This window comes from Pseudophryne corroboree, chromosome 7, assembly GCF_028390025.1.
Source record: "Pseudophryne corroboree isolate aPseCor3 chromosome 7, aPseCor3.hap2, whole genome shotgun sequence".
Classification (NCBI taxonomy): domain Eukaryota; kingdom Metazoa; phylum Chordata; class Amphibia; order Anura; family Myobatrachidae; genus Pseudophryne; species Pseudophryne corroboree.
In genome coordinates, this window is record NC_086450.1 from 144799067 (window position 1) to 144943245 (window position 144179).

The 144179-nt window shown below is 46.9% G+C and overlaps 1 protein-coding gene and 1 non-coding gene across 5 annotated transcripts; both read right to left on the minus strand.

The window, feature by feature from the left end:
• Positions 1 to 696: 696 nt before the first annotated feature.
• FASTKD1 (FAST kinase domains 1) lies at positions 697 to 116909 on the minus strand. Of its 4 annotated transcripts, none has more exons than XM_063933711.1 (15): positions 116728 to 116909; positions 85757 to 86225; positions 85604 to 85672; positions 85306 to 85431; positions 83719 to 84117; positions 82129 to 82239; positions 81133 to 81264; positions 63480 to 63963; positions 62891 to 63005; positions 62227 to 62355; positions 61931 to 62062; positions 48933 to 49037; positions 29300 to 29438; positions 21469 to 21583; positions 697 to 830 (listed from the first exon to the last, which is right to left on the minus strand). In XM_063933711.1, exons 2-15 carry the CDS (start codon positions 86089 to 86091, stop codon positions 738 to 740), a joined length of 2484 nt encoding a protein of 827 aa, XP_063789781.1. In that variant the 5' UTR covers positions 86092 to 86225; positions 116728 to 116909; the 3' UTR covers positions 697 to 737. The 4 variants fall into 4 exon arrangements, with proteins under 4 accessions (XP_063789781.1, XP_063789783.1, XP_063789782.1 ...); XM_063933713.1 differs by lacking the exon at positions 116728 to 116909 and adding an exon at positions 86875 to 86960; XM_063933712.1 differs by lacking the exon at positions 116728 to 116909 and adding an exon at positions 86594 to 86809.
• On the minus strand, positions 11915 to 12029 carry LOC134946832 (U5 spliceosomal RNA). Its single transcript, XR_010182416.1, has one exon. It is a non-coding gene; the product is annotated as a U5 spliceosomal RNA (small nuclear RNA).
• Positions 116910 to 144179: the final 27270 nt, after the last annotated feature.

Genomic DNA, 144179 nt, shown 5'->3' on the forward strand with positions numbered 1-144179 from the left:
TGGTGCAGATGAGACTGTATTTATACCACGTATACCCCTTATCCCCAACAATTTTTCTTTCCAATTCAAGCACCTGCAGTTTCCTGTAAGCGTCTGCTTCGCTATGACGATTAACAGAGGCAAATGCTCAGGTCTGCAAGTGTAGATCTCAGGATCAGCTGCTTCTCCCATGGGCAGCTTTATGTGGCTTGCTCACAAGTTAGTAGCAACAAGCATCATTTTGTGTTAATCCCTGAAAGAAAATCTGTAAATATTGTTCACAAAGACATTTTGTGATCAATGCCTACAATATAAAATATACATAATATTATATGCCACTACTGTCTTTGTATTATTGGTTCTGCTGAGCAAAAAGACATCCAAGTGAGTGAAGCCGCTAGTTTAAATATTGCAATGTTAAAGGGCTACTGATGCATACATACTGGGGCAGCCATTATGTGGCTGATCCAGTATTCTTGAGAATATAGCCATACATTTGCTAAACCCTAGTGACAATAGTGAGGCATAAGCCACTCTGTGTGCCCCATGTCTCTGTGCTGGCATTTGTTCCTAGTGATTTCCAAGGCAATATTGGTTCAGCAAACAGAATGGCTAGCTTAAATGTGTGTAGCTGATGTCATGGCATGTCAAGTGCATATTGTTATAAAGTTCAGTGCAAAATTAAAACACAGGAAAAAGTCACATTATAAAAGGTCATTCAGTAAAAATCAGTTTTTATTAATAATGAAAAATACATTTTATAAGTTATCAGGAAATATCTTCTTCCTAAGGTAGGTTTTCTGGGTCACTTCCGATTCTAATGTCAGCTGTTTCCATTCATAAAGAGGGATCTGCAAACACAGAAAGGTCTGCTATATGACTTTATAAATCAGAGTTTAAACATAGCATAAATAAGTTGGAGGCCTACCATGGACAGCAACAATCCATATGGTCTGTAACAAGATGGCAAGCAACACACTGGTTTTCTGTAAGCAAGCCATTAAATAAGGTAAGCTCACTGGCTCATGTCAAGGTTGCAGCAGATAATATCATTTATATATGTGGCATAACTTTCCTGCAGACCCCATGAGACTAATAGAAATCATTTTTTTAAAAATGATATACAATACTGTACCCTCTACACTAAATACATATTGGAAAATCTGCGACAGAACCTAGAAATGATTGTTTCCTGTAATTACTAGACACCTGAATATTCAATGAGGAATGCTCTTTGTATCTTCCACGTATGAGGTAATAATAATAGTAGTAACTCCTATGCCCAACAAGGATCCTTCCTCCGGCAAATCATATAGACGTACTGTTGTACTCGGATGTACAGACGCTGGCCAAGGTCCTAAACACACACTTTTTTTTTTTTTTCCGATATGGCATTAATAGTAAAAATCGAGCAAATCAGCTTAATGTTTGGGATGTCGGCATCTACTACTTTTAACCTACTTCTAGAAAGTCATGGAAGATAGGTAATCCAAAGTTTTGGATACTGTAGATTTAAAGAGTCTGTGGGCAATAAAGCGTAAATTTGGGTTTGGCCCTAACGTTACAAAGAATGTCCAATAGCTTTGCTTTTAATTCAAAACATAGGACGAAATAGGAATAGGAAGGTGCCTTTTTCCTAAGTAGTAGCGTATATATCAGGGGTGAAGAACCGTTGGCCCCTCAAATGTTGTTGAACTACAAATACCAGCATGCCCTGCTACAGTTTTGCTATTTGGCGATGCTAAAACTGTTGCAGGGCATGCTGGGATGTATAGTTATACAACAGCTGGAGGGCCACAGGTTCCCCACCCCTGGTATAAATAATGGGTGCAGGGTGTGCTGCACACGGGGAGAAGTAAAAGATTCCTATAATGGTGCTAGTAACCTGTTTATCAAGTCAAAATGGTAATGAATTTGGGCTGCCGTATCTACAACAGCTCCACTGCAGCGGTCCTAAAAAAACCTGTCTGCACAGGTTACAGATTAATAGACAAATCTAACACCAAAGGAGGTCGCGCATGTGAAATATGGATATAGATTGGAGTATGCCAGTGGTTCAACTTAGAAAGAGTTATTTCATTAAAAAGTATTATTAAAATATAATGAAGACACACATACAGACAATAATCACAATAGATTCAATTAATAAACCATCTAAAAACTGTATGGATCGTGGATATCAGCTGTGATAATTGAAAACAGTTACTGTTTTTACAGTTTCCAGCATTAGCCAAAGTTATATACTTGTATCTTATTAGAAACTATTGCAACAAACAGGCTGATGGCTGGGGTCCAATATTAAAAGAGAAAATCAGAGCTGCTCAGTACTTTTCCTGCTGAGCGTGTTTCTTGGTGATACTCACTCCACCTTGTCTAGGGTGCCGTTGTACCCATGTCCGCATAGATTAGAGCTGTAATCAATACATATGGTCTCTCTCCTAATGGCGTCTAGTAGTGAGAGATATAAATCCTTTGTCTGAGCGTCCTTGGAATTCCCGGCTAATGCCGCACTTAATAGCTGCGGGTGATCAATCCTTCAATCGGGGCCGGCTAGAAATTCCCTTGGTGCAGGAGCAGAAATCCTCAGTACTATACAGCCTCAAAACAGAGTCCTAAACGCGTTCAGTCAAGTCCTGTGACTTTTTCAATTTCAATGACTCTCTGGCATGATTTTCTAGAGACATGCACATGCCAAGATCGACTACTCACAACCAGTGGCATAAGATGCCTCTGATCCCAATTCAGTTAACAGTGAAATACTAGACAGAGGAGCTTACTGTTCCGAATAACATTGAATCACTTGTTGAGTATGATAAATGGTGCTCCAGTGAATCAGCTCCCATCTGTCATTTTCCAAACACATGACAGGAGCTGAACGGCTGGAGCACCATTTATCATAAACAAGTTTTATCACTCATTGATAAATGAGCCCCTCAGTCTCCTGTGTCTTTGAACACGAGAGCCTGATCATTATCTTGCAGAATAGAAATGCTCTAAGACAATAAACTGTTGTTCTTAAGGCCAGTACTCACGGCCCGATGTGGGAGAGATGTGTGCTGAGCGAACCGCTCAGCACACATCTCTCCCGGCGCTCACACAGCGCGATCTGTGCTGAGCGTGCGGGGAGAGACGGGGGGGCCGCTCATTTCACCCAGCGGGTGAAGTTAGCGACCCGCTAGATTGGCCTGCATGCAGGCCAATCTAGCGATAGCGATGCGCGGGGCTGCGCATCGCTATCGCTGTTAGGGCTACACACGGAGCGATCTTGCTGAAAATCTAAGCAATCTAGTCAGATTGCTTAGATTATCGCTCCATGTGTACCCCCCTTTAGAGTTTTGTTATTAGTGAGTTGATCATTACTAGGGATCAATAACATGGAAGTGTTTGGTATGTATAAAGGTGACTGGGAATCTAAATAACGCTTTCAAGATAATTTCCTTTGGTAATTCGTACATAATACTATTTTATGTGGCATGTGCAGGCAGTCCGATCTAACAATGGCGATTTTATATATACTGTATATTGTTTCTGATACTTCTTGTAAGGCGCTGCACGCACCTTGTGGCACCTAACAAATAATAACAATAATTACACTGATAGTGAATACACAGTCCCTATGATTGCCTAAAGCCAGCACATAAAGTAACAAAAAAACAAAACCAAAAAAAAAAAAGACTGCACAGTGCTGATTCCCCACAGTAAAACATCATAAGACAAATATGACTATTTCCTCTATATGCATTAAATGTACCTTCATAGACATCATATGACAATGTATAAATTACAGCCAATCTGACAGGGTAGAGGTGCTCTGTATTGCACCAGATATCTGTAACACCAAAGTATTCATGTGGGGCTGAGTTACTGAGCTAGCGGGAGATAAACACTATCACAGCTGTACAAAACTTGTATAATATGAGATAAATGGCTGCACACTAACGCGCTGTTCAGGGATGGACACCAAGAGTACAGTACTTGAAAAGTGGATCTGTACTAGAGATGTGCGGCGGGCACTTTTCGTGTTTTGTGTTTTGGTTCTGATTCCATGCTCGTGTTTTGGATCTGGATTGGTTTTGCCAAAACCAACCTTTTATGTTTTGGCTTTGGATCTGCATGATTTTTGAAAAAACATAAAAACAGCTAAAATCACAGAATTTGGGGGTAATTTTGATCCTACGGTATTATTAACCTCAATAACATTCATTTCCACTCATTTCCAGTCTATTCTGAACACCTCACACCTCACAATATTGTTTTTAGGCCAAAAGGTTGCACCGAGGTGGCTGTATGACTAAGCTAAGCGACACAAGTGTGCGGCACAAACACCTGGCCCATCTAGGAGTGGCACTGCAGTTGCAGACAGGATGGCACTTAAAAAAAACTAGGCCCCAAACAGCACATCATGCAAAGAAGATAAAGAGGTGCAATGAGGTAGCTGTATGACTAAGCTAAGTGACACAAGTGTGCGGCACAAACAACATGGAATGTGCTGGAATTTGCCCAGATGTAACACACGCACAATATTGGTGGCACAGGAGAGCGTACCCCTAAACCACACACACGGCAAAGCCTGTAAAATGAATTTGGATAATAATAACCCTTTTATTTGGAGCTATTATAATAATATGCAGCACAGGCAAGCGTACCACATAGGGCAAACCCTGTAAAAATTATTTGGATAATAATATAAGTAATGTATATAACCCTTTTATTTGGAGTAAATAATATACAGCACAGGACACCACCACTGGACTTATGGCAGCACAAGACACCACCACTGGACTGATGCAGCACAAGACAGCACCACTGGACTGGACTTATACGGCAGTACCCCTGGACTTATACGGCAGTACCCCTGGAGTTGTACGGCAGTGTCAGACAGGATGGCACTTTAAAAAACTAGTCCCCAAACAGCACATGATGCAAAGAAGAAAAAGAGGTGTAAGATGGAATTGTCCTTGGGCCCTCTCACCCACCCTTATGTTGTATAAACAGGACATGCACACTTTAACAAACCAATCATTTCAGCGACAGGGTCTGCCACACGACTGTGGCTAAAATGACTGGTTTGTTTGGGCCCCCACCAAAAAAGAAGCAATCTCTCCTTGCACAAACTGGCTCTACAGAGGCAAGATGTCGACCTCATCCTCATATTCCTCACCCCTTTCAGTGTGTACATCATTCTCCTCACAGAGTATTAATTCGTCCCCACTGGAATCCACCATCACAGGTCCCTGTGTACTTTCTTTAGGCAATTGCTGGTAAAGGTCTTCCCGAAGGAATTTATATTTCAATTTTGATGAACATAATCTTCTCCACATTTTGTGGAAGTAACCTCCTATGCCGATCGCTGACAAGGTTACCGGCTGCACTAAACACTCTTTCGGAGTACACACTGGAGGGGGGGCAACTTAGGTAAAATAATTCATCCAAATTGCCTCTTTTTCCTGCCAGTACACATACGGACTGCCTAACATGCCTACTTGGATGCTATCACTCATATAATCCTCCACCATTCTTTCAATGGTGACAGAATCATATGCAGTGACAGTAGACATGTCAGTAATCGTTGGCAGGTCCGGACCAGATGTCAGCACTCGCTCCTGACTGCCCTGCATCACTGGTGGGCTAGAAAATATTATCCTTTTCCTTGCAGCCCCAGATGCGGGAGAAAGTGAAGGAGGAGCTGTTGATGGGTTGAGTTGACAATTTTCTCACCAGCAGGTCTTTGAACCTCTGCAGACTTGTGTCTGCTGGAAAGAGAGTTAAAACGTAAACTTTAAACCTAGGATCGAGCACGGTGGCCAAAATGTAGTGCTCTGATTTCAACAAACTGACTACCCTTGAATCCTGGCAAAGCGAATGAAGGGCTCCATCCACAAGTCCCACATACTTTGTGGAATCGCTCCGTCTTAGCTCCTCCTTCAATTTCTCCAGCTGCTTCTGCAAAAGCATGATGAGGGGAATGACCTGACTCAAGGTGGCAGTGTCTGAACTGACTTCACGTGTGGCAAGTTCAAAGGGTTGGAGAACCTTGCACAAGACCAAAATCATTCTCCACTGCACTTGAGTTAGGTGCATTCCACCTCCTTTGCCTATATCAAAGTGTTGAATTCCACCTCATTACCACCTCTTTCTTCAGGTGATGGCAGGGCAGGTTCAGGAGTGTTTGCTGGCGCTCCAGTCTTCGGCACGCGGTGGCTGAATGTCGAAAGAGGCCCGCAATTTTTTGGGCCACCAACAGCATCTCCTGCACGCCCCTGTCATTTTTCAAAAAATTCTGCACCACCAAATAAATTGTATGTGCAAAACATGGGACGTGCTAGAATTTGCCCAGATATAATGCACGCACAATATTGGTGGCATTGTCCGATATCACAAATCCCCAGGAGAGTCTAATTGGGGTAAGCCACTGTGCAATGATGTCCCTCAGTTTCCGTAAGAGGTTGTCAGCGGTGTGCCTCTTACGGAAAGCAGTGATATATAGCGTAGCCTGCCTAGGAATGAGTTGGTGTTTGCGAGATGCTGCTACTGGTGCTGCTGCTGCTGTTGTTGCTGCGGGAGGCAATACATCTACCCAGTGGGCTGTCACAGTCATATAGTCCTTAGTCTGCCCTGTTCCACTTGTCCGTGGTTAAGTGGACAGTGGGTACAACTGCATTTTTAGGACACTGAGGACACACTGTCTGACGTGTCTGTACGTTCCCAGTATCGCCTGCCTAGTGAAGTGGAACCTAGATAGGATTTGGTACCGGGGACACACTACCTCAAACAATACTCTAAGTCCCACGGAACTAATGGTGGATATTGGACGCGCGTCTAACACCAACATAGCTGTCAAGGCCTCAGTTATCCACTTTGCAACAGGATGACTGCTGTCCTATTTCATCTTCCTCACAAAGGACTGCTGGACAGTCAATTGCTTAGTTGAAGTAGTACAAGTGGTCTTCCGACTTCCCCTCTGGGATGATGATCGACTCCCAGCAGTAACAACAGCAGCGGCAGCAACAGCAGCAGTAGGCGTAGCCCTCAAGGATCCTCTGGAGGAATCCCGGTTAGGAGAGGACTCCTCAGTCTTGCCAGTGACATGGCCTGCAGGACTACGGACGTTCCTGACTGAGGAGGAAGTTGAAGTTGAGGGAGTCGGTGGTGTGGCTTGCAGGAGCTTGGGTACAAGAGGAAGAAGGGATTTAGGTGTCAGTGGACTGCTTACGCTCTTACCCAAAGTTTCACAACTTGACACTGACTTCTGTTGAATGCGCAGCAGGTGACGTATAAGGGAGGATGTTCCTAGGTGGTTAATGTCCTTACCCCTACTTATTACAGATTGACAGAGGCAACACATGGCTTGACACCTGTTGTCTGGATTTGTGGAGAAATAATTGCACACCAAAGAGGTGGCTTTTTTGGTATTTTGCACAGGCATCACAGTAGGCTTATTCATCCCACGGACAACAGGTGTCTTCCCCGATGCCTGATTTAAACAAACCACATCACCATCAGAATCCTCATCGTCAACTTCCTTCTCAGCACCTGGTGTACTTCAACAGTGACATCTTCAATTTGAATATCAGAAACTGGACTGTGGGTGCTCCTTCCAGCACTTGCAGAGGAAGTGCAAATGGTGGAAGGAGCCACCTCTTCCCGTCCGGTGTTGGGAAGGTCAGGCATCGCAACCGCCGACACACATGGACTCTCCTTGGGGATTTGTGATACCATCTCAGAACACACAGTTCTTTGCTGTGCGTTTGCCAGCTTAACTCTTAATTTTTCTAGTGGGAGTATGACGGCTTCCATCTTCATGTGAAGTTGAACCACTAGTCATGAACATAGGCCAGGGTCTTAGCAGTTCCTTGCCACTCCGTGTCGTAAATAGCATACTGTATTGGCAAGTTTACGTTTCTCCTCAGACCATTTAAAAAATAGGATTTTGGTACTTACCAGGTAAATCCTTTTCTTTGAATCCATAGGGGGCACTGGAGTACTCTTGGGATATGGACGGCGTAGCAGAAACAAAGGCACTGAATATTTAAATTTAGAACTCTCCACCCCTCCATATCCCAGAGTACCTCAGTGTACGACCTCAGTGTTTTTACTGAGCGAACTACTATAGAGAGGTTGACAATGGAGAATTCCTATAACATAACGGACAACAACAAAGTTGACCCATAACGTTACTGTCAACTAAACAGTTGACACCATAACCGATAGACCTTTATAATTTGAACCAATCGGTGAAAATGTGTTACCATAAGCTCCTTTGAGCTTAATACAAACCAGGTAAAATGTGTTACCCTAAGCTCCTGTGAGCTTAACACAACCCAGGTAAAACTGCTCTGGGTGGGCGTCCAGTGCCCCCTATGGATTCAAAGAAAAGGATTTACCTGGTAAGTACCAAAATCCTATTTTCTTTTTCATCCACTAGGGGTCACTGGAGTACTCTTGGGACGTACCAAAGCTTCCCTTGTGGGCGGGAGAGCTGTTTGACACTTGTAACAGTAGGCAGCCAAAGCTAGATGCTGATGCCGCAACCGTTTAATAACGTGTAAACGCGCACAAACGTGTGCACTGAAGGCTATGTAGCCGCGTCGTAGACGCTCCACGACCAGCTGGTCCTGACATTCCCACAGAACCTGTGGAATGAGCTATTACTGACGAAGGCGACTGTAACTTAGCCTTCAAGTAAGCCTGACTTGTAGTCATTTTGATCCAACTGGATAATGTCTGCTGAGAAAACTGGCTAACCCCAGTTGGCCGCATTATAGAGAACAAACAACGTATCCGTATTACGTACTGTAGACGTTCGGGACATATAGACGCGTAATGCGTGTACCACATTCAGAATTCTAGAATGTGCTGTCAACACAGGAACCACTATTGGTTTATTGATGTGAAGAATAAGAAATCGGAATTCGTCCGAAGTTCTGCTTTGACATGAGAAAACTCAAATACGGTGGCTTGGAATACAAGGCACCCAAATATGAAAACAAAACCCTTGCCGAAGCTAAGGCTAGAAGAAAACGTTTTCCAAGTGAGAAACTTAATCCCCATTTGTTGTAAGGGTTCAAAATATGAAAACTGTAAGAAATCTGAACCCAGCCTCAAGTCGCATGGCGCTGTAGGTGGGATAAATGGAGGCTGCATTTGATGACACCTTGTAGAAAAGGTGTGTACCGACGCAATAGAGTCAAACGTCTGTGAAAATAACTTGACCACACAGATACCTGCACCCTCAGTGCAGATAAACTCAGTTCTCCATCTCACCCCGTCTGTAAAATAACAGAATACGGGTAACTTGAAAGATGATGTCGGAAACTTCCGAGCTTCACACCCACCTATATAGGCACACCAAATTTTGTAATAATGAGCTGCCGTAAGCGGCTTCCTAGCTCGTAACATGGTTGGTATAATACTGTAATGCCCTATTTATTTTCTTAAGAGGGCGGTCTGAACCCCCACCCCGTCAAACGCAGCCGCGGTACATAGGTAAATAAGGGTAACAGAACGGTCCCTGTTGTAACAGGTTGGACGTATTATGAGTGGGCCAAGATCGTGTGCAAGTATTCCTTGGAGATTCGAGAAGCAAGCTCTCCGAAACCCATGAGATATCACTAGTATGACTGTGACGAACTGTCTTATGATCCGTTTTAGCAACGGAGAGAGCAGCGGAAAATGGTGGAGCCAGATACACGAGCACGAATGTGAGAAACTCCACCGCCACTGCCCTTGTGATCTGTCGTTCTGTACACATACTGAGCGTTTGAAATTGTGGCGAGATGCCCTCATGTATACCTGAGGGTAACCCCACCTGTGGATTCACATATGAAACACCTATGGCTTTAATGCCCAGTTTTCAGGATATAAATCCCGACGGGTGAGATCATCTGTCTAACAGATGTCCACTCGCGGAATGAACCCCGTTGACAACATCACATAATGGTGTTCTGGGCAATTGAGGATTCGAGCTACCTGCCGCATTGCCATGCGGCTTCTTGGTTCTCCCTGGTTGTTGTGTATGCAACTGCCGTTGCGTTGTCTGACTGCACTTGGTCAGAGTGAAAGCGAAGCATGTAGTGCATTGTAAATTGCACGGAGTTCCAGGACATTTATCGACAGCAATCTGTCGTGATCCGTTTTAGAACCCCTGTCGCTGATCTTTTTTAACTACAACTCCTGAACCTCTGAGACTCTCGTCCAGAGTATATACACCCTCGCCCCTCTGTGGGAAACGCGAGTGAAGCCCGGCGAACTAAAGCGCTTTGAAAACACATCATTATTCCTAACAGGCGAATACACCAATGTACCGCTAGTGTGCGTGGCTTTTGCACTAATTACTAGATGTACATTTGTTCTTGCTGGTGTAATAGGTAAATGTCTTTGATTTACCGTATTTATAATCTTACCTAGGAATTGACGTCGTTTAGACGGAATTAGATGCGATTGTTTTTGAACTTGACCTGCCACCGCAGTATACATTAGTAGCGCAAGTTAGAGGAACTCTGTTGAGACAGAGTTCTTATGAGCAGATCGTCTAAGTATGGAACGATTGTCACTGGCAGGGCTCTGAGATGAGCTATCCTCACCAACATCACTTTGGTAAATACCCGAGGCGTTGACAAGAAGCCAAATGGTAGAACCTGAAATGGTTAATGGTTGTGGCGTTTTGCAAACGCTAGAACCTGTGATGACCAAACCGAAATGGGTAAATACGCATTGTGAAGATCAAGTGCAATTATGCAATTTTGTGGCTCCAAATATGCAAATACTAACCGCAGAAAATCCATTTTCAAACTGCAGTAAGTGACTTGCTGATTGAGACTGCGACGGAGCTGTCTGGTTTTGTTACCTCAAACAGAGGGGAATAAGTAACCCTGACTCTGTTGGTGTACTATGCCTGGAAATAAAAACAGCTGAAACCAGCAGAGACTAAATGGCAACCTGCCAAACCGTTCGACAGAGGCAGTCTTGTCCTTTAATCTGTAAATAGCGGAGACATCCATGAGTTGATGTCTGGAAACCCCGCAAATGTAACGTGTAAAGACGCGCTTCCACAATTGGAAAATGGAGATGGCCTAAGAGGTCGTCAAGCCACTGGCTTGTTGACTGTAGCGTCCTGTCGTTACAAGGCGTGACTGTTTTTGTACCACCGCCTTGAAAAAACTGAAGTCTAAAGGGATTAAACGCCGGCACAAGTATTTCCGTTTTGATACTGGATGCGGTAATGGCTGAATATCAAATTTAGGACCAAACAAGCTCTGGCCTTGTCGTGCTGAAACTAGCGACGATGAAAAGTGAGAATCGAAGTAACCGGCGTTAGCAGAAGCTTTACAGATATACTCTGCAGCTTCTCATTAACAGTGATCGTCATTGTTTCCATACATAGAGTCTAGTGACCCAAATGTATATTGGGTCTTTATAATGTTTGACACAGACGAAATCACCAATGGCGGATCGCGTCATTTAGATGTGGAAACGATTAAATAGTGGTTAGAGTCTACTCAGTCTCTGTAAAAATGGAGACATTGACTCACTGGGTTTTAGCAATGTATGGTTGTCAAAAACCCCGCACTATCTGAGTGCTGGTCTAATGTACCCTTCTCACTCGTAGTTATCGCTGTGAGATTTGACATAGAATCGTGCATTAAATTATAAGACCAGTTAAATAAACACCCTGGTACCCAAAGGGAAATTGGCCCTTTGGAAAGACTGTCCTTCGTTAGAGCTGGCGGAGTAACTTCCGAGACTCCGATGTTACCGCTCCTTTAATTTGAATTGCCAATGCTTAACATAGGATCTTTAAAATTATTTTTAGTCTGCGCTAGAGCCTTACTCGCTATGCAGACAGACACCACAATAGGCAACGGACAGACACTTGCACGACTTATTGAAGTTATTATGTGTCATATATATATTTTTATTGCTGAAAAGCATATTAAGCCCAGCCGTAGGCAGGCATCAAAAAATTATATGAAACTCATGGTTGTTCCTCTCCACGGAAATCTTTAGTAAAAGGCGAAAGATTTATTCGATCTGAAGACAAACCAGAGTATTCTTTATGTGAAAAGCAGTTCACATGGGCAGCCTATGTGAAACCCGAACCAAATTCCCACTAACACCCCTGCGCCTCTGGTGGCTTAGAGATGTAGGGCAGGAATGTTCCAGAATTACAAACTGGAAAACAACAGGAAGCATGGTTAAAATGGCCCCTTTGCCATGCTGACCCTGATAATCACAGAACAAGTTACAATTGTTTCCGTGTTAATATAGCCTATTATACAGTGATAATCACAGGCAGGGTACAACACATGCTCTATGAATATAATTACAGACATTAATATAGGCTCAATAGCCTATTATACAGTGATAATAACAGACATTAATATATAGGCTGAATAACCTATTATACAGTGATAATCACAAACATTAATATAGGCTCAATAGCCTATTATACAGTGATAATCACAGACAGTAATATAGGCTCAATAGCCTATTATACAGTGAAACTCACAGGACAGGTTACAATACATTATAAATACCTGTCACATATATATAGCTGCATATACACTGTGCTGCTGTTCATATAGGTATTTTACATACCCTTGCCGCTGTGATCCGCCAGATTCCACCGCCCCTCTTCCCCCCTGTAACGCTGTGTCTCTGCGGGAAGCCCGGGAAGACTTGCAGGGAGGCCTTCTTGCAGCCTCTTAGCGCTGGCACTGATCTGCGGGTGGATGGTGCTGGGCGGCCGGACGGAGCGGCGGCCCGGTTATCACCGTCTTAGTGCTGAGAACTGAGGGAGCGTCTGCGGCCGTATGGGGACGGGCGGACGTAGCGCTGTATGGAGCTGGCAGACGTAGCGGCTGGGGCTGTGGCGGGCGGATGAGCGGCGGAAGCGGCATATTAAAACCAACATAGCGGGGCGGCAGCCTGCGCTGACCGCCCCGTTCCCCAGCCTACCTTGCTTGTATCCCTGATCATGGCTGCGACGGGGCTTCTTATGTGTAAGCTCCGTCCAGCTCTCCAGTGATCTTAGTCATGGCTGCGACGGGGCTTCTTATGTGTAAGCTCCGTCCAGCTCTCCAGTCATGGCTGCGACGGGGCTTCTATGTGTAAGCTCCGTCCAGCTCTTCAGTCATCCAGTCATGGCTGCGACGGGGCTTCTATGTATAAGCTCCGTCCAGCTGTTGCAGGAGCAGTGGGCTGCCTGTGAGGGTGCTCTTTGTGAGGACCGACACGCCATGCGCTGCCCGTGCAGCGGCACTATCCCGGACCCATGTTTTTCCTGAAACTGGGAAGGGATGTGCTTTTGAAAAAAGTAAAAAATAAAAAGTAAAAATGAAAAATTCCACAAAGTGTGGGAACTCCCACAAGCCGATGTTAGTGCTTTGAGCACAGAAAAAACACTGAGGTCGTACACTGAGGTACTCTGGGATATGGAGGGGTGGAGAGTTCTAAATTTAAATATTCAGTGCCTTTGTTTCTGCTACGCCGTCCATATCCCAAGAGTACTCCAGTGACCCCTAGTGGATGAAAAAGAAAATGTTTTTGTCATTTTAATGAACTTTTGTTTTTTGGATTTGACATGCCCTCTACTATGACATTGGGCATCGGCCTTGGCAGACGACGGTGGCATTTAATCGTCTATGTCATGACTAGTGGCAGCAGCACTGGGAGGAAGTGGTTCTTGATCTTTCCCTATTTTATCCTCCAAATTTTTGTTCTCCATTATTTTTCTGGAATTATATAACAATATGCGGTACAGGAGAGCATACCTCTACATCACACAGGGCAAACCCTGTGAAAATTATTTGGATTAAATATTAATAACCCCTTCATTTGGAGTAAATAATATACAGCACAGGACAGCACCACTGAACTTATATGGCAGCAGCACTGGACTGGACTTATACGGCAGGATCACTGGAATTATACGGCAGTACCACTGGAAATTATACGGCAATATCACTGGACTGGATTATACGCCAGTACCACTAGACATATACGGCAGTACCACTGGACATATATACGGCAGTACCACTGGACATATATACGGCAGCACAGGGACACCACCACTGGACTGATGCAGGATAACACAGCACCACTGCAATGGACTGGACTTAAACAGCAGCACTGGACATATGGCAACAGAGGACACCACCACTGTGACTGAACTGATGCAGCACAATGTAGCACAATACACCACCACTGAACTGATGCAGCACAATGTACACCACCACTGAACTGATGCAGCACAATGTAGCACAATACACCACCACTGAACTGATGCAGCACAACACAGCACCACTGGACTGGACTTATACAGCAGCACTGGACATATGGCAGCAAAGGACACCACCACTGGACTGATGCAGCACAAGACACTACCACTGAACTGATGCAGGACACTGCGGATGGAGACATGTCTTCTCTCTACACTCTCCAATGCCGGAGTGAAAATGGTGGCGACGCGCGGCTCCTTATATAGAATTCAAACCCCGCGAGAATCTGACAGCGGGATGATGATGTTTTGCCTCATTCTGTTTTCCGAGTCAGGTGGGAAAACCCGAGCCTGGCTCGGGTGGTGAAGTTCGGGGGGGCTTCGGTTCTCAGGGAACCGAACCCGCTCATCTCTAATCTGTACATAGGTAATGCCCTATAAGATAGGCTGTATCTGGGAGCATGGGAGGCAGATGGAGGTAACACAACAGAGGTGCACCAAATACACAGTAGCCAGTGATCATTGTTATACTAAATATCCTATATCGACAGAAAGTTACTACAGTAAAAGCCAATAGGACAGTTGTTGACATGTGAGTTTTGCTGGCAAGATAAGGTCACAGCCGATGTCCCCGGTAGCTTAGGGCCGGTGTCCTCGGGACCTTAGGGTCAGTGGGCTGATGTCACTCTGTATTTATGACACTGAACTAGTGAAGTGTGTCAGATTTATGTTCATGATCACACAATGATTTCTAGGCCTTACACTGGAATGTGTGCACACTGTCTTGGGGTTAAAGTGAATTTCTCTGACGTCCTAGTGGATGCTGGGGACTCCGTAAGGACCATGGGGATTAGCGGCTCCGCAGGAGACTGGGCACAAAAGTAAAAGCTTTTAGGTCACCTGGTGTGCACTGGCTCCTCCCCCTATGACCCTCCTCCAAGCCTCAGTTAGATTTTTGTGCCCGAACGAGAAGGGTGCACACTAGGTGGCTCTCCTGAGCTGCTTAGTGAAAAGTTTAAGTTTAGGTTTTTTATTTTCAGTGAGTCCTGCTGGCAACAGGCTCACTGCATCGAGGGACTAAGGGGAGAAGAAGCGAACTCACCTGCGTGCAGAGTGGATTGGGCTTCTTAGGCTACTGGACATTAGCTCCAGAGGGACCGATCACAGGCCCAGCCATGGATAGGTCCCAGAGCCGCGCCGCCGGCCCCCTTACAGAGCCAGAAGACAGAAGAGGTCCGGAAAATCGGCGGCAGAAGACGTCCTGTCTTCAACAAGGTAGCGCACAGCACTGCAGCTGTGCGCCATTGCTCTCAGCACACTTCACACTCCGGTCACTGAGGGTGCAGGGCGCTGGGGGGGGGGGGGGGCGCCCTGAGACGCAATAAAACACCTTGGATGGCAAAAAAAATGCATCACATATAGCTCCTGGGCTATATGGATGAATTTAACCCCTGCCAGAATACACAGAAAAACGGGAGATAAGGCCGCCGAGAAGGGGGCGGAGCCTATCTCCTCAGCACACTGGCGCCATTTTCCCTCACAGCTCCGTTGGAGGGAAGCTCCCTGGCTCTCCCCTGCAGTCACTACACTACAGAAAGGGTTAAAAAAGAGAGGGGGGCACTAATTACGCGCAGTATTAAATAATACAGCAGCTATAAGGGGAAAAACACTTATATAAGGTTATCCCTGTATATATATAGCGCTCTGGTGTGTGCTGGCAAACTCTCCCTCTGTCTCCCCAAAGGGCTAGTGGGGTCCTGTCCTCTATCAGAGCATTCCCTGTGTGTGTGCTGTGTGTCGGTACGTTTGTGTCGACATGTATGAGGAGAAAAATGATGTGGAGACGGAGCAGATTGCCTGTAATAGTGATGTCACCCCCTAGGGGGTCGACACCTGAGTGGATGAACTGTTGGAAGGAATTACGTGACAGTGTCAGCTCTGTATAAAAGACAGTGGTTGACATGAGACAGCCGGCTACTCAGCTTGTGCCTGTCCAGACGTCTCATAGGCCGTCAGGGGCTCTAAAGCGCCCGTTACCTCAGATGGCAGATATAGACGCCGACACGGATACTGACTCCAGTGTCGACGGTGAAGAGACAAATGTGACTTCCAGTAGGGCCACACGTTACATGATTGAGGCAATGAAAAATGTTTTACACATTTCTGATAATACGAGTACCACCAAAAAGGGGTATTATGTTCGGTGAGGAAAAACTACCTGTAGTTTTCCTGAATCTGAGAAATTAAATGAAGTGTGTGATGATGCGTGGGTTTCCCCCGATAACAACTGATAATTTCTAAAATGTTATTGGCATTATATCCTTTCCCGCCAGAGGTTAGGGTGCGTTGGGAAACACCCCCTAGGGTGGATAAAGCGCTCACACGCTTGTAAGAACAAGGGCTCTACCCTCTCCTGAGATGGCCGCCCTTAAGGATCCTGCTGATAGAAAGCAGGAGGGTATCCTAAAATGTATTTACACACATACTGGTGTTATACTGCGACCAGCAATCACCTCAGCCTGGATGTGCAGTGCTGGGTTGGCGTGGTCGGATTCCCTGACTGAAAATATTGATACCCTAGATAGGGACAGTATATTATTGCCTATAGAGCATTTAAAAGATGCATTTCTATATATGCGTGATGCACAGCGGAATATTTGCCGACTGGTATCAAGTCTAAGTGCGTTGTCCATTTCTGCCAGTAGAGGGTTATGGACACGACAGTGGTCAGGTGATGCGGATTCCAAACGGCATTTGGAAGTATTACCTTATTAAGGGGAGGAGTTATTTGGGGTCGGTCTTTCAGACCTGGTGGCCACGGCAACAGCTGGGAAATCCACGTTTGTACCCCAGGTCGCCTCTCAACATAAGAAGACGCCGTATTATCAGGCGCAGTCCTTTCGTGGGCAAGCGGACAAAAGGTTCCTCATTTCTGCCCCGTGACAGAGGGAGAGGAAAAAGGCTGCAGAAATCAGCCAGTTCCCAGGAACAGAAGCCCTCTCCCGCCTCTGCCAAGCCCTCAGTATGACGCTGGGGCTTTACAAGCAGAATCAGGCACGGTGGGGGCCCGTCTCAATGAATTTCAGCGCGCAGTGGGCTCACTCGCAAGTAGACCCCTGGATCCTTCAGGTGAGATCTCAGGGGTACAAATTGGAATTTGAGACGTCTCCCCCTCACCGTTTCCTAAAGTCGGCTTTACCGATGTCTCCCTCTGACAGGGAGGCAGTTTTGGAAGCCATTCACAAGCTGTATTCCCAGCAGGTGATAATCAAGGTACCCCTCCTGCAACAGGGAACGGGGTATTATTCCACACTGTTGTGGTACCGAAGCCGGACGGCTCGGTGAGACCGATTCTAAATCAAAAATCTTGAACACTTACATACGGAGGTTCAAATTCAAGATTGAGTCACTCAGAGCAGTGATTGCGAACCTGGAAGAAGAGGACTACATGATGTCTCGGGACATCAAGGATGCTTACCTTCATGTCCCAATTTACCCTTCTCTCCAAGGGTACCTCAGGTTTGTGGTACAGAACTGTCACTATCAGTTTCAGACGCTGCCGTATGGATGGTCCACGGCACCCCGGGCCTTTACCAAGGTAATGGCCGAAATGATGATACTCCTTCGAAGGAAGGGAATTTTAGTTATCCCTTACTTGGACGATTCCCTGATAAGGGTAAGATCCAGGGAACAGTTGGAGGTTGGTGTAGCACTATCTCAGTTAGTGTTGCGGCAGCACGATTGGATTCTCAATATTCCAAAATCGCAGCTGATTCCGACGACTCGTCTTCTGTTCCTAGGGATGATCCTGGACACAGTCCAGAAAAAGGTGTTTCTCCCGGAGGAGAAAGTCAGGGAGTTATCCGAGCTAGTCGGGAACCTCCTATAACCGAGCCAAGTCTCAGTACATCAATGAAAGGGTTCTGGGAAAAATGGTGGCTTCCTACGAAGCAATCCCATTCGGCAGATTCCACGCAAGAACTTTCCAGTGGGACCTGCTGGACAAATGGTCCGGGTCGCATCTTCAGATGCATCAGCGGATAACCCTGTCACCAAGCACAAGGGTGTCTCTCCTGTGGTGGTTGCAGAGTGCTCATCTTCTAGAGGGCCGCAGATTCGACATTCAGGACTGGGTCCTGGTGACCACGGATGCCAGCCTGCGAGGCTGGGGAGCAGTCACACAGGGAAGGGATTTCCAGAGCTTATGGTCAAGCCTGGAGACATCACTTCACATAAATATCCTGAAGCTAAGGGCCATTTACAATGCTCTAAGCTCAGCAAGACCTCTGCTTCAAGGTCACCCGGAGTTGATCCATTCGGACAACATCACGGCAGTCACCCACGTAAACAGACAGGGTGACACAAGAAGCAGGAGGGCAATGGCAGAAGCTGCAAGGATTCTTCGCTGGGCGGAAAATCATGTGATAGCACTGTCAGCAGTATTCATTCCGGGAGTGGACAACTGGGAAGCAGACTTCCTCAGCAGACACGACCTCCACCCGGGAGAGTGGGGACTTCACCCAGAAGTCTTCCACATGTTTATAAAACTCGACAAGTATTGCGCCAGGTCAAGGGACCCTCAGGCAATAGCTGTAGACCATGGGTCTTCAACCTGCGACCCTCCAGCTGCTGTGGAACTACACATCCCAGCATGCCCTGCCTCAGTTTTAGCATACCTTAATAGCAAAACTGTGGCAGGGCATGCTGGGATGTGTAGTTTCACAGCAGCTGGAGGGCCACAGGATGAAGACCCATGCTGTAGACGCTCTGGTAACACAGTGGGTGTACCAGTCAGTGTATGTGTTCCCTCCTCTGCCTCCCATACCCAAGGTACTGAGAATCATAAGATGGAGAGGAGTAAGCACTACATTCGTGGCTTCCGGATTGGCCAAGAAGGACTTGGTAACCGGAACTTCAAGAGATGCTCACGGAGGATCCGTGGCCTCTACCTCTAAGAAGGGACCTGCTCCAGCAAGGACCCTGTCTGTTCCAAGACTTACCGCGGCTGCGTTTGACGGCATGGTGGTTGAACGCCGGATCCTGAAGGAGAAAGGCATTCCGGATGAAGTCATTCCTATCCTGATCAAAGCCAGGAAGGATATAACCGCAACACATTATCACCGCATTTGGCGAAAATATGTTGCGTGGTGCGAGGCCAGTAAGGCCCCAACGGAGGAATTTTCAACTAGGTCGATTCCTACATTTCCTGCAAACAGGAGTGTCTATGGGCCTGAAATTGGGGTCCATTAAGGTTCAAATTTCGGCCCTGTCAATTTTCTTCCAAAAAGAACTAGCTTCAGTCCCTGAAGTTCAGACGTTTGTAAAAGGGGTACTGTATATACAGCCTCCTTTTGTGCCTCCAGTGGCACCTTGGGATCTCAATGTAGTTTTTGGGTTCCACAAGTCACATTGGTTTGAACCACTTAAATATGTGGAGTTAAAATATCTCACATGGAAAGTGGTCATGCTGTTGGCCCTGGCCTGGGCCAGGTGCGTGTCAGAATTGGCGGCTTTATCCTGTAAAAGCCCTCATCTGATTTTCCATTCGGACAGGGCGGAATTGAGGACTCGTCCTCAGTTTCTCCCTAAGGTGGTTTTCAGCGTTTCACCTGAATCAACCTATTGTGGTGCCTGCGACTACTAGGGACTTGGAGGACTCCAAGTTGCTAGACGTTGTCAGGGCCCTGGAAATATAGGTTTCCAGGACGGCTGGAGTCAGAAAATCTGACTCGTTGTTTATTCTGTATGCACCCAACAACCTGGGTGCTCCTGCTTCTAAGCAGACTATTGCTCGTTGGATTTGTAGTACAATTCAGCTTGCACATTCTGTGGCAGGCCTGCCACAGCCAAAATCTGTAAAAGCCCATTCCACAAGGAAGGTGGGCTCATCTTGGGCGGCTGCCCGAGGGGTCTCGGCTTTACAACTTTGCCGAGCAGCTACTTGGTCAGGAGCAAATACGTTTGTAAAATTCTACATATTTGATACCCTGGCTGAGGAGGACCTGGAGTTCTCTCATTTGGTGCTGCAGAGTCATCCGCACTCTCCCGCCCGTTTGGGAGCTTTGGTATAATCCCCATGGTCCTTACGGAGTCCCCAGCATCCACTAGGACGTCAGAGAAAATAAGAATTTACTTACCGATAATTCTATTTCTCGTAGTCCGTAGTGGATGCTGGGCGCCCATCCCAAGTGCGGATTGTCTGCAATACTGGTACATAGTTATTGTTACCAAAAAAATCGGGTTATTGCTGTAGTGAGCCATCTTTTCTAGAGGCTCCTCTGTTATCATGCTGTTAACTGGGTTTAGATCACAAGTTATATGGTGTGATTGGTGTGGCTGGTATGAGTCTTACCCGGGATTCAAAATCCTTCCTTATTGTGTACGCTCGTCCGGGCACAGTATCCTAACTGAGGCTTGGAGGAGGGTCATAGGGGGAGGAGCCAGTGCACACCAGGTGACCTAAAAGCTTTTACTTTTGTGCCCAGTCTCCTGCGGAGCCGCTAATCCCCATGGTCCTTACGGAGTCCCCAGCATCCACTACGGACTACGAGAAATAGAATTATCGGTAAGTAAATTCTTATTATTTATTTTCATCCTCTTTCCTTTAATTATTGAAATGATATCATACAACAGGTACAGACTACACTTCTACTGGGCATCAACCAACCTTTTACTATCCTAAAAACATTCCAATGTGTGCGAGCACAACCCGTACAATGCCTCCTTTATACTATAGTCTGTTTACGTGGGTTTATTTTCTGGGTTGAACATGTTTTTTTTTATTGAATATAATATACACCTACATATACACCTATTAGCCAGATGGGCTTTTTATTTTTACTTCATAATCTATCGAAATTACTTAGGATGGTTTGACATGATTTAACTAAATCTGCTAGAAGCAAAACAATGTTGGGCACATTAAATGGAATTGCTTCATGCCAGTCAGTTTTGCCACGTGCAGAGTCTATCAGCGCTGTAAAGCTGCATGAATGTAGAACTGCACCTGGACCGAATACTGGCACTAACACCTGCATGAAGTCCATGCAGGACGATGCAGTATATTCTGCTTTTTCTTGTAAATGAGCATCTAAGATTGAACTTTGGAAGCTGAATTATACAGTTCTAGCTAAATCTTAAACCTTCTCTATCACCTATTATGTGTATGGTTACAGAGAGGTCACTTAAGTTTGTTGCTTGAATAGAAGTTGTTGGACTGGACTGTTCTTCAAAACAGAGAAAATATCAAAGTAATCATTTTTGAGCTGTACCTGAACTACATGGTACCCCAAGATCTCCAAATGCCTTTTCATCATCACATATGGTCCTTTTAGATGAGAAGAATATCTGACGATCACCCTTGGTCTAAGCAAGACCACTGCAAATCTAGATCAGCAAAATGAACAATATATGAGTACACAACTGTAAAAATTAAATGACTAAATAATAATGTGTTATAATATAATTTTCACCATTTGTAGGATCGAGAAATAAAATTATAAGCAGCTGAAGTCCTATGCTACTGTCCGGGGGCATTTGTGAATTACCCCCTTCTAATACAAACTGTAATATGCACAAAAGAAAACAAACGCATTAGATCATATCTCTAAGAAATTGCAAAAATAATAGATCTAATGCTTTAACTTAAAAGTATGACGCATTATGTATCCACAAATATAACCGAGCCTGTATTGTTAGAATATTGGGGGTCATTCCGAGTTGATCGCTCGCTGGCTAGTTTTAGCAGCCGTGCAAACGCTATGCCGCTGCTCACTGGGGAGTGTATTTTAGCTTAGCAGAAGTGCGTACGCTTGTGCAGCCGAGCTCTGCAAAAACTGTTTGTGCAGTTTGAGTAACTCTGAACCTACTCAGTGCTTGCGATCACTTCAGCCTATTCGTGTCAGGATTTGACGTCATACACCCGCCCAGCGAACGCACAGCCACGCCTGCGTTTTTTCAGACACGCCTGCGTTTTTTCAGACACGCCTGCGTTTTTGCAAACCCTCCCTGAAAACGGTCAGTTGACACCCAGAAACGCCCCCCTTCCTGTCAATCTTCTTGCGGCCGTCAGTGCGACTGAAAACTTTGCCAGAACTTGTGCACAACCACAACGGGCTTTGTACCTGTATGTCGCGCGTGCGCATTGCAGGGCATGCGCAGAAATGCAGTTTTTTAGCCTGATCGCTGCGCTGCGAACAACGGCAGCTAGCAATCAACTCGGAATGACCCCCTTAATCCTGTTTGATTACACTTACAATGCCTAAGGATGCCGCGATGTGGCCCACTCTTACTGAAAAAGTTTTATTCCAATGAAACTTGAAATTTTTATAAATTAATCCTTAATGCAGATTACTAATCATCACCCCACAAGCCTCTAGTTTCCCAAGTGTCAGGATAATACATGGTTACATGCCTGCATCAGGAAACCCTCCACATCCCTGCTGGCACAGCCTCTCTGCATACTTGCATGTGTGTGTTGGGTGTGGTATGCAAAGTCGACAGTAACTAGGTCGACAGGTCAAAAAGTTGACATGAGTTTTTTATGGTGTCGTTTTCTCCGTACAGTGACCGGGAACCCCAATTAGTGCACCGTGTTCCCTAGCATCCGCTACAGCTGCGCTCGGCACAGGTTACTATTCCCAATTGTAGTCCACGTGGATCGTTAAGTATAAAAAAAGGTCAAAAGAAAAAAAATTGTGAAAAACTCATGTCGACCTGTCAACCTAGAACATGTCGACCTAGAGACCCTGTCGACCAATAGTGGTCAACCTAGTTACTGTCGACCTAGAGACTGCATCCCGTGTGTGTTACCCTCCAACAACTCACTATCTCCAAGATGGAAGAATGCATGGTCTGAAAGGGTCAGGCACAGGGAGAACCGCTGGATGCGGGGAATGCCAGACTACAGTGAAGTAATATGAATTCTTATTAGTTTATTTAGTTAGTTAATTAACTTTTGGGCTAAGTTGTCCTTTAAGATGATGTTAATTTACTAGTTGCACCCGGGTCAGATCACGGGACTATAAACAAGAAGATATAGACATCACCTCTGCGCTCATCAAATCTCTGAAATAGATATATGCAATCTGACAAATGGATATGGAATATGCAAAAAAATCTCTCTCTCTAGAGTACCAGCCTATCTGTATCAGCTCCTAAGAGCTGATTGCTTCATACTTTAGCTCTTCATGTTATCACTCTCCAAGGTTTAGTATATCTGACCTTAGAGATAATGCTGCACTGTGAATGGTGCAGGTATAATAGTGACTAATACTGGGTGAAGACATGCAAATGAGCAATTCTACTTTTTTCCTCTCTTCAGTTTACACAGATTATAACAACATATCTGGCAGTAAGAAAAGAGTAGGCAGACTGCTGCTAGCACCATCCTGTACAGTTGTCCTAGGCAATACCCAGCACTGTTCATTCCACTCTCTGAGAGTATACCATCTTTCGTCTAGAGAAGAAACACCAAGGATTACAGAACTCGGATACCAAAGATACCTTTACGTGAGGATAACGTCACAGTGCTATGTGAGTACGGTATGCGTTCCATCTCTTCCCGTTACCTTCCATTAAGAAAACCATTTAGAAAAGGAGAAGGTGTACCAGAACTGTTTCAAAGACTTTGGACCATAGACTTTTCACATTTATATACTCAACATTTTTATATATTTCACCTCGTGAGGTACTTATCTTCTACCATCATCAGAGGTTGGAACCAGGAGGACTGTAAAAATTGTAATACTACATCCAAATCCCAGGGTGTCGAAACCGGCACAAAGGGAGGTTGTATGTGGAGTACCCCTTGCAAGAAGGTCTGAACTTCTGGCAACACTGCCAATTTCTTTTGAAAGAAAATGGAGAGAGCTGAAATCTGGACCGTAATGGAACCCAGACATAAGCCCTTATCCACACCAGCCTGTAGGAAATGTCCCAAGTGAAACACTGCAGGTGGATACATGCATTCCTCGCACCAAGAGACATATCTTCTCCAGATATGATGATAGTGTTTTGACGTCACAGGTTTCCTGGCCTGAACCATGGTTGCAATAACCTTCTTGGAAAGGCCCTTGTGAGCTAGGATGTTCCACTCAACCTCCATGCCGTCAAACGAAGACGCTGTAAGTCCGGGTAGACGAATGGTCCTTGTTGAAGAAGATCTCTTCTGAGTGGTAGAGGCCAAGGGTCTTCGACGGACATGTCCCAAAGATCCGCGCCTCCGAGGCCAATCCGGGGCAATTAAAATTGCCTGGACACCTTGATTCCGGATTCGCTTTAGCACTCTTGGAAGCAATGGGATCGGAGGAAACAGGTAGACCAGTCGGAATGGCCAAGGCAACGCCAGTGCGTCCACTGTCCTCGCCTGAGGGTCCCTGGTCCGCGAGCAATACCAGGGAAGTTTCGTGTTGAGACGAGAAGCCATCATGTCTATTTGTGGGCAACCCCAACAGTCAATGATCTGCTGGAACACCAGATGGTGGAGCCCCCACTCCTCCGGCTGGAGATCGTGACGACTCAGGAAGTCCGCCTTCCAGTTGACCACCACACCCGGAATGAAGATTGCTGACATGGCTCTTGCATTTCTTTCCACCCAGAGCAGTATCTTTGACACCTCTCGCATGCAGGCTGTGCTTTTTGTCCCTCCTTGTCGATTGATATATGCCACCGCCGTGGCATTGTCTGACTGTACCTAAATTACGTGATCCTTGAGCAGAGGAGAGGCTTGAAGTAGAGCATTGTAGATCGCCCGAAGTTCCAGAATGTTGTTTGGAAGGAGGCTTCGTGGGCTGACCACCTGCCCTGGAACTGTGCCCCTTGGGTGACAGTTCCCCATCCTCTCAGACTCGCATCTGTCATGAGGAGAGTCCAATCCTGAATCCCGAAACTCCTGCCCTCCAGGAGATTGGAGGACTGTAGCCACCACAGTTGGGAAATCCTGGCCTGAGGTGACAGCTGAATCATCTGGTGCATCTGGAGATGCGATCCGCACCACTTGCTCAGGAGATCCAACTGAAACGGTCTGTTATAGAACCTCCCATACTGGATTGCCTCGTATGAGGCAACCATCTTTCCCAACAATCTTATGCAGAGATGTATGGACACCCAAGTAGGTCGGAGCACCATGCAGACCACCTCCTGAAGTGTTTTCGCCTTGTCCTCTGGTAGAAACACCTTCTGGGCCACCGTATCCAGCAACATCCCCAGGAACAGGAGCCTCTGAGTTGGCTCCAGGTGGGACTTCTGTAAGTTGAGGATCCACCCATGGTCGGACAGAAGACGGATGGTGCGTTCGATATGGAGCAACAAAAGCTCCCTGAATCTTGCCTTTATAAGAAGATAGTCCAGATAAGGGACAACATTGATACCCTGGAGCCGGAGTTGAAGCATCATCTCCACCATCACCTTCATGAATACCCTCGGTGCTGTTGACAGGCTGAAGGGCAGTGCCTGGAATTGGAAGTGATCGTCCAGCAGGGCAAACTGCAGGTACGCCTGATGAGGAGGCCAAATCGGAATATAGGAGATAGGCGTCCTTGATATCCAAGGATACCATAAATTCCTGTTCTTCCAGGCCGGCAATCACTGCTCGCAGGGATTCTGTTTTGAATTTGAACACCCTCAAATAAGTAATCAAGGATTTCAGACTCAGAGTGGGTCTGACCGAACCGTCCGGCTTCGGCACCATAAACAGGTTTGAGTAAACTGGAACAATGACGTGGGACTGGACCCACTTTCGGATAGCCTGTTGCAACAATGTAACTTGCATATCCTCCAAAGCTGGTAAGCTTGATTTGAAAAATCGTTGCGGGGGGGAGAAAGAAGTACTGTCGAACTCCAGCCTGTAGCAACGAGCTCCCGGACCCAGGTATCCTGGCAGGAGGTCTCCCAGGTGCAGATGAAGTGAAGCAGTCCAGCTCCCACCTTGAGATCCCCTCGGGGTGGGTGGGCACCATCATGCTGAGGCTTTAGTGGAAGCAGAACTGGTGGACTGTTCCCGAGGACTGGTACTTGCAGGTTTTCTGGACTTACCTCTGGTGCCTCTAGCCGCATTGGAGGCACCTCTGGCCTTTGATCGAAACCTGCGAGACCGAAAGGAATGGACAGACGGTCCCGGATAGGAACGTCTCACAGGCAGGGCCCCAGAGGGGAGGAACGTGGATTTCCCGGCAGTAACCTTGGAAATACAGGCATCCAACTCAACCCCAAAAAGCCATTCCCCTTTTAGCCATTCCCCTGAAAAGGGGAGGGACGCCACATTACGTTTGGATTCTGCGTCCGCAATCCACTGACGCAACCACAAGGCCACCATGGCCGACGTCCAAGCATTTATGTTCCCCATCTACTTGAGGGAATCACAGAGGACACGGGCAGTGTCCTGAATGTGTTTCAGGAGGGTAACGTGGTAACTAATGGCATATCCCCCGAGAGGCCCCCCTGAATTTGCGTGGCCCAAGAATGAATGGCATGGGTCATCCAGTAACCCGCAATGACCGGTCTTTTTGAAAGGCCGGCTGCAGTGTATATAGATTTTAGGGTAGTTTCTATCCCCAAGGTCCTTCACAGTAAAGGGGCCCGGGGCAGGCAGCACCACCTTTTTAGACAGGCGAGAGACCGAGACATCCACCCCAGGGGGTTCTTCCCAAAATTTTCTACCTTGAGGTGCAAATGGGAAAGTGCGCAAAAACTTTTTGTACACTTGGAATTTTTTGTCTGGATTTTTCCAGGCCTGTTTGAATAAGTCATCTAACTCTGGAGATTCAGGAAAAGTGACACTGGGCTTGTTTTGTAGAAAGAAAAAAGACTGTTGTGAAGCAGCGTCCTCTAGAGGGAGCTGTAACACATCCCTTATAGCCAAAATGAGGGGTTCAATACCATGAGTAGAATCGGGAACCCCACTAATGGGATCCAGGTCATCCCCATAATCTGTATCAGAGAGCAGAGCAGGTAAACCACGCTTCTGGGGACCTGTATGACAGAGAGAGGGGGGGCTGTGCATCAGCCCTAGCAGCTAAATCTGCAACAGCTTGTTGCAGTAGCTGAGTTTTTTGCACATTAGCAGTAAGCTGGGATGACATATCTGGGGGCCATTCCGAGTTGTTCGCTAGCTGCATTCTTTCGCTGTGCAGCGATGAGGCTAAAAAAAGGCACTTCTGCGCATGCATACGCTGCGCAATGTGCACGCGCGTTGTACTATTACAACGGATGATGTCGTTTCACACAGGGTCAATGATTTCCAGTCGCACTGGTTGCCGCAGAGTGATTGACATGAAGTGGGCGTTTCTGGGTGGCAACTGACCGTTTTCAGGGAGTGTTTGAAAAAACACAGGCGTGCCAGGAAAAACGCAGGGCGTGTTTGTGACGTCAAATCCAGAACTGAATGGTCTGAAGAGATCACAAGTGCTGAGTAGGTCTGAAGCTAATCTGAAACTACACAACTTTATTTTGTAGCCGCTCTGCGTTACAATCGTTCGCACTTCTGCTAAGCTAAAATACACTCCCAGTGGGCGGCGGCATAGCGTTTGCACAGCTGCTAAAAACTGCTAGCGAGTGATCAACTCGAAATGACCACCCCTAACCAGTGGGGCTCTGTACCCTCTCCCCCATCCTCTTCACTAATCTGTGAATATTGACTACATTGCTCACAGGAAACAGGGCCATTAGATAATGGAGAGAATCTGGTGTGACAGATACTGCACAGCTTGTGCTTACCCATATTTCACAGTAAGTACAAAAACATACACAAACACACAGACCGTTATAATGCAAGCCTGTCCTACTGTATGTGAGAGGAGACACAGAGAGAGGGAGAAATACCAGCACACCCTGAGGTGCACAGCCCCAGTGAGACTGTCAGCTCTGTGATCACAGTAACACTAATAAATGCAGTGCTAAATAGGCTCAGAATAGTGTACACAAGTAGCTCTCCCCTTTAGCTACACCTTGTACCAGTTTCCAGCGTGTCTGTGAGGCAGGAAGCGCTGAGTGTGTGCTGTTGATGGTTGCTGTAAGCAGAGGAAGGTGCCAAAATGCCGCTGGCCCTGCTCTGAGGAAACTCCGCCGCCTCCAATGGCGCCGGAGCTGTACATATTAATTATACTGGTAAAGTCTCCAAATAAGCTTAAAACCTCACACAAGTGCTTAGTTAAGCAGTTTTGTGCCAGTGTACACACGGGGGATCATAGCGGGAGGGTCCCGTACACCGCACCCGTGGTCAGCCGCACTTTGTACCTGGAACTTCCATAGCGGGGTTCCGGTGTGTACTCACTACCAATGTCATCTTCAGGCAGCGTTAGGGGTGTACAGCGTGCTGCTGCTGTGACAGCCAAGGCGCAGTGCCCCGCTGAACAAACAGCCCCTCAGGACGGTGGTCCTGCAGCAGAGAAGCGGCTCTGCACCTCGCAAGGCCGGTGACAATCACCCCTAACTCCCACGGCGCAGGTATCCTGTTGCCCAGACAGCATACCGAAAAAATATAAAACTTTTAAATGAAATTGAAGAAAACTCTCTGGAGCTACAGAGATGTGCATCCTCTCCTGAGGGCACGTTTTTCTAAACTGCCTGTGGGAGGGGGCATAGAGGGGAGGAGCCATCAAACCCAGTGTAAGAAATTTAAAGTGCACTAGCTCCTTTGGACCCCATCTATACCCCATCGTACTAGTTTTCCCGAATATCTCTTATGGATGCTAGAGAAAAGATGTTTAAAATAAAAAAAAAGTCAGAAGCTGATAACTGGATGCTGCGGCCTGTTTCCACTTTATCTCTCTCTAAGGTTTCATACATCTCCATCCAGATCAGTAAGCGCACTGTAAATGGATTTACAGAACTTCGACTCATGTTGAGACTGGTCTTGAAAAAAACAACAGTTTTTGAAAATTCAGTGCCCTTTCCCCCAGATATGAGCACAATGTTTGGCTGCGCACATTAATGTCTGTTACTGTAACTAACCTTCACATCCCTAAGAGGTGAGGGGGAAAGCAAAGCAACTGGTTGTGAAGTGTCTCCAACCAACTATTACACTTAATTTAAAGTTGTTAAAAGACTTTGTAAAAAAATTTTAAACAAAATCAGGTGGGGGCGATGCAAGTGATTATTACTGACCTTTGAGCGCCTTGGGGTAGTGGCTTGTTTTCCTGAACTTGACTGCTAAGCTCATGCTCTTTTAACCAGTTAGCAGAAATACTATTATCCTCCATGTACTCAATTGGCTTTTTGTTGCTGTCCAGAATGTATTCAAAATCTGCACAATACATGACATTATGGGTAGGACTGAGGACTTTCAGAAACAATTATGCCAGGAACCATCAAAGCTGGAAATTCTACAAATAAATATATTTAAACCTGATGGCAGTTGCTGCAAAGAGGGATCTAAAGGGGATGTATCAAACCGTCTACAGGGGGGAGAAGTGGACAAGTGAAGTAGTAGTAGCAGCAACTAATCAGATTCTAGTTTGTATTTATCAAGTACTATTCATTCTGTAAAATATTTGATTGATTGCTATAGGCAACTTCTCCAGTTGTCCACTCTGGAGGAAATATACGTTATGGTAAGAACTTACCGTTGATAACGGTATTTCTCCTAAGTCCACAGGATCCAAAGGATAACAATGGGATATGATGAAGCGACAGTGGATTTGCACCAATCGGTCAAAGCTTTTCCAGACTCCCAGCATGCAACGGGCCCATCCATATATCCCCACCTCCTTGCACAGGCAAATCAGTGATATTCCAAAGCTCAAGGCAGGAGCATCATAGATAGCCCTAATCAGGCGATAAGAACACACATGCACACCCTTTTGTACAAGAAGGAAAAGGTTAGTGAGTAAAAGGATTCTCAAATCTGGTGCGTCAGGGTGGAATCCCTGTGGATCCTGTGGACTTAGGAGAAATACAGTTATCAACGGTAAGTTCTTACCATAACATATATTTCTCCGGCAGGTCCACAGGTTATCCACAGTATAACAATGGGATTTCCCAAAGCAATTTAGTGGAGGGGACGCTCCTGATTGGACAGGAGAATCCTTCGCCCGAATTCAGCGTCATGAGAGGCAAAGGTATCCAAGGCATAATGTCTAATGAATGTGTTAATGGAAGACCATGTGGCTGCCTTACATATCTGTTCTGCTGAAGCACCACGTTGTGCTGCCCAAAATGGACCTACCTTTCGAGTAGAGTGAGCAGAGACATTAGCCGAAAACCAGGAGATCAGCCTGAAAATATGCTTGTGGAATCGTCATCCGAAGCCATCTTGCCAGCGTCTGCTTATCAGCAGGCCATCCTCTCTTGTGAAATCCGTAGAGAATGAAGAGAGAATCTGTCTTTCTGATGGCACTGGTACGATCCACGTAGATCCTTAATGCACGGACCACGTCCAGCGATGCATCTCCCGCAGAAAGGCCCGGTACCTGGAAAGCCGGGACTACAATTTCATCATTAAGGTGGAATTTAGACACCACCTTGGGAAGATACCCAGATCTAGTTCTGAGAACTGCTTTATCTGGATAAAAAGGAAAAAAAAAATCAGAAATGGGGAATGACATGATAATGCCCCTAAATCTCATACTCTTCTAGCCGACGCCATAGCCAGTAGAAAGAGGACTTTAGCTGTCAACCATTTAAGATCCACTTTACTAAGTAGTTCAAACGGGGCAACTTGAAGGGCTTTCAGGACTAAACTTAAGTTCCAAGGCACTGTAGGAGGAACAAAATGAGGTTGAATGCACAACATTCCCTGGAAATAAGTATGCACACCCTGTAAATTGGCAATTTTCTTTTGGAACCATACAGTCAATGCTGATACTTGCACTCTCAAGGAAGCCACGTTCAAACCCTGGGGGTCCATTTTCCGTTCACTGCACCAATGAATATAGGTTTGCCATATTCAGTGATAAATGCAAGCTGAGGAAGGTTTCCTTGCTCTGAGTATAGTTTGAATTACCTGTTGTGAGAATCCTCTTGACTTCAGGATAGAGGTTTCAAGAGCCACGCCGTCAAAGACACTCGATCCAGATGTCTGTGATAACAAGGACCCTGCATCAGTAGATCTGGACGTTGAGGGAGCAGAAGTGGAACATCCAGCGACATCCTCTGCTGATCTGTGCACCAATGTGTTCTGGGCCAAGCCGGAGCTATTAGTATCACGGTACCTTTTCCTTGCTTTATTTTTCTCACCAGCCTGGGTAATACGGTGATTGGAGAAAACACATAAGCTAGACGAAAATCCCATCTCACCAACAGGGCATCCACAAAGATCGCTCTGGAATCCTTTGTTCTTGACCCGTATGTGAGCACTTTGTTGTTCAGACGGGACGCCATGAGATCTATCTCTGGCATTCCCCACTTGTCTACTAGAGTCTGGAAGACCCCCGGGTGTAGAGCCCATTCGCTTGCCTGAGTCCGCTTCCCAGTTTAGGACTCCCGGAACGAACACTGCAGACAAGGCTGGATGATGAAGATCTGCCCACTTTAGTATGTGACTTGCCTCCTTCATCGCTTTTCGGCTGCGAGTTCCTCCTTGATGGTTGAGGTACGCTACTGCCGTTGCATTTTCCGAGCGGATCTGGACTGGTTTTCCCCGAAGAATGTCCTTTGCCTGAATCAGTGCCATGTATATGGCCCGAAGTTCCAATATGTTTATTGGCAGGCAACTTTCTTCCTTGGTCCATTGCCCCTGAAAACACAACCTTCCTGACACTGCTCCCCAGCCCTGGAGACTGGCGTCTGTTGTCAAAATTTCCCAATCTGATATCCAAAAGGGTCTTCCCTTGTCCAGATGGGATGTCTGTAGCCACCAGGCTAATGACCTTCTTACTTCTATCGTAAGAAACATAGTCTGTGTTTTTATCGTCTGATGCAACCCATTCCATTCGGCAAGAATCAGACGCTGCAGAGGCCTTGAGTGGAATTGTGCATACTCCACCATGTCAAATGTTGACACTATCAAACCCATCACGCGCATTGCTGCGTGAATGGATACCTTTTGACTGTGTAATAAGTCCTGAATCCTTGACAGGACCTTGGATATCTTGTTCAGAGGTAAAATTACTCTCTGAAGACTTGAATCCAGTACAGCCCCCAAGTGAGTCATCCGTTGTGACGGAACCAGAGACGATTTTGCCAAATTTATGAGCCACCCCTGGTTCTGCAGACATGTTATTGTCTGTTGCAGATGACATAAGAGCAATTCCTGCATCTGTGCCAGTATTAAAAGATCGTCGAGGTATGGAAATATTCTTATCCCCTGCTGGTGGAGATAAGCTAATAAAAACAGAAAGTGACCACACCTGGCGCCACCATACACCAATTAAAAATTAAACGGCTTACTTTAATAACAACCAATTAGAGTAGGTAACCTCTTTTTCAGAGGATGTTGACAGAGAGATGTAATAGTCCACTCTTTTCAGAGAGGTAACATGTCTGTAAAATTAAAATAAACAGACATAGTGCAACCAATTTTTTAGGTTAAAATGAAAGAGAGGTTTTATTGGTTCAACTCACATAAATATGAGTCAATCATGCATATCATCCACCAGATGGCGTGGATCCTCAATTCCCACAGATATCCCGATATGCTGAAAACTTAGAAGGATAAAAATATAGTGCAATACTGCTTCACCATACAAACGGTTTATTCTGACAAAAACACACTTACATCAAACATGTAATTTAAAAGCATATCACCCATATGGGATACTGGAACACCACTTCACTACAGAGCCAGCTGCGTTCGGTCACCTGTGCGGGATCCAGTTGGTTAGAGCCTTGTGCTTAAGCGCGCTTTCGGTCCTCAGACCTTCCTCAGAAGCATATGGAGATAAGCTGCCATTACCAACATAATCTTGGTAAATACTTTGGGAGCTCTGGCTAACCCAAAAGGTAGGACCTGGAACTGAAAATGCTGTTGGAGGATAGCGAACCTGAGATAGCACTGATGGGACAGTGTAGGAACATGTAGGTAAGCATCCTGTATATCCAGGGATACCATATAATCCCCTGGCTCCATGGCCAAAATGATGGAAAGTAACGTCTCCATGTGAAACTGAGGTACCCAAATGTATTTGTTCAGTACTTTGAGATTGAGAATGGGCCGAAATGACCCATTTGGCTTCTGAACTAGAAACAGGTTGGAGTAAAAACCCTGTCCTCTTTGTGCAGGGGGAACTGGAATGACTACTCCTGACTGAAGCAATTTCTGAACTAACAAAGCCCTGGCCTTCGTCTCTCCCTGAAACGGCTGGTACAAAAAACCTTCGAGGAGGGTGCTTCTTGAAGGCAAAAGCATAACCTAGAGATTATATTATATTATATTTTGAAATCATACAGTCAATGCTGACACCTGAACTCTCAAGGAAGCCACCTGACCTTTGTCCATTCCTGCCTGAAGGAATGCTAGGACTCTTGAAACTCTGAAAGACCTAGGGTCAAATTTCCTGGCACTGCACCATTAAATACAGGCCTCATCCTCATCTCTGTATGCAGACCCAGAATGCAAGGAATCCTCATCCTCCGAACAGTTCCCATCTGAAACATCTGTAGACTGTGAAGATGTTGTTTCATGTTTGTGTGATTTACCTTCCACAGGCCTTTCAGCCTGTTTTTGTTGAAAGGCTGCAGATTCCTGGACTGGATGTTATAAACCACACGGGGAATGTTGCATGTAAGGGTTAACAGGATAACCTATCCGTGGTATAGGAGCTGGCATTGGGGGTAATTCAGAGTTGATCATAGCAGAAAATTTGTTAGCAGCTGGGCAAAACCACGTGCACTGCAGGTGGGGCAGATATAAAATGTGCATAGAGTAAGATTTGGGTGGGGTGTGTTCAAACTGAAATCTAAATTGCAGTGTAAAAACAAAGCAGGCAGTATTTAAATTGACTAAAGGACTAGAGGGACTGGATTACGAAGAAAGGCTTACTAGGTTGAATATGTATACACTGGAAAAGAGGCGTCTAAGAGGAGACAACATTAATATCTTCAAATATGTAAAGGGACGTTACAAATTGATGACATGTTAATCTACATGTAAAAGGGTAAGCAATTTGTATAAATACGTTTACTAATCAGTAAGGGTATAGTATAAGGTTAGAATAAAGTTATATTACCATTATTACTTTTAATGAATTAAATTAAAATTGATTTCAAACAATAACTTAAAGTAAGGAGTGCCCCCAAAAAGAGGCTATCTTCTTTGTCCCGTTACTCCTTTTTCGGGACAAAAAAAACTCTTTATGTATTTACCCTGCACAGAAACAAAATAACCAACCCAAATCTAACTCTCTCTGCAAATGTTGTATCTGTTCCTCCTGCAGTGCACATGGTTTTGCCCAACTGCTAACAAATTTGCTGCTGCGATCAACTCTGAATTACCCCCATTATCCGCTCAGCTATATTGGATAATGTCCGTGAAAAAGAAGCCCATGGGGGTTCAACTAGAACCTGTGCCTGCCTTGGATTATTCAGGAGGCTTTGGTGAAAGCTAAAACAATTTGCACATAATCCATTTTGAACCAGATCCTGAGAGCTAACCCAGCTTTGCATGACAAACATGAAATCAGTGTTGGTGCTGCTGTGGAGTGTATCCTCCTCTACCGTGCCTCTCTTAGACATGATAAACAAATCACACACCTGCACGGTGTTAACTACACAATTAGTGACTGAAATCACTTTAAAGCTTTCTAAAGTGACATACAATCCGATCCCTCCCTGCCTTGCACCAGCGAAAGAAACTGCAGCAATAGTTTACAGACTCAAATGCATCAGGCACTTATCCCACTACTTGTACTTAATGGTAGGTAGAGACTTAGTGCTGTATCACCTGGCTCAGAAAAGTAGGATACAGGGAGACTCACCCCGCTTCCAGGATCGATCAATACGTTAATGAACGTTGAGTTGATCCAAATGCAAATAGTGTACACAAACGCCCAGTGAATTTTACAGTGAACACAGACGCCCAAGTGAACACCAACGCACCAGTCACACAGCCGCCTATGCTGTGACTGGGTCCTTTAGATACACAGCGTCTCAGATGGAAGCGGGAAATCAGTCCATGGCGGGAAACTCGTAAAAAACTGGTCATGAACCGGGTGGAGGGGCGACCAGGGGAGAGTCTTACTCCTCACTGCTGACATCAGCCCCAGGGATCGCGGCCTCGAACTAATCCCTGGAGCCTATGATCCCTGGGGCCTAGCGCTGGTGCACCAGAGGTGGCAGCCGCGTCAGCGACTGTTTGGTAGTCTCCCTCCCTAAAACAGTGCGGCTGTGTCTTACGTCTAACCCTGCTAAGCGGAACCGACACCTTACCTTCTTCCTGTGCTTCGGCCACAGCCGGGTAATGTCAGCTGGACTTGCTAGTACATCCTATACAGACGCTCGCCGAAACAGAACTGTACACGTGGGTAAGCGCTGTCGCAACCTGGCTGAGAGTTGTTGGAGCGACTCTTTCTAAGGTGCGTTTTTAGAAACTCGCTCAAAAAATTTACGACTATAAAAATAAGTTAAATAACAAGCTTATGGCTGCCAAAATGAGCAGCCCAAAGATCGTGGTCCGGCTCCTGCCGCACCAACAAACAAACTGAATTGCCTGAGCCAGGAGGCGGGAATATAGGAGACTGGCCCGTTGCATTCTGGGAGGTCGAACGCTTTTGATCGTTGGTGCCATTCCACTGATGCTACCTCTTATCCCAATGTATATCCTGTGGACCCCGAAGGAGAAAGATCCACAATTAATCTATTTTTTTGTTCAGAGAACTGAAAGAATCTTGTGAACATCCAATCACCAGTGCACACACTACTCAATTATTGGAATGATGAAAGCTCCTAAAGATGGTTGAGGTGCCGTTTGTTCAGCAAGGTACATTGTTCTCTTGCATATAGAAGTACAAGTTATGTGTATTTTGTGCAACAGTAAAAAGTTTGGTGTTGTCAACAGTGCCTGCTGTCCTGGTTATCACTATTTAACTGTAGGTGGGAAGTGGTAGCAATACCGCTAGTCGGGATCTCGGCGATCACAATGCCGATGCCGGAATCCAGACTAGCGGTGAAATGCAGACGCCAGAATACTGGCGCCACAGGCTATTCTCCCTCTGAGGGAGAATAGCCTGTGGCGAGTGCAGCAAACCCGCAAGGGGTTTTCTAGCGCTCGCCCTGCTGCCGGCATACTGGTGGCCGGGATTCCGCTGTCGCTATACTAATCCCGGCCGCCTGTATTTCATACTGAACCCCTGTAGGTGCTCCACTATAATGGTCTAAAGCACTGGTTCTCAAACTGTGTGCCGTTGAACCCTGGGGTGCTTCGGGATATTTGCAGGGGTGCCCTGGGTTGGTGGTTCAGGACCATTTCAAATTTTTTCTGGTTAATGTATTAGGCAAAACCAGCGCTAGTGGCTGTCAATCATAAAATATGTGGACAAACAGAAGCAAATCTTGTCCCTCACCACACAATTGAACACAAGAATGACCTAAAAAATAAGAATTTACTTACCGATAATTCTATTTCTCATAGTCCGTAGTGGATGCTGGGAACTCCGTAAGGACCATGGGGAATAGCGGCTCCGCAGGAGACTGGGCACAAATAGAAAGCTTTAGTACTACCTGGTGTGCACTGGCTCCTCCCCCTATGACCCTCCTCCAAGCCTCAGTTAGGATACTGTGCCCGGACGAGCGTACACAATAAGGAAGGATTTTGAATCCCGGGTAAGACTCATACCAGCCACACCAATCACACCGTATAACTTGTGATCTGAACCCAGTTTACAGTATGATAAACAGAGGAGCCTCTAGAAAAGATGGCTCACTACAACAATAACCCGATTTAGTTAACAATAACTATGTACAAGTATTGCAGACAATCCGCACTTGGGATGGGCGCCCAGCATCCACTACGGACTATGAGAAATAGAATTATCGGTAAGTAAATTCTTATTTTCTCTGACGTCCTAGTGGATGCTGGGAACTCCGTAAGGACCATGGGGATTATACCAAAGCTCCCAAACGGGCGGGAGAGTGCGGATGACTCTGCAGCACCGAATGAGAGAACTCCAGGTCCTCCTCAGCCAGGGTATCAAATTTGTAGAATTTAGCAAACGTGTTTGCCCCTGACCAAGTAGCTGCTCGGCAAAGTTGTAAAGCCGAGACCCCTCGGGCGGCCGCCCAAGATGAGCCCACTTTCCGTGTGGAATGGGCTTTTACAGATTTTGGCTGTGGCAAGCCTGCCACAGAATGTGCAAGCTGAATTGTACTACAAATCCAACGAGCAATAGTCTGCTTAGAAGCAGGAGCACCCAGCTTGTTGGGTGCATACAGGATAAACAGCGAGTCAGATTTTCTGACTCCAGCCGTCCTGGAAACGTATATTTTCAGGGCCCCGACTACGTCCAGCAACTTGGAGTCCTCCAAGTCCCTAGTAGCCGCAGGTACCACAATAGGCTGATTCAGGTGAAACGCTGAAACCACCAAGGGGAGAAACTGAGGACGAGTCCTCAATTCTGCCCTATCCGTATGAAAAATTAGGTAAGGGCTTTTATAGGATAAAGCCGCCAATTCTGACACGCGCCTGGCTGAAGCCAGGGCCAATAGCATTACCACTTTCCATGTGAGATATTTTAAGTCCACAGTGGTGAGTGGTTCAAACCAATGTGATTTTAGGAACCCCAAAACCACATTGAGATCCCAAGGTGCCACTGGAGGCACAAAAGGAGGCTGTATATGCAGCACCCCTTTGACAAACGTCTGAACTTCAGGAACTGAAGCCAGTTCTTTTTGGAAGAAGATCGACAGGGCCGAAATTTGAACCTTAATGGACCCTAATTTTAGGCCCATAGACAGTCCTGTTTGCAGGAAATGCAGGAAACGACTCAGTTGAAATTCCTCTGTAGGGGCCTTCCTGGCCTCGCACCACGCAACATATTTACGCCAAATACGGTGATAATGCTGCACGGTTACATCCTTCCTGGCTTTGATCAGGGTAGGGATGACTTCATCCGGAATGCCTTTTTCCTTCAGGATCCGGCGTTCAACCGCCATGCCGTCAAACGCAGCCGCGGTAAGTCTTGGAACAGACAGGGTCCCTGCTGGAGCAGGTCCCTTCGTAGAGGTAGAGGCCACGGGTCCTCCGTGAGCATCTCTTGAAGTTCCGGGTACCAAGTCCTTCTTGGCCAATCCGGAGCCACGAGTATAGTCCTTACTCCTCTCCTTCTTATGATTCTCAGTACCTTGGGTATGAGAGGCAGAGGAGGGAACACATACACTGACTGGTGCCCCCACGGTGTTACCAGCGCGTCCACAGCTATTGCCTGAGGGTCCCGTGACCTGGCGCAATACCTGTCTAGTTTTTTGTTGAGGCGTGACGCCATCATGTCCACCTTTGGTTTTTCCCAACGGTTCACAATCATGTGGAAGACTTCTGGGTGAAGTCCCCACTCTCCCGGGTGGAGGTCGTGCCTGCTGAGGAAGTCTGCTTCCCAGTTGTCCACTCCCGGAATGAACACTGCTGACAGTGCTATCACATGATTTTCCACCCAGCGAAGAATCCTTGCAACTTCTGCCATTGCCCTCCTGCTTCTTGTGCCGCCCTGTCTGTTTACGTGGGCGACTGCCGTGATGTTGTCTGACTGAATCAGCACCGGCTGACCTTGAAGCAGAGGTCGTGCTAGGCTTAGAGCATTGTAGATGGCCCTTAGCTCCAGGATATTTATGTGAAGTGATGTCTCCAGGCTTGACCACAAGCCCTGGAAATTTCTTCCTTGTGTGACTGCTCCCCAGCCTCTCAGGCTGGCATCCGTGGTCACCAGGACCCAGTCCTGAATGCCGAATCTGCGGCCCCCTAGAAGATGAGCACTCTGCAACCACCACAGAAGAGACACCCTTGTCCTTGGGGACAGGGTTATCCGTTGATGCATCTGAAGATGCGATCCGGACCATTTGTCCAGCAGATCCCACTGGAACGTTCTTGCGTGGAATCTGCCGAATGGAATCGCTTCGTAGGAAGCTACCATCTTTTCCAAGACTCTTGTGCATTGATGCACTGAGACTTGCCCTGGTTTCAGGAGGTTTCTGACCAGTTCGGATAACTCCCTGGCTTTCTCCTCCGGAAGGAACACCTTTTTCTGGACTGTGTCCAGAATCATCCCTAGGAACAGAAGACGTGTTGTCGGAATCAGCTGCGATTTTGGGATATTTAGAATCCAGCCGTGCTGCCGTAGCACTACTTGAGATAGGGCTACTCCGACTACTAACTGTTCTCTGGATCTTGCTCTTATCAGGAGATTGTCCAAGTAAGGGATAATTAAAACGCCTTTTCTTCGAAGAAGAATCATCATTTCGGCCATTACCTTGGTAAAGACCCGAGGTGCCGTGGATAATCCAAACGGCAGCGTCTGAAACTGATAGTGACAGTTTTGTACCACAAACCTGAGGTACCCTTGATGAGAAGGGTAAATGGGGACATGGAGGTAGGCATCTTTGATGTCCAGAGACACCATATAGTCCCCCTCTTCCAGGTTCGCGATCACTGCCCTGAGTGACTCCATCTTGAATTTGAACCTCTGTATGTAAGTGTTCAAAGACTTCAGATTTAAAATTGGTCTCACCGAGCCGTCCGGCTTCGGTACCACAAACAGCGTGGAATAATACCCCTTCCCTTGTTGCAGGAGGGGTACCTTGATTATCACCTGCTGGGAATACAGCTTGTGAACTGCCTCCAATACTGCCTCCCTGTCGGAGGGAGACGTTGGTAAAGCAGACTTCAGGAACCGGCGAGGGGGAGACGTCTCGAACTCCAATTTGTACCCCTGAGATACTACTTGCAGGATCCAGGGGTCCACTTGCGAGTGAGCCCACTGCGCGCTGAAATTCTTGAGACGGGCCCCCACCGTGCCTGAGTCCGCTTGTAAGGCCCCAGCGTCATGCTGAGGACTTGGCAGAAGCGGGGGAGGGCTTTTGTTCCTGGGAAGTGGCTGTCTGTTGCAGTCTTTTTCCCCTTCCTCTGCCCCGGGGCAGAAAAGAGGAACCTTTTGCCCGCTTGCCCTTATGGGGACGAAAGGACTGAGCCGGATAAGACGGCGTCTTTTTATGTTGAGAGGCTACCTGGGGTAAAAATGTGGATTTCCCAGCAGTTGCCGTGGCCACCAGGTCCGATAGACCGACCCCAAATAACTCCTCCCCTTTATAAGGCAATATTTCCATATGCCGTTTAGAGTCCGCATCACCTGACCACTGTCGCGTCCATAATCCTCTTCTGGCAGAAATGGACAGCGCACTCACTCTTGAAGCCAGAGTGGAAATATCCCTCTGTGCATCTCGCATATATAGAAATGCATCTTTTAAATGCTCTATAGTCAGTAATATACTGTCCCTATCCAGGGTATCAATATTTTCAGTCAGGGAATCCGACCAAGCCACCCCAGCGCTGCACATCCAGGCTGAGGCGATTGCTGGTCGCAGTATAACACCAGTATGTGTGTATATACTTTTAAGGATATTCTCCAGTTTTCTGTCACCTGGTTCCTTGAGAGCGGCCGTAACAGGAGACGGTAACGCCACTTGTTTTGATAAGCGTGTGAGCGCTTTATCCACTCTAGGGGGTGTTTCCCAACGCGCCCTAACCTCTGGCGGGAAAGGGTATAATGCCAATAACTTTTTAGAAATTATCAGTTTTTTATCGGGGGAAACCCACGCTTCATCACACACCTCATTTAATTCGTCTGATTCAGGAAAAACTACAGGTAGTTTTTTCACACCCCACATAATACCCTTTTTAGTGGTACTTGCAGTATCAGAAATGTTTAACACCTCTCTCATTGCCGTGATCATGTAACGTGTGGCCCTACTGGAAGTCACGTTTGTCTCCTCACCGTCGACACTGGAGTCAGTATCCGTGTCGACGTCAGTATCCACCACCTGAGGTAACGGCCTTTTTAGAGACCCTGATGGTTTTTGAGACGCCTGGACAGGGACTAGCTGATTAGTCGGCTGTCTCATGTCATCAACCGTCTTTTGTAAGGAGCTGACACTGTCACGTAAATCCTTCCATAAAGCCATCCACTCAGGTGTCGACTCCTTAGGGGGTGACATCTCTATTATAGGCAATTGCCCCGCCTCCACATCATTTTCCTCCTCATACATGTCGACACAAACGTACCGACACACAGCACACGCACAGGGAATGCTCTGATAGAGGACAGGACCCCACTAGCCCTTTGGGGAGACAGAGGGAGAGTATGCCAGCACACACCAGAGCGCTATATATAGATATAGGGACAACCTTATATAAGTGTTTCTCCCTTATAGCTGCTGTATTGTTAATAACCCGCCAATTAGTGCCCCCCTCTCTTTTTTACCCTGTTTCTGTAGTGCAGGACTGCAGGGGAGAGTCAGGGAGACGTCCTTCCAGCGGAGCTGTGAGGGAAAATGGCGCCTGTGTGCTGAGATAGGCTCCGCCCCCTTCTTGGCGGCCTTTCTCCCGCTTTTTGTGAAAATCTGGCAGGGGTTAAAATTCATCCATATAGCCCAGGAGCTATATGTGATGTATTTTTAGCCAGCCAAGGTGTTTCTATTGCTGCTCAGGGCGCCCCCCCCTAGCGCCCTGCACCCTCAGTGACCGGAGTGTGAAGTGTGCTGAGAAGCAATGGCGCACAGCTGCAGTGCTGTGCGCTACCTTGTGGAAGACAGGATGTCTTCTGCCGCCGATTTGCCGGACTCTTCTTGCTTCTGGCTCTGTAAGGGGGCCGGCGGCGCGGCTCTGGGACCGAGCTCCAAGGCTGGGCCTGTGAGCGGTCCCTCTGGAGCTAATGGTGTCCAGTAGCCAAGAAGCCCAATCCACTCTGCACGCAGGTGAGTTCGCTTCTTCTCCCCTTAGTCCCTCGATGAAGTGAGCCTGTTGCCAGCAGGTCTCACTGAAAATAAAAAACCTAAAACTAAAACTTTCACTAAGAAGCTCAGGAGAGCCCCTAGTGTGCACCCTTCTCGTTCGGGAACAAAAATCTAACTGAGGCTTGGAGGAGGGTCATAGGGGGAGGAGCCAGTGCACACCAGGTAGTACTAAAGCTTTCGATTTGTGCCCAGTCTCCTGCGGAGCCGCTATTCCCCATGGTCCTTACGGAGTTCCCAGCATCCACTAGGACGTCAGAGAAACACAATTTACTAAATGTAATATTTCTTGCTAAATTTCTCAATAAAAAAAAAAAATAAGAATTTACTTACCGATAATTCTATTTCTCATAGTCCGTAGTGGATGCTGGGACTCCGTAAGGACCATGGGGAATAGCGGCTCCGCAGGAGACTGGGCACAAAAGTAAAAGCTTGAACTAGCTGGTGTGCACTGGCTCCTCCCCCTATGACCCTCCTCCAAGCCTCAGTTAGGATACTGTGCCCGGACGAGCGTACATAATAAGGAAGGATATTGAATCCCGGGTAAGACTCATACCAGCCACACCAATCACACCGTACAACCTGTGATCTGAACCCAGTTAACAGTATGATAAACGAAGGAGCCTCTGAAAAGATGGCTCACAACAATAATAACCCGAATTTTGTAACAATAACTATATACAAGTATTGCAGACAATCCGCACTTGGGATGGGCGCCCAGCATCCACTACGGACTATGAGAAATAGAATTATCGGTAAGTAAATTCTTATTTTCTCTAACGTCCTAAGTGGATGCTGGGACTCCGTATGGACCATGGGGATTATACCAAAGCTCCCAAACGGGCGGGAGAGTGCGGATGACTCTGCAGCACCGAATGAGAGAACTCCAGGTCCTCCTCAGCCAGGGTATCAAATTTGTAGAATTTAGCAAACGTGTTTGCCCCTGACCAAGTAGCTGCTCGGCAAAGTTGTAAAGCCGAGACCCCTCGGGCAGCCGCCCAAGATGAGCCCACCTTCCTTGTGGAATGGGCTTTTACAGATTTTGGCTGTGGCAGGCCTGCCACAGAATGTGCAAGCTGAATTGTACTACAAATCCAACGAGCAATCGTCTGCTTAGAAGCAGGAGCACCCAGCTTGTTGGGTGCATACAGGATAAACAGCGAGTCAGATTTCCTGACTCCAGCCGTCCTGGAAATATATATTTTCAGGGCCCTGACTACGTCCAGTAACTTGGAGTCCTCCAAGTCCCTAGTAGCCGCAGGCACCACAATAGGCTGGTTCACGTGAAACGCTGAAACCACCTTTGGGAGAAATTGAGGACGAGTCCTCAATTCTGCCCTATCCGTGTGAAAAATCTGTTAAGGGCTTTTATAAGATAAAGCCGCCAATTCTGAGACACGCCTGGCTGAAGCCAGGGCTAACAGCATTACCACCTTCCAAGTGAGATATTTTAATTCCACAGTGGTGAGTGGTTCAAACCAATGTGATTTTAGGAACCCCAAAACCACATTGAGATCCCAAGGTGCCCCCGGGGGCACAAAAGGAGGCTGTATATGCAGTACCCCTTTGACAAACGTCTGGACTTCAGGCACTGAAGCCAGTTCTTTTTGGAAGAAAATCGACAGGGCCGAAATTTGAACCTTAATGGACCCTAATTTTAGGCCCATAGACAGTCCTGTTTGCAGGAAATGTAGGAAGCGACCCAGTTGAAATTCCTCTGTAGGGGCCTCTTTGGCCTCACACCACGCAACATATTTTCGCCAAATGCGGTGATAATGTTTCGCGGTTACATCCTTCCTGGCCTTTATCAGGGTAGGGATGACTTCTTCTGGAATGCCTTTTTCCTTCAGGATCCGGCGTTCAACCGCCATGCCGTCAAACGCAGCCGCGGTAAGTCTTGGAACAGACAAGGTCCCTGCTGGAGCAGGTCCTTTCTTAGAGGTAGAGGCCACGGGTCCTCCGTGAGCATCTCTTGAAGTTCCGGGTACCAAGTCCTTCTTGGCCAATCCGGAACCATGAGTATAGTTCTTACTCCTCTCCTTTTTATGATTCTCAGTACTTTTGGTATGAGAGGCAGAGGAGGGAACACATACACTGACTGGTACACCCATGGTGTTACCAGAGCGTCCACCGCTATTGCCTGAGGGTCCCTTGACCTGGCGCAATATCTGTCTAGTTTTTTGTTGAGACGGGACGCCATCATGTCCACCTTTGGTTTTTCCCAACGGTTTACCATCTCTTGGAAGACTTCTGGATGAAGTCCCCACTCCCCCGGGTGAAGGTCGTGTCTGCTGAGGAAGTCCGCTTCCCAGTTGTCCACTCCCGGAATGAACACTGCTGACAGTGCTATCACATGATTCTCCGCCCAGCGAAGAATCCTTGCAGCTTCTGCCATCGCCCTCCTGCTTCTCGTGCCGCCCTGTCTGTTTACGTGGGCGACTGACGTGATGTTGTCCGATTGGATCAATACCGCCTGACCCTGAAGCAGGGGTTTTGCTTGACTTAGGGCATTGTAAATGGCCCTTAGTTCCAGAATGTTTATATGAAGAGATGTTTCCATGCTTGACCACAAGCCCTGGAAATTTTGTCCCTGTGTGACTGCTCCCCAGCCTCTCAGGCTGGCATCTGTGTTCACCAGGATCCAATCCTGAATGCCGAATCTGCGGCCCTCTAGAAGATGAGCACTCTGCAGCCACCACAGAAGAGACACCCTTGTCCTTGGCGACAGGGTTATCCGCTGATGCATCTGAAGATGCGATCCGGACCATTTGTCCAGAAGATCCCACTGAAACGTTCTTGCATGGAATCTTCCGAATGGAATCGCTTCGTAAGAAGCCACCATTTTTCCCAGGACCCTCGTGCACTGATGCACTGACACCTGGCCTGGTTTTAGGAGATTCCTGACTAGCTCGGATAACTCCCTGGCCTTCTCCTCTGGGAGAAACACCTTTTTCTGGACTGTGTCCAGAATCATTCCTAGGAACAGGAGACGTGTCGTTGGAATCAGCTGCGATTTTGGAATATTTAGAATCCACCCGTGCTGACGTAACACTAACTGAGATAGTGCTACTCCGACTTCGAACTGTTCCCTGGACCTTGCCCTTATCAGGAGATCGTCCAAGTAAGGGATAATTAAAACGCCTTTTCTTCGAAGAAGAATCATCATTTCGGCCATTACCTTGGTAAAGACCCGAGGTGCCGTGGACAATCCAAACGGCAGCGTCTGAAACGGATAATGACAGTTTTGTACTACAAACCTGAGGTACCCTTGGTGAGAAGGGTAGATTGGGACGTGGAGATAAGCATCTTTGATGTCCAGAGACACCATATAGTCCCCTTCTTCCAGGTTTGCTATCACTGCTCTGAGTGACTCCATCTTGAATTTGAACCTCTTTATGTAAGTGTTCAAGGATTTTAGATTTAAAATTGGTCTCACCGAGCCGTCCGGCTTCGGTACCACAAACAGCGTGGAATAATACCCCTTTCCCTGTTGTAGGAGAGGTACCTTGATTATCACCTGCTGGGAATACAGCTTGTGAATGGCTTCCAAAACTGCCTCCCTGTCGGAGGGAGACTTTGGTAGAGCAGACTTCAGGAACCGGCGAGGGGGAGACGTCTCGAATTCCAGTTTGTACCCCTGTGATACTACCTGCAGAATCCAGGGGTCCACTTGCGAGTGAGCCCACTGCGCGTTGAAATTTTTGAGACGGGCCCCCACCGTGTCAGAGTCCGCTTGTAAAGCCCCAGCGTCATGCTGAAGACTTGGCAGAAGCAGAGGAGGGCTTCTGCTCCTGGGAAGAGGCTGCCTGGTGCAGTCTTTTTCCTCTTCCTCTGCCCCGGGGCAGAAATGAGTGGCCTTTTGCCCGCCTGTACTTATGGGAACGAAAGGACTGAGTTTGAAAAGACGATGTCTTTTTCTGCTGAGAGGTGACCTGGGGTAAAAAGGTGGACTTTCCGGCCGTTGCCGTGGCCACCAGGTCCGATAGACCGGCCCCAAATAACTCCTCCCCTTTAAACGGCAATACTTCCATATGTCGTTTGGAATCCGCATCCCCTGACCACTGTCGCGTCCATAACGCTCTTCTGGCAGAAATGGACATAGCACTCACTCTTGATGCCAGGGTGCAAATATCCCTCTGTGCATCACGCATATATAGTAATGCATCCTTCAAATGCTCTATAGTTAGTAATATACTGTCCCTATCCAGGGTATCAATATTTTCAGTCAGGGAATCCGACCACGCAACTCCAGCACTGCACATCCAGGCTGATGCGATTGCTGGTCGCAGTATAACACCAGTATGTGTGTATATACCCTTCAGGATATTTTCCAGCCTTCTATCCGCTGGTTCTTTGAGGGCGGCCGTATCAGGAGACGGTAACGCTACTTGTTTAGATAAACGTGTGAGCGCTTTATCTACTCTAGGGGGTGTTTCCCAATGCGCCCTAACCTCTGGCGGGAAAGGGTATAGTGCCAATAATTTATTAGAAATTAGCACTTTTTTATCGGGGGAAACCCACGCTTTATCACACACCTCATTTAATTCATCTGACTCAGGAAAAGCTACTGGTAGTTTTTTCACTCCCCACATAATACCCTTCTTTGTGGTACTTGTAGTGTCAGAAATGTTCAATGCCTCCTTCATTGCCGTGATCATGTAACGTGTGGCCCTACTGGACATTACGTTTGTCTCCTCACCGTCGACACTGGACTCAGTATGTCTGGGTCTGTGTCGACCCACTGAGGTAACGGGCGTTTTATCGCCCCTGACGGTGTCTGAGACGCCTGGACAGGCACTAATTGATTTGTCGGCTGTCTCATGTCGTCAACAGTTTTTTGTAAAGTGCTGACATTGTCACATAGTTCTTTAAATACAACCATCCAGTCAGGTGTCGACTCCCTAGGGGGTGACATCACTAATACAGGCAATTGCTCTGCTTCCACATCATTTTCCTCCTCATACATGTCGACACAATCGTACCGACACCCAGCACACACACAGGGAATGCTCTGATAGAGGACAGGACCCCACTAGCCCTTTGGGGAGACAGAGGGAGAGTTTGCCAGCACACACCAGAGCGCTATATATATATATATATATATATATATATATATATATATATATATATATATATATATATATAGGGATAACCTTATATAAGTGTTACTCCCTTTTATAGCTGCTGTTTATAATTTAGCTGCCAATAGTGCCCCCCCTCTCTCGTTTTTACCCTGATTCTGTAGGGACTGCAGGGGAGAGTCAGGGAGCCGTCCTTCCAGCGAAACTGTGAGGGAAAATGGCGCTTGTGTGCTGAGGAGATAGGCTCTGCCCCTTCACGACGGCCTTATCTCCCGCTTTTTTCTGGAAAACTGGCAGGGGTTAAATACATCCATATAGCCCAGGAGCTATATGTGATGTATTTCTTTTGCCATCCTAAGGTATTTCTGTTTTTATTGCGTCTCAGGGCGCTCCCCCCCAGCGCCCTGCACCCTCAGTGACCGGAGTGTGAAGTGTGCTGAGAGCAATGGCGCACAGCTGCAGTGCTGTGCGCTACCTTAGTTGAAGACAGGAACGTCTTCTGCCGCCGATTTCACCGGACCTCTTCGTTCTTCTGGCTCTGTAAGGGGGCCGGCGGCGCGGCTCCGGGACCCATCCAGGCTGAACCTGTGATCGTCCCTCTGGAGCTAATGTCCAGTAGCCTAAGAAACCCAATCCACTCTGCACGCAGGTGAGTTCGTTTCTTCTCCCCTTAGTCCCACGATGCAGTGAGCCTGTTGCCAGCAGGACTCACTGAAAATAAAAAACCTAAAATAAACTTTTACTCTAAGCAGCTCAGGAGAGCCACCTAGCATGCACCCTTCTCGTTCGGGCACAAAAATCTAACTGAGGCTTGGAGGAGGGTCATAGGGGGAGGAGCCAGTGCACACCAGCTAGTTCAAGCTTTTACTTTTGTGCCCAGTCTCCTGCGGAGCCGCTATTCCCCATGGTCCTTACGGAGTCCCAGCATCCACTTAGGACGTTAGAGAAAAATAAATAAATAAAAACTTTTGGCCTAGGGGTGCCGTGAAAAAAATTCTGATGCTCTAGGGCAGGCATGTCCACACTTCGGCCCTCCAGCTGTTGTGAAACTACACATCCCAGCATGCCCTGACACAGCTTTAGCATTCTCTGACAGCAAAACTGTGTCAGGGCATGCTGGGATATGTAGTTTCACAACAGCTGGAGGGCCGCAGTTTGGACATGCCTGCTCTAGGGCGTCGTGATTCCAAAAAGTTTGAGAACCACTGGTCTATAGCAATTGCTTTAATTGTATTATACAAGAAAATACCAGCGCTAGGAGTTGTGTCTCCAAATGATCAGTAAATCAATTGTAATATCGATGGATCAGTTAAAAAGGTTTTAATAATTAATAAAACATGAACACTGATTGATCACACACATTAAGAAAGCTTAATAAAAAATACAATTGAAAATAAAAATAAACACTGGCTCTGAGATATTACAGATGATTTACTGATCATTTGGAGTCAACTCCTAGCGCTGGTATTTTCTTGTATATTGTTTATCTTTGTGGGGTCTGACAAAACCCTTCCAGCTGCTGTGGTAATCTAGTGGGTTTTATATATTTAATTGTATTATGCCTGTTTGAAAAAGCATGTACAAAGTTGTGATATATCTGATGTTTTTGCATTTTGTGGACCCCATTCCTACTCTTCTCCCTTGGTTAAGTAACAGTTTAAGCTGCCAGATCTCTATTCTCTACACTTGAAGGCCAAGTCTTCAGCTTCCCTTATCAACACAGCCTACGGTGTATTCCAAAAAAAATAAAAATAAAATACATTTTAAAAAATGACATCCTAAAAGCTTACCTATTGAATAACTGTATGGCGTTAAGACAGACATTTTTGTATAATTTGTTCCTCCAAGAATTTCTCCCAATAACTGATGAATCTCCGTATGTGTGGAAGTTATCTCTGTAGGAAGAAAGCACAGAACATATAATACTTGTAAAAATAGGATTTTAATACCTAACGGTAAATCCTTTTCTCCTAGTCCGTAGAGGATGCTGGGGACTCCAAAAGGACCATGGGGTATAGACGGGATCCGCAGGATCTTGGGCACACTATAAAGACTTTAACTGGGTGTGAACTGGCTCCTCCCTCTATGCCCCTCCTCCAGACCTCAGTTATAGGAACTGTGCCCAGGAGAGACGGACATTTCGAGGAAAGGATTTTTGTTTAAACTAAGGCAAGAAACATACCAGCCCACACCACAACATACCGTACAACTGGAATAGAATGAAACCAGATAACCGTATGAACTAACAACAGCAACAAGCTAAAGAAACCCAATACACAATCCGTGTGTAAACAAGTACAACCAGTAATAATACAACTGCAAGAAACAGTCCGCACTGGGATGGGCGCCCAGCATCCTCTACGGACTGGGAGAAAAGGATTTACCGGTAGGTATTAAAATCCTATTTTCTCTTACGTCCTAGAGGATGCCGGGGACTCCAAAAGGACCATGGGGTCTATACCAAAGCTCCAGAACGGGCGGGAGAGTGCGGACGACTCTGCAGCACCGATTGAGCAAACATAAGGTCCTCCTCAGCCAGGGTATCAAACTTTTAAAACTTAGCAAAAGTGTTTGAACCCGACCACGTAGCTGCTCGGCAAAGCTGAAGTGCCGAGACCCCTCGGGCAGCCGCCCAAGATGAGCCCACTTTCCTGGTAGAATGGGCCTTTACGGACTTCGGCAACGGTAGCTCAGCCGAAGAATGAGCTTGCTGAATCGTACCACAAATCCAGCGAGCAATAGTCTGCTTAGAAGCAGGATTTCCAATCTTGTTGGAAGCATACAGGACAAACAAAGCCTCTGTTTTCCTGGTAAGAGCCGTTCTGGCGACGTAAATTTTCAAGCCTATTACCACATCAAGAGACCTTGGAACCGCCACAGCATCCGTAGCCACAGGCACCACAATAGGTTGGTTGATGTGAAAAAAAGAAACCACCTTCGGCAGAAATTGTTGATGAGTCCTCAATTCCGCTCTATCCGAATGGAATATCAAATAAGGGCTCTTGTGAGACAAGGCCGCCAATTCAGACACTCGCCTGGCCGACGCCAGAGCCAAAAGCATGACCACTTTCCAAGTGAGAAACCTTAACTCAACCTTACGCAAAGGTTCAAAGGAAAGGAGACATAAGGAACTGTAAGACCACTTCAAGATCCCACGGCGCCACAGGCGGCACAAATGGAGGTTGTATATGCAACACACCCTTCACAAAGGTCTGAACCTCAGGCAGGGCGGCCAATTCCTTCTGAAAGAAAATAAAGTCAAAATCTGCACTTTTATGGAACCCAATTTCAGGCCTGCATCTACGCCTGCCTGCAAGAAATGGAGAAACCGAACCAAGGGAAACTCCTCCGCCGGAGCCGCTTTGGTCTCACACCATGAAACATATTTCCTCCAAATACGGTGATAATGTTTTGCTGTAACCTCCTTTCTAGCTTTAAGGAGAGTGGGGATGACCTCCCCAGGAATACCCTTCCGAGCTAAGATTTGGCGCTCAACTTCCACGCCGGTAAGTCCGGAAACACGCAGGGCCCCTGCAATAACAGGTCCTCTCTTAGAGGAAGCGGCCAGGGATCGTCCACTAGTAATTCTTGAAGATCTGGATACCAGGCCCTCCGAGGTCAATCTGGAACGACGAGTATCGCCTGAACCCTTGCTCGTCGAACGATCCTCAGCACCTTTGGAATGAGAGGAAGCGGAGGGAACACATACACTGACTGAAACACCCACGGAGTCACCAGGGCGTCCACTGCACTGGCTTGGGGGTCCCTTGACCTGGAACAATACCTCGGAAGCTTCTTGTTGAGGCGAGACGCCATCATGTCTTTCAGAGGAATTCCCCAACGCTTTGTCACTTCTGCAAATACCTCTTGATGAAGAGCCCACTCTCCCGGATGGAGATCGTGTCTGCTGAGGAAGTCTGCTTCCCAGTTGTCCACTCCCGGGAGGAAGACTGCTGACAGAGCACTCACGTGCTGTTCCGCCCAGCGTAGGATTCTTGTGGCCTCGTCCATAGCCACCCTGCTCCTTGTTCCGCCTTGGCGGTTTACGTACGCCACCACTGTTATGTTATCCGACTGGATCAGGACAGGGAGACCCTGAAGAAGGTTCTTTGCTTGCAGCAGGCCGTTGTAAATGGCTCTCACCTCGAGAACATTTATGTGGAGACAAGAATCCTGGCATGACCATTTTCCCTGGAAATTTCTTCCTTGCGTGACTGCGCCCCAGCCTCGGAGACTTGCATCTGTTGTCAGCAGGACCCAGTCTTGGATTCCAAAACGGCGTCCCTCTAGAACAGGCTTTTTCAACCAGTGTGCCGTGGCACACTAGTGTGCCGCGACCAGTTGCAAGGTGTGCCGCGGAGCCAGAGCAGCTTCCTGCACCTTCAGAGTGAATTGTTGGCCTGGGCTCTTCTTAGAGGATCAGTCATGCTCCGGCCGTGAAGTATGCCTTGAAGACGCGGCGGTGTGATATCATAGGTCACGGCCTTCGTCTCACCACCCAGCCAGCCCACCCGCCTGCACACACATCTTCCAGTTCCTGTCTGCATACACAGCTTTCCTTGCCCACCCTCATCCACACCTGCCCGACCGCCCACTGCTCAGTATTCGCAGCACTCCTCTATGAACAATCCCCGCCACTGAGAGACAGGGAGGAGGACAGCTGACCGGTAGGGGCTAATATTTGTTATTTTTTTCTCCTGTGTGGAACAATAGGATTTACAGTATGTGTGGAGAATAAGGATTTATGGGGGAAACAATATGAATAATTCATGTGGGGAGCAATAGGATTTATGTAGGGAGCAATATGATTTAAGTGGGGAGCAATGTGATTGTTTTTTCTGTCTAGGCCAATGTATGTGTGGATTTTTTTTTTACTGTGTGGGCCAATGTGTGTTTTTTGTTTTTTTTTTCTGTGGGGAACTGATGGTGTGCCTTGGCAATTTTAAAAAATTGTTCGGTGTGCCGCGAGTGAAAAAAGGTTGAAAATCACTGCTCTAGAAGGTGAGAGCTTTGCAGCCACCACAGGAGCGAAATCCTGGCCCTGGAGGATAGACTTATTTTCCGGTGCATGTGCAGGTGGGACCCGGACCATTTTTTCAGCAGATCCCACTGAAACACCCGGGCATGAAACCTGCCAAACGGAATGGCTTCGTAAGCCGCAACCATCTTCCCTAGTACATTGATGAATCGACACACTTGTCGGCCTCAGAAGCTCCCTGACCATGGTCTGGATTTCCAGAGCTTTGACCTCCGGAAGAAACACTCTCTGTATTTCCGTGTCTAGGACCATGTCCAGGAAGGGCAGCCGAGTGGTCGGGATCAACCAAGACTTTGTCAAATTTAGTATCCAACCATGATGTCGCAGAACCAACAGGGAGAGATCCACATTTCTTAACAACTGCTCCTTGGACCTCGCCTTTATCAGGAGATCGTCCAAGTACGGGATAATTGTGACCCCTTGCTTGCGAAGGAGGACCATCATCTCCGCCATTACCTTGGTGAAAACCCTAGGGGCCGTGGAAAGCCCAAACGGCAACGCCTGAAATTGGTAATGACAATCCTGTACCGCAAACCTCAGGAAAGCCTGATGAGGAGGGAATATCGGGATGTGTAAGTAAGCATCCTTTATGTCTACTGACGACGTAAAATCCCCCCCTTCGAGGCTGGAGATCACCGCTCGAAAAGACTCCATCTTGAACTTGAAAGTTTTCAAATATGAGTTGAAGGATTTTAGGTTCAGAATCGGTCTGACCGAACCGTCCGGCTCCGGCACCAGAAAGAGGATCGTATAGAACCCTTTCCCCCGATCTGACGGGGGAACAGGCACCACGACCCTCTGTTGACACAACTTTTGTATCGCATCCCTCACCACCTCTCTTTCGGGAAGAGAAGTTGGCAAAGCCGACACGAAAAACCGGTTGGGGGGCATCTCCTGAAACTCCAGTCTGTACCCTTGGGACACTATGTCTAAGACCCAAGGATCCAGGGCCGAACAAACCCAGACCTGATGGAAGACTTGGAGACGGCCCCCCACCGGTAGGGACTCCCCCAGGGGAGCCCCAGCGTTATGCGGTGGACTTGGTAGAGGCAGGGGAGGACTTTTGGTCCTGGGTGCCTGACACTGCAGGCGGCTTCCTTCCCCTACCTCTACCCTTTGAAGCGAGGAAGGACGAGCCCTTACCTCTTTTGTACTTATTAGGCCGAAAGGACTGCATCTGCTGATGGGGTGCCTTTTTCTGTTGTGTGGAAACATATGGAAGAAAAGATGACTTACCCGACGTAGTGGTCGACACCAGGTCAGCCAGGCCGTCACCGAACAAGACACCACCTTTAAAAGGGAGAGCTTCCATATTCTTCTTGGAGTCGGCATCAGCATTCCATTGGTGAATCCACAGCGCCCTCCTGGCCGAAATCGCCATGGCATTGGCTCTCGATCCCAAGAGGCCAACATCCCTCGCCGCATCCTTTAGGTAATCTGCAGCGTCCTTGATATAACCAAGAGTCAAAAGAAAATTATCTTTATCAAGAGCATCCATATCAGAAGCCAAATTTTCAGCCCACTTTGTAATAGCACTACTCACCCATACCAACGCCACAGCAGGTCTGAGCAATGCACCAGTATTGACGAAAATGGACTTCAATGTTGTCTCCAGCTTGCGATCCGCCGGATCCTTGAGAACAGCCGTGTCAGGAGAAGTAAGCGCCACTTTCTTGGACAATCGCGAGAGAGCTTTATCCACATTTGGGGACGACTCCCATTTGTCCCTATCGTCAGAGGGGAAAGGATACGCCATCAAAATTCGCTTGGGAATCTGCCACCTTTTTTCAGACGACTCCCAAGCCTTTTCACAAAGCTCATTCATTTCATGAGAGGGAGGAAATTTTACCTCAGGTCTTTTCCCTTTAAATAAACAAACCCTTGTGTCAGGAATGGCAGGTTCCTCAGATATACGTAAAACATCTTTAATGGCTATAATCATGTACTGAATACTCTTGACAACCCGTGGATGCAAAGAAGCCTCATTCAAATCGACATCGGAGTCCGTGTCGGTACCTGTATCTGCCATCTGGTTAAAAGCACGCTTCTGTGACCCTGAGACTGTTTGTACCTGAGACAATGCGTCCTCCACCGACTGTCTCCATGTTTGTGTCTGAGAATCAGATTTATCTAGTCTCTGAGAATAAAGCCACATTCGTATTCAGTGTACTCAGCATAGTCATCCAATCAGCAGTCGGCTGTGCCGACAAACACATACTTAAATCTTTCTCTGCAGCCCCCATAACTTCCTCCGGGGAGGAACACCCAGGCTCAGACATGTCGACACCTACTGCCGACACACTCACACAGTCCACAAGCCCGGGGACAGACCCACAGAGAAGCCCTTAGGGAGAACATAGAGAGAGTATGCCAGCTCACACCCCAGCGCCCATATACTAACAGAATTTAGAAAGATGTTCAGCGCCGACAATATAACTTGAAAAGCACCAAATTTAAGTGCCCCCCCGTTTTCCCTTCCCAAGTACTTGCGGGAGCTCGGAGGTCCGGCCAGCGTCTCTGCAGCGCTGTAAGAATAGGAGAAAATGGCGCTGGTAAGCAATGTGCGGCTAAGCCCCGCCCCCTTCCCGGGGCGCTGTAGCCCGCTAAAATGTGAAACTGCAAAGTGGTGGGGGTGCTCTATACGGCGATCGGACACCGAATAGCCTTCTTTTACCACCAAATAACCTCAGTAACTGCTGCCCAGGGCGCTCCCCCCTAGCTCCCTGCACCCTGTGAGTGCCGTTGGTAAAGCGTGTGGGAGCATTGAGCGCAGCGCTACCGCTGCGCTGTACTTTCCGTTACTGAAGTCTTCTGCCGTCACTGAAGTCTTCTGTACTTCTCATACTCACCCAGCTTCTTTCTTCTGGCTTCTGTGAGGGGGGTGACGGCGCGGCTCCGGGAACAAGCAGCTAGGCGAACCAAGTGATCGAACCCTTTGGAGCTAATGGTGTCCAGTAGCCTAAGTAGCAGAGCCCTTAACTAAGAAGAAATAGGTCTGACTTCTCTCCCCTCAGTCCCACGATGCAGGGAGCCTGTAGCCAGCAGGTCTCTCTGAAAATAAAAAACCTAACAAAAGTCTTTCCAGAGAAACTCTGTAGAGCTCTCCTAGTGTGTGTCCAGTCAGTCCTGGGCACAAAGTCTAACTGAGGTCTGGAGGAGGGGCATAGAGGAGCCAGTTCACACCCAGTTTTAGTTTTTATAGTGTGCCCAAGCTCCTGCGGATCCCGTCTATACCCCATGGTCCTTTTGCTGTCCCCAGCATCCTCTAGGATGTAAGAGAAATGAAACAAAAAAATAAAAAAGTGTACGCAATGCAAGCACACAGGTACAGTACATGCCCCCTTTACGCATTTTGGAAGGGTCACCAATCAGACACTATTTTGGAGACTACAGCTGGTGACAGTAACAAATGTGCAAAAATATATATCAAAATGTACTTTTATAGCACTTGGGACATCACTTTTTCCCCCTATAAGACTGCTTGGTGGCATGTCTTATATTACCGGAGTGAGGGCACTGCAGGGATTTTTATTTGTACAGTTTAATGTTTTAAACATAATAAAATAGGATTTTAATATCTACCAGTAAATCCTTTTCTTGTAGTCCATAAGGGATATTGGGGACACATTAGTACGATGGGTATAGACTGGGTCCAAAGGAGCCAGTGCACTTTAGATTTCTTCAACTGGGTGTGCTGGCTCCTCCCCTCTATGCCGCCTCCCACAGGCAGTTATCGGTAAAACAGTGCCCGAAGGAGAAAGGACATACTTGAAAGAAGGAACAAAACAACAAATAGTGGTGAGATTCATACACCACCAGCACACCACAACAAAACTTGGCCAGACACGGCTGGCAACAAACAGTAACAGCTGAACAGGTAACCATAGAAGATAACCTGCAGAAAGTCACCGCACAGAGGCAGGCACCCAATATCCCTTATGGACTACGAGAAAATCCTATTTTCTCTAGCATCCATAAGGGATATTGGGGACGCATTAGTATGATGGGGATGTCCAAAAGCTTCCAGAACGGGCGGGAACGTGCGGTGACATCTGCAGCACCACCTGCCGAAACTGGGTATCCTCTTTGGCCAGGGTATCAAACTTGTACAACTTCACAAAGGTGTTCTTCCCCGACCAGGTAGCCGCTCGGCACAATTGCAGGGCCGAGACTCCACGGGCAGCCGCACAGGAAGACCCCACCGATCTTGTAGAGAGGGCCTTCAGAGACTGTGGAACAGGCAAGGCTGGGCATTAGGTCGACATGTACTAGGCTGACAGGTCAAAAGGTCGACATGAGTTTAAAAAAAAAAAAAAAAATCTTCAATTTCTGGACTTTCATACTTTACGATCTATGTGGACTACAATTGGGAACAGTAACCTTGCGAGCCATGCGAGGGGACACTGCACTAATTGGGGTTCCCTGTCACTTTACAAAGAAAACGACACCAAAAAAGTCCAAAAACTCATGTCGACCTAATGCCCATGTCGACCTTCGGTGGTCGACCTAAGTTGTGTCGACCCAACGACCCATATCCGAATAGTGAGCCTAAGCCAATGAGCAATGGACTGCTTTGAAACAGGGCAACCCTTTTTCTGTGCATCACATAGTATGAACAAGGAATCAGTCTTTCTGATCCGAGCCGTCCTTTTGACATAGGTCTTCAAGGCTCGCACAGCATCCAATGCCTCTGGTGTGGCAGAAGCACCAGAACTTGACGGGATTACAATAGGTTGATTGAAGTGGAACACAGAGCTGACCTTCGGCAGGAACTGCTGCCTAGTCCTGAGCTCCACACTGTCCTCGTAAAAGACCAAGTAGGGACTTTTACATGATAAGGCTCCCAATTCTGAGACACGTCTAGCAGAAGCTAGGGCCAGCAACATCACCGCCTTCCACGTGAGGTACTTGTCTTCTACCGTCATCAGAGGTTCAAACCAGGAGGACTGTAGAAATGTCCCCTTGCAAAAAGGTCTGAACTTCAGGCAACACAGCCAACTTCTTTTGGAAGAAGATTCAAAGAGCTGAAATCTGGACTTTTAGGAAACCTAGCCTTAAGCACTTATCCACACCAGCCTGCAGGAAACGGAGGAACCTCCCCAAGTGGAACTCTGCAGGCTGATGTGTGTGCTCCTCGCACCAGGAGACATATCTCCTCCAGATATGATGATAGTGTCTTGACGTCACAGGCTTTCTGGCTTGCACCATGGTGACAATGACCTTCTTGGAAAGTCCCTTATGAGCTAGGATGTTCCCCTCAACGTCCATGCCGTCAAACGAAGCTGCCGTAAGTCCGGGTAGACAAACGGTCCTTGCTGAAGAAGATCCCTTCTTACTGGCAGAGGCCAAGGGTCTTCTATGAACATGCCCAGAAGATCCGCGTACCAAGGTCTTCGGGGCAATCAGGATTGTCTGCACTCCCTGATGTTTGATCCTCTTGAGCACCCTTGGGATCAACGGAATCAGAGGAAATAGATAGACCAGCCGGTAAGGCCACAGCGACATCAGTGCATCCACTGCGCTCTCCTGAGGGTCTCTGGTTCGCGAGCAATAACAGCAAAGTTTCTTGTTGATGCCAGATGCCTTCATGTTGATCTGTGGGCATCCCCGCCCGACAATGATCTGTTGAAACACCTGGAGGTGTAGTCCCCACTCTACTGGGTGAAGATCATGACGACTCAGGAAATCCGCTTCCCAGTTGTCCACACCTGGAATGAAGATTGCGGACAGTGCTCTTGCATTCCTTTCCACCCAGAGGAGAATCCTTGACACCTCTCGCATGCAGGCCCCGCTTTTCATCCCTCCTCGTCGATTGATGTATGCCACAGCCGTGGCGTTGTCCGACTATACCTGGATCGCATGATCCCTGAGCAGAGGGGAGGCCTGAATCAGAGCATTGTAAATAGACTGAAGTTCCAGAATGTTGATAGGAAGTAGAGCCTCTTGGGCAGACCACCTGCCCTGGAACTATGCCCCTTGGGTGACAGCTCCCCATCCTCAGACTTGCATCTGTTGTGAGGAGGATCCAATCCTGAATCCCAAAACGTCGACCTTCCAGGAGATTGGAAGACTGTAGCCACCTAAGGAGTGAAATCCTGACCTGGGGTGAAAAGTTGTATCATCCGGTGCATCAGAAGATGTGAACCGGACCCCTTGTTTAAGATATCCAATTGAAAAGGTCTGGCATGGAACTTTCCATACTGGATCGCCTCGTACAAGGCTACCATCTTCCTCAACAATTTTATGGAAAGATGAATGGATACCCGAGCAGGACGGAGAACCATGTGAACCATTTCCTGGAGTGTTCTCGTTTTGTCCTCTGGGAGGAACACTTTCTGTGCTACAGTATCCAGTAACAGTCCCAGAAACAGGAGCCGCTGAGATGGCTCCAGGTGGGACTTCTTTAGATTGAGAATTTACCCATGTTGTGACAGAAGTTGGATAGTGCGAGCTATATGGAGCAATAGAAGCTCTCTGGAACTCGCTTTTATCAGGAGATCGTCCAGGTAAGGGACCACGTTGATACCCTGGACCCGGAACATCATTTCTGCCATCACCTTCGTGAACACCCTCGGAGCCGTAGACAGGCCAAAGGGTAACGCCTGGAACTGGTAGTGATCTTTCAGCAGGGCAAACCTCAGATAGGCCAGATGAGGAGGCCAAATCTGGATATGGAGATAGGCGCCCTTGATATCCAGGGATACCAGGAATTCCTGTTCCACCAGGCCTGCAATCACTGCTCTCAAAGATTCCATCTTGATCTTTCAGGTAAGCGTTCAAAGACTTTAGATTCAAAACGGCTCTTACTGACCCGTCCGCTTTTGGCACTATGAACAGATTGGAGTGGTAAGCCTGCCCTGGTTGTTGTAGTGGAATTGGAACAATGACCTGGGACTGAACCAGCTTGTTGATGGCCAGCAGCAGCGTAACACGCGTATCCTCCAAAGCTGGTAAGCTTGATTTGAAAAATCGGTGCAGAGGAGCACCGTCGAACCGCAGCTTGTATCCGTGAGAGATGAGGTCCCTTACCCAGGCATCCTGCTGAGGTTTTAGTGGAAACTGAACTAGGTCCCTGTTCCTGAGAGCCCTGCAACGGCTGGTTTCTTAGGCTTACCTCTGGTGACTCTAGCTGCGTTGGAGGCCCCTCTGGCCCTATATCGAAATCTGGTGGACTGAAATGACTGAGCAGACAGTCCTGGACATGTACGTCTAGCTGGCGAGGCCCCCGAGGGAAGAAATGTGGATTTTACAGCAGTAACCTTAGAAATCCACGCATCCAATTCGCCCCCAAAGAGCCATTCCCCTGTAAAGGGAAGGGATTCCACATTGCGCTTGGATTCTGCATCCGCAATCCATTGACGCAACCACATGGCCCTGCGTGCTGACACTGCCATAGCAGTAGTTCTAGCATTAATATTGACAAATCTCTTTGAGCGAGTCACAGAGAGGCCCTCCTGAATTTGAGTAGCCCACGTATGAATAGCATGTGTAAACCAGCAACCTGCTATGACCGGTCTTTGAGATATATACCTGCAGCTGTGTAGACAGATTTCAGAGTGGTTTCAATCTTCCTATCCCCGAGGTCCTTCATGGTAAAGGAGCCCGGAGCAGGGAGTACCACCCTTCTTAGAGAGGCGAGAGACAGAGACGTCTACAACCGGGGATTCTTCCAAGAATTTTCTGCCTTCAGGGGCAAAAGGGAAAGTATGCAAAAACCATTATGCCACCTGATATTCCTTATCTGGATTTTTCCAGGCTAACTTAAATAAGTCATCTAATTCTTTAGAATCAGGGAAGGTGACACTTAGTTTTGTGTGAGCAAAAACGACTGCTGTGTTACAATGTCCTCTAGAGGGAGTTTTAACACATCCCGTATAGCCAGAATGAGGGGTTCAATAACCTGTGTAGGAGTGGAGTCCCCATCCTCCTGTATATCCTCATTAGAGTCTGATAGCAATGCAGGTAATGCACGTTTTTGTGGACCTGCAGCAGAGAGGGGATGAATGGGGAACATCAGCCCTAGCAGCTAAATTTGACACAGCCTGCTGCAATTCTTGCTTTTTATGGGCATTTGCAGTGAGCTGAGATGACATATCAGACATCATAGTTTTGATGGCACCAAGCCAGGGAGGCTTTTGACCCTCCCCCACAGTCTACTCAATGTTTTGTGAAGACTGACTACATTGTTCACAAGAAATGGAGCCAGAATAAAGTGGGGAGAACCTGGTGTTACACACACTGCATAACTTGTGTTTCACCATGATGACAGTAATACACCAACATAAACATACAATACAGACAATATAATGCAAGCCTGCTTCACTGTATGTGAGAGGAGACAGAGAGAAGGCACCAGCACACCCAAACTATATAGCCTCAGTGAGGCTGCTAGCTGTTACTCAGTGAAACACTGTATTTACATATCTATCTTCCTTAATGGGATGTAGGAATGTGCACAATAGCAGCTCTCCTCCTGAGATACACCCTGTACCAGTGATCCAGCGTATCCCAGCGTCTGGAGGAGCTGTGTGAGGCTGCTGCTGCTGCTGTGCAGAGGAAGGCGCCAAACTGCATCTGAGCCCACTCTGAGCTAGCTCCGCCCCCCTAATGGTGCCGGAGCTACTGATATCTTTGTACTGCCAAAATCTCCCAAAGGTGCATAAAACATCACAGAACCCGCTATAGCACCCTTAGCAAGGGTGCTATAGCGGGTTCCCCCCAGGAGGGTCCCGTATGCCTCCCCTGCGTGACAGCCGCACAATGAACTGGGGGACCCCCCTAGCGGGGCCCCTGGTCTGTACTCACCACTGTTGTCACCTTCAGGCTTAGGATAGGTGTGTGCGACAGCTAAGGCGCAGTACCCCGCTGAACAAACAACCTCTCAGGACGGTGGTCCTGCAGCGGGGAAGCGGCTCTGACACCTCATGAGGCCGGTGACCGTCGCCCCTCCCCCTCTTAACTGCCACGGCACAGGTATGCTGTTGCCCAAACAGCATACCGAAAATAATAAAAGTTTGAAATAAAACTGAAGAAAACTCTGGAGCTAGCAGAGTGTGCATCCTCTTCTGAGGGCACTTTTTTCTAAACTGCCTGTGGGAGGGGGCATAGAGGGGAGGAGCCAGCACATCCAGTTGAAGAAGTTTAAAGTGCACTGGCTCCTTTGGACCCCGTCTATACCCATCGTACTAATGTGTCCCCAATATCCTAGAGAAATAAATATATGCTAGAGAAATAAATAAATAATTATTTAATTAAATAAATAAATCATTAGAGCACACAAGCATGCTTTCCCATATAAACTTAATCTGGATGACGCAGATGGTATCCAGGGCTAAACAACCACCAAACCTCAATCTTGGCAACATCAAGGATATGTTTAAAAAATAAATACATAAATCTCGGCATTTTACAGTCTTCCGTAACCTCAGCAGACACCAGCTAAACTGAGAAATCTCACTGTGCCCACTTCCTATGCAAGACACTACAAATAAACTAAGAAGAAGCAGGTCCGGTTTTAATTTCCCCATTTCCTAGCTCCCAGTGTTGAAACATATTCCCCTATGGGCAGTGTTTCTATGTATCACAAATTATAACTGAATAATTCATGGTGACAAATATACAAAGTAGCTTTAATGCCGCCTATTATTTCAGCGTAACAAGTATGTAAAGAATGGGGAGTAGCGACAAGCTTTTGGGGGTTAGCATTATAGGTAAGGGTAGGGTGTGTGGGAGAGAAGACCTATCACTCACCACTTCTCTGCACCTGCTTACAGAAAGAAGAATGGAACCACGGTATCAAATATTCTGGGTGCTCGATACAGACTGCCCGATTTAGCTTCATAAGAAACAGCCGCGTGTTCAAGTTATGATTAGGGAGAAGGACTGAAACATGAAACAATTTAGTCATTTTATGTATATTAAAATGTAACAAAATATTTAAAAAATAAACATTTGTAGAAATTCCCTGCAGATACTACATAATAATTTACAAATCTTCTATAAAACACCCTCCTTCCATCTCAAACTATACAATATTATATGCTTACTGCTTGTAGATGCATCCAGTTTGCTCAGGAACGGAGTATTGAAAATAGCTTTGATTAGGTCCTTTGGAAAATACCCAGATAAAGCAAAATTGAAACCCACCATCGTCAAGAAGGACGGACTGAATGAATCTATATGCAAAGATATAGAAAAGAAATACCGAATTAAATTAGTGAATTGGTCAATGGGTATGACACTTGTCAAAAAGAACCTAATGATACTGTAGATTTCAAAATGTAAGACATGAGATGGTCCATCACTACATATAACAACACGGATTTAGGGGAGGCGGTCAAGATCCCGCTGGACGGGATCCCGGCGGTCGAAATACCGACGCCGGAATCCCGACCAGCACAATCCCAACATATTCTCCCTCCATGGGTGTCCATGACACCCATAGAGGGAGAATATAATAGTGTGGCGAGCGTAGCGAGGCACCGCGCCCGCAGCGCGGCGAGCGAAGCGAGCCCGCAAGGATTGTGTGGTCAGGATTCCGGCGTCGGTATTTCGACCGCCGGGATCCCGTCCAGCGGGATTTAGTACTGATCCCGGATTTAGGGGAGACTGAATTACCTTCAGTATTTTACTACAGGTAATTAACGGGAGGTAGCTTTGGGCTTTAACACACACAACATAGGAATGATACGATAAAAAATATATACTTACCCAAATGATCTAGTACATATTGTATGCACAAATTAAAGAACTCTTTTTCTTGAGAGGAGTCATAATTCAACATACTGAAAGGACGTGTAATTAAATAAATGTAGGAAGGATGAATCTGTAAGATAATAGATGTATATTGATAACACTGCCAGTTAGGAGAACATTGAACACTAAGGGGTATATTTACGAGGTGACAACTTGTTAAAACCAGAGTGTCATCCATTCTGGCTGTGACACATTCGGTTTTGCATTCAATTATAAAGAAATTTTAAATTCCTCGACCAGAACTGTTGACAATCAGCAGCTTTGTAAAAATATTTGTAACGTTTTAAAAGACCTACGGTAATAAACTTTAGCTACATTATTAATATAAGTAAAGAACACATCCTACTGAAGCTGTGTAGAAAAAAAAAAACCTAAAATGTAAATGGAGATAATTTATAAAGTGAAATATAAACATCTATAAATAAAAAATAAAAATATTGGGTCCAGTGGGCTTTTCAAAAGTGCTAAAGTAAACACAATGCACAAAAGATCCAATATATCTGTATTTATCTGCGGATAACATATCAGTCTAAGCAGCCATTACCTTTGTAATATCCTCCATGACCACGGATGTAATTTTCTCATAAAAAGAACTCCTTAGAGTGTTCATTTGCATAACGAATACAGAAAGCTGTGTAACGTTTCTCCAGGTGACCTGATAGAGCAAACGCTGGCAGCTGTCCAGCATTCCCACTCTAAGCCCTGTCGTCATCCAATGCATAGTCTCAATATGCCTTAATTCATTCAGAAGGTGATCAATGTTCTCCATTTTCTGAATTCTCTCGAGTCCATAGTGGTTCATTTTCTTTAGAAGTTTCTTGTAAGTTGCAGATTCATACTTACTAATGTGAACCTTCTGCAACTGTGTGAGGAAGACCGCCATCTTTTCCAAGTTTGGTAACGTGCACTGCGGAATTATAGCATTAATCTTAGCAATGACAGCTTCATCCACTTGGTCATCTAACAACAGGGACAGGGATCTAATCATTGCTGCCACTTCAAATGGTTTGTAATTTGATATTATATTCCTGCAGAAAGAAAGAAAAGTTTAAATGGGTGATACCAGCGCTTGAGGATATATAAGCAGCTCCTATAAATAATAGTAATAATATAGTGTGAAAAGGAGTGCTAAAATGCACATGAAAGCGTTAATACCTGTAGGAAAAAAATATGGGTTAATAAAATCAATGTTTTACAGCCCTTTGGTGCAAGTGTTTAGAGTCCGTGTCTGATCTTCTCCCCGGGTTCCCTGTAATTGCCGGCGGTCAGTGCCGTACCTCTTTTCAATACGGCACTGACCGCCGGCAATCATGTGCAATCTTGTGCATTTTAGCGCTCCTTTTCACACTCTATTGCTCCTACATAAGTAATATTCTTATATGGATTTTCCACCTATAAATGTATTTTCCTTCCCTTGTATAGTACTTGATTTCTTAAGCTGAGCATGGTACTGTACCAATATGTACTGTAGACTGCAGTTCAGGCCTCTCCGCAGCATAAGAGATTCATTGCAGCAGCTGCAAATAAAAGCTGGAGGAGAGAGCCAAGGAGAGTGTATTCACCAAAGTACTATTAAAGGGAAGCAACAGCTTTTTGTTAGTTTTAATAATATATCTTAAAATGTAGTACACTTTAAGGGCTCAAATTATGTATTATGAGTGTGAATCATATACTATTCAGTAATATTCCACTGAAAGTCTGTTAAAAAATCTTTTTAAAAAAAGTCTTATTAAAAAATAAATATAAGTAAAGGGATAAGATGATAACTAAGGCTTCTCCGACATCTCTGGACCTAATCCCGATCAAAGAGGGGAGGATGCAGTAATTTGAGCTACAGTGACATCACTGCCTCCCCGTGTATGAATCAATCAATACACAAAAAAGAGCATTTCTACAAAAGCAAGTCTGCTAGACTCAGTCACACTGACTGCTCGAAAGACACCTGCCTTTCTATCATGGCAACCAGCGTCAAAGTGTAAGGTACACATCTTCTAGTGAGGAATAGGTGCCAGACTAGTAAAATGTGGAAACCATTTAGTGAAGGCATGGAGGTAGACCATTCAAGCAACATAATCCACACATAATTCTGGGAATTTATTGATCCTTCACAGACATCTAATGAAAGTTTTGATTTAGGCGATTAACAACGGGGTGGTAACTTGAGTGGAGGTATTCTAAACTTTAACATTACACTTAATTTTGCAAACTTTGTTTTAAAAATATTATATATTTTGATGATGTCTCTAATGTAAAAAGTTTTTTTTGGTAATTACCAGTTAAATCAGTCTCTGACTTTATCTGGGGGGCACATCAGAGGGATAGAAGGGTCAGGACTTAATGAGCTAACTTTTAGTGGTATATAAGCTCTTCCCCTCCAGTCCCTCCTCAGTTTAAATAGCCTTAACTATAGGCTGAAGAAAAACTATTAACATCTTTCTCATATATCCAACCAGTAAGGGTGGGGTCGAAGTGTCCCCCAGATGATGTCAAAGAAAGAGATTTAACTGGTAAGTACCAACAATCTTGTTTTCTCTTTCCTACATCTGATGGAACGCTTCATTACAAATGGGGATGTACAAAAGCTGCCCCTAGGGGAGGGGGAATGCTCTTGCTGGCTAACTGGAGAACTGTACGCCCAAAGTAGGAAGCAAAAACATGAAAACAGTTAAAACGTGTTGATAGAGGACCAGCTAGCTGAATGTCAGACCTGTTCCACCAAAGCCCTATGTTGCGCTGCCCAGGTGTTCGTCACCGCCATTGTGAAATGCACTGAGAGACATGGTCTGGTGCCAGTCGCCCTGCACTAGAATAGACTCGAGTGATGACCGAGCGGATCCAATGTGCAATGGACTGCTTTGTAGCCGGCCAACCACATTTATATACCTCATAAATAACGTGCAGAAAATCTGTGCGGCGGGCAGAAGTCTTGTCCAAGTAAGTCTGCAGAGCTCGAACTACGTCTAGCAGAGACAGATCATCCCGGTCCCAAGATTTCGCCGAAGGAGGAAAAAAAACAAAACCTTAGCGGGTATGAGAACCCAGCGTCTAAAGAAAGCATCATGGGAGGCGGAAGTATCAAAGGCATAGAACCTAGTGAACGTGTTCACGGAGGACCATGTAGCTGCCTTGCACAATCGTTGTGTGGACACGCCACGGCGGGCCGCCCAAGAAGGTCAAACAGACCGAGTAGAATGGGCCTTAATAGCAGCAGGAGCCCAGCCTGCGCATAAGCTTGTGCAATCACAATTCTAATCCATCTGGCTAAGGTTTGCTTATTCGCAGGCCAGCCACGTTTGTGGAAACCAAAAAATACACAAAGGGTATCTGACCTCCTGATAGAGGTTGTCCTCTCCACATAAACAAGGAGAGCCCTTACCACATCCAAAGACCGCTCTTTGGAGGACAAGTCAGAAGAGATGAAGGCTGGAACCACAATCTCTTGGTTAAGGTGAAAAGAGGACACCAGTTTAGGTAAGTAAACTGGGCGAGTTCTCAGAACTGCCCGGTCACGATGGAATATCAGAAAGGGTGGATGACCAGACAAAGCGCCTAAGTACGACACCCTCCTAGCTGAAGCAATAGCCAGCAGAAACAGGACCTTGGCTGTGAGCCATTTAAAGGTCCACTGACTCAAGAGGTTCAAATGGAGACGCTTGCAGTGCATTCAGGACAACAGACAGATCCCATGGAGCCACCGGAGGGACATAGTGAGGTTGAATCCGCAGTATGAATGTAGGAACGTCAGGAATAGACGCAATTTTACTCTGAAACCACACCGACAAGGCAGATATGCGAACCTTGAGGGAGGTCAGACAAAGTCTTAAATCCAGGCCTTGTTGCAAAAACACCAGAAGTCTGGAAGTACTAAACTTGTAAGCATCGTAATTCTTAGCAGCACACCAGGTGAAGTAAGAATTCCAGACCCTATAATAAATCCGTGCAGAAGCCGGTTTGTGGGCCTTTAGCATAGTTTGGATAACCGCCTCGGAGAATCCTTTGGCACTCAGGAGTGAAGCTTCAAGAGCCACGCCGTCAAAGCCAGTCTGGCCAGGTCCGGGTAGACACAAGTGCCCTGAACGAGGAGGTCTGGGCGTTGAAGAAGTAGAAGAGGACGCTCTATCGATAGACCCTGCAGGTCTGAGAACCAATGCAGTCGAGGCCACGCTGGAGCGACTAGAAGTAGTATTCCTCCTTCGTGTTTGAACTTCCGTAGTGCCCTGGGCAGGAGTGACACTGGAGGGAACACGTAGCGAAAGTTCCATGGAATTGCCAGTGCATCCACGAACGCTGCTTGAGAATCGCTTGTCCTTGATCAGAAGTCCGGAACCTTGTGATTGTGTCGAGACGCCATCAGGTCTACATCTGGTAGGCCACATTTGTCCACTAGGAGATGAAAGACTCCAGATGAAGAGTCCACTCTCCGGCATGTACGTCCTTACGACTGAGGAAGTCTGCTTCCCAGTTGAAGACCCCCGGAATGAACACTGCCGATATTGCTGGAAGATGGCGTTCCGCCCAATAAAGAATTTTTGATACCTCCATCATTGCCATGTGGCTTTGAGTGCCGCCTTATGTAAGCCACCGTGGTGGTGTTGTCTAATTGTACTTGAACAGGCCTGTTCTGTACCAGTGGCAGGGCAAGAGTCAAAGCCTTGAACACTGCCCGCAATTCCAGAATGTTTATTGGGAGGAGAGATTCCTCCCTGGTCCACCGACCCTGGAGAGAGATTTGCTCCAGCGCCGCGCCCCAACCCCTCAGACTGGAGTCCGTAGTTAGGAGGACCCAGGTGGGAATTCAGAAGGGACGACCCCTGCTCAACTGTTGGTCCTGCAGCCACCAGCTCAGTGACAAACAAACCTCCGGAGTCAAGGAGATAATTGGAGACCTGATCCGATGGGGCAGGCCATCCCCCTTGGAAAGGATTAACCTCTGTAGAGGGTGGGAATTAAACTGAGCGTACTCTACCATGTCAAACGCCAACACCATGAGGCCTAGTACTTGCATCGCTGAGTGTATCGACACTCATGGGCGAGAGAGGAAGCATCGTATCCTGTCCTGAAGTTTCAGGACTTTCTTTGGATTCAGAAACAGTCTTTGGCTGTGTGTGTCCAGCAGTGCCCCCAGGTGCACCATGCTCCGAGCAGGAACCAGAGAGGACTTCTTGCAGTTGACGAGCCACCCGTGGGCTTGTAGGAAGTTTACCATCAGTTGTAGATGACTGGGAAGGACATCTTGGGAGTTTGCCAGGATTAGCAAGTCGTCCAGATACGGCAGGATCCTGATTCCCTGAAGACGCAGATGAGCCATCATCATGGACATAACCTTGGTAAAGATCCGAGGGGCCGTGGCCAGTCCAAATGGCAGAGCCTGGAATTGATAATGAAGGTTGCCAATAGCAAACCGCAGATATTGCTGATGCGATATGACAATAGGTATATGCAGATAAGTATCTTGTATATATAGGGATACCATATAATCTCTGGGTTCCATGGCCAGTACAATTGAGCGCAGCGTTTCCATACAGAACTTGGACACTCTCACAAATTTGTTCAGTGATTTGAGGTTGAGTATAGGCCGGAAATACACATTCGGTTTTGGTACTAGAAACAGGGTCGAGTAGTATCCTCCGCCTCTCTGGGACAGGGGGACCAGAACTACCACTCCAGCATCCAGGAGGGAACGCACAACCAGGTGTAAAGCTTGCGCCTTCAACGGGTCCGAAGGTATAACAGTCGTTCGGAACTGGCGAGGGGGACGTCGCGATGAGCCACCAGTGGGCTTGTAGGAATTGGACCGTCAGTTACAGATGACGGAGAAGAACATCTGGGGAGTTCGCCAAGATCAACAAGTCGTCCAGATATGGCAGGATCCTGATACCCTGACGGCGAAGGGCCGTTATGACCGCCATGACCTTGGTGAAGATCCGAGGAGCCGTGGTCAGATATTGCGGATGCGACATGGCAATAGGTATGTGTAGGTAATCATCCTGTATGTCCAGAGATATCATATAATCTTGGGTTCTAAAGCTAGTACAATAGAGCGCAGGGTTTCCATACAGAATTTTGATATCCTCAAATCTTTGAGCAGATTTGTCAGGGTGAGTATAGGCCTGGAGGATCCATTCTGCTTCAGAACCAGAAACAGCGTTGAATAGTATCCCATGCCTCTCTGAGACAGGGGCACCAGCACAATAACTCCAGTATCTAAGAGGGATTGTACAACCAAAATGTAGAGTTTGTGCTTTTAACGGATCCGAAGGGATAACCGTTGAGCAAAACTGGCGAGGGGGACGTCTCCTGAAGGAGATTGCGTACCCGTGAGAGGCGACTCCCCTTCCCCCTGCATCTGAAGTGGTCTTTAACCAGACCTGGGTGAATTGCAGAAGTCGGCCTCCCACCCTGGGATTCCCCAGGGTGAGGCCTGCCCCGTCATGCAGCAGGCTTGTCTTGTTTGGAAGCAGGCTGATGGGCAGCCCAGTATTGTTTTGCTTTGGGCTTAGTGGTTTTGGAAGGACAAGCTTGTCTCGGGTATGTCTGACCTTCTGCTTTCCCTTGAGATCGAAAGGAATGAAAAGTGGTACTCTTTGCCTTCTGTGTAGAAGGATTAGTATTTGGGAGAAATGCAGTCATAGCAGCCGCCAAGTCAGTCACGATCTTATTCAGATCCTCCCCAAATAGGATGTCTCCATTAAAAGGGAGTACCTCCAAGGTCTTTTTGGAGTCCAGGTCCACCTTCCATGACCTCAACCACAGAATTCGGCGAGCCAGGATGGACGTAGTCGACTCCTTGGCTGCCACTACACCTGCCTCAGAGTACGCCTCCTGAATGTAATGGGAGGCGGTGGCAGTATGAGACAGATATTATTATTATTATTATTATATTGTCTGGCAGTGTCAAGATATATCCTGAAACAGCTCTTCCTCTAGTGCCTGAACACATGCTTCAATTCCTTTTGCGGACCAGGAGGCTGCTATAGTGGATCTATGTACAGCACCTGTAAAAGAGTAAACAGACTTCAGGCATCCTTAAACACGCTTATCGGTCGGTTCCTTCAGTGAGGTGACAGTGGTGACAGGTAGAGTAGATGACACCACAAGACGGGTGACATGGGAATCCACCGGCGGTGGATTTTCCCACTTGTTACACAACTCAGCAGAGAGAGGATAACGAGCTAGCATCTTTAGACAGGGAGAATTTCTTTCCTGGAGAAGACCAGGGTTCCTGACGTATGTCTATCAAATGGTCAGAATGTGGTAAGACTACTTTAGTTACCTTCTGACGTTTAAATTGATCGGACTTCTTAGATGCAGTAGTGGGATCTACATCATCATCGATTTGTAGAATCAGCTTAATAGCCTCCACCTGGTCAGGGACATCAACTTGCGTTGTAATTTCCTCGTCAGAAGTGACAGTATCATTATCTGATGGATCAATATACTCCCCATCCTCATCAGAAGTATCATCTGAGATATTAGTGGATTGTGAGGAGGAGGCAGCCCGCTTAGATGACCCCTTGACCGCAGAGGGACGTGGGGTAGGTTTTTGTCTAACCAAAGATTGATTCAATTGTTGTATCTGGGTAGACAGAGTATCCGCCCAGGGCAGATTAACCATAGGGACAATATGTGGCTGCAATGGCACAGGAGGTCCCACAGGGGGCGTACGGTGTGTCACAAGCGTATTAAGCATATTGGAGAACGCCGCCCAAGGTGGCTCCTGATTGGCTACAGGAGCAGTGGGCTGACTGGAAGATGTACGACACCTATTACACAGACCATCATTCAAAGCTTCCCCCTCAGACAAATCCCTGGCGCATGCGCCGCATGATACAGAGGCGTCCACGGATTTCCCGCCCTTTGTGTTAGACATTTCAGTGAATGTAACCACAGAGCGTATGTGTATGAAACAGCCAGACAGAGTACAATACCTGCTAATAATTCCCCTAGTATGTGACAGGATACACAGTATACAACACCAGAGTCTAAATCCGGTACAATGTGACTGCGTACACAGTACACAAGACCAGTGAATAAGTCCGGTATTATGTGACTGAGTACACAGTAGAATACACTTAACGGTAAATACTATGTAGCACTATATACGAGACCCTGACGCACCTAGTCCTAGAGTACAGAAAACAGTGATAGATACAGCAGGGATACACTGAAAGTGAAAATCACTATATATAAACAATGCGCGGTCTGAGACCAGCTGTATATAACAGAATACTCATACAATATATTCTGGTACGGGTACACTTGTTCTTAACTAACGCAGTCTTAAAATGACATGTAGAATACTTAAGTGTCTGTAGAATCACAGCGCTGATAAATCAGGCGGATTTACAGAGGAGACCTTGCCCTGCAGTCCCGGAGACCAGTCGCAGCTACTGTTAGAATATGGCACCCAGTTAGGGACAGTGTGAGGCAGCGCCAGGGTGGGAACACCAGCAGTAGATGGTGCCTGGAGCTGGGGGAAGGGCTACAGGTCAAGCGCCTTATCCCCTATGCTGGTCCTCACCACCTGGTACTATGGAGCCTTATTAAAATAAGATTTTACTTACCGATAAATCTATTTCTCGTAGTCCGTAGTGGATGCTGGGACTCCGTCAGGACCATGGGGATTAGCGGCTCCGCAGGAGACAGGGCACAAAAATAAAAGCTTTAGGATCAGGTGGTGTGCACTGGCTCCTCCCCCTATGACCCTCCTCCAAGCCTCAGTTAGGATACTGTGCCCGGACGAGCGTACACAATAAGGAAGGATTATGAATCCCGGGTAAGACTCATACCAGCCACACCAATCACACCGTACAACTTGTGATCTGAACCCAGTTAACAGTATGATAAACGTAGGAGCCTCTGAACAGACGGCTCATAACAATAACAACCCGATTTTTATGTAACAATAACTATGTACAAGTATCGCAGACAATCCGCACTTGGGATGGGCGCCCAGCATCCACTACGGACTACGAGAAATAGATTTATCGGTAAGTAAAATCTTATTTTCTCTGACGTCCTAGTGGATGCTGGGACTCCGTCAGGACCATGGGGATTATACCAAAGCTCCCAAACGGGCGGGAGAGTGCGGATGACTCTGCAGCACCGAATGAGAGAACTCCAGGTCCTCTTTAGCCAGGGTATCAAATTTGTAGAATTTTACAAACGTGTTCTCCCCTGACCACGTAGCTGCTCGGCAGAGTTGTAATGCCGAGACCCCTCGGGCAGCCGCCCAAGATGAGCCCACCTTCCTTGTGGAATGGGCCTTGACAGATTTAGGCTGTGGCAGGCCTGCCACAGAATGTGCAAGTTGAATTGTGCTACAAATCCAACGAGCAATCGTCTGCTTAGAAGCAGGAGCACCCAGCTTGTTGGGTGCATACAGTATAAACAGCGAGTCAGATTTTCTGACTCCAGCCGTCCTTGAAATATATATTTTCAATGCTCTGACAACGTCCAGCAACTTGGAATCCTCCAAATCGCTAGTAGCCGCAGGCACCACAATAGGCTGGTTCAGGTGAAACGCTGAAACCACCTTAGGCAGAAAGTGAGGACGCGTCCGCAGTTCTGCCCTGTCCGAATGGAAAATCAGATATGGGCTTTTATACGATAAAGCCGCCAATTCTGACACTCTCCTGGCTGAAGCCAGGGCCAGTAGCATGGTTACTTTCCATGTAAGATATTTCAAATCCACCGATTTGAGTGGCTCAAACCAATGGGATTTGAGAAAATCCAAAACTACATTAAGATCCCACGGTGCCACTGGGGGCACAACCGGGGGCTTTATATGTAGTACTCCTTTTACAAAAGTCTGGACTTCAGGAACTGAAGCCAATTCTTTCTGGAAGAAAATCGACAGGGCCGAAATTTGAACCTTAATGGACCCTAATTTGAGGCCCATAGACAATCCTGTTTGCAGGAAATGTAGGAATCGACCCAGTTGAAATTCCTCCGTCGGGGCCTTCCTGGCCTCACACCACGCAACATATTTTCTCCAAATGCGGTGATAATGTTGTGCAGTCACCTCCTTCCTGGCTTTTACCAGGGTAGGGATGACCTCTTCCGGAATGCCTTTTTCCCTTAGGATTCGGCGTTCAACCGCCATGCCGTCAAACGCAGCCGCGGTAAGTCTTGGAATAGACACGGTCCCTGCTGAAGCAGGTCCCGTCTTAGAGGTAGAGGCCACGGATCTTCCGTGAGCATCTCCTGAAGTTCCGGGTACCAAGTTCTTCTTGGCCAATCCGGAGCCACGAGTATCGTTCTTACTCCCCTGTGCCGTATAATTCTCAGTACTTTTGGTATGAGAGGCAGAGGAGGAAACACATACACTGACTGGAACACCCACGGTGTTACCAGAGCGTCCACAGCTATTGCCTGAGGGTCTCTTGACCTGGCGCAATACCTGTCCAGTTTTTTGTTGAGGCGGGACGCCATCATGTCCACCTTTGGTTTTTCCCAACGGTTCACAATCATGTGGAAGACTTCTGGATGAAGTCCCCACTCTCCCGGGTGTAGATCGTGTCTGCTGAGGAAGTCCGCTTCCCAGTTGTCCACTCACGGAATGAACACTGCTGACAGTGCTATCACATGATCTTCCGCCCAGCGAAGAATCCTTGCAGCTTCTGCCATTGCCCTCCTGCTTCTTGTGCCGCCCTGTCTGTTTACGTGGGCGACTGCCGTGATGTTGTCCGACTGGATCAACACCGGCTGACCCTGAAGCAGGGGTTTTGCCAGGCTTAGAGCATTGTAAATCGCTCTTAGCTCCAGTATATTTATGTGAAGAGACATCTCCAGGCTTGACCACACTCCCTGGAAGTTTCTTCCCTGTGTGACCGCTCCCCAGCCTCTCAGACTGGCATCCGTGGTCACCAGGACCCAGTCCTGTATGCCGAATCTGCGGCCCTCTAACAGATGAGCACTCTGCAACCACCACAGAAGAGACACCCTTGTCCGTGGAGACAAAGTTATCCGCTGATGCATCTGCAGATGCGATCCGGACCATTTGTCCAGCAGATCCCACTGAAAAGTTCGTGCGTGGAATCTGCCGAATGGAATCGCTTCGTAAGAAGCCACCATTTTTCCCAGGACTCTTGTGCATTGATGCACAGACACTTTTCCTGGTTTTAGGAGGTTCCTGACAAGTTCGGATAACTCCCTGGCTTTCTCCTCCGGAAGAAACACCTTTTTCTGAACCGTGTCCAGAATCATTCCCAGGAACAGCAGACGTGTCGTCGGGGTCAATTGAGATTTTGGAAAATTCAGAATCCACCCGTGCTGTTGCAGCACTACTTGGGTTAGTGCTACTACGTCCCCCAGCTGTTCTCTGGACCTTGCCCTTATCAGGAGATCGTCCAAGTAAGGGATAATTAATATGCCTTTTCTTCGCAGAAGAAACATCATTTCGGCCATTACCTTGGTAAAGACCCGAGGTGCCGTGGACAATCCAAACGGCAGCGTCTGAAACTGATAATGACAGTTTTGCACCACGAACCTGAGGTACCCTTGATGTGAAGGGCAAATTGGGACATGCAGGTAAGCATCCTTGATGTCCAGGGACACCATAAAGTCCCCTTCTTCCAGATTCGCTATCACTGCTCTGAGTGACTCCATCTTGAACTTGAATTTCTGTATGTACAGGTTCAAAGATTTCAGATTTAGAATAGGTCTTACCGAGCCGTCCGGCTTCGGTACCACAAATAGTGTGGAATAATACCCCTTTCCCTGTTGTAGGAGGGGTACCTTGACTATCACCTGCTGAGAATACAGCTTGTGAATGGCTTCCAATACCGTCGCCCTGTCTGAGGGAGACGTTGGCAGAGCAGACTTTAGGAACCGGCGAGGGGGAGACTTCTCGAATTCCAACCTGTAACCCTGAGATACTACCTGCAGGATCCAGGGGTCCACCTGCGAGTGAGCCCACTGTGCGCTGAAATTTTTGAGTCGACCCCCCACCGCCCCTGAGTCCGCTTGTAAAGCCCGAACGTCATGCTGAGGGCTTTGCAGAAGCCGCGGAGGGCTTCTGCTCCTGGGAGGGAGCTGCTTGGTGCACTCTCTTACCCCTTCCTTTGCCTCGGGGCAGATATGACTGTCCTTTTGCCCGCTTGTTCTTATAGGAACGAAAGGACTGCGGCTGAAAAGACGGTGTCTTTTTCTGTTGGGAGGGGACCTGAGGTAAAAAGGTGGATTTCCCGGCTGTTGCCGTGGCCACCAAATCCGATAGACCGACCCCAAATAATTCCTCCCCTTTATACGGCAATACTTCCATATGCCGTTTGGAATCCGCATCACCTGACCACTGTCGCGTCCATAAACTTCTTCTGGCAGATATGGACATCGTACTTACTCTCGATGCCAGAGTGCAAATATCCCTCTGAGCATCTCGCATATAAAGAAAAGCATCCTTTAATTGCTCTATAGTCAATAAAATACTGTCCCTATCCAGGGTATCAATATTTTCAGTCAGGGAATCCGACCAAACCACCCCAGCACTGCACATCCATGCAGAGGCGATGGCTGGTCGCAGTATAACACCAGTATGAGTGTATATACTTTTCAGTGTAGTTTCCAGCCTCCTATCAGCTGGATCCTTGAGGGCGGCCGTTTCAGGAGACGGTAACGCCACTTGTTTTGATAAGCGTGTGAGTGCCTTATCCACCCTAGGGGGTGTTTCCCAGCGCGCCCTAACCTCTGGCGGGAAAGGATATAATGCCAATAATTTCTTTGAAATTAGCAGTTTTCTATCGGGGTTAACCCACGCTTCATCACACACTTCATTCAATTCCTCCGATTCAGGAAAAACTACAGGTAGTTTTTTCTGACCCCACATAATACCCCTTTTTGTGGTACTTGCAGTATCAGAGATATGCAAAGCCTCCTTCATTGCCGTGATCATATAACGTGTGGCCCTACTGGAAAATACGTTTGTTTCTTCACCGTCGACACTAGATTCGGTGTCCGTGTCTGGGTCTGTGTCGACCGACTGAGGTAAAGGGCGTTTTACAGCCCCTGACGGTGTCTGAGACGCCTGGACAGGTACTAACTGGTTTGCCGGCCGTCTCATGTCGTCAACTGATTTTTGTAACGTGCTGACATTATCACGTAATTCCATAAACAAAGCCATCCATTCCGGTGTCGACTCCCTAGGGGGTGACATCACCATTACCGGCAATTGCTCCGCCTCCACACCAACATCGCCCTCATACATGTCGACACACACGTACCGACACAGCAGACACACAGGGAATGCTCTTATCGAAGACAGGACCCCACTAGCCCTTTGGGGAGACAGAGGGAGAGTTTGCCAGCACACACCCAAGCGCTATAAATATATAGGAACAACCCTACAGAAGTGTTGTTTCCTTCATAGCAGCTTATATATCAATATCGCCAAAAAAGTGCCCCCCCTCTCTGTTTTTTTACCCTGTTTCTGTAGTGCAGTGCAGGGGAGAGTCCTGGGAGCCTTCCTCGCAGCGGAGCTGTGCAGGAAAATGGCGCCGTGTGCTGAGGAGATAGGCCCCGCCCCCTATTTCGGCGGGTTCTTCTCCCGGTGTTTGTGAGACCTGGCAGGGGTTAAATACATCCATATAGCCCCAGGGGCTATATGTGATGTATTTTTAGCCAGAACAAGGTATTATCATTGCTGCCCAGGGCGCCCCCCCCCCAACGCCCTGCACCCTCAGTGACCGCTGGTGTGAAGTGTGCTGACAACAATGGCGCACAGCTGCAGTGCTGTGCGCTACCTCATGAAGACTGAAAAGTCTTCTGCCGCCGGTTTCTGGACCTCTTCACTTTTCGGCATCTGCAAGGGGGTCGGCGGCGCGGCTCCGGGACCGGACTCCATGGCTGGGCCTGTGTTCGATCCCTCTGGAGCTAATGGTGTCCAGTAGCCTAAGAAGCCAATCCATCCTGCACGCAGGTGAGTTCACTTCTTCTCCCCTAAGTCCCTTGATGCAGTGAGCCTGTTGCCAGCAGGACTCACTGAAAATAAAAAACCTAATAACTTTTTCTAAGTAGCTCTTTAGGAGAGCCACCTAGATTGCACCCTGCTCGGACGGGCACAAAAACCTAACTGAGGCTTGGAGGAGGGTCATAGGGGGAGGAGCCAGTGCACACCACCTGATCCTAAAGCTTTTATTTTTGTGCCCTGTCTCCTGCGGAGCCGCTAATCCCCATGGTCCTGACGGAGTCCCAGCATCCACTAGGACGTCAGAGAAAATTGGATAATGTATTATCCGACCTCTGCTCCCCTGCCCTGGTGGATAAAGTGGGGTCCCTGTACGGCCACAGTGTCCACGCCAGCATCGCGGTCCGTCTCCTGAGACCGCGACCGGAACGCGATTTAATGGCGGGTCCCGCCTGGGGGACCCTCTTACCTCTTTCCTGAGAAGCAGCCACGCGATCCAGGAGAGCATCTGCGGTGGTGTGCCTAGGAATCGGAGCGTCTCCGTCGCAAGTATCCGGGAACAGAGCCAGCGGGAGTATGCAACGCCGCTGGGGAGGTGATGGAGCCGTAGCACAGTAAGTCACACTGACATATGAAGTGCTCCAGCCCTTGAAGTCTTCTAAATTGCTTTTTCAGGGCTGCCTGCGCAGCCCCCCTGTTAAGTGACCTGCTTATACAGGCACCAACTAAGCTCACAGTGCCTGGAGGCAGGGTTATATAGAGGAGGCCCCGCAATGCATCCTGGGACAGTCTAAAGCTTTAGCCTGTTGGTGCCTCTGGATCAAGATCCATCTCTACACCCCGATGTATTTCCTGTGGAACCCAGTGTACCCAACTGCAGAAAGGCAGACTACAAGACAAAGCCCCCAACTCGGAAACCCGCTTAGCTGAGGCAATAGCCAGAAGGAAGACCAGCTTCCAAGTAACGAAGATCTGCTGAATTTAAAGGCTCAAATTAAGCCTGTTTGAGAGCTGATAGGAACAGATTAAGATCCCACAGCAGTAGCGACAGACGAAACGGTGGTTGAATACACTACACATACTGTATAAGGGTTCAAACCTCTCAAAGAAGGGCCAAACACTGCTGTAAATAAATTGACAGGGCTAAAATCTGTACTTTAAAAGAATAAAGCTTTAAACCGGCCTCCGAAACCCCCTGAGAAAATGCCAAAAAACATGAAGCAAAACTTGGAGGTATGACCCATTCTCTGTCACACCACAAGATGTAGAGTTTCTATTCTCTGTAGTAATTGTGTGACGAAACTGGTTTCCATGCTCTCAGCATAGTACGGACTACAGAGAGAGAAAAACATTTCGCTAGCGATAGATTTAAACTCAGAATAATGTTTTGTTCAAATGTATGCTGACATAGGAATGTAATACACATTTCCACACATTCTCACCAAAGATTTATATGTGCCTATTGTTTTCAGGTGCAAAGATATATACAAATGTAACAATGGTTTTGTTTGAATATCACTATTTGCTTATTAATAATTTAGACAATGCTGCCCCCTGCTGCTAATAAAAGAGCTCACAGTTTGAATGTGATTCTGATAACACTCTTAGCAAAAGTTTACGCATGCTCTGACTATGATATGATAAACAATGAAGAAGTTGTATAAACACCATGCATTGCTGGAACACCATAATTGTTTATGTGTGTGTTCACCTACTCTCCAGCCGCAATTATCTTTTCTTTTACAGATAGCCTGGTTACTTGACAACTATCAAAAGCTGGGTTTCAAAAGCCAGGCCATTAAAGCCAACCAAGGAAAGTCCTCGTGTAGAAACGGATCTTGTTGTAGCAGGTCTGGTCAAAGTGGAAGATGCCACCATGTACCTACCGACATTTTAAGAATGTCGGCATACCATGACCTGCATGCCCAGTCCAGAGCCGCTAGGATTGCAGTTGATCCTTGCTGCGCTTGAATACCTAAGGCCACATTGGGGTCGGTGGATGAAACCAGATCACTAGATGAAAGTCCCATGGCATCCACTGTGAAAGCCAGTGGATCCCTGGATCTCACACAAACCTGTTGAACTTTGAAACTGTGTCAAGAGATCATGAGATACACCTGCGGAAAGCCACACTTCTGAACTGCTGAAGACATCCGGATTGAGACCACTCCCCCGCGAGAAACACGGTTCTGCTGAAGAAGTCTGTTTTCCAATTTCCTACTCCTGGTATGAACATGGCAGAGAGTGCTGGAAAAAAGGTCTCTGTCCACAAAAGGATTTGGGCTGCTTCAGGCATCACTGGCGCGCCCTTTGTGCCTTCCTGATGATTTACATGTGCCACCGCTCTGGCGTTGTCAGACTGAATCCGAATTGGCCAGCCAGGATGGTCTAGGCCCTCAAGAGAGCTAGAAAGATGGGACATTGATTGTCTGAGCTGTCTCCAACGGTGACCAAAGATGTAATGTTATGGCACCCAATCTAGGTTACTTGTGCCCGTGGTCGCAAGGATAGTCTTTGAAGAATATCATTAGAAACCAGCCACCAGTGGAGAGACTGAGGCGTGCTGAGAAACAGACGAGAGGGATGTGGAGCACCTCATCCAATTCTGTAGAATTTCCCACCGGAATTCCCATTAATGTAATGAATGTTATTAAAAGGTAGAGACCATCGTGCCCATCAATTTCATGCACACAGAGATCAACAGACGAGCCACTGACAGTACCATCGTGACCAAGGTCTGTAGGGTCCGTGCATTGGACTCCAGCAAGAAATCTCACTGAAGAAAGCTGTCGAAAGACAACCCCCACAAAATGCTGATAGGTGAGGCTTCTTGAAATTCAGGATCCAGCCGTGATCTTGAAGTACTAGAACCGTGCGATCTAGGTGCATTTGCAACTGTGAAGCAGAGTTGGCCTTCACAAGAAGATCTTCTAAACAAGGTATGACCGTGATACCTCTGTTGCAGAGCAAGCTTACCATAACTGACATGATCTTGGTGAAAATGCATGGAGCCATGGCTATACCGAAAGGCATGGCCAGGAATTAAAAGTGATCTGATTCAACTGCAAAACAAAGGAGAGAATGATGACCTGCCCAAATCGGTACTTCACCCAGCATCCAAATGTCTGAAGATGACTCCGCCCAACAGTCTCTATAAGTGAAAGAACTAATAAAAATCTTAAATGTCTTAACACTTAGGGGAGAATTCAAGTAGCCGCGGTAGATTACCATGGCTAATTGATCCCTGGGGGCTTATTTAATTAGCCCCGATAGCAAGCATTATCTTGGATTTTTTTTTCACCTGCTCGGAGGCAGGGGAAAAAAATCCGATTACTGACCTGTTTCCGCGACTGTGAAAACACATGGATGCGGGAACATATCCTACCTAGATTCTGATTTTCACAAAAACATTTTGTGATCAATTGAATTCCCCCCATAAGGTGAAGAATATTTTAGTTCTATTCTTCAAAATGGCTGCAGATCAAATGTTATTAGCTGGAGGACCCATGCAGCTCCCCCCATTCCCACTAAAAATAATGTCCCACAGCTCCGATTTTCAGCCTGGGTTATATAACTGGCCATGGAGCTTGAGGAAAAATTACAACCCCTAAGGCCCTGAAGAAGGGGCCGTAACTATAATGCTCTAACTCAAAAGTTGATTCAACAGAATTACAGTGGTGACAAGAGAGGAGGGATAAAAATGGCCAAGCACAATAAAAAACAAAACAAAAAAAACATTCTGGCGGCTAGCGTCATGGGTTGATTAATTGCACATAGGGGTCAAGTGGGTGTTTCTGGGCAACTGGAAATACCCCCAAATGCCTGCCTGCAACAGCTAACTACCATTGTTGGCAGTATTTCAATTTATTTATTAGATGACGGGAAGAGGGCACCTCGACCAGCGGTTACTCTTCTTTTAAATTGGAACACCAACTAATAGTCATTAAAGGATTCTTTAAAATAAATTACTATGGTGGAAATGTAACAGCCTGCGAGATATAAGCATCAGCACAACTCCAGCGGGTCTGCCCGTATTTTTTAAGCGACAATAACTGAAAAGACACAACGAACCTGGTGCCATGGCCTGCATCTCGCAGGCTATAATACTGTATTATGTCCTTCCCCTATACAGTATATACCATCTAACTAGCAGCTTAATAAGCGAGGCACTGCATCTCAAGACTGGACTGATAAATCCCCTATACACTGAAAGAAGCATTACAATAACAGGTGACTGATGAATCAGTATGCTTTGTAATTACATCTTCTCTGATGAAAAAAATAGTCATCTTGCCTTTTTAAATGCATTTGCAGTTCTTTAAAGAAGACGGCATTTTGGTATTGCAGCTGCACCAAGCTCTCCGTTATGAGTTTTAGTTGTGCTGGTTTACAGACATGCAAGTGTTTCTGCAAGAGGGAGGCGATTCTGAAGAAAGGGAATAAAAGATGTAACATGACATATCTTACCATATACAGTATGTGACTATGTTTTATGTACTACTACTTTAGTGAGGTATGAATGATATCCCTATCAATGCCAGCCTCTGTCATTACTAGTGAAAGACCATGGGGAACCGTGCAGAGTAATCGCTGGGGCTCTCCTGTAACGAGTCTGCTTAAAAAGAACAGCGGCATTACAAATACTACCCCTGTCCTCTGATTATCACTATCACTATTTCAGGAAAGCATAAATCCGCATGAAACTGGAATTTCCATCGCTAGCGCATTAACTCAACTGTGATCTCTCAGAATACACAGTACGCTGAAATATGTCTGCACTAAGTAATCACAGACTAAATAAATATTTTACACAAGCTAAAAGACAACTGGACTGTCCTATAACTGGTCAGTACTAATGCATGGCACATAGAGCCTCCTTTCCTTTCGGTTTCCCTTGCACCAAGTGAAGTCATGCTCGGCAAAGGATACTTTTTATTAGAAACCTATGCAGGAATAGGATCTGTTACACAGAGGGCTGTTTAACTGATAAAATGTTTCCCCATAATTTGTGGCACCATGCCTAAACACAAAATACTACATTAAAATGAAAAACATCTTTATTTCTCCCCACTGCCATCTGCATGTCCTCTTCATCACACGTCAGATTGTAATCATGTGCAAGTACGACACTAGCAATTATGTACTTTCTGGCTTTAATAATGTTCTGGATAAAATATTTCATAGCTGTAGTACTAAACCACGGCTCTCCAATTTAATTTTGTGCTGTAAATATGGCGTAGCATTTTGCAGTAATATGCGCTAGAAAGAAAAAAACAAACTACAATGTTACTTGTTGATGAGAATGATATTTGTGCATTCAGTGTCTTCCATGGCTTTCAAAACAGCAAGTAATTGGGCAAGTTGCATTTCATCTGCATATGTCAGTAGCTTCTCATCGAGTCTGGGTGGGAAATAAAATAAATGTAATAAATTTTAAAACAGAATTGTAAACATATTTGCTAATTTTTTTTTATATTCACGTTACGAACAACACACATATTAAGCAATAACAACACACATACTGATATATTTTAAATACAGTTTTCAAGAATATTGCTGTTGGATAAATCACAGAATTTGGGTTAGACTTTTCAAAGTCAAAGTCTAATTGGTTGCTACGGGTTACAGCACTTGTGTTTTGAAGCAATAAAAAAAACCCCAAAAAACAAAACAGACAAATACTAATAAACAATCAATATATTAATGTACACAAATAATGGATGTGACATAATTACACAAGGAATAGAATTGATATAGCAATTTCAATAATGAATATCACTCTTTAATCAACAAAACATCAAAACTATGATCCTGTGCTAGTAAACGTGTGATAATGGCAGAAAACTCAAAGCAATCAGGGTTTTTAGAGAAATAAGAAATCTAATAAAAAGAATCCAAACCAGGTATCATACAATATGACAATAGAGACTGATTTGTAGCTATAAAGCACAATAAAACAAATTTGTATCAAGTAAAATTGCATATACAGTATAACAAAGCCTCCATTTGAAGAGGTGGAACATGTCCTAGCTGTGGTGTTGGTATTCCCTGCTGTCATCTAAACTCTATGGATCTGTGCCAATCACTGATGTTTTTTTTTGCATGATTGCTGTTACTTGGTGTGTACTGAGAGCAGCTGTCTTGTGAATGAATAATAAGTGCACTGCATCACTTGTGCAGATACAGTATAATCAGATGGTCATCTATCCAACATGTGACCTGTTTGAGAGTCCCTCCGAATATACTAGCCAGACATGTCTCTGGTCAATTTGTGGAGACTCCTATGTAAGTCTAAAGCATCTGCTACATTCACCTCACACTGGGACACTACTGTTCACGTCCCATCATACTGCTCCGGCTTATTAATGTTACCATCACTACTATCACTTGGGGCATTCTGGTACACTGCCATAAGAGATAAGTGTCCCCACAGCAACTATGATTATCCAAAAGGAATACATACTATTTACCGGCTGTCAAGATCCCGACAGCGGCATCCTGCCCGCCAGAATGCCGGCAGCAGGGCGAGCGCAAGGAGTCACCTTGCGGGCTCGTTTCACTCACCACAGTGCGTTCACCACAGAATGGGAATAGCCCTTGTGCGCCGGGATTCTGGCTGTCGGCAATGTAGGCTGTCGGGTTTCAGACGTGGTATACTACCAGCCAACAAATTGATTTCATCCCATCCATCAGTACTAAGGCAGCATATGTGTGTGTGTACAAATCATGTTTATTGACTTATTGTAGGATACCTGGTTTGGGTTTTTGTAATAACATTTCTTATTTATCTATAAAGGGTGCCTCATTGATTCATGGGAGTTTTCCTTTATGCCCTTATCATAATTGTTGGAAACAATAACTAATATTCTACGGCACTTACCTTTTTCGCTCTTCTTCTGATGTCATACAGCCTAAGGTAGCATACAGTTTTGCAAAACTGGAAGCATCATTACACAGGTCCACCATCCCCATCAGCTTTTCCTTTGCCATTACAAGGAAGTCCGTATTGTAGAGATGCAGAGAATGATACATTGCAGTAATACTACAAAGGCTGTCCCTATCAAATGCATTTATATTGTGTTGGAAGAACTGGTCGCATTTATCCAGCAGGGAGGCACAGGAATATTTATATTTAGGAAACAGATGCATAACCCTGCGTGCGTGCCTGAAATTACTGGCATTCAATTTTTCAATTACAGATTCTGTCTTTTTGATCAGGCGCTCTTGCAGATCCGGTGAGCTCACGGTGCTTAAGCTGGTCAAAAAATTGGAAAGTGCTCTGTAGGGTGAAAAAGGTATTTACAAAATTTAGCCATTATTATTCTTAATTAGATGAAATCTTAAAAAACCATGACAGCATCTACTGTGCTATTAACAGTAATTTTACGCTCTAAAAGTGTCTCTGCCTATCTCCAACAAGCTTAATGTCAGAGAGTGTGATGCACTGTGGAGATAGGGTAGCCCATTAAAGTACAGATACCCTGTATAGCATTTTCCAGTGATAGCACAGCCTTATATTCTACTATTGTGGATGTAACACCGTTCAGTATGTTTCCCTTGTTGTACAGTACCCTACCTGTCCAGTGCTGCTAGGTGGCAGAACAAGCTCTTCTCCCTGATTCAGGTGAATTTGTGCTACTCTCAGATGTTAAACGCAAATAAACAAGTCTTACGATGTAAAGGAAAAACTGACCGTAATCAAGAAAAAGTAAGGTTGAGTCTCCAAGACACAGATTAGAGACATTCTAGAAGAAATAATATGTGGGTGGGTAGCAGAGGAAGCTAAACTGTGGGGGAGATGTAGCAAATCTAGCTCTCATTTTATAGAGTGTACCTGATAAACTATAGCAGAACCTGAGTGGTTACTATGGGCAACTTCTTCATTTGTTCTCTATAGAAAGTTTGATACATGTTGCAAACATAAGTATGCAGGGAGGGTTTGGGTTAGGCTGCGGGAAGGGAGGTATGGGTTAGAATTAGGGTTGCTGTGTTCCAGAACCCGTCGGGATTTCAGGCTGACGGGATGCCAGTGTCGGCATTTCGACCGCCGGCATCCTGGGGTTAGGTAATGGATCCGGGCAATCAGGATGCTAGTGGTCCAAATACCAACACCGGCATCTCAATAGCCTGAAATCCTGACGGGGCGCTGGAGCCCAGTAACCCTAATCCTAACTCTCCCCATACCCCTCCCTCCTCGCAGCCGAACCCTAACCCTCCCCACGCAGCCTAATTCAAACTTTCCCGGCATACTTACGATCGGCAATCTGACTGCCAGGATATCAACTACATCCTGTATCAATGCTGATGGGATAGGACAGGCCAACAAACAACCCATAAAAGGGGAAATGGGAGCTCAAAAAGGTTAAAAAAAAAAAAATCGTGCAGTATTAAGCCAATCAATTAAACCCATCTGAAGGTAATGTATTGGGAGTACTTCACGGACACATTATCAATGCTGCATACTTACGTGGCATCGCTTGTATCGTCCAGACTCCTGCCCACGATGTTGGCTATTTGTCCCATAAGTGGGCTGCTGGTCATATCTTGTTTTTTCAAGCAATACGCAAATTTAGACAGTACTTGAAGGTCAAGGCTATATAAAAAAAAAAAAAAACACACGTTTACAGGATGCCTCAGTCGCGTCACTGGTGAATTGATAGCATGCAGTCTTTGTCTGCTGCATGGCAGTCTCCAGTGTCAGCAATGGATACACTTGAAATCAAGCATTGAGAAAAAAATATATTTATAAATTGAGCTAAACTCACCATTCTAATCTTTTCCAGCCTTCAACTACTAGCTGTTGTACTAAAGGATCGTGAGCTTCCACCTGAAATCTTCAAATAAATGTAATAAATTAGAAAAAAAAAGAAAAAGTGATTTGTTTGTATGTAATAAATAAGACATTAAAGATCATTTACCTTATAAGGGCATACAGCACATCCACCAGGTCGTTATCATTCATTAGCTCTACGTTATGGTGTGCTAGAGCACGAAGCGCAGAAAATTCCGGGTGATCTCGAACATGGCTTAGAGTTGCCCACCTACTGGGTTTCCCTTCCTGAATATTCCAAAGTAAGGTCATTGCACAACTCACATGGTCTACAGTAAGCCTGGTCCTATTCATCCCAATCAGCTGCAACACCTGGTATTCATTGCTGCATTTCTTTAAATGGTCCACCAATAGTTCAGTTTTTATACTGTGGGCCTGATGCAGTCTCAGTGAGAAACGGAACGCACTGCTCCAGCGAAACATGCCTGTGCTTCAGGGCGCTAACGAGATCCAGAGACAAACAACGTTCATTTTATGGCAGCCGCATCTTCCAGTATCCTTCTATGAACCAATGTCATACTGGCAAAGAGCAAACCAATAACTTTCCTTCTCTGACCCTATAATAGAAATGGATAGTTAAGACACATGTTGCAACTGTTACCTAATTAGCTACACAGGGTCTCTTGATAAAATCTTTATAAAAGTATTACCAATATATAACACTATATTAGTCACACAAAAAGCTGTGACTTATTGGGTGCCTAAACCCTAATGTATGTGTCCATGTGGGAATTAATATCAGAGGGAACAGTTACTTGGAAAACTGGCATGGAACGCCCAGCAAGGTCAGCAATGAATGGGGACAGAAGAATGGTGAGTGGCATGGCAGAAAGGTTCTGACTTCTGGGGAGCCATTTATGAAAACGTATATAAAACACACAGGGAAGAGTAACAGGCAATAGGAATAACAGCTGTATACATTTACCAGGAGAGATGGGAATGGGAACCTCCAATACTGTTTGCACTATGCCAGAGACAGGCTAAGGGACATGTGACACATATTGTCGCGTCCATGACGTCATCCTAAGAGCCCCGCATCTACTGCACATAACACTTCCCACCGGGCCACTATTACAACTCTGCAGCCAGATAAAATGGGCAACTCCCGTCCTGTGGTAACAATGTGTTGATCGTTCACCGGTTACGATATAATTACACAACTTTATAGCTAACCAACCTCACTTGAATCCGCATGCGCAGACATACCGTCTGAATATCAGGAGAGGTACACGCCTGCCAGTAGCTGCAGTTACTGTATACATTCCCTTCAGTACAGCTACCCTCTGACGTCATCAGGACTCGCCAGATTATGTGACTACTCATTTTGCATAGGCACGAACACAGCGTATACATACGCACAATACCCGTGGCTGTCAGCTGTTGCTGCATGAACATGATAGTTCCGGGCAGGCAGTAGCAGTAAAACAGTCAATTGGTGCTTTTTAAACAGCGCAGGGATCATATATTATTGTTTCAGTAGTATATGGGCGCTGGGGTGTGAGCTGGTATACTCCCTCTGTGTTCTCTCTAACAGGCTTCCCTGTGGGTCTTGTCAAAGTCAGAAAAATATCTCTATGCACACTACCATATTTGCACCTTACACAGGTCCGTGCTGCGCATGCGTACGCTCTCCCGTACGTGCGCATACTCACAGTCGCGGGCACCCGCAGGCGCACGGTATGCGTATTTACGGTAGAGTTTATGTGATCGTAGCGTGCGACTCAATCATTACATATTTTCACTATATAATGTATTTTGTAGATCATGGTCCCTTTGATAGATTCTGAAAGTTTAGTTAACATAGCATGTTCCTGAACAGAGAGATCCCTCTTTGTATTGTACGAAGGGTCTAACAGGGGTCATACAGTGGTGTTTGGTACCCATCGGAAGAGTATTTAAATAGCAATATTCCGGTGTTGGTTTGGAGCGGATTAATCGCTCGTGCGAATAGTTATGGACATAAGAAGTTTATGTCCATTTACTATTATTTGTTCTTATTTAGTCATGCGGCGGGAAACTCAGTGTCCCACCCACCTGAACAGTTGGAAGCAGTACCAGCCCACCTATATGAATCAACCTATGACCTTTTGTTATAATGCGAAGCCGAATTCCTGTGTCCAATGAACAATGAGATTGTAGGGACCATTGAATTGCATTGTGTGTGCGGCATAAATAGGCAGGCCGACCATATCCAGTTCACTCTCTTCAACGGTTCTCATTGCTGATAATCGGGAGCTGGATATCGAGGCGCATGCGATCGTTTCCCCTTGTGCGTAAGTGTTTCTCCGCAACTATATTGATCTTCTTGTTATTGTGGGCCAATTTCTCTCTCTCTCTCTCCCTTCTCCTCTTTCTCTCTTATTTTCCTTTAAATAGTAATTGTATTATATTTCCTGTGTAGTTAGCTGGTTAGGTAGTCTATGTTATATTGTAGTGTATGATTTGTATTTGTATTAATTCTTTTGCAAGTATATCATTCATAATATATATATTAGGCGTTGGACCCTAAGCACGGTATCTGTGTATTTCTTATAGTGTTTAGTATTCTCAGAGCGTCGGTGACGCTCAAACAGCTTTTAAGTTAATAAGGTTACACTAGGTTGCATCTACACCCTATCTCTACACTAAGGTTTTACAGCATATTTCATTGTTTATGGTTTAGATATAAAGGTTTAACATTGTGAGCGTCAGCGCCGCTGGTGATCTCCTCGTGGTCCCGAGCGTCCGCTACGCTATAGCGAATCATTACGTTAGTCAGCAGCCAATAGCGTGCCTGCCAGTGATCTCTTGGCCGTGAGCGAACGTGACGCTTGAGCGTCTCGACTACGGCTAAGCGATTGTTACGCAACGTGCGTACCCTTACGGTACTTCATACGTAGATAGCGTACAGTGTTCTTAGACCTCATAAAGGGTATTATATAAGATAAATATTTAGCTTTGTCAATTGCGGGCTCGTCCTGTCCTTCACACATCTGCACTAGGTAATTTCAGCAGACATTATCCAGCAGCAAAGGGCGGGAGATCATATTCCTCGTAGTGCTGTTTGGATAAGCGTCTGCTTCTCTTAGTAAAGGGTGCTGAAGGAATCCGGGAACCGGAGGTAAGAACAACACGCTAGTCTCTTTTCTCTATCGTCCTAGTGGATGCTGGGGTTCCTGAAAGGACCATGGGGAATAGCGGCTCCGCAGGAGACAGGGCACAAAAAGTAAAGCTTTTCCAGATCAGGTGGTGTGCACTGGCTCCTCCCCCTATGACCCTCCTCCAGACTCCAGTTAGATTTTTGTGCCCGGCCGAGAAGGGTGCAATTCTAGGTGGCTCTCATAAAGAGCTGCTTAGAGAAAGTTTAGCTTAGGTTTTTTATTTTACAGTGATTCCTGCTGGCAACAGGATCACTGCAACGAGGGACAGAGGGGAGAAGAAGTGAACTCACCTGCGTGCAGGATGGATTGGCTTCTTGGCTACTGGACATCAGCTCCAGAGGGACGATCACAGGTACAGCCTGGATGGTCACCGGAGCCGCGCCGCCGGCCCCCTTGCAGATGCTGAAGTAAGAAGAGGTCCAGAATCGGCGGCTGAAGACTCCTGCAGTCTTCTAAAGGTAGCGCACAGCACTGCAGCTGTGCGCCATTTTCCTCTCAGCACACTTCACACGCAGTCACTGAGGGTGCAGGGCGCTGGGGGGGGGGCGCCCTGGGAGGCAAATGAAAACCTATTAAAAGGCTAAAAATACCTCACATATAGCCCCCAGAGGCTATATGGAGATATTTAACCCCTGCCTGGATTCACAAAATAGCGGGAGACGAGCCCGCCGGAAAAGGGGCGGGGCCTATCTCCTCAGCACACGGCGCCATTTCCTCTCACAGCTCCGCTGGTCAGGACGGCTCCCAGGTCTCTCCCCTGCACTGCACTACAGAAACAGGGTAAAACAGAGAGGGGGGGCAAATTTAATGGCAATATTTTGATATATATAAAGCAGCTATAAGGGAGCACTTATTATAAGGCTATCCCTGTCATATATAGCGCTTTTTTGGTGTGTGCTGGCAGACTCTCCCTCTGTCTCCCCAAAGGGCTAGTGGGTCCTGTCTTCGTGTAGAGCATTCCCTGTGTGTCTGCTGTGTGTCGGTACGTGTGTGTCGACATGTATGAGGACGATATTGGTGTGGAGGCGGAGCAATTGCCAAATATGGGGATGTCACCTCCTAGGGGGTCGACACCAGAATGGATGCCTTTATTTGTGGAATTACGGGATAGCGTCAACTCGCTTAAGCATCAACCGTATTTTCCAGTAGGGCCACACGTTATATGATTTTGGCAATGAAGGAGGCGTTACATTTAGCTGATACTACAGGTACCACTAAACAGGGTATTATGTGGGGTGTGAAAAAACTACCTATAGTTTTTCCTGAATCAGAAGAATTAAATGACGTGTGTGATGAAGCGTGGGTTGCCCCTGATAAAAAGCTGATAATTTCAAAGAAATTATTGGCATTATACCCTTTCCCGCCAGAGGTTAGGGAGCGCTGGGAAACACCTCCTAGGGTGGACAAGGCGCTAACACGCTTATCTAAACAAGTGGCGTTACCCTCTCCTGAGACGGCCGCACTTAAAGATCCATCAGATAGGAGGATGGAAAATATCCAAAAAAGTATATACACACATGCAGGTGTTATACTACGACCAGCTATAGCGACTGCCTGGATGTGCAGTGCTGGGGTAGTTTGGTCAGAGTCCCTGATTGAAAATATTGATACCCTGGACAGGGACAATATTTTACTGTCGTTAGAACAAATAAAGGATGCATTTCTTTATATGCGTGATGCACAGAGGGATATCTGCACACTGGCATCACGGGTAAGTGCTATGTCCATTTCGGCCAGAAGAGCTTTATGGACGCGACAGTGGACAGGCGATGCGGATTCAAAACGGCATATGGAAGTTTTGCCGTATAAAGGGGAGGAGTTATTTGGAGTCGGTCTATCAGATTTGGTGGCCACGGCTACAGCCGGGAAATCCACCTTTCTACCTCAAGTCACTCCCCAACAGAAAAAGGCACCGACTTTTCAACCGCAGCCCTTTCGTTCCTTTAAAAATAAGAGAGCAAAGGGCTATTCATATCTGCCACGAGGCAGAGGTCGAGGGAAGAGACAGCAACAGGCAGCTCCTTCCCAGGAACAGAAGCCCTCCCCCGCTTCTACAAAAGCCTCAGCATGACGCTGGGGCTTCTCAAGCGGACTCGGGGACGGTGGGCGGTCGTCTCAAAAATTACAGCGCGCAGTGGGCTCACTCGCAGGTGGATCCCTGGATCCTGCAGATAATATCTCAGGGGTACAGGTTGGAATTAGAGACCGATCCACCTCGCCGTTTCCTGAAGTCTGCTTTACCAACGTCCCCCTCCGAAAGGGAGACGGTTTTGGAAGCCATTCACAAGCTGTAATCTCAGCAGGTGATAGTCAAGGTACCTCTTCTACAACAAGGGAAGGGGTATTATTCCACTCTATTTGTGGTACCGAAGCCGGATGGCTCGGTAAGGCCTATTCTAAATCTGAAGTCCTTGAACCTGTACATAAAGAAGTTCAAGTTCAAGATGGAGTCACTCAGAGCAGTGATAGCGAACCTGGAAGAAGGGGACTTTATGGTATCCTTGGACATCAAGGATGCGTATCTCCACGTTCCAATTTACCCCTCACACCAGGGGTACCTCAGGTTCGTTGTACAAAACTGTCACTATCAGTTTCAGACGCTGCCGTTTGGTTTGTCCACGGCACCTCGGGTCTTTACAAAGGTAATGGCCGAGATGATGATTCTTCTTCGAAGAAAAGGCGTATTAATTATCCCATACTTGGACGATCTCCTAATAAGGGCAAGGTCCAGAGAACAGCTAGAGAGGGGATTAGCACTATCTCAAGAAGTGCTAAAACAGCACGGCTGGATTCTGAATATTCCAAAATCCCAGTTAATGCCGACAACTCGTCTGCTGTTCCTAGGGATGATTCTGGACACGGTTCAGAAAAAGGTTTTTCTTCCCGAGGAAAAAGCCAAGGAGTTATCCGACCTGGTCAGGAACCTCCTAAAACCAGGAAAGGTGTCTGTGCATCAATGCACAAGAGTCCTGGGAAAAATGGTGGCTTCTTACGAAGCAATTCCATTCGGCAGATTCCATGCAAGAATTTTCCAAAGGGATCTGTTGGACAAATGGTCAGGGTCGCATCTTCAGATGCACCTGCGGATAACCCTGTCTCCAAGGACAAGGGTATCTCTTCTGTGGTGGTTGCAGAGGGCTCATCTATTGGAGGGCCGCAGATTCGGCATACAGGATTGGATCCTGGTGACCACGGACGCCAGCCTGAGAGGCTGGGGAGCAGTCACACAAGGAAGAAACTTCCAGGGAGTGTGGTCGAGCCTGGAAAAGTCTCTTCACATAAACATTCTGGAACTAAGAGCAATCTACAATGCTCTAAGCCAGGCGGAACCTCTGCTTCAAGGAAGACCGGTGTTGATCCAGTCGGACAACATCACGGCAGTCGCCCATGTAAACAGACAGGGCGGCACAAGAAGCAGGAGTGCAATGGCAGAAGCTGCCAGGATCCTTCGCTGGGCGGAGAATCACGTGATAGCACTGTCAGCAGTGTTCATCCCGGGCGTGGACAACTGGGAAGCAGACTTCCTCAGCAGACACGATCTTCACCCGGGAGAGTGGGGACTTCATCCAGAAGTTTTCCACATGCTAATAAACCGTTGGGAAAGACCAATGGTGGACATGATGGCGTCTCGCCTCAACAAAAAACTGGACAGGTATTGCGCCAGGTCAAGAGATCCGCAGGCAATAGCTGTGGACGCGCTGGTAACACCTTGGGTGTACCAGTCGGTGTATGTGTTTCCTCCTCTGCCTCTCATACCAAAGGTATTGAGAATCATACGGCAAAGCGGAGTAAGAACGATACTAGTGGCTCCGGATTGGCCAAGAAGGTCTTGGTACCCGGAACTTCAAGAGATGGTCACGGACGATCCGTGGCCTCTACCTCTGAGAAGGGACCTGCTTCAACAGGGTCCCTGCCTCTTTCAAGACTTACCGCGGCTGCGTTTGACGGCATGGCGGTTGAACGCCAGATCCTAAAAGGAAAAGGCATTCCAGAAGAAGTCATTCCTACCTTGATTAAGGCAAGAAAGGAAGTCACCGCGAAGCATTATCACCGCATTTGGCGGAAATATGTTGCGTGGTGCGAGGATCGGAGTGCTCCGACGGAGGAATTTCAACTGGGTCGTTTCCTACATTTCCTGCAATCAGGATTGTCTATGGGTCTCAAATTGGGATCTATTAAGGTTCAAATTTCGGCCCTGTCAATATTCTTCCAAAAAGAATTGGCCTCAGTCCCTGAGGTCCAGACTTTTGTCAAAGGAGTACTGCATATACAGCCTCCTGTGGTGCCTCCGGTGGCACCGTGGGATCTAAATGTAGTTTTAGATTTCCTCAAATCCCATTGGTTTGAACCACTAAAAAATGTGGATTTGAAATATCTCACATGGAAAGTGACTATGTTACTGGCCCTGGCTTCCGCCAGGAGAGTATCTGAACTGGCGGCTTTATCTTATAAAAGCCCTTATTTAATTTTCCATTCGGATAGGGCAGAGCTGCGGACGCGTCCGCATTTTCTCCCTAAGGTGGTATCAGCGTTTCACCTGAACCAGCCTATTGTAGTGCCTGCGGCTACAAGCGACTTGGAGGACTCCAAGTTGTTGGACGTTGTCAGAGCTTTAAAAAATATACATTTCAAGGACGGCTGGAGTCAGAAAATCTGACTCGCTGTTTATACTGTATGCACCCAACAAGTTGGGTGCGCCTGCTTCTAAGCAGTCGATTGCTCGTTGGATTTGTAACACAATTCAACTTGCACATTCTGTGGCAGGCCTGCCACAGCCTAAATCTGTTAAGGCCCATTCCACAAGGAAGGTGGGCTCATCTTGGGCGGCTGCCCGAGGGGTCTCGGCATTACAACTCTGCCGAGCAGCTACGTGGTCAGGGGAGAACACGTTTGTAAAATTCTACAAATTTGATACCCTGGCAAAAGAGGACCTGGAGTTCTCTCATTCGGTGCTGCAGAGTCATCCGCACTCTCCCGCCCGTTTGGGAGCTTTGGTATAATCCCCATGGTCCTTTCAGGAACCCCAGCATCCACTAGGACGATAGAGAAAATAAGAATTTACTTACCGATAATTCTATTTCTCGGAGTCCGTAGTGGATGCTGGGCGCCCATCCCAAGTGCGGATTATCTGCAATACTTGTACATAGTTATTGTTAACTAATTCGGGTTATTGTTTAGGGAGCCATCTTTCAGAGGCTCCTCTGTTATCATACTGTTAACTGGGTTTAGATCACAAGTTGTACGGTGTGATTGGTGTGGCTGGTATGAGTCTTACCCGGGATTCAAAATCCTCCCTTATTGTGTACGCTCGTCCGGGCACAGTACCTAACTGGAGTCTGGAGGAGGGTCATAGGGGGAGGAGCCAGTGCACACCACCTGATCTGGAAAAGCTTTACTTTTTGTGCCCTGTCTCCTGCGGAGCCGCTATTCCCCACGGTCCTTTCAGGAACCCCAGCATCCACTACGGACTCCGAGAAATAGAATTATCGGTAAGTAAATTCTTATTTTAAAACTGTTTATTTTTCTGTCTTGCGTACACACGCACGCACACATATATATCTGCATTTCTTTTTTTCATTTGTGTATTTTCGTACATCACTCTCCTGTTTGCCAGTTTTATAGTTGATAAACGTGCTAAGAGAGATTTGCCGCTATTTCATAGTTTAAGAGTAAAGGTAATATAGTTAAAGTATAGACAAACACAGCTGTGCCTGAGAGACAAGGCGAAGTCAGTGTGGTGCGCGGTAGATGATAAAGGATTATCTACATTGATAAACGTATAAATTGTGTTACGGTGGATCTTTGCTTTGCGTACACGTGTCTCTAACAAAGGACTGAGACTTGTGTACGCAACCCAAGGGCCGACGCACGCAGCGTATATTACGCAACGGAGCGTACGGGTACGCCCACGTAACTCAAATCACAAGTGTAAATTTTTTTTTCCCAACGCGATAAATAGCGCAACGCGGTAAATAACGCAAGGCGATAAATCGCGCAAATCTATTTTAACATTCAAATTTTAAATTAATAGATCCTTCTCCTAATTTGTAACACATCTGGTCTGAAGAAAAATTTCTGCATAGAAATAGAAACAAAAGTGTATATGTAGTGAGTGAGTGTTTGTTTTTACAATTTTTTTGAGGTTGAACCACAAGAAAAGTCGAGTTCTCGTGAGGTACATGCGTGTAAGTGACGTACATGGTGGCTAGGGAGGCATCCCTGGTTAAAACATACAATTTGAGCATTAGAGTGTAGCAGACCAGGAGGTCATACTGTAACAGACCAGGAGGTCATAGCAGACCAGCAGGTTCAGGTACAGCAGACAAGGAAGTCCGCTATACAGTCCACAGGCACAACACCAAGAAAGGGTTGGTGCAACACCCATATAGGCCATACAAGCTCTGGCTGAAGGAATTCGCAGCCGCAATTTTCGATTCCACTGGTCGCTCCGTACATAAGATTAGTTGCTTATGTGCTGAACGATTGTACCGCACGTAATTGTGTGCATTAGTAAACCTGACCGGTACTATTTGTGTACGAAGGTCATAAACGCTATTTGTACATTCTAACGTGATTTGTGTAATTTTTTTTATTTTAAGGGAGGTTCGCTGCTCACTCAGGAACTATCCAACAACCAATAGTTACTGGAAAGAGTAAGTGTTCTTCGGATCACCCTCACAGGTTCCAGTAAATAGAGGTTCAGGTCGCAGGGGCCCTAGGTCGAGTACGCCAGCACCATATCGGTGTGATCAGGTCGTATTGGTCGGCGTGGGCGAGTGAGTGGGGTACTCGGTAAACCGCCACCGTCAGCCTATTTTGAACATTTTGGTTTGCGTAAGGGTTGGTTGAATAAAGCAACACCTTCGAACTATGGGGGCCACTTGTTCAGGTAGGGGGCGATCAACCTCGGTTCGGGTTGATTCAGTGAACCGACCAGTCGGGTCGGCAAGATACGTAATGTGTGAGAAATACGGAAGTCACACAGAAGCTTTATGTGATGAATGGGAGAGAATGACGGTACATGACGGGGAGAAATTCCCAAGAGTAGGTAGCTTCAGCACAGAAGTGTTAACGAATTTAAGGAGAAGGATATGTCTCATTAAATCAGCCAAGAGACGAATCAAACATTATGATTATTTACAGTTGTGGCAACAAGAGGGTGACATACAGAGAGGATTGGCTCAGGCGGTGGGATCTGGCTCGATCAGAAAACTGATAGCCACGGCCCCACCGCCACCATATATATCGGGAGAAAAATTGGTTGCGGAGAATGACGCATTAAGGTGTAACAAACAAACACTTAGCAACTGTGTAAATGTTAAAGATAATGTTAACCAATTAACCAATGCAAGTATTAACCCGTGCAAGTTGTACCCTGTTTTGAACTTTCCTCAGGAGTGTGATCAAGAGGACGAATCGGCAACAATTTCAGCGCTCTCTCTAGCAGCCACCATAGCAGAGACCACTGTAGGCACAGCTCAACCCCCGAGATTAGTAACGAAAGCCCCTAGCGGAGGGATAGGTGAGGTCGTATCAACGGGTAAGTACGGCACCATACACTATGCTGAAACTATTTCACCACAGCCTGTAGAATCTACACAGGATGAGGTTGTTAGAGTTAATCCTGTTAAGGTAATAGTAGTTCCAAATGGGAAAACAGACACTTCAGGAGTCACTCCTGTTAGGAACATTGCCATGTACAGCCCATTTTCCCGAATGGAATTAAGGACCATAGTGTCGGAATTCCCTGACCCTAGAAAAGACTTAGTTGCCAGCCAAAAATACATCAGAGACCTAGGTAACACGTTAGAGCCCAACAATAAAGACTGGCAGATATTGCTGAGAGCATGTTTACCCTCCAATGTCGACGCAGCTCAATTTTTAGCTGACTGTGGATTAGATCAGGATGTACCTCTTACAGATGTGTACAACAAAGACAATGTAAAAAGAATAAGCTTACAGTTAAAAGAGTATTTCCCAGCCGTAGTTAAATGGAACAAAATATTCTCCATTAAACAGAAGGAGTCAGAAACAGCTGCAGAGTATTTTCACAGAGCATTATCAGAAATGGCAAAATACACAGGCATAGAGGACATTAAAACAAACATAAACCATCGAGAAGTAGCAGTATCGGTACTGATGGATGGTTTAAAAGAGTCATTGAAAACTAGGGTACAGACCACACAACCATGTTGGCGAGGTCTGTCTGTGGCTACTTTGAGAGAGGCTGCTATTGATCACGATAGGAACATCACCAGACACAGGGAACAACAAGGTGATAAGTTAATGGCAGTAAGTATACAGGCCCTGACCACAAGGCAGCCTTTGTTTATATCACCAAACCCTGTGGGTAAGTCAAATGTGGTTACTTGTTATTCTTGTCATAAACAGGGACACATGGCACGAGATTGTAGAATGAAGAATTCACGAAACTCATACCAACCCCCTAGACAACGACCCGACACACGACATTGGGAGCAAGGTCCGCAGAAACGGAGTTATGAGCCACATACAGGGGAAACAAAAATATACCCCCCGAACAGAGACTGGCAAGCCTCTGGTAGCTCCCAATTAACTCCATCACAAGTAGTTGCTGCCAGCGGGATTCAGGGAGGTCACCATACCCAATAGGGGTGTGGCCATACCTGTAATCTGCAGCCAGTAAAATTGATTGCAAATCTTGGAAGTGAACCAGAAATTGCAATCAATGTAGCTGGTAAATCATTAAACTTTCTTGTAGACACAGGGGCGGCCAAATCAGTGATAAATTCGACAGTGGGCATGAGAACCACTGGTAAGACAATTCCAGCCATAGGGGTAACGGGAGTAGTCCAGCACTACCCTGTTAGCAAACCAGCCGAGATTACAATAGGGCCTTTACATACCAAGCATTCCTTTTTGCTGGCTGCATCGGCACCGACTAATCTCCTGGGAAGAGACTTACTGTGTAAAATGGGGTGCGTCATTTATTGTACTCCTGAAGGTGTATTCTTGGACATACCTGAGAATCACGCTCAGGAAGTGCGAGACATGTTAGACTCCCCATCAAAATTAATGTCACATACCATTATGACAAATAGGACTCCCTCCCAAGTAGAAGAAATGACATCTCAGATACCAGAGTCACTTTGGACTAAAGATGGACAGGACACTGGATTAATGGCAAACGTAGCTCCGGTAGTTGTACAAGTAAAAGATGGTAGGATAGGTCCAAAAATCCCACAGTACCCTCTGAAACCAGAGGTGGAGCTAGGAGTGTATCCCGTAATAGAGCGCTTGCTACAACAGGGCATTCTGGTAAGAACGTCCAGCACTGCCAATAGTCCCATCTTCCCTGTTAAAAAGAGTGGGGGGAGGGGTTACCGGCTAGTGCAGGATCTAAGGGGGATTAACAAAATAGTTGAGAGTCAGTTCCCCGTAGTGCCAAATCCAGCTGTCATCCTAATGCAAATCCCTCCCACTGCGAAATTTTTCACTGTTATTGACCTCTGCTCCGCTTTCTTTTCGGTACCTCTGCACCCTGACAGTCAATATTTGTTTGCATTTACATACAGAGGAGTCCAATACACATGGACTCGATTACCACAAGGATTCATAGATAGCCCAAGTATATTTTCTCAGGCTTTGCATGATTGTTTACAGTCTTTCCAACCAGTGAGTGGATCAGTATTAATACAGTACGTGGATGATCTACTACTGTGTTCTGATTCATTGGAAGCATCCCTGAAGGATACGAAACAGCTCCTGTTTCATCTTTCAGACACAGGACACAAGGTTTCCAAAGACAAGTTGCAATTATGCCAAACTAAGGTAAAATATTTGGGACACTGTTTAACACAAGGACTGAGACACCTGACCGCTGATAGAATTCAAGCAATTAGAGACATGACTCTGCCACAAACCCAGCAACAGATCAGAACATTTTTAGGAATGTGTGGGTATTGCCGTAACTGGATCCCAGGGTTTTCCATCCTAGCGTTACCCTTGCAGGAGATGGTCTCCTCAAACAAACCTGATCGGATTTCGCATACAGACGAGTCTGAGACAGCATTTGAGAGACTTAAACAGTGCCTAACGCAGGCACCAGCATTGGGTATGCCGGACTATGGGAAACCCTTTGAACTATACGGAACAGAAAGTGCTGGTTGCGCGGCAGGCGTACTAACCCAAAAGCACGGTGATGCCAGCAGGCCGGTAGCATATTACAGCGCTCAGCTAGATACGGTAGCGCGATCCCTCCCCACATGCTTGCGAAGCGTTGCTGCGATAGCATTGCTAGTAACAAAAAGCGAAGACGTCGTGCTAGGTCACAACCTCACAATTCATACACCACATGCAGTGTCAGCCTTGTTGAATTCTGCCCAAACCAGACACGTCTCATCAGCGCGGTTTACAAGATGGGAATTGGCACTAATGGCCCCCGTAAACATCACCATAAGGAGATGCAGTGCATTAAATCCTGCAACATATCTCCCAGGTGTGCCTGGACAGGCACAAAGGGTGGAGGATGAGAGTGGTGGGGAAGGAGAATTTAACACAAAGGAAGACACTCATGATTGTATGGAATATTTGACCCAAAATTTTACCGCAAGGCCTGACATCAGTGACAACCCACTGGAAGACGTAGAACTTACGTTCTACACGGACGGTAGTTGTCATAGACAGTCAGACTCGGGAGACTTGTGTACTGGATACGCAGTCGTAGATGACCAAGGCACCATAGAAGCGGAACCGCTAGGCCCACCTCACTCAGCCCAGGTTGCTGAACTGGTCGCCCTAACCAGAGCATGTGAATTGGCTAAGGGCAAATCAGCCAATATCTACACCGACTCTAGATACGCATTCGGGGTAGTCCATGATTTCGGAGCCCTATGGCGCCTCAGAAATTTCATGACGGCAGCTGGTACACCGGTAGCGCATGCAGCTCATATAAAAAGGCTTCTAACAGCGATACAGGAACCCGACAGAGTGGCTGTTATCAAATGTAAAGCACACACATATAGCCAAGACCCAGTATCACTTGGTAACAGCCGAGCAGACGAAGCTGCTAAATTAGCAGCTGCTACCCCCAGACAGACAGACACCACACAACTGATGGTATTTAATACCATCAACACACAGAAGTTGTGTGAGATGCAAAATTTGTGTTCCACACAGGAAAAGGCAGTCTGGAAGGCAAAGGGATATGGTCAGGAGTCCTCAGGACTCTGGACGGATGGACACGGTAAACCAGTGGCCCCCAAAGCATACCTTCCATGCTTAGCTGAGGCAGCTCACGGGCTGACTCATCTGGGCAAGGAAGGGATGTGCAAGTTGGTAAGAGCATATTGGTGTGCCCCAGGATTTTCTTCTCATGCGAGTAAAAGGGCAATGTCATGCCTTACCTGTCTGAGAAAGAACATCGGAAAGGCAATACCTACAGAACCATCTCATATCCCACCTGCCGGCGGCCCTTTCCAGGTAATACAGATTGACTTTATTCAATTACCCCCTTGTCGAAATTTGAAATATGTACTTGTTTGTATAGATGTTTTCTCAAATTGGGTCGAAGCATTTCCGGCGGCCACAAATACCGCTATGTTTACTGCTAAGAAAATTGTGCAGGAATTTGTATGTAGATATGGTATCCCTAGAATTATCGAAAGTGATAGGGGTACCCATTTTACAGGTGATGTCTTTCAAGGAATGTGTAAATTGATGGGAATTGATAGCAAGCTGCACACTCCATACCGTCCACAGGCGAGTGCGAAAGTGGAAAGAGTGAACAGCACTATTAAAAATAAACTGAGTAAAGTGATGGCAGAGACAGGATTGACATGGCCAGAAGCTCTACCCATTGTACTGTACAGCATCAGAACCACTCCCAGGTCCCCTCTTAATCTGTCTCCCTTTGAAATCTTGTTTGGTCGACAACCGCATGTTATGATTAACCCTCAGGATGATTTGAAGTGTAACAATGAAGTGACTGTAAAATACTTGATTAACATGAGTAAACAGTTGAGGAATCAAAATGATAATCTGAAGTTAGTGATTCCTGATTTACCAGATAGTAATTGTCATGACATTGAACCTGGGGATTATGTAATGATACGGAATTTTCTACGCTCAGGTTGCCTTATTGACAGATGGGAAGGACCATACCAGGTCTTATTGACTAGCACTACAGCATTGAAGGTTGCTGAGAGAGAGACTTGGGTTCATTCGTCCCACTGTAAAAAGGTTGCTGATCCAGAGAGGTCCCGTGATAAGGAACAGACGGTAGAGGTTGTATCACTGGAGTGTCTGTTCCAGGAGGATTAAGACGGCACCTGAGCATTGAAAATCACAAGACCAAAAGCAGTTGTCGATCCCCTGTTCCCTTTTATTGTTTTTCTCCAACTTCCCATCCCCTCTCCCTCAAATTATTTTTTCCCCCTTCTCATTCTTCTCCGTTTCCTCCTACAAGATGGACTTGCCCCAAGAGACTGTGATCCGGATTTTCCTGTTGACCATGATGTTGACCAGAGCAGTCTGTTCCGTCGAGAGTACCATGGAGGTCGAGAGAGGTTCTGGAATGGGTTCTGATGACAGAGATGGAGGCGTAGTTTTCCAAGAACAACATAATCAACAAGCAAAGGCGAGTATCAGAAAACGATCCGATAACATTGACCATAGAAGGAATTGTGAAGGATTGTTAGCTGAAGAAAACTGTATCTGTCGGCTCTGTAACAATGTCATTGAGGATGGGTGCATAAAGAAATGCCAATCCAGTTTTAATATCCATATGGACCGGCATCCATTGAGTGACTATCACTCCTTAGTGGGTAGTGTGTTAAATAAAACAGATTGTTGGGTATGCTCTCAAGTACCTCAAGGTCATAGCAAATCAGGGCTAGTACCATTTCCTTTAACGTTAGGGGAGGTACTTGAGTTAAGTGGTGGGAGACCGGTGGACAGGAGGTTTAATATCTCCAGCCCTCCTAGTTTGAAGCTCCACCAATACCATGTGGATAGGTCCCTATTATGTTTTAACATCTCCAATCCCCGAAAGCCGGGAAATTGGGAAGTGTCATGGAGTAATCAAACCATGACCTTTTCACATAGAGCAGATAGAATGCCTACAGATACAGAGCTTATACGCCACATAGCCAGTAGAGGAAAATCTTTCCGGTATAGGTATACCTTAGGAAATATGATTACGAGAGTTGGAGAGGTATCACCAGGATACTGTGCACATATCGTACAACCTGATACGTGTACTAAGCAGATGGAAGAATTAGGGTTAGGAGATTTCACATGGAAGGTGTGTAATATGGTTATGTCCTACTCCGTCCCATATGTTCTCCCCGATGATGCATATTTCATATGCGGGAGAAAGGCGTATAAGTGGCTTGCCCCAAACTCTGAAGGATTGTGTTATATTGGAAAAGTACTGCCTGAAGTAATGACTGTATCACATGACAAAATGAAAGACATACACCGTGTTGCCCAAACTCCTTATACTCACACCCATTACGAGCACGTAGTTAAACGGCACCTGATAGAAAGAACAGAGCATCCGGCCTCTGACATGATCCATGAATCCACCGGGATTCAGTTTCTAATCGCGTTAGATATCACTCGCACCGCTAGAGGAGTGTTGAATTATAAATACATATCTGCGCTCGCCAATTTGTTAGATAATATCACTGAAATGTATGATGACACGTTTAGGTATACTGGAAGGGAACTTCAAGCTTATAAAACAGAACTGGTACAGCATAGAATGGTTCTTAATTACCTCACAGCAGTGACAGGCGGATATTGTGTCACACTGGCAACACAATACGGCGTGAAATGTTGCACATATATTACGAATAGCACCGAGGACCCGGTCGAGGTCATAGACCAAAAGATGGACGATATTCTACAACTGAAGTGGGAATTTCGCAGGAGACACAATCTCACTCTTGCTGCTGTAGGTAATGAGCTGACTGGTTGGGTGTCATGGTTGAACCCGCGAAATTGGTTCTCTGGTTTAGGAGACTGGGCTCAAGGAGTCATAATGGATGTTGGGAAGTTTCTCCTATGTATCTTAGGTGTTATCATAACGATTGGTTTGATATTTAGATGCGGTCAGGCTTTAATGAGGTGCAATCGTCGTACTAGGGTAATGAGTTTAAGGAGCAGGGAAACTGTAATTCCAATGGACTTGATTTATGACCCAAATGTAGAAACAATGATGTGATGAAAATGCGATTTCTACGGTCCGTTTCTTTCACTTGTTTTTCCGTTTCCTCCAACGTAAAAAGACCCACTTGGACGAGGAATTTGATGAGCCGATATACAGACAACAGAGAGATTAAAGAAGAAGTTTTGACAACCTGATACACAGATTTTTGATGAACTATGCCATGGATCCCCAGTTTCCCTAGAAATTTTAAAATTACGCTAGCCCAACACTTTTGTAAATCTATGGACATTGACAGCTTTTGCTCGCACCCTATGGGCAAAAGCACAAAGAAGACTGCATTCAACAGACACCAAACAAGACCTCAATCGACGAATGTACATTTACCTGACATAGAATACCACCGCATTTACCGTAATTATGTCTTTTCTTCATTTCTACAACCCTCAGGTAATGACACACATAGTCGATAGGGAATACAGGCACAGATATCAGCAATCACATATCTCCCCCATTCATGTATCATCAACTAAAATGTGCTCCCCCATTTTGTTACAACCAAAGCCGAAAAGAGCTCGGTAAAGTTTGACAGCCCATCCACAGACCCGTACCACGGGATAAGAAGGAATTCAAATGTATACTTCGCAATACCTCGAAGCTTGATTTAAAACACGTACGGCACGATGATACATGACCCCCAAGCACGGATTCATACACACATGCTTCTGCTATCTCACTAGGTCATACCCTTTTCCTACCTTATCCTCTCCTCCCCTACCCAACCATGTAAATGTATTAACCCCTGACATATATTTTTCTCTTTTTGAAATGTTTTAGAAGGTGGCAGTTATTGTTGACTGCCAAAGGGTGGACTGTCAAAGTCAGAAAAATATCTCTATGCACACTACCATATTTGCACCTCACACAGGTCCGTGCTGCGCATGCGTACGCTCTCCCGTACGTGCGCATACTCACAGTCGCGGGCACCCGCAGGCGCACGGTATGCGTATTTACGGTAGAGTTTATGTGATCGTAGCGTGCGACTCAATCATTACATATTTTCACTATATAATGTATTTTGTAGATCATGGTCCCTTTGATAGATTCTGAAAGTTTAGTTAACATAGCATGTTCCTGAACAGAGAGATCCCTCTTTGTATTGTACGAAGGGTCTAACAGGGGTCATACAGTGGTGTTTGGTACCCATCGGAATAGTATTTAAATAGCAATATTCCGGTGTTGGTTTGGAGCGGATTAATCGCTCGTGCGAATAGTTATGGACATAAGAAGTTTATGTCCATTTACTATTATTTGTTCTTATTTAGTCATGTGGCGGGAAACTCAGTGTCCCACCCACCTGAACAGTTGGAAGCAGTCACAGCCCACCTGTATGAATCAACCTATGACCTTTTGTTATAATGCGAAGCCGAATTCCTGTGTCCAATGAACAATGAGATTGTAGGGACCATTGAACTGCATTGTGTGTGGGGCATAAATAGGCAGGCCGACCATATCCAGTTCACTCTCTTCAACGGTTCTCATTGCTGATAATCGGGAGCTGGATATCGAGGCGCATGCGATCGTTTCCCCTTGTGCGTAAGTGTTTCTCCGCAACTATATTGATCTTCTTGTTATTGTGGGCCAATTTCTCTCTCTCTCTCTCCCTTCTCCTCTTTCTCTCTTATTTTCCTTTAAATAGTAATTGTATTATATTTCCTGTGTAGTTAGCTGGTTAGGTAGTCTATGTTATATTGTAGTGTATGATTTGTATTTGTATTAATTCTTTTGCAAGTATATCATTCATAATATATATATTAGGCGTTGGACCCTAAGCACGGTATCTGTGTATTTCTTATAGTGTTTAGTATTCTCAGAGCGTCGGTGACGCTCAAACAGCTTTTAAGTTAATAAGGTTACACTAGGTTGCATCTACACCCTATCTCTACACTAAGGTTTTACAGCATATTTCATTGTTTATGGTTTAGATATAAAGGTTTAACATTGTGAGCGTCAGCGCCGCTGGTGATCTCCTCGTGGTCCCGAGCGTCCGCTACGCTATAGCGAATCATTACGTTAGTCAGCAGCCAATAGCGTGCCTGCCAGTGATCTCTTGGCCGTGAGCGAACGTGACGCTTGAGCGTCTCGACTACGGCTAAGCGATTGTTACGCAACGTGCGTACCCTTACGGTACTTCATACGTAGATAGCGTACAGTGTTCTTAGACCTCATAAAGGGTATTATATAAGATAAATATTTAGCTTTGTCAGTCTGTCCCCTATTGCCAGTGTGAGTGTGTCGGTACAGTGTGTCGACATGTCGGGGGCGCAGAGAAGGATTTGGGAGTGACTGTCGGCACCGCCGACTGCTGATTGGGTGAATATGTTGAGTACATTGAATGCAAATGTGGCGTTATTGTCTAAGAGGCTGGATAAATCCGATTCTCAGACACAAACGTGGAGAAAATCCATGGAGGACGCTTTATCCCAGGTACAGGCCCCCTCAGGGTCTCAAAAGCGTTCATTTACCCAAATAGCTGATACGGATACCGACACAGACTCTGACTCCAGTGTCGACTATAGTGAGGCCAGTTTACATCCAAAATTGGTTAAGAGTATTTAGTACATGATTGTGGCTATTAAAGATGTTTTACATATTTCTGAAGTGCCTGCTGTTCCTGATACAAGGGTTTGTTTGTATAACGGAAAGAAACCTGAGGTGACGTTTCCCCCCTCTCATGAACTAAACGCTCTTTGTGAAAAAGCTTGGGAATCACCTGATAAAAGGTGGCAGATTCCCAAGAGAATTTTTATGGCATATCCTTTCCCCTCTGACAACGGGGAAAAGTGGGAGTCATCTCCAAATGTGGACAAGGCTCTGTCCCGGCTGTCCAAGAAGGTGGTGCTTCCGTCTCCCGACACTGCTGCCCTCAAGGATCCTGCGGATCGTAAGCAGGAAACGACATTAAAGGCCATTTATGTCACCACTGGTGCACTCCTCAGACCTGCCGTGACATCGGCATGGGTGAGTAGTGCTATTGCTAAGTGGGCTGATAATTTGGCATCGGACATGGATACCCTCGATAGGGATAACATTCTTTTGACTCTTGGTTATATCAGGGACGCTGCAGCTTACCTAAAGGATGCGGCGAGGGATATTGGCCTCTTGGGATCAAGGGTTAATGCCACGGCAGTCTCGGCCAGGAGAGCGCTGTGGATTCATCAATGGAATGCTGATGCCGACTCCAAGAAAGCTATGGAAGCTCTCCCTTATAAAGGTAGTGTCTTATTTGGTGACGGCCTCGCTGTTCTGGTGTCTACCGCTACAGCGGGTAAGTCATCTTTTCTTCCTTATGTTCCCGCACAACAGAAAAAGGCACCCCATTATCAGATGCAGTCCTTCCGGCCTAACAAATACAAAAAAGGAAGAGGCTCGTCCTTCCTTACTTCAAAAGGTAGAGAAAGGGGAAAAAGGTCGCCTGCTGTGTCAGGCTCCAGGACCAAAAGTCCCCCCCGGCTTCTGCCAAGTCCACCGCATGACGCTGGGGCTCCCCTACGGGAGTCCGTGCCGGTGGGGGCCCATCTCCGACTCTTCAGTCAGGTCTGCTTTCACTCGGGCCTAGATCCTTGGGTCTTAGACATAGTGTCCCAAGGGTACAAACTGGAGTTTCAGGAGATGCCCCCCCACCGATTTTTCAAATCAGCCTTGCCAGTTTCGATCCCAGAAAGGGAAGTAGTGAGTGCGGCGATACAAAAGCTGTGTCAACAGAGGGTCATTGTCCCGGTACCCCCGTCCCAATGGGGAGAAGGGTTCTATTCGAGCCTCTTTGTCGTGCCAAAGCCGGACGGCTCGGTCAGACCGATCCTGAACCTAAAATCCCTCCATCTGTATTTGAAAACTTTCAAGTTCAAGATGGAATCTCTTCGAGCAGTGATCTCCAGTCTAGAAGGGGGGGATTTTATGGCGTCAGTCGACATAAAAGATGCCTACTTACACGTCCCGATATATATCCTCCACATCAAGCTTTCCTGAGATTTGCGGTGCAGGATTCTCATTACCAATTTCAGACGTTGCCGTTTGGGCTTTCCACGGCCCCCGAGGGTCTTCACCAAAGTCATGGCGGAAATGATGGTACTCCTACGCAAGCAGGGTGTCACAATTATCCCGTACTTGGACGATCTCCTGATAAAGGCGAGATTGAAGGAGCAGTTGCTAAGAAATGTGGAGATCTCCCTGATGGTTCTGCAACATCATGGTTGGATTCTAAATTTGCCAAAGTCTCAGTTGATCCCGACAACTCGGCTGCCTTTCTTGGGCATGATCCTGGACACGGAACTGCAGATAGTGTTTCTTCCGGCGGAAAAAGCTGGAAATCCAGGGTATGGTCAAAGAGATTATGAAACCGGCAAGAGTGTCGCTTCATCAATGCACTCGAGTGCTAGGGAAGATGGTTGCGGCGTTCGAAGCCATTCCGTTTGGCAGGTTTCATGCCCGGGTGTTTCAGTGGGACCTGCTGGACAAATGGTCCGGGTCTCACCTACACATGCATCAGAAAATAAGTCTGTCTTCCAGGTCCAGAATTTCTCTCCTGTGGTGGCTGCACAGTTCTCACCTTCTAGAGGGACGTAGGTTCGGGATCCAGGATTGGGTCCTGCTGACCACGGATGCAAGTCTCCGAGGCTGGGGAGCAGTCACACAAGGAAGAAGTTTCCAGGGGAAATGGTCAAGCCAGGAAACTTGTCTCCACATAAATGTTCTGGAATTAAGAGCCATTTACAACGGCCTTCTGAAAATCTTCGTCGAGGTATACCTGTCCTGATTCAGTCGGACAACATAACAGCTGTGGCGTACGTAAACCGCCAGGGCGGAACAAAGAGCAGAGCGGCGTTGACGGAGGCAACGAGTTCTCCGCTGAGCGGAAAAGCACGTGAGCGCTCTGTCAGCAGTCTTCCTTCCGGGCGTAGACAGCTGGGAAGCAGACTTCCTCAGCAGACACGATCTCCACCCAGGAGAGTGGGCGCTTCACCAGGAGGTATTTGCAGAAGTGACAAGGCGTTAGGGAATTCCTCAAATAGACATGATGGTGTCTCGCCTCAACAAGAAGCTTCCGAGGTATTGTTCCAGGTCAAGGTACCCCCAAGCCAGTGCAGTGGACGCCTTGGTAACTCCGTGGGTGTTTCAGTAGGTGTATGTGTTCCCTCCACTTCCTCTCATTCCAAAAGTGTTGAGGATCATAAGACGAACAAGGGTTCCGGCAGTACTCATTCCAGATTGGCCACGGAGGGCCTGGTACCCGGATCTTCAGGAATTGCTCATAGAAGAGCCTTGGCCGCTTCCTCTCAGAGAGGACCTGTTACTGCAGGGGCCATGCGTATTTCAAGACTTACCGCGTCTGCGTTTGACGGCGTGGAGGTTGAACGCCAAATCCTAGCTCGAAAGGGTATTCCCGGGGAAGTCATCCCCACTCTCCTTAAGGCTAGAAAGGAGGTCACGGCGAAGCATTATCACCGTATTTGGAGAAAATATGTGTCGTGGTGTGAAGCCAGGAAAGCTCCTACGGAGGATTTTCAGCTGGGTCATTTCCTCCATTTTTTGCAGGCAGGCGTGGATGCAGGCCTGAAATTGGGTTCCATCAAAGTGCAGATTTCGGCTTTATCTATTTTCTTTCAAAAAGAATTGGCCGCCCTTCCTGAGGTTCAGACTTTTGTGAAGGGAGTGCTGCATATTCATCCTCCATTTGTGGCACCGTGGGATCTTGACGTGGTGTTACAATTTGCGGAAGGTTGAGTTGAAATTTCTCACTTGGAAAGTGGTCATGCTTTTGGCCTTGGCGTCCGCTAGACGGGTGTCAGAATTGGCGGCTCTGTCTCATAAGAGCCCATATTTGATTTTCCATGTGGTTAGAGTGGATTTGAGGACTCGGCAGCAATTTCTGCCGAAGGTGGTTTCTTCGTTTCACATAAATCAACCTATTGCGGTGCCTGTGGCTACGGATGCTGTGACGGTGCCAAATTCTCTCAACGTCGTGAGAGCTTTGAAAATTTATGTCGCCAGAACGGCTCTTGTTAGGAAAATGGAGACTCTGTCCTGTATGCTTCCAACAAGATTGGAAATCCTGCTTCCAGGCAGACTATTGCACGCTGGATTTGTAATACGATTCAGCACGCTCATTCTACGGCTGGACTGCCGTTGCCGAAGTCAGTGAAGGCCCATTCTACCAGGAAGGTGGGTTCATCTTGGGCGGCCGCCCGAGGGGTCTTGGCACTTCAACTTTGCCGAGCAGCTACATGGTCGGGTTCAAACACTTTTGCTAAGTTCTACAAGTTTGATACCCTGGCTGATGAGGACCTCATGTTTGCGCAATTGGTGCTGCAGAGTCATCCGCACTCTCCCGCCCGGGCTGGAGCTTTGGTATAGACCCCATGGTCCTTTTGGAGTCCCCAGCATCCTCTAGGACGTAAGAGAAAATAGGATTTTAATAATACCTACCGGTAAATCCTTTTCTCCTAGTCCGTAGAGGATGCTGGGCACAGTGGCGGAACTAGCGAGCGGTGGGCCCATGTGCGACAAAATGGCTTGCCCCCCCCCCATCCCATCCAAGTCCACCCCCTCACCCCTGGAGAGGATCTGGTGAGGGGGACCTGCTCAGGGAAGTGGATACCTAGCAACAGTGCCGTAACTAGACATTTTAGCACTGTGTGCAAGAAACGGCATCGGAGCCCCACCCCTGCATGCAAAACAGGAGCAGTGCTCGCCGTAGGCGCGTGCAAAATACTTAGTGGCGTGGCTTCGTGGGGAAGTGGTGTGGCCACAAAATAATACCAATTCATAAAACGGTGCACAGTAGTCTCCATTATTTAAATTACGCCGCACAGTAGCCCCACTAAACCAGGTAGAGACCCTTTTACACCTTACGGCGGACAGATTCCTCTTTTTACACATTACAGCAGACAGCGTCCCCTTTTTACACATTACGGCAGACAGCGTCCCCCCTTTTTACACATAACGGCAGACAGCGTGCCCTTTTTACACATAGCGGCAGACAGCGTACACTTTTTACAAATAACGGCAGACAGTGTGCCCTTGTTAAACATAGCGGCAGACAGCGTACCCTTGTTACACATTACGGCAGACAGCGTGCCCTTGTTACACATTACGGCAGACAGCGTGCCCTTGTTACACATTACGGCAGACAGCGTGCCCTTGTTACACATTACGGCAGACAGCATCCTCCTTTTTACACATTACGGCAGGCAGATTCCCCCTTTTTACACATTGCGGCAGGCAGATTCCCCCTTTTTACACATTGCGGCAAGCAGATTCCCCGTTTTTACACATTGCGGCAGGCAGATTCCCCGTTTTTACACATTGCGGCAGGCAGATTCCCCGTTTTTACACATTGCGGCAGGCAGATTCCCCCTTTTTACACACTACGGCAGGCAGATTCCCCCTTTTTACACATTGCGGCAGGCAGATTCCCCCTTTTTACACATTGCGGCAGATAGTCCCCCTTTTTTGTAGAAAGAAAGAAGAATTATACTTACCCTCTCCGCTGGCTCAGGCTCCTCGGTGCAGCATCAGACGATTCCCGGGCAGTAGAGAAGGAGGAGGAGGGAGGTGGAGGAGGGAGCCGCAGCAGCGCTGTGTTATTGGTGGAGGCGCTGCTGCTGCTGCCCCTCTGCTTCACTATAGGCTGTTCTCGGAAGACAGCCTATAGTGAAGCAGAGGGGCAGCAGCGCCTCAACCAGTAACAAAGCGCTGCTGCGGCTCCCTCCTCCTCCTTCCCCCCGTACCGCTGCTCCTCTCCTCTCTGGGCGGCTGTACGCTGCGGTCAGCGGTTGCCCGCAGCGCACAGCGGCATGTAATGAGTCAGTTTGACTCATTACATGCTTTGGGCCCCTGGACAGAGGCGGGCCCCAGTGCAACGCACTGGTTGCACTGGCGGTAGTTCCGCCTCTGGCTGGGCACCCATCCCAGTGCGGACTGTTACTTGCAGTTGTATTGTTAGTGGTTGTTTTCGGTTACACGAAGCTTGTATATCGGTTATGTTCAGCTTGTTGCTGTTTTTCGTTCATACTGTTATCTGGTATTCCTGCTAATCCAGTTGTACGGTGTGTTTGTCGTGTGAGCTGGTATGTATCTCACCCTTAGTGTAACAAAAATACTTTTCCTCGAAATGTCTGTCTCCCTGGGCACAGTTCCTATAACTGAGGTCTGGAGGAGGGTCATAGAGTGAGGAGCCAGTTCACACCTATTCAAAGTCTTATAGTGTGCCCATGTCTCCTGCGGATCCCGTCTATACCCCATGGTCCTTTTGGAGTCCCCAGCATCCTCTACGGACTAGGAGAAAAGGATTTACCGGTAGGTATTAAAATCCTATTTTTTTTTTAGAGTTTAATATTTTACAGGGAGGCTGCTGGCAACTGCGGGGTCTGAGCCACTATCTCCGCTGACAGGACACAGCTCCTGAAGGGATAGATCATTCCCCGCCACAGGGGATCACTCACCCCAGCAGCATGCTGCCAGCGGCGGATTGGGACGCCGGACCAGATTCCATTTGGCTGGTCCGGACGTCCCTCTGTGGCCGCCGTCACCCCCCCCCCCCCACCCCCCCCCATGCTGGCCGGCTGCCGCGAGTGGACCTTAGCTCCGATCACGGCAGCATTAGCGTAAAAGTAATTTAAAGATGGCCGCCGTAGGAGCTGCTGCACATGTGCAGCCGCAGCAGCTCCCCATAAGCCTTTGTAGGGCCGGCCCGTCAGTCGGCACTAGGGAAGCCAATCCCGGGATTGACTTTAGACTGTGTCTGGCCGTCGCCCCGCCCCTCCCTATCTGCCCTGCAGACATTAAAAAATCCTACAAACCTGCACAGCGAGGTAGCGGGTGAGGAGGATCCGGCGGGTGAGTGCTGGGAAAATGGCGGGTGAGTGCTGGGGAGCCGGGAGGAGGCGGCAGGTGAATGCAGGGGGAGCCGGGACAGGGCGGGGGGTGAAGTCCGCAGTACTTTACGGCTCTGCGGCTGCTGACAGCGCAGCGTGACCTCACAGGCACAGGTCACGCTGCGCAGGGGGAGACAGGAGGAGGGAGCCGTGCAGGTTCCTGCGGATGCAGGTTCCCAGGAACAGAAACCTGCTTCAGGTACACCAAAGTCCTCTGCATGACGGTGGACTGTACGCCTCGGAGGTGGGGCCGGTGGGAGCGAGACTCAGGCATTTCAGTCACGTCTGGGTGTCATCCGGCCTGGACTCCTGGGTGCAAGATATTGTGTCTAAGGGGTACAGGCTGGAATTTAAAAATCTCCCTCCTCACCGATTTTTCAAATCAGGCTTGCCAGCTCTGCTGGCAGACAGGACTGTCCTGCAAGAAGCCGTCCAGAAGTTGGTGGAGGCACAGGTCATTGTGCCAGTACCACCTCATATGCAAAACAAAGGTTACTATTTGAACCTTTTCGTTGTACCGAAACTGGATGGTTCGGTCAGGCCCATTCTGAACTTAAAATCATTAAACCGCTTTCTGAGGGAGTTCAAGTTCAAAATGGAGTCTCTAAGGGCAGTGATATCAGGTCTGGAGGAGGGGGAATTCCTGGTATCCCTGGATATCAAGGATGCGTACCTCCACATTCCGATTTAGCTGCTGCATCAAGCTTATCTTCGATTCTCACTGTTGGACTGTCATTTTCAGTTCCAGGCCCTGCCATTTGGCCTCTCCACAGCACCGAGGGTATTCACCAAGGTGATGGCGGAAATGATGTTTCTCCTCCGCAGACAGGGGGTGAACATAATTCCATATCTGAACGATCTGCTGATAAAAGCATCGTCCAAAGAGTAGCTGTTACGGTCCACAGTTCTCACGACCCAGCTTCTCAGGGAACATGGCTGGATCCTGAATCTTCCAAAATCACATTTGGAACCAACCAGGAGGTTGTCCTTTCTGGGAATAATCCTCGACACGGAAGTGCAGAGGGTGTTTCTTCCAGAGGAAAAAGCGTTGGTAATACAAACAGTGGTCCGGGGTGTCCTGAAGCCAACACGGGTGCCTGTTCATCAGTGCATTCGCCTTCTGGGAAAGATGGTGGCCTCTTACGAGGCCCTGCAGTACGGGAGGTTTCACGCTCGGTCCTTCCAACTGGATCTCCAGGACATGTGGTTGGGATCCCATCTACACATGCACCAGAGAATACGTCTGTCACCAAAGGCCAGGATTTCACTCCTCTGGTGGCTGCCACTGCCGCACCTTCTGGAGGGCAGCAGGTTTGGGATTCAGGACTGGATCCTTCTAACCGCGGATGCAAATCTCTGGGTCTGGGGCGCAGTCACTCAAGAGGAAACCTTCCAAGGAAGGTGGTCAAGTCTGGAAGCCGGCCTGCCGATAAAAATTCTGGAACTAAGAGCCATCTACAACGGTCTTCTTTAAGCGGCCCATCTTGTAAGAAATCAGGCCGTTCAAGTACAGTCGGACAATGTGACAACAGTGGCTTACATTAACCGACAGGGCGGAACAAAGAGCAGAGCTGCAATGTCAGAGGAATCAAGAATCATCCTCTGGGCAGAAAAACACGCGTTGGAGCTGTCAGCAATCTTCATTCCGGAAGTAGACAACTGGGAAGCAGACTTCCTCAGCAGACACGATCTCCATCTAGGGGAGTGGGGTCTTCATCCGGAGGTGTTCAAGGAGGTAACAGAACTTTGGAGCATACCCCAGATCGACATGATGGCCTATTGTCTCAACAAGAAGCTTCGCCGGTATTGTTCCAGGTCGAGGGACCCGCAAGCAGTGGCGGTGGATGCCCTAGTGACTTCGTGAGTGTTCCAGTCGGTGTACGTGTTTCCTCCATTTCCACTCATCCCAAGAGTTCTAAAGCTCATAAGGAGAACAAGGATTCAAGCGATCCTCATTGCTCCAGACTGGCTAAGAAGGGCTTGTTACGTGGATCTTCTGGATCTACTGCAAGAACAGCCGAGGCCTCTTCCTCTTCGGGAGGACCTGCTGCAGGGGCCGTTCGCCTATCAAGAATTACGGCGGCTGCGTTTGACGGCATGGAGGTTGAACGCCTGATACTAGCTCAAAACAGCATTCCGAACAAGGTTATTCCTACCCTGATACAGGCTAGAAAAGGAGTAACTTCTAAACATAACATCAAATTTGAAAAAATATGTGTCTTGGTGTGAGTCCAAGAAATTTCCTGCGGTGGAGTTTCAACTGGGACGGTTTCTTCTCTTCCTACAAGCCGGTGTGGATATGGGCCTGAGGTTGGGATCTGTGAAGGTCGAGATTTCGGCCCTATCCATTTTCTTCCTGAAACAATTGGCTGCCCTCCCTGAGGTTCAGACCTTTTTGAAGGGAGTTCTGCACATCCAACCTCCCTTTGTACCGCTTACGGCGCCTTGGGACCTTAGCCTCTACAGGTGGTTGAGGTCAAATTTCTTACATGGAAGGCTGTCACGTTGTTGGCCTTAGCTTCTGCTAGACGTGTGTCGGATTTGGGGGCTTTGTCCTGTAAAAGCCCATACTTGATCTTCCAGGAAGATAGAGCTGAGCTCCGGACACGTCAGCATTTTCTTCCAAAGGTTGTGTCAGCATTTCATATCAACCAACCTATTGTGGTGCCAGTGGCTACTGACTCCTCAATTTCATCAAAGTCCTTGGATGTTGTAAGGGCTCTGAAAATCTATGTGAAGAGGACTGCTCGTCACAGAAAATTGGACTCTCTGTTTGTCCTGTGTGATCCCAAGAAAATTGGGTGTCCTGCTTCTAAGCAGACGATCTCTTGCTGGATCAGGTTCACTATCCAGCATGTGTATTCTACAGCAGGATTGCCGTGTCCTACGACTGTGAAGGCCCACTCTACTCGTAAGGTGGGGTCTTCCTGGGCGGCTGCCCGGGGTGTCTCGGCTTTACAACTTTGCCGAGCTGCAACTTGGTCTGGGTCGAACACGTTTGCAAAGTTCTACAAGTTCAATACTTTGGCCTCTGATGATCTGAAGTTCAGTCAATCAGTTCTGCAGGAGCCTCCGCGCTCTCCCTCCCGTTCTGGGAGCTTTGGTACATCCCCATGGTACTAATGTGGACCCCAGCATCCTCTAGGACTTTAGAGAAAATAGGATTTTGGTTACCTACCGTAGATCCTTTTCTCGTAGTCCGTAGACGATGCTGGGCGCGCGCCCAGCGCTTCGTTTTCCTGCATTTGTTACTTAAGTACTGCGTTGTTACTTGGTTAAGTATTGTTGTTCAGCCGTTGCTGAATTGTTTCAAGCTGGTTAGCTTGGCTTTCTGTTGTTATGTGTGAGCTGGTGTGAATCTCACCACTATCTGTGTATTTCCTTCTCTCGAAGTATGTCCGTCTCCTCGGGCACAGTTTCTCGACTGAGTCTGGTAGGAGGGGCATAGAGGGAGGAGCCAGCCCACACTATCAAACTCTTAAAGTGCCCATGGCTCCTAGTGGACCCGTCTGTGCCCCATGGTACTAATGTGGACCCCAGCATCCTCTACGGACTACGAGAAAAGGATTTACCGGTAGGTAATTAAAATCCTATTTTTTTGTTTTTAGTAGAACTATGCTTTACTGCACCTTATTGATAATTACAGGTACCAGTGCCACTTATAATGGCGAGGTACTTGCTAGAACAAATTACACTATTAAGTAAAGTACAAAGAATGACAAAAGTATTTTATCTAGGGAACAAACTTTTTGCAGTATATTACTCAAATATAACAGTGTTATATTTTATATATAGTTAAAATTCTAACATTTTATAAAAACCATATGTGATGAATATTGATTGAAAAGAAGGTGTTCTTTAACTGCTAAAATAAAGAGTAGTCTGTTTATTATACCACATGAATCATGATTATTACTGTATTTCTTAAAGTGCATACAAACTTAGCGATATAGTAAACTATTTCGCTCAATTTTCCCTTCCTCGGTCTCGGCCGTGCATGCAGCTCAATTTGGACTCATTATCCAAAGCTGCATGCTCCAGCCGGCTCCGGCATGATGTCACTGTGCGATATCTCTAGCAATATTGCATAGTGTGTATGCCCGCCGTCGGACGGGCCGGGAGGGGAAACACTAGGCGATGTAGCTTACCAATCACATCACCTAGTGTGTACCCACCTTTACAGGGGTTGTACCATTACTAAATAGCTACAAGCCAGACAGGGTATTGTAATCTTCAAGATACCTGTTCCAAAGTCAGATACAATGTTGCCCTTTTATCAAGTTATATTATTCAATTCAAGAAGGAAGTTTAAAAGACTTACATTAATCAAGTTTCTCAAGTTTTTTTGCGGCTTACCATTCTTTATTAAAAGTGATAACAAAGAGACATTGGATAATTACCACTCACATCGAATTGATATATTCTGAGGTGTACTTAGACCTCATGGGGTCCTAAGCGAGACACCAATTTGGGGCCCCTTTTCCTCAAACATGTCCCCCCAGCCACCCAGTCAGTCAATGTATGCCAAATCCCTCAGTCAATGTTTGCCAAATACCCCCCTTCAGTCAGTCAATGTATGCCAAATCCCCCCGTCAGTCATTGTTTGCTACAGTACAGTTTGCCCCTTCCCGAGGTGAGGTGGTACTACTGCAGTGTGTACTAAAATAAAAAATAAAAAAGCTTTGAAGGAATGCAGGGTAGGCAGGCACATATGACTCTGTGCAGGGCTGACAGGCTCCAGGGCCCACTCACCCTGACCCGGTGACAGCATGCACTTACAGCCACCCCCACCTGGCGCTTAGCAGCTACTCAGCGGCAAATGCCAGGTTTTTACCTGACTGATCCCGGTCCCTGCAGCTTGCGGCTGGAACAGCAAACAGGCTGCCATTTGCCCTAGAGGTACAAGGTATGTGCCTGGGGATCCTGCAGAGTTGCTGGTGGATGAAGTGACATCATGGGCCCACGGGCAGAGGTTGCAGGTCACCACTCCTCCCTCTCTGCCGCAGCTGCAAAACACACTGTTATTGGTGCTGGTGATCAAACTCAAAATAAACTAGAACTCCCGGCAGCAAGGGCTTCTGGGAGCTGTAGTTTATTTTGATTTTATTCACGGTAGTGCAGTGCGGGGACACCAGCACCAGTAATAGCTCCTGCCCAGATTCAGCCCTGTTAGCTTCCCTGGAACCCGCCGGGCACAGAGCGACCGGTTTGGTCGCATAGTGGTAAATCTGCAACTGTATATATTGCAATTGTACTATCCACATTGATAATTAAAACTATCACAAAAGTTGTATGCAAATAGGTCCGTATTGGCTCTCTCAATAAAGCAGCTGTTCATGGGGAGGGTGTCAACCTACCGCAATAAAAGAAGCAATAATAGATAAATAAGAACAGCGCTGATGGCAATGGTATAAATATGATTACCTATAAATAACTTGATATGGTATAAAATCACTACAATAACACTTTATATTGCTTGATTGAGCAAAAAAATTTGTAGAATTTTTTCTGCTGCGGGGTACACTGGGCTCCACAGGGAATAACATTGGGTTGTAGGGTAGGATCTTGATCCGAGGCACCAACAGGCTAAAGGCTTTGACTGTTCCCAGAATGCATAGCGACGCCTCCTCTATAACCCCGCCTCCGTGCACAGGAGCTCAGTTTTGTAGTTGGTGCCATGCAGTGCAGGCATACAACAGGTAGAGCTGCTCCAGCAGCCCTCAGAAGAGCATTTTTAAGTGAAATCTGAGGACTTCAAGGGCTGCAGCAGAGACACTGTGTGTGTGTGTTAGATGTCAGTCAGACATCTCCTGCTGCAGTTCCATCACCTCCCCCAGCGGCGCTGTATACTCCCGCGCCCTGGTTGCCGGGTACTTAAAGCGGAGGCCGCACTTTGGGAGGAGGTAAGAGGGTCCCCCAGGTGGGACCCGCTGGAAACCGTGATCCGACGTGGGCGGTGGGAGGCGGGCTGCGCGCACTGGCGTGGACACTGTGGTAGTACAGGGACCCCACTAGACCACCAGGGCAAGGGCACAGGTTGGTTTTATTAAAAACCGTTTATTACATAGCCCACAGTACCCCGTGGTGAAGCCCGGCAAGGGGAAAAGGCTTTGACCTGTAGCTCCTCCCCCAGCCCCAGGGCGCCATTTGGAGTAAATGTTCCCGCCGTGGAGCTGCATCTCTCTCTCCCTCACTCCCTGTCAGCGTTTGGGCGCCATTACCTCAAGCTGACCTGATCCTGGGACTGTTTGGGCAAATCCTCCTCTGTAAAGCCGCCTGCATGTCAGCGCTGTGCATTTTACAGGACACTTAAGTATTCTACATGTCTGCTGACAGTGTTAGTTAATAAATAGTGCATTTAGTCAGGGTTATTTAGTACAAGTACCCTGTGATATACATCCAGTTTTTACTGTGCATTGTTATAGCTATTGATTATATAGCTGTACTTAGTATTACTTTGTATTGCTAGTCCAATTCAGTTTTATTTCATGTCATATTTCTGCATTGTACATGTGACTCAGTGTGTGTCATTGTCGGACTGGGACATGAAGGGCCCACCGGGGGGGGATGCAGTGGTAGGGGCCCATGCTTAGAGGCTTGGCTAAGCATTAGCGAGTGCATGGTCTAGGTGCCTTGATAAATATATATAGTAAACACTGTTAGTGAATGCATGACAATGTACCAGATTAATAACAGCATACCTCCCAACTGTCCCGATTTTCGCGGGACAGTCCCGTTTTTTGAGGACTGTCCCGCTGTCCCACCCGTGGGCCGCAGTGTCCCGCGGTGGGGGGGGGGCAGTTGGGAGTCTCTGTGTCTCGCTGCCCTGTCATGCGCACAGCGTCTATTCACTGGATTCAGAGGGAGAGGGGGCATGCCAGCGGCTCAGAGCGCTGGGGATGCCCCCTCAGTGACGAAAACGGGGGCGTGGCTCGTGGTCGCGGGTCCTCTGTGATGCCACGCCCCTTTTCTTAGGCCACACCCCTTTTCTGGAGCACGCGCGGCGAAGGCGCGCGTGTGTCCCGCTTTAGGTAACTGTAAAGTTGGGAGGTATGATAACAGCAATGCACTGTAGAAAATACATCGTAGTTCTGTGCAGTCTAGTATAACATATTTATAATGTATAATTTCATTGCACAGTATGGAACCTGATCCCTAGAGGAGGGGGTGGGCCCCCAGGCAGTGGGGCCTACCGGGGGTTTCCCCTGTACCACTGTGGGACAGTCCGCCCCTGGTGTGTGTGCAGGCTCGGCGCTACCCGCTCAGCGAAGGGATGCAGTGCAGGGAGGCGCTGGGATGGAGAGGCGCTCCCCCTGCTCTGCATCCCTTGCCTGCCGCAAGCGCTGGCAGCATGAAAAGCCTCCTCCCCTCACCTGTGTGACAGCGGCTGTATGGATCAGAGGAGGGGCGGAGCTACACTGGACGGAAAGGGGTCGAGCTAAATGGACTGGAGGGGGCGGAGCTCCACACACACCAGGCTGCTGTAGAGAGAGGGACAGCAATTACAGTGGCGGCCAGCCAGACTTAGGTAAGTGGAGGGTGAGAGAGTAATGTATGTATGTATGTATGTGTGTGTGTATGGTGGGGGTGTGTGTATATGTGTGAATTGTGTGTGTAAGGTATGTCTGCGTGCTCACGCATTATGGATGCTACTACTGGGGTCCCATTACATGTAAGGACGCTACCACTACTGGGGGGGGGGAAGGGGGCATTACGTATAACGACGCTACTTCTGAGGGGGCCATTACATGTAATGACGGTACTACTATTTTTTTTGGGGGGGGGCATTACATATAACGACGCTACTACTGAGGGGGCCATTACATGTAACGACGGTACTACTATTTGGGGGGGGGGGATTACATATAGCGACGCTACTACTGAGGGGGGGCATTACATGTAAGCACGCTACTACTACAGGGGGCATTACGTATAGCAATGCTACTACTGGGGGGGGCATCACATGTAAGGATGGTACTACTACTTGGGGGAATTGCGTATAATGACGCTACTACTGGGGGGCCATTACATGTAAGTACACTACTACTACAGGGGGGTCATTACGTATAACGATGCTACTACTGGGGGGGCCATTACATGTAAGAACGCTACTACTTGGGGGGGCATTACGTTTAATGACGCTACTACTGGGGGGGGGGGCATTTCATGTAAGTACGCTACTACTGGGGGCCATTACATGTAAGTACGCTACTACTACTGGGGGGGCATTACGTATAAGGACGCTACTACTGGGGGCATTACGTTTAATGACGCTACTACTGGGGGGGCATTTCATGTAAGTACGCTACTACTGGGGGGGCATTACATGTAAGTACGCTACTACTTGGGGGGGCATTACGTTTAATGACGCTACTACTGGGGGGGGGCATTTCATGTAAGTACGCTACTGGGGGGCATTACATGTAAGTACGCTACTACTACTGGGGGGGCATTACGTATAAGGACGCTACTACTGGGGGGCATTACGTATAAGGACGCTACTATTACTGGGGGGGCATTACGTATAACGATGCTACTACTACTGGGGGGCATTACGTATAAGGACGCTACTACTACTGGGGGGGCTTTATGTATAAGTATGCTACTACTACTGGGGTGCACTACATATAAGGACGCTACTACTGTGGGTGCATTACGTATAAGGATGCTACTACTGGGGGTACACTACGTATAAGGATGCTACTACTGGGGGAGAGCATTACGTATAAGGACGCTTCTACTGGGGGTGCACTACGTACAAGGACGCTACTACTACTGTGGGTGCATTATATATAAGGATGCTACTACTACTGGGGGTGCTTTATGTATAAGGATGCTACTACTACTGGGGAGGCACTACGTATGAGGACGCTGCTGCTGCTGCTACTACTACTGGGAAGGGGGGGGCGGCATTACGTATAAGGACGCTTCTACTACTGGGGGGCATTATATATAAGGATGCTACTACTACTGGGGTGCATTACATATAATGCTACTACTACGGGTGGGGCATTACGTATAAGATGAATAAGATTGTGCTACTGTGTGGGGTAAATTTAAATGGGGTTACTATTGTGTGGCCATGCCACTTACTTGTGAGACCACACCCCTTTTCCTGGCATGCGCCAAAGGCTGACCCTTTGTCGAATATGGGAGGGCGCAAATATATAGTTTGCACGGAGGCGCTGAACACCCTAGCACCGGCCCTGTGTGTGTGCATATAGCTGCTGCGTGACTTCCATTTCGTGTATCTCACTCAGATTGCTATCCCTATATTCTGTAACCTGGGGGGACTAAGTGCGTCAGGGTTATTGTTTAATATAGGTGTTTCACAGTATATACTTACTGTGTATTTTTCTCTGTGATTTTCAGTCACCATATACCTCTTGAATTCTCTGTTTGTGCTCATACACTGCACAAGGGGGTTCTTGTTAAGGTATTAGGCTGCTGATATTGTACTGGGTTGCCCGTGCATTGAGCTTTCAAACATGTCAGCTACAAGGGGCGATGGAGCTGAGGCTGATCCCACATTGCGTAGTGGTGACACTGCAGACATATTAGAGGAAAACATAGCAGCAGAGGGTTCAGGTTCTGTAGCAACGGGTTCATAACGACCCACCTTGTGCTACTTTCTCCACGTTATTAAGTACGCTGGTCACTAGACTTGCGCCCCCTATGGGACCTCCTGTGCCGGTACAACCGCTTATGGTCCCTGCGGTTAATCCGCCTTGGACAGATCACCTGTCCGCTCAGTTACAGCAATTGAACCACTCACTGACTAAACAGACGTTTAACCCTCGCCCGCCTAAGAACAAGGGGTCCTCTAAGCGGGCCATTACTTCCTCACAATTCACCCATGTCCCAGACACCTCGTCTGATGAAGAAAGCGTATATACTGACCCCACAGACACTGATCCAGATAATTCTGATGGGGAATCAGTCTCTCAGGTGGATGTTCCTGACTTATTGGAGGCTATCAGGCTAATTCTTCAAATTACTGATGACCCAGAGCCTGATGCTACCACCAAGAAACCGGACAGATTTAAACGTCAGAAGGTTATTAAACAAGTTTTACCTCATTCAGACCATTTAGTTAAAATACGTCAGGAATCCTGGGAAAATCCAGGAAAGAAATTCACACCTCACAAGAAGATGCTGGCTCGCTATCCCCTCACTGCGGAGCTAAGTAAAAATTAGGAAACTAATTTCCCCGCCAGTGGATTCGCAAGTGGCACGGCTGGTGGTGTCCTCGGCTCTGCCTGTAACTACCATCACTTCTCTGAAAGAACTGACAGAAAAGCATGTGGAGGGTTGCTTAAAAGCGATTTACACCCTAGCAGGTGCTGCGCATCGGCCCACTATTGCAGCAACATGGGCTGCAGAGGCTATTGAAGTGTGGGCTCAGGAGGTGGAAGCAGAGCTGCCATCCAACTTTTCTGATAATGCTAGACAATGTGTCTCGTATATTGTCACGGCATCTCATTACATTAAGGAGGCGGCTTCTGATGCCAGTATTCTGGCGGCCAAGGCTTCTACTATGTCCATTTTGGCTTGACGGAGTCTCTGGTTACGGTCCTGGTCTGTGGATCTGGACTCTAAGAAAACCCTAGAGGTGCTCCCTTTTAAGGGAGACATTCTTTTTGGAGAGGACCTCAACAAGATAGTGGCTGACTTAGCTTCTGCTAAACAGCGTGTCTACCTACTACTGCTCCTTTCGTCCTTCAGGTAAAGCAAAAGGTCAGGCATACCCGAAACAGGCTCGCACTTCCAAAACCGCTAAGCTCAAACCTACACGGGCCTGGGCTGCCCATCAGCCTGCTTCCAAAACGGACAAGCCTGCTGCATGACGGGGCGGGCCTCCCTCTGGGGATCCCAGCGTGGGGGGCCGACTTCTAGGGTTTACCCAGGAATGGTTGAAGACCACTTCCGATGCCTGGGTACGGGAAGTCTTCACTCGAGGTTACGCATATCCTTCAAGAATCGTCCCCCTCATCGATTTTGCCTGACAGACGTCCCTTCAGATCAGGTGGAGGCAAAAACTCTTCATTCGGCGGTACAGTCCCTCCTGGACACAGGTGTGGTAGTACAGGTGCCTCTGGCTCAGAGAGGCAAGGGGTACTATTCACCGCTGTTCCTAGTCCCGAAACCAAATGGGTCCTCTCGGCACATTCTCAACCTCAAGTCCTTGAACAAATTTGCCTCAGAGAGGGGGAGGGGAGCTGTGCATCTGCCCTAGCAGCTAAATCAGCAACAGCTTGTTGTAGCGGAGTTTTGTGGACACTAGCAGTGAGCTGGAATGACATATCTGACACCATAGTCTTAAGAGACCCTAACCAGTGGAGCTCTGGACCCTCTCCCCCAGCCTCTTCACTGATTTGTGAAGATTACTGCATTGTTCACATGAAACAGAATAAGTAGATAATGGAATCTAGTGTGACATACACTGCACAGCTTGTGTTTACCCATGTTTCACAGTAAGCACAATAATAGACACTTACACACAGACAGTTATAATGCAAGCCTGCCCTACTGTATGTGAGGAGAGACACAGAGAGAAGGACACCAGCACACCCTGAGCTGCACTGCCCCAGTGAGGCTGTCAGCTCCCTAAAATACAGTAAACACCAACAATTTTAGGGGGTAATTCCAAGTTGGTCGCAGCAGGAATTTGGTTAGCAGTTGGGCAAAACCATGTGCACTGCAGGGGAGGCTCTGTGGGGCTGGTCTCTTCCAAGTGCTGCTGGGATTTCTAAGTGTGAGTTGGAAACAGTAAAAAGGTGAACTCTGATTAATCTCTGTCTATCCATATAGTAATTTTGTGAGAGAAAGTAATCTGATTCTGATTGATTGATTGATTGATTGATTGTTTGTATCTATACTGTTTCTTTTTGTTTTAATATATCTGTACTGGGGTTTTTTTTTTCTTTTGGAGGGAAAAAAACAAAAACAAATAAAGTGTGAGGTGATAGCCAGAGGGGTTAACTCAGGTGTGAGTAATCAGGAGTAATCAGGAGGGAGAGGGGCTGATTGAAGCAGCTGGGTGAGCCTATATAAGCAGTGACTAGACTCTTGGAGCCTGCTCTGTGGGGCTGGTCTCTTCCAAGTGCTGCTGGGATTTCTAAGTGTGAGTTGGAAACAGTAAAAAGGTGAACTCTGATTAATCTCTGTCTATCCATATAGTAATTTTGTGAGAGAAAGTAATCTGATTCTGATTGATTGATTGATTGATTGTTTGTATCTATACTGTTTCTTTTTGTTTTAATATATCTGTACTGGGTTTTTTTTTTTTTTCTTTTGGAGGGAAAAAAAACAAAGAAAAAAACAAATAAAGTGTGAGGTGATAGCCAGAGGGGTTAACTCAGGTGTGAGTAATCAGGAGGGAGAGGGGCTGATTGAAGCAGCTGGGTGAGCCTATATAAGCAGTGACTAGACTCTTGGAGCCTGCTCTGTGGGGCTGGTCTCTTCCAAGTGCTGCTGGGATTTCTAAGTGTGAGTTGGAAACAGTAAAAAGGTGAACTCTGATTAATCTCTGTCTATCCATATAGTAATTTTGTGAGAGAAAGTAATCTGATTCTGATTGGTTGATTGATTGATTGATTGTTTGTATCTATACTGTTTCTTTTTGTTTTAATATATCTGTACTGGGTTGTTGTTTTTTTTTTCTTTTGGAGGGAAAAAAACAAAAAAAAAAACAAATAAAGTGTGAGGTGATAGCCAGAGGGGTTAACTCAGGTGTGAGTAATCAGGAGTAATCAGGAGGGAGAGGGGCTGATTGAAGCAGCTGGGTGAGCCTATATAAGCAGTGACTAGACTCTTGGAGCCTGCTCTGTGGGGCTGGTCTCTTCCAAGTGCTGCTGGGATTTCTAAGTGTGAGTTGGAAACAGTAAAAAGGTGAACTCTGATTAATCTCTGTCTATCCATATAGTAATTTTGTGAGAGAAAGTAATCTGATTCTGATTGATTGATTGAATGATTGTTTGTATCTATACTGTTTCTTTTTGTTTTAATATATCTGTACTGGGTTTTTTTTTCTTTTCTTTTGGAGGGAAAAAAAACAAACAAAAAAAAAACAAATAAAGTGTGAGGTGATAGCCAGAGGGGTTAACTCAGGTGTGAGTAATCAGGAGTAATCAGGAGGGAGAGGGGCTGATTGAAGCAGCTGGGTGAGCCTATATAAGCAGTGACTAGACTCTTGGAGCCTGCTCTGTGGGGCTGGTCTCTTCCAAGTGCTGCTGGGATTTCTAAGTGTGAGTTGGAAACAGTAAAAAGGTGAACTCTGATTAATCTCTGTCTATCCATATAGTAATTTTGTGAGAGAAAGTAATCTGATTCTGATTGGTTGATTGATTGATTGATTGTTTGTATCTATACTGTTTCTTTTTGTTTTAATATATCTGTACTGGGTTGTTGTTGTTTTTTCTTTTGGAGGGAAAAAAACAAAAAAAAAACAAATAAAGTGTGAGGTGATAGCCAGAGGGGTTAACTCAGGTGTGAGTAATCAGGAGTAATCAGGAGGGAGAGGGGCTGATTGAAGCAGCTGGGTGAGCCTATATAAGCAGTGACTAGACTCTTGGAGCCTGCTCTGTGGGGCTGGTCTCTTCCAAGTGCTGCTGGGATTTCTAAGTGTGAGTTGGAAACAGTAAAAAGGTGAACTCTGATTAATCTCTGTCTATCCATATAGTAATTTTGTGAGAGAAAGTAATCTGATTCTGATTGATTGATTGATTGTTTGTATCTATACTGTTTCTTTTTGTTTTAATATATCTGTACTGGGTTTTTTTTTTTTTCTTTTGGAGGGAAAAAAAAACAAAAAAAAAACAAAACAAATAAAGTGTGAGGTGATAGCCAGAGGGGTTAACTCAGGTGTGAGTAATCAGGAGTAATCAGGAGGGAGAGGGGCTGATTGAAGCAGCTGGGTGAGCCTATATAAGCAGTGACTAGACTCTTGGAGCCTGCTCTGTGGGGCTGGTCTCTTCCAAGTGCTGCTGGGATTTCTAAGTGTGAGTTGGAAACAGTAAAAAGGTGAACTCTGATTAATCTCTGTCTATCCATATAGTAATTTTGTGAGAGAAAGTAATCTGATTCTGATTGATTGATTGAATGATTGTTTGTATCTATACTGTTTCTTTTTGTTTTAATATATCTGTACTGGGTTTTTTTTTTTTTTCTTTTGGAGGGAAAAAAAACAAAGAAAAAAACAAATAAAGTGTGAGGTGATAGCCAGAGGGGTTAACTCAGGTGTGAGTAATCAGGAGGGAGAGGGGCTGATTGAAGCAGCTGGGTGAGCCTATATAAGCAGTGACTAGACTCTTGGAGCCTGCTCTGTGGGGCTGGTCTCTTCCAAGTGCTGCTGGGATTTCTAAGTGTGAGTTGGAAACAGTAAAAAGGTGAGTTAGAATACAGAAAAAGGTGAGTTTTATAATACACAATCAGGAACACACATTTACAGTACCATTAAACTTCTGGTGAGGCTGCAAGGGGCTGACCTTGTGAGTGAGTGAGAGGGTCTCTTATTTGGAGTAGCAGGGGGGCTGTGATTGTGCGGGTGTGAGGGGCATTTTTTTTTTTTTTTTCTTAGCAGGAGCTGGAAGCCGAGTGAAAAGGAGGAGCAGTGAGCTGGAACAACTGCAACTGCTAAGTGGAGTATAGGTGCCGCAGGAGAGAGTACTACGGCTGCATAAAAGTGAAGGACCAAGAACCGCACAAAGATAGATAAGTATAAGCCAGCTTAATTATTGTATAAGTGATATTGCTTGTCTTCTATTTTTTATTTTTGCTGCTTTTTCTTTGAGTGTAACAGGGAGTTAGACCTTGCAAACAATATGGGGGGGGCTGTGATTGAGGACCTCACTCAGTGCATGTCATGCAAGATGTATGCACACCTGGAGCTACCGGCCCAGTGTGAATACATCTGCACGAGGTGTGTGCGAACGGTTGCCCTGGAAGCCCAGGTAACTGATCTAGAGCAAACCGTTACGCGACTGAGGGAGATTCACAATCTCGAGCGTAGTTTAGACAGAACGGTGGAGGAGTTGCGGGAGGGGTCACTGGTAGAAGAGGATGATGATCAGGTAGCCAGTTGGGTCACAGTTAGAAGGAAGAAAAAGAGGGGGAGGCACGACATCTCCGAACTATCAAACCCGAACAAATTTGCCCGATTGGACAAGGAATCGGAGGATTATAGTGAAGATATGACGGTGCCGGAGGAGACTGCTCCCTCTAGCATCCAGAGGTGCGGTCCCTCTGGCGCGGTTGGGATAAAAGATAGAGAGGTACCTAGTCAAATGGTGGTGGTAGGGGATTCTATCATCAGGAAGGCAGATAGGGCAATCTGCTACCGGGACCGTGATCGCCGTACAGTCTGTTGTCTCCCGGGTGCTCGGGTACGGCACATCGCGGACCGGGTAGATAGATTGTTGGGAGGGGCTGGCAAAGACCCGGCGGTCTTGGTGCACGTTGGCACCAATGACAAAGTTAGCGGAAGGTGGGATGTCCTTAAGAAAGACTATAGGGACTTAGGAAAGAAACTGAAGGCAAGGACATCTAAGGTAATATTCTCAGAATTATTACCCGTGCCACATGCTAGTCCAGGGAGGCAGAGGGAGATTAGGGAGGTAAATGTGTGGCTTAGGGATTGGTGCAGGAAAGAGGGGTTTGTGTTCCTGGAACACTGGGCGGACTTCTCAGTCAGGCGCCATCTCTTTTGTCGTGATGGATTGCACCTGACTGAGGAGGGGGCAGCGGTGCTGGGGGGAAGGATGGTTAGAAGGTTGGAGGAGATTTTAAACTAGGAGCCTGGGGGGAGGGTTTAGCTAGAAACTACGGGTCATGCAGTGAGAATAGTGGGGATGGTGGTAGTAAACGAAATGGGGGAGAAGTTGGGGGGAGTGTAAGAGCAGGCAGTAAGGTTACTAACATGGGTACTAAAAGGGATTTTACCAAAGCACTAACCAATGACGATTACAGGTCATCCTTGCCACATAAGGTGAAAGATGTCCCTAACGCAAGGGAAAATACTTATCTTAGTTGTATGTATGCAAACGCCAGAAGCATTACTGGTAAAAAGGGTGAACTAGAAATACTTGCAGCAAGCAAACAGTATGATATTATAGGCATTACTGAAACTTGGTGGGATGAATCTCATGATTGGACAGTCAATCTAGAGGGCTATACACTGTTTAGGAGAGACAGACTAAATAAAAAGGGTGGAGGGGTGTGTCTGTACGTAAAGCCGTTTTTAAAACCTAATATATGGGAAGATATTCAGGAGGGGACTGTAGACACTGTTGAGACATTATGGGTAGAAATTGCATGCAGGGAAAAAGGAACAAAAAAGTTAGTATTGGGTGTATGCTATAGGCCGCCTGGTATCAACGCATCTGATGATGAATTGTTACTAAAGCAAATTGAAAAAGCAGCAGGAGTAGGAGACATAGTAGTGATGGGCGATTTTAACTATCCAGATATAAACTGGAAAAACGATTCATGTGATACTGCTAGGGGCAGTATGTTTTTAAACACACTAAATGATAACTACCTAGTCCAACTAATTGAGGAACCAACTAGGTACAATGCAATCTTAGACCTGGTATTAACAAACAATCAGGATTTGGTATCGGGTATTATAGTAGGGGAACCCATAGGAAACAGCGACCACAATATGGTCACATTCAATATCAGTTTCTACAAACAGCCCTATACTGGTTCAACTAGGACTTTAAACTTTAGCAAAGCAAATTTTGAAAATATGAGGGTATTTTTCAGGGATATTGAATGGGAAGGTTTGTTTTTAGGAAAAAATACTACGGAGAAATGGGAGGTACTAAAATTCCTGCTAGCTAAAAATACACTCAAATATATTCCTATGAGTAGCAAAAAAGGGAATAAAAATCATAAACCGATGTGGCTTAACAAAAAGATTAAGGAACTTATGGGCAAGAAAAGGCGAGCATTTAAAAAATACAAATCTGACGGGGAAGCAGAGTCATTTCAGCACTATAAGGAATGTAACAAAAATTGCAAAAAGGAAATAAGAGCGGCTAAAGTAGAAACTGAAAAACTAGTAGCAAAGGAAAGCAAAGCGAATCCCAAAAAATTCTTTAAATACATTAATAGCAAGAGATTAAAAAAGGAGAGTATAGGCCCTTTGAAAGACAAGTTGGGAGTCTTTAGCAAAAATGATAATGACATAGCGGACACACTAAATTAGTTTTTTTCAACAGTATTCACTAGAGAGGACCCAATTCAGGGACTGACACACAATCTCAATAATGACAATATCACACTGATAGGTACTTATTTAAGCGAGGAAGTAGTCTGTGACCGATTAAAACATTTAAAGATTAATAAATCACCAGGGCCCGATGGTATTCATCCAAGGGTTCTAATGGAGCTTCACTCTGAACTGGCAAAACCGCTATCTTTGATCTTTGAGGATTCAGTTATATCAGGTATGGTTCCCAAAGACTGGCGTATAGCGGAAGTAGTGCCTATATTCAAAAAGGGAAGTAAAGCTGAACCAGGTAATTATAGACCAGTTAGTCTTACATCTATAGTGGGGAAAGTATTGGAAGGTATTCTAAGAGATAGTATTCAGAAGTTCCTTGAAACCAATAAGGTCATTAAAAGGAATCAACATGGGTTTATGAAGAACAGATCCTGTCAAACCAACTTACTTGGCTTTTATGAAACAGTAAGCGCAAACCTAGATCAGGGTAAAGACGTGGATGTAATCTTTTTAGACTTTGCCAAAGCGTTCGATACTGTACCACACATGAGACTTATATACAAGCTACAAGAATCAGGGCTAGGAAGCACAATATGCACTTGGGTCAAAAACTGGTTAGATAATAGGAAGCAGCGCGTTGTGGTTAATGGATCTTTTTCAACTTGGACTGAAGTGCTAAGTGGTGTGCCGCAAGGCTCAGTATCAGGACCGCTATTGTTCAATATTTTCATTAACGACCTAGGTCTAGAGAGCATGGTGTCAATTTTTGCAGATGATACCAAATTGTGTAAGGCTATAAATACAGAGGAGGATGCCGAGTCTCTTCAGAATGACTTAGTTAAATTAGAAGCATGGGCAGCCAAATGGAAAATGGGCTTCAACACAGACAAGTGTAAGGTAATGCACTGTGGTAACAAGAACAAAAATTACACCTACCTACTAAATGGGGTAAAATTAGGGGAATCTGTACTGGAAAAGGACTTAGGTGTCCTCATAGATAGCAAGCTAAGCAGTAGTACCCAAAGTAGGACTGCAGCAAAGAAGGCTAATAAGATATTAGCATGCATAAAACGGGGTATTGATGCTAGGGGCGAGAGTATTATACTCCCGTTATATAAATCACTAGTGAGGCCACACCTTGAATACTGTGTACAGTTCTGGGCACCGTACTACAAAAAGGATATCCTGGAGCTTGAAAAGGTACAGAGGAGGGCGACCAAACTAATTAAGGGCATGGAGACGATGGAATACAAGGAAAGGCTTGAAAGACTAGGCATGTTTACATTGGAAAAGCGGAGACTAAGAGGGGATATGATCAACATCTACAAATATATAAGGGGACAATACACAGAGCTTGCGCGGGACCTGTTTTTGGTTAGATCAACACAGAGGACTCGTGGACACTCGCTCAGGTTAGAGGAGAGGAGATTCCGCACAATACGGCGTAAAGGCTTTTTCACGGTAAGGACAATACGTGTTTGGAATTCCCTGCCCGAGGGAGTTGTAATGGCGGAATCTGTCAACACCTTTAAGAATGGGTTAGATAAATTCCTATTGGATAAGGATATCCAGGGGTATGGTGCATAGTCATGCATTATAGTTACTATAAATAGGGATAAAATGCAATGGCTGACAGCAGCATCAGTCAGAAATTTTAGTCAAATCATCATGCATAGGACACCACAAATAGGTTGAACTCGATGGACAATTGTCTTTTTTCAACCTCAGATACTATGTTACTATGTAACATGTGCAGAGAGAGTTAGATTTGGGTGTGGTGTGTTCAATCTGCAATCTAAATTTCAGTGTAAAAATAAAGCAGCCAGTATTTACCCTGCACAGAAACAAAATAACCCACCCAAATCTAACTCTCTCTGCACATGTTATATCTGCCTCCACTGCAGTGCACATGGTTTTGCCCAACTGCTTAAAAAATTTCCTGCTGCGATCAGCTTGGAATTACCCCCTTAGTCCTAAATAGGATCAGGATAGTGTACACAAGCGGCTCTCCCCCTTTGCTACACCCTGTTCCAGATATCCAGCGTGGCTGAGGAGTCAGGAAGCGCTGTGTGTGCTGTATATGGCTGCAGTAAGCAGAGGAAGGCGCCAAAACGCCTCAGGTCCCGCTCTCAGGTAGCTCCGCCCCCTCCAATGGCACCGGAGTTTCATATATATATATATATATATATATATATATATATATATATATTATACTGGCAAAGTCTCCCAGTTAGCTTAAAACATCACACAAGCGCTAGTCACACCTTCTTTGCCAGTTCTACACAGAAGATCTTAGCAAGCCCCCCCGGGAGGGTCCCATACGCCGCGCCTGTGGTCAGCCGCACTTTGAACCGGGGCTCCCGGTTTGTACTCACCACCGATGTCACCTTCAGGCAGTGTTAGGGGTGTGCGGCATGCTGCGGCTGTCACAGCCAACGCACAGTACCCCGCTGAACAATCCCTCAGGACGGTGGTCCTGCAGCTGGGAAGCGGCTCTGCACCTTGTAAATGTCCCAAGTGATTAATATAACACATACCACCTCCCAGACACCCACATTTGGTGACAGTCTCGCTCTTTGGACACCATCCCGCAGGGGTGGGGAGGCTGTCGGAGCATTCTCTCACTAGCTTAGCAGAGCAGCAGGTGAGTGGATGTCATGCACAGTCTCTAAACAATTTATTTATTTTGGGAGGGGCAGCTTACAACCTTTGGTTACATACCCAGAGTGATGGAAATGCTAGGACTAGGCCCAATTCCCACCTTACAAATATTGGGAGGTATAATTATATAAAAAATAATGCAACAGTAAAAGTGTTACCTATTTATTACATACATTTAAGAAAAGGAGCAACTCCCCATATAATCCCTTCTTTGATGCAATCTGGTGTGTGCTTTGGCATCTCAAACCCTTCATCCTGTGTCACACCAAGGAGTGACAGGAAGACAGTATGTGATGACGCTAAGGGGTTCATTCATGAAGAAGCGAAAGTTGAAGACATTTACCGTGGAAAAAAATCTCTGATTTCTCCTCCAGCAGTGCCCCTAACTTTCAATCAAGCGGCAGGTACGTGACCAGCGACCAGAATCCCGCCCCCTTACAGTCTCGACAGTCAGCATGACAACTAACATGGACTATTCACACTATGGACACCCATAGAGTAGGAATCATAGGATTTTGGTACTTACCAGGTAAATCCTTTTCTTTGAATCCATAGGGGGCACTGGAGTACTCTTGGGATATGGACGGCTTTAGCAGGAACAGGGCACTGAATATTTAAATTTAGAACTCTCCTCCCCTCCATATCCCAGAGTACCTCAGTGTTTTTTACTGAGCCGAACAGGAGCGATAGAGAGGTTGACAATGGAGAATTACATATAACATAACGGACAACAATAAAGTTGACACATAACGTTACTGACAACTAAACAGTTGACACCATAACCGATAGAACTTGAAAATTTTAACCAGTCGGTGAGAAATGTGTTACCATAAGATCCACTGAACTTACCACAAACCAGGTAAAACTGCTCTGGGTGGGCGTCCAGTGCCCCCTATGGATTAAAAGAAAAGGATTTACCTGGTAAGTACCAAAATCCTATTTTCTTTTTCATCCACTAGGGGTCACTGGAGTACTCTTGGGACGTACCAAAGCTTCCCCCGTGGGCGGGAGAGCTGTTTGGCACCTGTAACACTAGGCGGCCAAAGCTAGATGCTGATGCCGCAAACGTATCAAACTTGTAAAAGCGCACAAACGTGTGCACTGATGACCATGTAGCCGAACGGCAAAGCTGCGTCGTAGAAGCCCCACGACCAGCTGCCCATGAAGTTCCCACAGAACGTGTGGAATGAGCTGTTACTGATGTAGGCGGCTGTAACCTAGCATGAAGGTAAGCCTGACGTATGGTCAGTTTAATCCATCTGGATAAGGTCTGCTTAGAAGCTGGCCAACCCATCTTGGCAGCATCATAGAGAACAAACAACGTATCCGTCTTACGAACTGTAGACGTTCGGGATACATAAACGCATAGTGCGCGTACCACATCCAAAGTTCCAGAATCTTCTGTTAACACAGGAACTACTGTTGGTTGATTGATGTGAAAAGATGACACTACCTTTGGCAAGAAAGCGGAATTCGTCTGAAGTTCCTATCTGTCATCATGAAACACCAAATACGGTGGCTTGCATGACAAGGCACCCAAATCTGAAACACGCCTTGCCGAAGCTAAGGCTAGTAGAAACATTGTTTTCCAAGTGAGAAACTTAATATCCACTTGTTGTAAGGGTTCAAAATATGAAGACTGTAAGAAATCTAAAACCAGATGCAAGTCCCATGGCGCTGTAGGTGGAATGAATGGAGGCTGTACTCTGAGGACACCTTGCAGAAAAGTGTGTACAGATGGCAATAGAGCCAATCGTCTTTGAAAGTAAACTGACAAAGCAGATACCTGCACCTTTAGTGTAGATAAACGCAGTCCTCCATCTAACCCCGTCTGTAGAAATAACAAAAGACGGGATAACTTGAAAGATGATGTCGGAAACTTCCGAGCTTCACACCAACCTATATAGGCACGCCAAATTCTGTAATAATGAGCTGCCGTAACTGGCTTCCTAGCACGTAACATGGCTGGTATAACCGAATCTGGAATGCCCTCTTTTCTTAAGAGTGCGGTCTCAACAGCCACCCCGTCAAACGCAGCCGCACTAAATCGGGGTAAAGGAACGGACCCTGTTGTAACAGGTCCGGACGTAGCGGGAGCGGCCAAGGATTGTCTGCGAGTAATCCGCGGAGATCCGAGAACCAAGCTCTCCGAGGCCAATGAGGCTCCACTAGTATGACTGTGGCGGACTCTCTTTTGATCCGTTTTAGCAACAGAGGGAGCAGCGGAAACGGTGGAAACAGATACACGAGGCTGTACGGCCACGCGATTGTGAGAGCATCCACCGCCACTGCCTTTGGATCTCTCGTTCTGGACACATACTGGGGCGTTTGGTGATTGTGGCGAGATGCCATCAGGTCCACTTGAGGGTAACCCCACCTTTGGACCAACATGTGAAACACTTCTGGATTTAATGCCCATTTTCCTGGATGAAAATCCCGACGGCTGAGATAATCCGCCTTCAAGTTGTCCACTCCCGGAATGAACACTGCCGACAATATCACTTGGTGATGCTCGGCCCAAATGAGGATTCGAGCTACTTCCCGCATGGCCATGCGGCTTCTCGTTCCTCCTTGTTTGTTAATGTACGCGACCGCCGTCGCGTTGTCTGACTGCACCTGGACAGTCTGAGACCAGAGCATGTGCACTGCTTGTCGTAGCGCATTGTAAATTACCTGGAGTTCCAGGACATTTAGAGACAGCAATCTTTCGTGATCTGCCCAGAGACCCTGGAGCTGACAATTTTGAACCACAGCTCCCCAACCTCTGAGACTCACGTCCGTCGTTAGAATTATCCAATTCCAGGCGCCGAAACATTTCCCTGCAGTTAGATTGTGTACTTTGAGCCACCAGAGTAGAGATACTCTGGTCCGTGGCGACAACCTCACCCTGTGGTGAATCTGCAGATGCGAGCCCGACCACTGTGCGAGCACATCCAGTTGAAAAGAACGTGAGTGAAATCTTCCGACCTGAAGCGCTTTGAAAGCCACCACTATTGTGCCTAAGAGGCAAATGCACAAATGTACCGAGACTGTGCGTGGCTTGAGCACTAATTGTACCAGATGACGAATAATCTGTACTTTCTGTTCTGGTAGGTAAATTCTATGATTTACTGTATCGAGAATCATACCTAGGAATTGAAGTAGTTGAGACGGAATTAGATGTGATTTCTTGAAGTTGACAATCCAACCGTGCTGAACTAGTACATTGTACGTTAGCAACGCATGTTGGAGGAGCATCTGTTGAGACGGAGCTTTGATGAGCAGATCGTCCAAGTACGGAGCTATTATCACTCCTAGGGATCTGAGATGAGCTATCATCACAGACATCACTTTGGTGAATACCCAAGGTGCTGACGAGAGGCCAAACGGTAGAGCCTGAAACTGGTAATGGTTCTGCCGTATCGCAAAACGCAAGAACCTCTGATGAGGTGGCCAAATCAGAATGTGTAAGTACGCATCCTTGAGATCCAGCACAATCCTGAATTCGTGTGGCTCTAAACCTCCAATTACTGACCGCAGAGATTCCAACTTGAATCTGTAGTAAGTGACGTACTGATTGAGGCCCTGTAAGTTCAATATTGGCCTGACCGAGCCATCCGGCTTTGGTGCCACAAACAGACTGGAATAATAACCCTGACCTTGTTTGTGTACAGGGACCGGAATCAAAACTGCGGAATCCAGCAGAGACTGAATGGCAATTTGCAGAACCACCCTCTTGTCGTCCGACACAGGCAGTCCTGTCTTGAAAAAACGCAGTGGCAGAAGACAGTCAAACTCTTATTTTGTAACCTTTTTACACTAAATTGCGGATCCACCCATCTGTGGATGTCTGGAACCACGCCAAATGGAACGTCTGAAGGCGTGCCCCCACAACTGGAGATCCGAGATGGGCTGGGAGCCCGTCATGCCACTGGCTTGTCGATGGTCTTAGCGTCCTGACGACGGTTAGTGGTTTGTTGAAACCACGTCCTCTACCACGTCTATCGTGTGTGGTTGTTCCTGTATCACGGCCTTGAAAGGGCTGAGGTCTAAAGGATTGGAACGTTGGTCCAGAGTATTACCGTCTAGGTACCTCAGAAATCCATATGTCCACTTCAGGACCAAACAATTTCTCGCCAGCGTAAGGTAACGCTTCTATACCTCGTTTAACCTCTGCCAAGAACGCAGCCAGAGGGCACGTCGTGCCGCAACTAGTGAAGCTGAAAGGCGATAACAAACCTGGCCGACGTCCATAGAAGCCATCCCTAGATACTCAGCAGATTCACAGATGTGATCAGTGAGAATTATAAGGTGGTCTTTCTGTAAGCTGACCTGAGCTGTGTTATCCACGCAACTACAGCCTTATTCTCCCAAATTCCCCCTAAAGTAGGTCTAAGCAACACCCCGGCTGCTGTATACATTGACTTTAGTATCGCTTCTAGCTTTTCACTCTGACGGGTCTTTAAGCGTAGTAGCAGTTGGAATGGGTAACTCTGTGAGAGTTTTGACACCAGCGAATCCACAGCCGGTGGATTTTCCCATTCATAGACTCTGGTTTATTAAGAGAATCTGAATAAGGAAAACACACTTTAGATCCCTGTTGTTTAGCAAATAACACTTCATTTGAAATAGGTTCTTCAGTCTGTAAAATCTAGAACCTGATGTACTGCCCTGATGAGATTATCAATGGCTGGGCTATCAGTAACCTCACTATCTGACTACTGGCACACCTCACCCTCCTCATATTCTTCTTGCGATATGAGGTATGGCATTGAATCGTCATAACGCAACATACCTGAAACTAGGAAGTTATAAGACAAATGATAACTATTTTTCGGAATAGAGCTAGACTTTTGTGCAAAGTCCTGGACGTCTCCTGAGCCCCTACTGGTATCTCAGGAGGCATTGCCCTAGCCTCAGATCTTGCCGTCTCACGTTCCTTACATGCCGTGTCCATTTTCGATTGTAAACCCGACATTACATCCTCCAGCCTTGGTATGGAAGCTGAGGGGAAGGGAACGTATTTGTAGCTGTATTTACAAACATATTGTGCATGTGGTAGATCCCTCAGGTCACACACGCACAGACGTTGCAGTTAAGCTGCTTTTGAGTTAGCATTAGCCTTACTCATTATGTACAGAGACAGACAAGTAGACAAAGATAGAAGAAGTCCCACGACTCAGTAAATGTTACTAAAGTGTATATGAGCCTGAAGTGCAGTGCACATGGGCTACACTACATGAAACCTGATCTGTGCAAAATTCCTAGTAACACCCATGCTCCATCCTATGGCCGAGTGTAGTAGGACAGCAACTTCCTGAAAAAAGAAGCAGGAAGTAGAGTTAAAATGGCGTCCTGCCAAGTGCTTAATATATACAAAGATATATATACCTACATCCATTATATATATATATATATATATATATACAGACCAACACACATATATATATATATATATATATATATATCCAAATACACAAGCATATATACCCATCTATTTAAAGCTATATGCAATATAGGCTTAAAAGCCTGAACGTAATGTGCTGCTGCATTAAAATGCAGCTTATTTGTGGGGCCTGTCGCTTCAATGCGGGCACAATCCTTTCCTCTCCCGCGCGACCTCCCCCTCACAGATGGGCCGCAGCAGCAAGCACTATCCGCGGTCAGTCTCCCCTCTCTTCTCCCCCGGCAGACAGAGCCGCGCCAGCTGCCGTTCGCGGCCCGGAGGAAGGGGGAGAGCAGCGGCGCAGGGAGCCGAGCGGTGGGGAGCGCCCTGCGGCGGCTGCTAGTACTAGCAGTCCAGGGCTGGGTAGTGGCCGGCGCTGGCGGGCGGCTGGGTGTGGTAGCAGCGGCGCAGGGCTAAGAATAAAATATAAAACTTTTCAGACCCCACATGGCGGGCGACTGCGTAAGCTGACCGCCCCTACCCCCAGCAATATAAATAAAAATAAGATTTTACTTACCGATAAATCTATTTCTCGTAGTCCGTAGTGGATGCTGGGGACTCCGTCAGGACCATGGGGAATAGCGGCTCCGCAGGAGACAGGGCACAAAAGTAAGCTTTTAGGATCACATGGTGTGTACTGGCTCCTCCCCCTATGACCCTCCTCCAAGCCTCAGTTAGGTACTGTGCCCGGACGAGCGTACACAATAAGGAAGGATCTTGAATCCCGGGTAAGACTCATACCAGCCACACCAATCACACCGTACAACCTGTGATTTGAACCCAGTTAACAGTATGATAACAATGAAGGAGCCTCTGAAAAGATGGCCCACAACAATAACAACCCGATTTTTGTAACAATAATTATGTACAAGTAATGCAGACAATCCGCACTTGGGATGGGCGCCCAGCATCCACTACGGACTACGAGAAATAGATTTATCGGTAAGTAAAATCTTATTTTCTCTAACGTCCTAGTGGATGCTGGGGACTCCGTCAGGACCATGGGGATTATACCAAAGCTCCCAAACGGGCGGGAGAGTGCGGATGACTCTGCAGCACCGAATGAGAGAAACTCCAGGTCCTCCTCAGTCAGGGTATCAAATTTGTAGAATTTTACAAACGTGTTCCCCCCTGACCACGTAGCTGCTCGGCAAAGTTGTAAAGCCGAGACCCCTTGGGCAGCCGCCCAAGATGAGCCCACCTTCCTTGTGGAATGGGCATTTACAGATTTTGGCTGTGGCAGGCCTGCCACAGAATGTGCAAGTTGAATTGTACTACAAATCCAACGAGCAATAGTCTGCTTAGAAGCAGGAGCACCCAGCTTTTTGGGTGCATACAATATAAACAGCCAGTCAGACTTTCTGACTCCAGCCGTCCTGGAATTATATATATATATATATATATATATATATATATTTATATATATATATATATATTTTCAGGGCCCTGACAACGTCTAGCAACTTGGAGTCCTCCAAGTCCCTAGTAGCCGCAGGCACCACAATAGGTTGTTTCAGGTGAAACGCTGACACCACCTTAGGAAGAAACTGGGGACAAGTCCGCAGTTCTGCCCTGTCCGAATGGAAAATCAAATATGGGCTTTTGTAAGACAAAGCCGCCAATTCTGACAATCGCCTGGCCGAGGCCAGGGCCAACAGCATGGTCACTTTCCATGTGAGATATTTCAAATCCACAGATTTGAGCGGTTCAAACCAATATGATTTGAGGAATCCCAACACTACGTTGAGATCCCACGGTGCCACTGGAGGCACAAAAGGGGCTGTATATGCAATACTCCCTTGACAAACATCTGGACTTCAGGAACCGAAGCCAATTCTTTCTGGAAGAAAATCTACAGGGCCGAAACTTGAACCTTAATGGACCCCAATTTGAGGCTCATAGACACTCCTGTTTGCAGGAAGTGCAGAAATCGACCTAGTTGAAATTTCTTCGTGGGGCCTTCCTGGCCTCACCCACGCAACATATTTTCACCACATGTGGTGATAACGTTGTGCGGTCACCTCCTTCCTGGCTTTGACCAGGGTAGGTATGACCTCTTCCGGAATGCCTTTTCCCTTAGAATCCGGCGTTCAACCGCCATGCCGTCAAACGCAGCCGCGGTAAGTCTTGGAACAGACATGGTACTTGCTGAAGCAAGTCCCTTCTTAGCTCCTGAGGCCATTAGTCCTCTATGAGCATCTCTTGAAGTTCCGGGTACCAAGTCCCTCTTGGCCAATCCGGAGCCACGAGTATAGTTCTTACTCCTCTACGTCTTATAATTCTCAATACCTTGGTTATGAGAAGCAGAGGAGGGAACACATACACCGACTGTTACACCCACGGTGTTACCAGGACATCCACAGCTATCGCCTGAAGGTCTCGTGACCTGGCGCAATACCTGTCCCGTTTTTTGTTCGGGCGGGACGCCATCATGTCCACCTTTGGTCTTTCCCAACGGTTCACAATCATGCGGAAAACTTCCCTATGAAGTTCCCACTCTCCCGGGTGGAGGTCGTGCCTGCTGAGGAAGTCTGCTTCCCAGTCGTCCACTCCCGGAATGAACACTGCTGACAGTGCTATCACATGATTTTCCGCCTAGCGAAAAATCCTTGCAGTTTTGCCACTGCCCTCCTGCTTCTTGTGCCGCCCTTTCTGTTTACGTGGGCGACTGCCGTGATGTTATCCCACTGGATCAATACCGGCTGACCTTGAAGCAGAGGTCTTGCTAAGTTTAGAGCATTATAAATTTGCTCTTAGCTCCAGTATATTTATGTGGAGAGAATTCTCCAGACTTGATCACACTCCCTGGAAATTTTTTCCCTGTGTGACTGCTCCCCAGCCTCTCAGGCTGGCCTCCGTGGTCACCAGCATCCAATCCTGAATGCCGAATCTACGGCCCTCTAGAAGATGAGCACTCTGTAATCACCACAGGAGAGACACCCTTGTCCTTGGATATAGGGTTATCCGCTGATGCATCTGAAGATGCGATCCGGACCATTTGTCCAGCAGATCCCACTGAAGAGTACTTGCGTGAAATCTGCCGAATGGAATCGCTTCGTAATAAGCCACCATTTTTACCAGGACTCTTGTGCAATGATGCACTGACACTTTTCCTGGTTTTAGGAGGATCCCGATTAGCTCGGATAACTCCCTGGCTTTCTCCTCTGGGAGAAACACCTTTTTCTGGACTGTGTCCAGAATCATCCCTAGGACCAGCAGACGTGTCGTCGGAACAACTGCGGTTTTGGAATATTTAGAATCCACCCGTGTTGTCGTAGAACTACTTGAGATAGTGCTACTCCGACCTCCAACTGTTCTCTGGACCTTGTTCTTATCAGGAGGTCGTCCATTTTCTTTGAAGACGAATCCTCATTTCGGTCATTACCTTGGTAAGGACCCGGGGTGCCTTGGACAATCCAACGGCATCGTCTGAAACTGATAGTGACAGTTCTGTACCACGAACCTGAGATACCCTTGGTGAGAAAGGCAAATTTTGGGACATGGAGGTAAGCATCCCTGATGTCCCGGGACACCATATAGTCCCCTTCTTCCCGGTTCGCTATCACTGCTCTGAGTGACTCCATCTGGATTTGAACCTTTGTAAGTGTTCAAATATTTCAGATTTAGAATAGGTCTCACCTAGCCTTCTGGCTTCAGTACCACAATATAGTGTGGAATAATACCCCTTTCCCTGTTGTAGGAGGGGTAATTTTATTATCACCTGCTGGGAATACAGCTTGTGAATTGTTTTCAATACTGCCTCCCTGTCGGAGGGAGACATTGGTACAGCAGACTACAGGAACCTGCGAGGGGGAAACGTCTCGACATTCCAATCTGTACCCCTTGGATACTATTTGTAGGATCCAGGGGTCCTGTACGGTCCTAGCGTCATGCTGAGAACTTGGTAGAAGCGGTGGAGGGCTTCTGTTCCTGGGAATGGGCTGCCTGCTGCAGTCTTCTTCCCTTTCCTCTATCCCTGGGCAGATATGACTCTTATAGGGACGAAAGGACTGAGGCTGAAAAGACGGTGTCTTTTTCTGCAGAGATGTGACTTAGGGTAAAAAACGGTGGATTTTCCAGCAGTTGCCATGGCCACCAGGTCCCATGGACCGACCCCAAATAACTCCTCCCCTTTATACGGCAATACATCTTTGTGCCGTTTGGAATCTGCATCACCTGACCACTGTCGTGTCCATAAACATCTTCTTGCAGATATGGACATCGCATTTACTCTTGATGCCAGAGTGCAAATATCCCTCTGCGCATCTCGCATATATAGAAATGCATCCTTTAAATGCTCTATAGCAGGGGTGTCAAAGACAAGGCCCGCGGGCCAAATCCGGCCCGCCAGACCTCGTCTGATGGCCCGCGGTGCCGCCGCCATGAAACCCCCTTCTCCCGAGTGCCCAGCTCGGGGGGGGGCGGGGTTTCGCGGAATGACGCGATTGCGTCGTGACGTCACGGCGCAAACGCGTCATTCAACGAAACCCCGTCGGAGGAGGGAGAAGGGAGCCGCGCAGACGAGGAGGGAGAGGCGGCTGAAGAGCGGCGAGAACCGCTTCAAATGTAAGTCAGCCCCTCTCCCTTCCTCTCTTTCTCTCTCTCTCCCTCCTTCCACCACCTGCCACAATGTGTAAAATGGGGACCTGTACCTGCCGCTATGTGTAAAATGGGGACCTGTGCCTGCCACAATGTGTAAAATGGGGACCTGTGCCTGCCACAATGTGTAAAATGGGGACCTGTACCTGCCGCTATGTGTAAAATGGGGACCTGTGCCTGCCGCAATGTGTAAAATGGGGACCTGTGCCTGCCGCAATGTGTAAAATGGGGACCTGTGCACTATAAAAGGGGGCACATGGCTGGGCACTATAAAAGGGGGCACATGGCTGGGCACTTTAAAAGGGGGCAGATGGCTGGGCACATATAAGGCAGGTGGAGCGGTAAATTTTGGATAGACCTACAGATACAACCGGCCCTTTGATGGGGACCAAACTGCTGATGCGGCCCCCGATGAATTTGAGTTTGACACCCCTGCTCTATAGTCAATAAAATACTGTCCCTGTCAAGGGTATCAATATTTTTAGTCAGGGAATCCGACCAAGCCACCTCAGCTCTGCACATCCAGGCTGAGGCGATCGCTGGTCGCAGTATAACACCAGCATGTGTGTGTATACTTTTTAGGATATTTTCCAGCCTCCTATCAGCTGGCTCCTTAAGTACGGCCCTATCTGTAGATGGTACCGCCACTTGTTCTGATAAGCATGTGAGCGCCTTATCCACCCTAAGGGGTGTTTCCCAACGCGCCCTAACTTCTGGCGGGAAAGGGTATACCGCCAATAATTTTCTATCGGGGGAAACCCACGCATCATCACACACTTCATTTAATTTATCTGATTCAGGAAAAACTACAGGTAGTTTTTTCACATCCCACATAATACCCTTTTTTGTGGTACTTGTAGTATCAGAAATATGTAACACCTCCTTCATTGCCCTTAACGTGTGGCCCTAAAGGAAAATACGTTTGTTTCTTCACCGTCGACACTGAAATCAGTGTCTGTGTCGACCGACTGAGGTAAATGGGCGTTTTACAGCCCCTGACGGTGTTTGAGACGCCTGGACAGGTACTAATTTGATCGCCGGCCGTCTCATGTCGTCAACCGGCTTGCAGCGTGTTGACATTATCACGTAATTCCATAAATAAGCCATCCATTCCGGTGTCGACTCCCTAGAGAGTGACATCACCATTACAGGCAATTTGCTCCGCCTCCTCACCAACATTTTCCTCATACATGTCGACACACACGTACCGACATACAGCACACACATAGGGAATGCTCTGATAGAGGACAGGACCCACTAGCCCTTTGGGGAGACAGAGGGAGAGTTTGCCAGCACACACCAAAACGCTATAATTATACAGGGACAACCTTTATATAAGTGTTCCTCCCTTATCGCATTTAATTTATATTCATATCGCCAAATCAGTGCCCCCCCCTCTCTGTTTTAACCCTGTTTCTGTAGTGCAGTGCAGGGGAGAGCATGGGAGCCTTCCCACCAGCATTTCTGTGAGGGAAAATGGCGCTGTGTGCTGAGGAGAATAGGCCCCGCCCCCTTTTCGGCGGGCTTCTTCTTCTCCGGAGTTTGTGATATCTGGCAGGGGTTAAATACATCCAAATAGCCTCAAGGGCTATATGTGATGTATTTTTCGCCATACAGGTATTATACATTGCTGCCCAGGGCGCCCCCCCCCCCGCGCCCTGCACCCTCCGTGACCGCTGTGTGAAGTGTGCTGACAACAATGGCGCACAGCTGCAGTGCTGTGCGCTACCTGATGAAGACTGAAAGTCTTCTGCCGCCTGGTTCCGGACCTCTTCAATCTTCAGCATCTGCAAGGGGGGTCGGCGGCGCGGCTCCGGGACGAACCCCAGGGCGAGACCTGTGTTCCGACTCCCTCTGGAGCTAATGGTGTCCAGTAGCCTAAGAAGCCAATCCATCCTGCACGCAGGTGAGTTCACTTCTCTCCCCTAAGTCCCTCGTAGCAGTGAGCCTGTTGCCAGCAGGACTCACTGAAAATAAAGAACCTAAAAACTTTTTCTAAGCAACTCTTTAAGAGAGCCACCTAGATTGCACCCTGCTCGGACGGGCACAAAAACCTAACTGAGGCTTGGAGGAGGGTCATAGGGGGAGGAGCCAGTACACACCATGTGATCCTAAAAGCTTACTTTTGTGCCCTGTCTCCTGCGGAGCCGCTATTCCCCATGGTCCTGACGGAGTCCCCAGCATCCACTAGGACGTTAGAGAAAGGAGCAGTGCCCTTTACCTTATGCTGATGGTGGAGGCTGTGACAGGGCTTTTTGGTAAGTTCTGTCTCCCTCCTGCAGTCTCAGTGACTGAGCTGCCTGTAGGCTATGAGGGTGCTCTGTAGTGAGGACTGACACGCCAGTAGCTGCTTGTAGCAGCTTCCACTATCCCG

Bases quoted from the DNA above. Each gene is read 5' to 3' on its own strand.
- FASTKD1 (XM_063933711.1), bottom strand. From the start codon at position 86,091: ATGTTTCGCTGGAGCAGTGCGTTCCGTTTCTCACTGAGACTGCATCAG. The intron at 29,439-48,932 runs GTAAGCTTTTAG...TGTATTGTGCAG, and splicing joins GCCATACAGTTATTCAATAG to ATTTTGAATACATTCTGGAC. The intron at 831-21,468 runs GTACAGCTCAAA...CTGTGTTTGCAG, and splicing joins TGGGGTACCATGTAGTTCAG to ATCCCTCTTTATGAATGGAA.